Here is a 121,896-nt window from a genome sequence, read left to right on the forward strand (position 1 = left end):
TAAATTAAAATTTAATCATTAATGTTTGGTTCAAAAGTGTTGCTTAGCAACTGTGTTAGTCACGCATCAATAAACACCTTACGTTGCTTTCAGATCAGCAAGCTGTTGCTCCGTGCTGGGGCGAATCCGAATGCGTCCTCACAAATCTTCTCGAATGCTCCTCCTCTTGCGGTGGTGGCTCACAATGGTAAGCACTTTGCTTCATTGAACACGTCATTTATCCCTTCACGCATGACTAATTTAGCGTAAAGGCATAGGCTATCTAAAGTTTCAAGCGCCCATTTTTGGGACTCCTGATGATAACACGTAAGTCATTAATATTAGCCCTTGTATATTCTTATATACATTGTAAAAACAATTTCCCACTTCTTGATACTGCGCCTGAAAACAAATGTAACCACACCTCTAATTAAATATTTGGCGTGTTTTGCAGGTTACATGGAACTGACGCAATTACTTCTGACCTATGGTGCGGACGTCAACTTACAAGCTGGTAACGGGATGTCAGCAGTGACGTTTGCAGCTGCAGCAGGGCGCCTGGAGGTGGTGGAGCTTCTCTTGCAATACCAACCAGTGGTAGGCGCTAATGTCAACTTCATAAATTTGATAATAAATGCCAGGTTCTTCTTCATTTGTAAGTCTGTTTTCATTCCCAGTTTTAAAATTTACTCGCTTTTATTTTCTATAAATTAATTTTATTTCTCCCGTTTTTTCATGTTTCAACAGACACTGTATGTAACATTTTATTGCTCAACTCTGACGTCATCCTATTGTTACAGTTGGCACGAGTTGATCAGAATGGTCACACTCCATTGCTTCATGCAATTTCACGTGGTCACTCAAGCGTGGCAAAACTCCTCCTCTCTCCCAATCTGTACACGACTCGTGAACATCACCTGGTGGCGACCCAGCAGGCCTTAGTAGCGGCCGCAACCACAGAGGACAACCAGGTAATTGTTTGTATTGCCATCACATTGTTGTGAAATAAATTGTGGACTCGTTTAATGATCATGCGGCCAAATGGCTAACCGTAATGAAACTTTGTTTCGGGTGATTGTTTGTGACACAATTCAGTCACTTTTATGACGTTAATAACGTCACAATTAATGTTCACAGCTGATCCAGTTCCTTCTTGAAACCGATCATTTCGAATGTGACGTCAACGGGCTGGAACCATCTCACGGGGAATCTCCACTGACTTCAGCTGCCGCGCATGGCAAATCGAGCGTGTGCGAACTCCTGATACGTCACTACAGGGCCAGCCTCACTTGCAGAAACAGGGGCGGGTTTACTCCCCTCCTATGCGCAGTCAAGCATGTAAGCCCAAAGTAGTCAGCTAGGTATTGATGTGTGTGTCTTAAATCAACTGCGTACACTCGAAACGATTTCGATTTGTAAACGTGTCGGGAACTTGAGACTGTCTTTGGGTGAGAAGCCAGGTTGCATGAAAGCGTTGTTGTCTTATGTTCTCTTGGACAAAATGGTCATCATTTTCACGCTAGTTGCTCCTTTTTATGCTGCCAATCTTATTGTGGCGTATTTAAAGTAAATCTTTGTTGACTTCACCAGGGCGAGTGGGACGCGGCGGATCTTCTGCTCAATTGTGGGGCCACGTTGGAAAGTAGCGACCCTGGCGGAAAAACTCCCCTCATCATGGCGGCGTGTCATGGCCACCTGGGAGTGCTTGAGCTTCTCTTATCACGCGGTAAGTTTTGTATCCTTGGCTTTTCATAAATGTGTTTACTAAATTACGTTAAAATATTAAATTAAGTTGAAGTTTAAGAAGATATTTTTTGATAAAATGTCCATCAAACTATTTCTATATCTTCATATTAATTATTTGAATTAACTTCATCGTCTATTGCCTCCGCAGGTGCCAATGTTGTAGCTCAGGACAAGGAAGGATTAACCGCTTTGGGTTGGGCAGCACTGCAAGGTATGTTGGTCGTCCGGAACGTCTTGCGCGTAATTCCATAACCTTATAACGCTAGACCGACCATCAGGCTACATGATCTGTTTTGTGAATTTTAGGTCACGCCCATTGCGTGCGGAGTTTGATTGGTCGAAGCGACATACATCACTGTGACATCAGCGGGCGAACAGCGCTTGACCTTGCGGCTTTCTACGGTGACCCTCAGGTGCGTCGTTGTTGTCAATAACCTTCTGCTTGGCCCGGTATGAAAATTTTGTTCCGTTTTAAGGTTTGTCGTTCGTGTACTTTGCCATTTTTTTTTTTATCAAACTGTCTCCTGACAACAGGTTGTGGATCTTCTCCTGGACGCGGGCGCTGACATCGGTCACGTGGACGCCACTGGTATGTGTGCACTGGACCGAGCAATCGGTAGTCAGAACATCGCTGTGGTGTCGAGATTATTGCATCGCGGAGCAGAGATTCAAACCATGACATGGGCTATGGCAAGTGGCAAACCAGATGTCACCACCGCACTACTCAGTAAGTGGCCATGAAGGTTCTACATTCGATATTATTGTGTAGAAGGGAGCAGTCTTTCTGGCTATCAGCAAAAAGCTAAATACTCGCTAGAACAGTGAGCCATGGCGATAACCATAACGATGTAGCTTCCACGCTAGCCATTTAGACTATCCAATCAACTATATGTTTCTCGGTAGCCGGTTATACCAATTTATAACGAGAAGAGCATCTTGCAGTGTTTGTGATTTTTGCTGATCTCTCTAAAAACTCAGACCGGAAAAGGCAGATGTGACGCATTAGAATGTTGTTACTTGTTTCAAGAAGAAAAAGTGGCTCTTTTGAGATCCAGAGACGCAAGCTCTACAACGTGGATTCCCATCCTTGAGTTCATTGATTATTTTCCTCCCCACAGATCAATCGTTAGAGGATGGAAACAATCTGTATAAGGATTCAGAATTTCAACGAGCAAGTGATTGTTACGCAAGAGCGCTCAAGCATGTCGGAGAGCTCGCCCCGAACCCTCCTAACCACACCGGGAAGTTAACAGATCTTTGCGCCCATCTCCTCCTGGGATATTCAAGGAGTCGGAGAAAGTTACAGGATCTCGAAGGAGGTGAGATGCTACTTTGTGATAGTGAAGCGCTGCACTCCAATTTGAAATCTTCAGTGTCAGAATAGAATGTCACATTGCTGTGGTTGCCAGCCTTCATTGGGAAGATTATTTGATTCTTTAAGTGAATTAATCAGACAGACAATACTTTCTCGTGATTGGTGACTCATAATTAGAGATGTAAATGCAAAAAAAACGAACCGTTTTTTTTAAAAAAAAACGTGTTTTTTTTCAAAAAAAACTTGAGCCAAAAAAAACACTCGTTTTTTGGTTTTTTTTGTTTTTTTTTGTTTTTTTTTCATATTTTTCTGGAAAAGTTGCAATTTTTTTGCAATTTACAGCTTAGTTTCATTATAGTGCTCTTGAAAAACATTAAATTACTAAAAATAGTTTTATTGGTGTGCTGAAATTCCTAAGTGTTTGTGTTTTGCAGCATATGTTCTTGCATAGTCCTATGAGGACCTATGTTGTTTCGCTTTCTTCTTCATTCTCTGGCATGTTTGTGGCAGTAGACCTGACAAACATTGAATTAATGAAATTTGATACATGACATAATGTAGATGAGTTAATTTCTTTTTCCTTTTATGGAAGTTAGCCTATGATGTTAGTGTGGTACTGGTTATCATAGGTGGGCAAAGTTACTTTCAAAAGTAACTGAGTTACAGTTACAGTTACTTGGCCAAAATAGGAACTGAGTTACCGTTACAGTTACCGATTTTAAAAAGTAACTAGTTACCGTTACTAGTTACAGTTACTAGTTACTTTCAGTTACTCACATATCTGAACATAAACTTCTGCACCTGGCCAGCTCTGCATGCAAGTCCAGTTTAACCGCAATGTTTGATATATGGTGTTAGAGCCATCCATGCTAACATAACAGCACAAGTACAAAACCAACAAGGTTTTATTTAAAAAAATACTCAGTGGCTTATATGTTTATTTCCTTTGAGAAATACGAGCATTTCAAAGTGCTCGTCACTCACGCCTGCCCTTTTGGGCTTTAAAATGTCCTTGCCCAATCGTCGTCGTCGTGTGAGCCTCTGGGGCCGAGGGTCTATCCTTTTACCGCCCCAGATTCGCGATGTTCCCGGACTACACTGGAAGGCGACTAGAGAGCAGCCAGTCTTTGGTTTCATCATCCATGACGCGCAGACCTTCCACTCCGTTAGGTGGCTTGAAGATGTTACAGTCATTGCTGATGCACGCCCCGATAGTTCAATTGGTTAGCGCGTCACTTCTGGAACGAAGAAGCTTCACGATCAAGCGGCACTGGTTCGACTCTCAGGGCATGCGCTAGAGCAACGCACGTTAAGAACTGCTCTCCATTTAGCGGCATCTAATAGATGGAATAATTTCCCGGCAACAAGACTTCAACAATCGGAAACTTCACTCTGTCAATCTCGGTGACCGGCCTACGTCGGTGATTTAAAGCCTTTAGTCTACAAGTATGCAAAACTGCCAGGATTAAGTTCTGCAAGAAGCTTTCCAAGTCCGAGGATAAAGATTAGTCAATCAATCAATCAATGACGTGGTCTGCGGTCTGTTCCTCGGCACCACATTCACAGGAGGAGGAAGAGGCCATTTCCCATTGGTGCATGGTTGAGCGGAAAATCCCGACGCCCGTACGGAGACGGTTGAGGCGCACCCATGCCTGTCTTGGTCGTGTCAGGTCGATGGAGCGTGTGTCGGCGTCAGGGATGAACGAATAAAGTCTGGTGATAAAGAAGTGCTGCAATGAAAACAATATTTCTACTGCAGCGCTTGACAGAATGGGAGTGTTATGCTTTTAAAACAGTTTTTTCATCTGTCCAATTGTGAATCTGGATCCGCTTAACTTGTCCTCAGGGTCCGCTTCCAAATACTCCTGTAACAGATTCAACGCGCATTGCTTTCTTTTCTTGGTTTTTGCGTAAAGTGGTGCAAAAAGTCCTCCGTGGCTCTACCTACCGCCATCCACTTCAGTGTCGCTGCTACTCCCCTCTTCAGCAGAGCAGTTTGCTTCTTCAATTGCTTGAAGCATGTTCTGTTTTATTTTGGTCTTCAATTCAGCAGTGTCGCTTAATGATCAGGCATTAAACACAGATAAGTCTAAATTGTGGGTGGAATGCAGTCGCAAGCTGAAAGTCGCTGTCCTCGAACCAATGACCAAATCTGGTTTGTATTGCTTCCGCAAGAACGTCCACCAACGGCAAGCAAACAGCAATGCTGTTGCTGGTTTTAATGTCAGACAATCTTTTTAGAGGCATTGCAAGCATTACACTAAATGCAATAAATTTCAACTTCTTGAAGGTAACTAACTGACTGACTATAAGCATCAACAAATTGCTTTTAATCGCTGCGTGTTTCTTGATGCTTGTAGTCAGTTAGTTAGTTACTTTCAAGAAGATGAAATTTACTGCATTTTTATAAATATTTTCAGGTTCCTGATGAGGGCTTAAGTTAAACCGAAAACGTTTGACTGTTAAACTCATTTGTAAATATGTAAAATATATTATTATAATGCTCAACCCTGTTGTATTGTTGTGTCTTGCCTGTCTTTGGTACATATTGATTAATCGCCAAAAACAATTAATTTAGCCAAATCAGTTATCAAAAATCGCCAAAAAAGAGCCAAATCATTAATATGAAGCTAAACGTCTTAAAAAATCACCAGATTTCTGGACTTTGGCGATAAATTCGCCAATATGGCAACCCTTCTCCACCAGACCACAAAACAAAAGTAGAACCGCGCATGCGCAGTGCTGCGCCGATATATCTGCGAAAAAAATGCATTATTGCGCAAAACGCAGCAAACACGCACTAAGCAAGACACAAACACGTGCAGAGAAATAAACGGCAATTAAAAACTAAAATTTCAATACAAAAGTAACTTGTAACTGTAACTGTTGAAAAAGTGCTAAAATAGGAACTAGTTACCGCGTTTCGTTACTTTTGGAAAATAGTAACGAAGTTACCGTTACAGTTCCTCAAAAAGTAACTAGTTACAGTAACTAGTTACTTTTGTAACTAGTTACTGCCCACCTCTGCTGGTTATTCTTGTACACACTCAATGGGTTGACGAAATTTTGACAAAACAAGGTGGCAGTATTCAGTACACACATTTACCTTGTTTGTGGACGTGGTAATTTACTAATGCAAGCTATTGCCAATAGCTTGTTTAAACATGTTTTGTAACTGATAGCTTGCCAACGATGTATATGCTTTATAAATGTTGAAACAGAAGTATTCTTTTTGTGTGTTGTAAGATCTTGGATTGGACACTTCGTCATTGATGCTTCTTGCAGATTATTTGGGACATATAATGCAAGAGACCTTATCACTGATATTTTTAGCTGTCAAAAGTTAGTGCATTTGTCAGAAAAGGTTTAGGTTAATGTTCCTTTCAAATGCCCACCACCCATGTTGACTATTGCTAGTAACTACCATTCTACCAACCTTGAATGAAGAAATTTTTCCTTTAAAGTGGAGTTTTTCAGCACTGCTCAGTGCTCAGTGTTCACATAGTGAATAAATGCTTTATAATGCTTTTCCTGACAAGAATAAAGTTTTACCCATATTCCCACAATGCAGGATAAAGATACAAAACAAACATCAAAGATGAAAACTTATTTTATTTGAGAACTAGGCTTACTGTTTTTTGAGATAAAAAGAAATTGACCTCTTGTCGTTACGCACCAATAAAACCATGATGCAAACTTTAATTTTTTTTATTGGGCAGAGGAAAGATTGACGAAAAGTTAGGCAAAAACAAAAAAAGTGCTAAAGTCTCAATGTTCTGCAAACTAGTTCAAATTGGATGGATTAAGTGCAACTAATAACCATACTTCTTTTAAACATGTCTATGACAGCACAATGGTGTGATTAAGGGAAAACAAACATGACTATGACGTCACAAAGGATTATTGAATCTCTTCAGCGAAAATAAAAAAACATCAAAACGTTTCCATCTTTCACTACATTTAAATGTGATTTGGGCTAAAAGTTGGGACTTTAGCACTACACTGCTTTTGCCAAACTTGTCATCAATCTTTCTTCTACCCAATTTTTTTTTTTTTTAATTTACGCACCATGGTTTTATTGGTGCGTAACGACAAGAGGTTATTTTCTTTTTAGCTCAAAAAGTAGTAGCCAAAACTTGTTTTAATATTCATAAACAGATAGTCCACCCCATAAAACATGGGGGTAGAGCTAAAACTTATGTAAATATGTTAAGCGGTTCTTGAGATATGGCCGTTTTTCTATTGCTCCTTATCTATAAAGCCACTTAGTGGCTAAGGTTATTTCACTTATAACTCGAGAACCGCTTGTGTGATTTTCATCACGTTTGCACCAAATGCACATCAACTGGAACAATCTCTTGACGTTGTACTGGTAATGGTGTGGTGTGCTGGTGAAAAGTGCTTTTGTGAAGTAGAGAAACAGGACCCTGACCACCTGGTCCTAACGTAACATGCCCATTAACCAAAATCCCAGGTGGCTTCGAAACTGTACACGAGTGTGGTACTGCATTTAACAACTGGTTGAACCAAATTACAGACAATACTTGAGATGTGCCAACCATAGGACATTGTGTTACTATTTGAGACGATGAGAAACCTTTATGGCTCGTGTGTTGAGACTTGAGAGACATATTGTCTCATTTGAAAGATGTTATACGAGTTATGAGACTATTTTTTTGTTGAAAGAGACGCTATTGCAATGAGTTTACCCTTATTGCTGCATATTGTGACATTTAATAAAAAAATAGGTAAAAAAAAACAAAAAAAACAAAAAAAAACGAATAAAAAACAAAAAAACGATAAAAAACAAAAAAAACGAGCTCGTTTTTTTTAAAAACAAAAAAAACCGTTTTTTTACATCTCTACTCATAATACATCTGATAGAAGAAAGTTTGTGTATTGTCGCTGTCGTGATAATTATTATCAATTTTCCATGGATGTAAAGTAAATGCGTTATGTTGATTGTTTCCGTTTGAAAACTCACTCCCAGCTTTCTCGACTGTTCAATTCATCTGTTGTGTCAAATGACGATGATGATATTTTGTCGTTTTAGCTGAATCATCTGCATCCCGCTCCCTCCTGTTGAAGCCTCATTGGTTCGAAGCCTTATACGCCCGCGCTCGTGTTCTGAGAGAAGGAGGCCGTCTTCATCACGCCCTGCGTGACGTCATGGACGCTGAGAGAAGCGCTCCCGAACATAATTTAAAAGAAATCACAAGATTGATCGAACGGATAAAAGAAGAAATCCGGAAAAGCGGAACGAGGTAAGTTTTTATGTGTTTTTGTGCCATAGCCTATTGTACTGGAATCTTCAAAGGGTCTTTGCAATTTTATAGAATCATTAGATCACTTTATTAATCAATTAATACTTTGCTACAATTTCAATGAGGGTATATGTTCTAGGCACTCCCGCCCTCCATCTATCTCATCTGAGATCAACATTCCCCAACAACGTCCTCGCGTCAACTCTGCCTCCAGTTACCAAGGCAACCGTGGAACCTCACCTTCTCCGTCGATGACGTCAGAACTATCGCGGTCGTATCAACCTCGTTACCATAACAACCAATTGAACCATTTGTCTAAGGGCCAGCCCCACTTAGGGCGGGGGAACTCTCAAGAAAGTTTAGCCGAGTCAATGGTAAGCCTGGCCCCCTACCCCAGCGATGGGGCTCTCAGAAATGGAAGTGTTCGTCGCCCACCCAAAGCCAACCCAAATTGGAGACCTCAAGTGACAGATTTTCATCGATCCGTGTCAGAGGACAATCGGCGCTTTCTCGACGGCGAAGCGCGATCACTGCATGGAGGTTACGCTTCAGCAAGCAGTCACTTAGCAACCACCCGTGACGCGATGCGTCCGTCATTTGTTACTGATCTGTGATTTCTTCAGACCGCGCTTCGGTGCTTCAACTTATTTATACAAACAACCCTTGATGGTGACCTTCACTGTACGAATGAGGCTCTTGGCAGGATATCCTTTGTTTTTCGCAAGGTAGCAGCACATTTGCTCACAACCGCACTGCCATGGATGCCCTCCTTGCGACACCATTGTATTGACAATTGGTCTTTGGGATATCACGTTTGCGTAGCGTTTGAGAAACCTTCTAAAGGGGCTGCTTAGTTGTGTCATGTTGTTGAAAATTAGTTGCTTTTATGTTATTATTACGTTACATCGTGTCTAAAAAACGTAACAATACCAACACGGTGTTGTGGCAATCGTTCGTTGTTTTCAATCATTTTGCGCCTAAGTTATTTGGCAAAATTGTATTAAAATATTTAAGTCTTTGACTTGGTGTTACTTTCTTCTGAAGGTTTTATCAGAACCATCATTGTACCTTCTTTAAAAGCTTGTTTTCTGAAGAGCAACCTTAAAAAGTGCCAGATGGATTACACTTACATGGAGGAACCGCAGGGGATTGATCGTTAGAGAAGGTGTTTCCAGGTTTGAGAAGAGAAGATTGCAGAAGTTAGTGAAAAAAAGCAAAAAAATGATACCTAACTACATCAGGTAGACATAGCTTTGGCAGGGGCACTTCGAAATCATTCCACGAGGAACAAAACCATTAAAGCGTTTATTTAGAAGAGTCATTGAAAGTATTTTGTTTGGGAGGTTATTGGTTGTTCCCAAGGCTCATTTGTTTAATTGTTTCTGCGCACGCGTCACTTAATTCGTTAGCCCTTTGTAGTGAAACCATCTACAATTCCTCTATTAAGAAGTTTATTACGCTAAAATGCAACTAGGTTGTTCTGACGACATAAACTGCAAACTGAATTGAGACTGAAAATAAACACCAGTAAAAACGACAAAGGAACTTAAGGCAACGTAACAAAGCAATCAGTAACAACTTAAATTACAATGCAACTTAAAGCAATAACATGTCATTCACCCCTTCCATAGATTATCAATAGGGATCAACAAAAATTAAAGGCGCTAATACATTAAATACATTTAATTAATTTACAAATCTGTTTGGCGGTCGCCTTGAACGTGATGAGCGCCGGGGCATGGGGCGCTCGCTAGAATCAGTCGGTATATGAGTTTCCGATGACGGGGCAGGTGCATCTTCATTGACAGGCTCATTATTAGTTGTTATTTGTTCGGGAAATTCCACAAATGGATTGTTTATCCCTTCGTTTGGACTCCCGGGATCCGGCAAACTAAGAGTCGACTCGTCAAGGTCACCACGAGCAGTTGGAGCCATGTCACGAATTGACACTGTGGTTTCGCGTCCGTTCGCGAAACGAACGTGCGCGTAGTTCGGAGTTGCATGAATCATTTCCACTTCTTCGACAAGCGGTTCATACTTGCTAGCACGAACGTGTCGTCTCAACAAAACCTTTTGAGGACATTTAACCCAAGTAGGTATGGAAAGACCTAGACTTGAACGACGCTGAAAATTAAAAAATTGCTCGTGTGGCGTCACATTTGTTGCAGTACATAATAAAGAGCGCATAGAATGTAAAACATCAGGTAGAACGCACTCCCATTTAGAAATAGGAAGATCTCGAGTTTTCAAAGCAAGTTTTACAGAAGTCCAAATTACGTCGTTGTATCTTTCGCATTGGCCATTAGCCCGTGGATTGTATATAGAGGTTCTGCTGGTAGGAATACGCAAACTGTACATGTAAGACACAAAATCCTTAGACATAAACGATGCACCTCTATCCGAATGCACATAACCACATTTACCAAACATTGCAAAAAGACTATAGACATGCACGAGATTACAGTTTCAGTGTCTACTTTACTACAAGGAAAGGCGAAAGGAAATCGAGAGTACTCATCTACTACAGTCAGAATGTATTTGTTATTCGTAGCAGAAGGTAAAGGTCCTTTGAAATCGATGCTTAAGCGCTCCATAGGTTGCATAGCTTTTATCAATGGAATTTCAATTGGCTTGTAGAACTTAGGTTTCAACTCAGCACAAATTTTACAAGCGGATGTCATTTTACGGATGTCATCAACAGAATAAGGCAAATTCTTTGTTTTAACATAATGATGCATGCGAGTTACTCCAGGGTGGCATAAGGCCGCATGAATTTCATACAACGAATTGTCCATCATAGTTGCACAATACACTCTAGATCAGGCGCGGATTTATGGGGGGGGCCCAGGGGGCCCGGGCCCCCCCCGAAATGTTGCGAGGAATTATTGTTGAAATTCTATGTATCCGCATCAAATCGTTTGATATGCGTCTACACAACTGATATTAGTCCCACGGCAGACTTTACTTATCTGGGAGGGGGGGGGGGGGGTAATTTTTTGTTATTATTATGGTTAAAATCATCCATCGATCAGACTCCTTTATTCCGTTATACAACTGTAAATGCATTTTAATAGCAACATTTGTTGGAGCTGACTCAGCTGAAACCAATGCTGAACCAAATGACGTCAGTTGAAACAATCTGAAACCTTGAATGGCTGTTTTATAGTTTTTAGCCTTCATTATAATTTCAATCAATTGCCGTCTATGCTTGCAAACATACAAACATCCAATTGGTCATGGACACTGCATACAGGGTTTTAAACCAGATTTCAAGTTTACTTTGCATGCTTAGCAATTTTTATTCAAGCAAAATGTATTTTTCAAACATTCACAATTGATGAAATGGCTGTTTCTTTTAATGTATATTTTATTTTATGGCATATCGTATATGTCGTAGTATAGTGGCGTAGCCAAGGGGAGGGGGGGGGTTACAACCCCCTCCCCCTTTGGCACGCGTGTGACATCACGATATTGAGAATAATGCTTTCAGTCTCTGTTTCTCTAAAATAAAGTTTTCCTAATTTTAAACGAAACTGCATTAAAAGAGCGAGTTTTGCCAATACCAAACATTTAAATATCTCAGCCAGGAATTAGCAACAAGAAAACATAGAGACTTAGGTTTATTACCGAAAAATCCGAAGAAAACATGATCTTATCACCATTTTACAGGAATATTTATACCCACATTTTTGTTGAAAATGCTCCCAGAATGCACCAAATTCAAAGCAATTTTTCAAAATTTTCTGGGGGCTGCCCCCCAGACCCCCGCCGCTGGGTGTCGCATTTGGCGAAGACGCCGACGGGCTTCGCCCGCCGGCCGTAAAAACCCCCCCTTTCAAAATTCCTGGCTACGCCACTGTCGTAGTATCATTGTTAATATCTGTTTTATCTTTTTCTTTCTGTTTAATTGATTTTCAAATTTTCTGGCCCCCCCCGAAAAAAACTCCTAGATCCGCGCCTGCTCTAGATAAAGTGTCGGGAGCAGTATTAGGCCTATACTTCCCTGCTCGATAAACGATTTCATAATCGTACTGTGATAGTTCCAGTCGCCATCTCAAAATTTTTGCGTTTTTTACCTTGCCATGGTTGTTGCTGTTGTACATGAATGCCACCGATTTTTGATCTGTGACAAGTTCGGCGTCCCGCTAGAAAATGACTCCATTTTCGAATGGCTTCGATAATTGCCATCGCTTCTTTCTTTATGCTTGAGTGAACTTTTTCACTTTTGTTGAGTGTCCTGGAAAAAAAAGCAACGGGTCGCCCGTTCTGATTTAAAGTGGCTGAAATGGCAATGTCAGATGCGTCAGTTTCTACTGTAAATGAAATTTCTTCATCTATCACCCCAAGCGTAACTTGAGCCAATTCAGCTTTCAACGTCGCGAAAGAGTTTAGGGCTGCATCATTCAGAGGAAAGGTAGTGTTTCGAATTAGAGGCTGAATCTTGTCAGAATAACGCGAAATCCATTGCGCATAATACGCAAATAAACCGACAATCCTCTGCTGTTGTTTACTACTTTCTGGAGGCGGGATTTTTAGTAAAGATTTCACTGTTTTGGGGTTAGGACTTAAAGTATCTTTAGAGATTCTATATCCAAGCAAGTCGATTGTATCTGCCGAATAAGTACTTTTTGCTTCATTGAAAGTTAGATTGCATTCTCGAGCTACTGCAAGAAATTTTGATAAATTTTGATCGTGCTCTTCTTGGGTTTTCCCGCAAATGGTAATATTGTCAAGATAAGCGTACGTACCTTTGCACTCGTAGTCTTTGATAATGTTGTCCATTATCCGTTGAAAACCAGGTACTGCATTCGTTAGACCAAACGGCGTTCTCTTCCATTGCCACAAGCTTCCATCGGCTTCAAAAGCAGTGTAATTTCGATCTTGCAGAGGAACTTCTACCTGGTGGTACGCACTTTTTAAATCTAGCGTTGTATAGATGCTGTTCCTAGCAACATTGTTCACTACGTCTGACATAAGAGGTAAAGGATACGCGTCCAAACAAGTGAATTTGTTTATGGTTTGGCTAAAATCGATGACCATACGCTTTTTGTGATTTTCTTGAGTGACCACAAGAGGTTGTGCTCGCCATGGCGAACGACTCGGCTCAATTAAACCTTCCTTATAAAGTCGCTGCACCTCTGAAGAGATAAAACTTCTATCGGCTTGAGAATACTTTCTAGGCTTTGTAGCAATCGGATGGCACTCCTTCCTTAAGTGTTTGAAAAGCTGTATTGAAGTTGACGTTTTAATAGCTTCTAATGCTCCGATCTGTAACGTTGGCATAGGCCCTCCAAATTGAATATTCACGCTTTTGTGCTGTTTCATAAAAGTTTGTCCGATAATTAGGTCGGTGAGCAAATTTTTCAAAACAGTGACTCCTACATTATCATAGTCTTGTCCAAAAAGCGCGACTTTTACGTTACAGATTCCTAAACTTTGCGATGAACATCCTTTCACGGCTAAACCAATGCGGCATTCACTTTCTTCAAGATTTAGTTTTAGACGCTTTCACGGTCGCTCATGTGACAAAGGGTAGAGCCAGTGTCGATGAGAGCATTGGCTTGAACTCCGTTAGGCTAACTGTAACAGGGACGTTGACCTTTGCGTGGGTGTCGAAAGATTCGGTTGCCATATTCATAATGACATCTCGTGGAGAAGAAGCAGATGAATAAATTGGTTTTTGATTTACCCTGGAAAGACGACAAACTTTTGAGAAATGACCTTTTTTAGAACATTTGAAACAAATAACTTCACGAGCAGGGCAATATCTTCTACTATGTCGCCTATTTCCGCAATAGTTACACTTTTCAACCAACGCGGCGCTAACATCTGAGCTTTCTTCCTTATCTGAAGAATCTTCAATTTTAAAGGTAGGACGTGTTTCAAAAGCTGTTGCGCCACAATCAAGTGAAGACGGAGTCTGGCTCGCAGTCATTTCGACACGATTGCAAAACGTTTGGGCATCATCTAAGGATCGAGCTTTATCAAAAGTTTGTTGTAGCGAAGCATTTTTGTCCTCTAGCAAGCGTTGTTTAATGTGATTTGACGAAATCTCAGCGATAAACGAGTCACGTATAGCTTCCTCTTTATGCGCAACTGCCGATACGGCCCGAAAGTCACAGGAGAGGCTCAATCGCTTTAAGATCTGCATGTAGGTTACTCGTCTAGTGATTCATCTGGCTTCTGCTTCCTAGTTTTTAAAACAAATCGAGAAAACATGGGGTTAGAAACCTTTTCAAAAAGGCGCTTCAGTTGTTCGATAGCTTCATCATAATTTGTTGTCTCACACACCAGTTCATATATTGAAGTGTCTATATGATTTATAAGCAAATTCAACTTGTCTTCAGCTGAAACTTCTCCGAGCTTTTCTACATAAATTGTAAAAGACTTGTACCAATGCACCCATTGTCGTTTAGCGTCTTTGCTTTGCGGGTCCGCAGCTAAGAGTCTAGGGCGCAAGTTTTTTAGATCCATACTTTATTAGCGTAATAATATGTAGTAAAACCATCTACAATTCCTCTATTAAGAAGTTTATTACGCTAAAATGCAACTAGGTTGTTCTGACGACATAAACTGCAAACTGAATTGAGACTGAAAATAAACACCAGTAAAAACGACAAAAGAACTTAAGGCAACGTAACAAAGCAATCAGCAACAAAGCAATCAGTAACAACGTAAATTAAAATGCAACTTAAAGCAATAACATGTCACCCTTTACCTGCGGGAAGGCGCCTTCTCAAAGGTAGAGCCAGTATTGTTTCACTGTTTACTTTCAATCACTTCAGTATTTTGTTAATGCCGTCTGAATGGCTGAGATCTTTTTGCAAAGAACTATTTTTAATCCTTTAAAAAGAAAAAACATATAAGTTACGGTAAGATTCAAAAAGTTGCGCGTTCCATGCAGTTTAGAAAAAGATAGAAAGACTTACAATACAAGCTTCCTAAATTTGAAAGTCCCCTTGAGGGACGATCCATTGGTACTGCGTACCAGACCATAGGCGTAGCCAGGGGAGGGCGAAAGGGGCCATGGCCCCCCCAAATTTTCAAAGTTTGGATTCCGAAGTTGAACCCTTTGTTGAAAATATAATAAAATTTGTAGAAATTTATAACGTTTTCCAAGACATCTGGCTATTAACACCCCAAGGACTTGTTTTAGACACACAGAAAGACACCAATAAATTTTGCAAATCGTAAATCGCGCAAAATTTACTCGGTTTACGTTTCTTTTAACTAATTTGTGAAAGCAATTTCAGAATGGCTTACTCTGTTGGGTTTTTGTGTAGCTGAGTTTTTGGTGTTGTCTAATTTTTGCCGCAGATTTTGCCCGTTCGTGTGTAAGAGCTACCTTTAATAAGTTAATAGATGTTCATCTGCTAATAAATTTCATACAAATATCACCCTAAAAGTGTTTCCAGAAAGCGCTGTAATCCATTGTTTAAGTGTAATTTTGCAAAGTTTTTTCGGGGAAGCATGCCCCCGGACCCCCCTAGAATACGCGTGCCTTCGGCACGTTCCAACCCCAACCAGTTTCATTGCTTCCCCTTGCTCAAGCCACCAGGATACGTCACTGCACATCAGGTGGCGATGTCTTAAATCAAACACTTTGTCGTTCTCTTCAATTCATCAAATATTTGGCCCCCCCAAATTTTTTTCCTGGCTACGCCGCTGTACCGGACCCAAACTATTGTCTCAATAGCCCTGCTATCTCCACAGCTTTTACTTTCGCAAAACTCCACCGTTAGCGTTTATGCGAAGACTGTCATCCTCAAACACTAGGGATGGCCGTCACGTAGCTTAGCAAAAATACGTCATATAGAGGAGCGTAGTCGCCGTACAGTGGAGAGCTCCGTCTTCAATGACTCGTTGTCGGGCTTATTTAAGTGCAAAAATACTTATTTGCTCTTTTCTCTGATTTTTTTGCTGGATAGGCTACGCCCCCTGGTCCCTGATTGCAGTAGTCAATTTGGTTTTGATTACTCAATGTTTTTGATTGATATCTTGCGGAAGTTTTCATCCTCGAAGTGAGAATACTTTTTTGAGATTTCAATCCTGGCAGTTTCGCATCGGCTACTAATTAGCATGTTTGCCCCGATAGCTCAATTGCGGTTAGCGCGATTGACTTCGTGAACGAAGAAGCTTCAAGATCACGCGGTGCTGGCAGACTTGTTCGAATCTCGAGGTGTGGGCTTGAGCAACGCATTCTAAGGACTGCTCGCTATTCAGCGGCACCTAATGGATGGAATAATTCCCCGGCAACAACACTTCAACAATCGGAAACTTCACTCTGCCAATCTCGGTAACCGGCCCTGCGTTAAAAGCGTCTACAACTCTACAAGAATGCCAAGCTACCAAGAATAACCTATCAAGGTTTTATCAGTCCGAGAGTAAAGATTCAAAACCAAACCAGATGAATTTAGTCTTGCATTGCTTCTCATGCATTTTTCGTTACTTGACTGCACGGCTGACGGATCAGAGGACGAATCAAGTTACTAATTTTTTATTGAATTCAACTTTATATTAGAGTTCATTTTTAGAAAACGTTTTAGAAAATTAAACCAAAAAAGCATTTAAGTTGAAAATAAAAACTTAAACTTTTTGTGAAGGTTAGACCTTTCCTCTGCCCTTTCAAGTTCAGAATACAAATCGATCACTTCGTTCGATACGCTTGAGTTATCACAGCTGGGACACGCATACACTATGGACAAGACACATTTTCGACCACCAGGTGTCGTACTTTACCCCGAGGCAGTAAAAAATTAATTTAAAAATTTGTTGAGTTCTGGTCATCTGTGGTTAAATATTTTAAGACAATACAACAAGTATCGAAAAAAGTCTCTCAATGTACTGTCAGCAACTGGGAGTAAGTCCAGTGTGAGCCTACATTGAACAAGAGTCAAGATGATTCTGCATGACAGTTATACAAACAATGGTGCGGCCAGCCCATTTTCAAAATGTACAGAAAGGGTGCAACAGCCAAAAGGCTAGTAATAGAATATGCACACACTTAAACTTAACGGCTAGAAGGGTCACTAACTTACTTTCCATAATAAAGGGTGTACTATTTAATCAGTTTTTATAACCCATTGCTGAATCATTAGACTCATCATTTTACTGGACTATTTTGAATACCACCATAGCCACCTTTTTGTCTAATATTATGTATTTATGTTATTTGACTTATTTAAGCTTGAATTGAAAGCTAAAAACAGTAGGGTAACTAGATTTCAGCAAGCACTAAACTGCTGTATAATGGTGTTAACCATCAAGTTTGTATTACTAAAAGTAAGAAATATAGTCAGACAAAAGGCGAATTACAAAACATATATTTTAAAGTGACAAAGAAGTTGTAAGGTTGATTTAAATCTTTCATTGCAATTGTTGTATTGAAGGTTGAATTTAGGATAAATTTCAACATGGCTTTTTCGATTAGAGATAAACAAACCTATGCTATAAAATCAATGTTTTCTCTTGGTCAAGCTTCAATGCGAAAGTTTTCATCTGAACCAGAATGGAAGATACTAATCTATGACCAACATGGACAGGATATAATATCACCATTGTTGTCTGTTGCCGAGCTTCGGGACTTAGGAGTTACACTTTATTTGTCATTGAATACAAATAGAGATTCTATTCCTGATGTTCCTGCTATCTACTTTGTTATTCCAAGTGATGAATCTATTGCACAAATTTGTCAAGATATGAGAGATCAACTTTACGACAGTTACTATTTTAACTTCATATCGGGTATTTCTCGAAATAAGCTTGAAGATCTTGCAAGCGCAGCTTTGCAGTCCAATGCTGATGCTCAGGTGATGAAAGTGTTCGACCAGTATGTCAATTTCATCAGCTTAGAGAAGCACATGTTTGTTCTGAAAAATCAAGTTGAGGATACTTCCTATTTTAATTTAAACAAATCTGATTTAAAAGATTTTGAAATGATGACAATTGTGGATGGTATTGTTGATAGTTTATATTCAGTATTTGTTACTTTGGGGACCATTCCAATAATTCGCTGTCCTACTGGAAATGCAGCAGAAATTGTTGCCGAAAAACTTGACAAACGTTTACGTGAAAACTTGCGTGATGCTCGTAACAGTTTTTTCAGTTCAATGTCAAACATGGGGGAGGGAGGAAAAATGATGACAAGCTTCCAACGTCCATTGCTGTTGATCATGGACAGAAGTCTTGATTTAGCAACACCATTGCATCACACATGGACTTACCAGGCCATGATTCATGATGTGCTGGACCTACGCTTGAACACTGTGAATGTGACAGAGACCCACAAAGAAGGAGAAATAACTCGTGTTAAGAAAACTCACAAGTACAACCTCAACCAATCTGATAAATTCTGGCAGACCCACATGGGAAACCCTTTCCCAGAAGTGGCACAAGCTGTTCAGGAGGAAATAGAGGAGTATAAGACACACGAAGAAGAAGTTCAGCGTTTAAAAGCAGCAATGGGTCTTGCTGGAGGAGATGGACCAGTTGATATATCCGATAACACAGCAAGGTTGACATCTGCAATGACTTCTCTTCCTGAACTACTGGAAAAAAAGAGGCTAATAGATATGCACACTACGATTGCTACATCTGTATTGAGCAGCATTAAAGAGAGGAAATTAGATGAGTATTTTGAAATGGAAGAGAAGTTGATGAGCAAAACCACTACAGATAAATCTGTGATGGAATTCATCAATGACCCTGAAGGTGGGAGTCCAGATGACAAGATGCGATTGTTCTTGATTTACTTTATCAGTCAACCAAGCAACGATGAAATGAAGTTGGAACAATTTGAAGAAGCTTTACAGCAAGCAGGTTGCAACATGACTCCCATTCAGTACATCAAGCGATGGAAGCAATACACAATGCCATCGACTAACATCCAGCAGCAGCTTCGAGGAGGAGGTACTAAAACTATTGGGATGTTTTCTCACTTGATGAGTACTGGCTCTCAGTTTGTTATGGAAGGAGTAAAGAATCTTGTTGTGAAGAAACACAATCTTCCCATAACAAAGATTCTTGACTCCCTTATGGAGCTGAAGTCATCCACAGAAGTTGAAAATTATCGTTATTTTGATCCAAAGTTAACAAGAGCAATAGATCCTGGTGTTGGTCGGTCAAAAATGCCATACAATGATGCGATTGTGTTTGTGGTTGGTGGAGGAAATTACATTGAGTATCATAACTTAATGGACTATGTGAAAAATAAATCAGGCAAGCGAGTATCTTATGGCTGCAGTGAACTACTGAACGCTTCACAATTTATCCACCAGCTTTCTCTGCTCGGAAAAGAATTAACATAAACTCAATCAAGTTGACAACCATGTATTATTACTGCACTTTGTATGGTTTCTTGGAAATGTGGTTTTGAATTTCCAGTAAATATTCGCCTGCATTGGTTGGTTGGAGATGATCAATTGATCATGATGCACCTCGAGCAGTTCTGCCAAATGGCTCAAATTTAACATCTTTTCAACTGTTGGAACTTGTTCGATTTTTCAATCAGCCAGTTTGTGTGGATCTAAGAGATACGGATCGGACTTGATCTCTGTCATGGATGTTTGAAACGCAATTTCTTGTGCTTTCATGGAAATAGTTTATTCCTTGCCATGATGTTATTTGAACAATCAAAACTTTGCTGCATATTTTGTGTTGAGGAAAATAATTTGAATGCGCTATTTTTGTTTGTGTTTCTGAACATTCTAGTTAACGTGAAAAGTTTGAAGTTTACAATGGCATGATTTATGTTGTGGCAGGGGCTCTATCTACTTTTAAAACTCAGGGGGGGGGGGGTTAATTTTTGGACAGTGGGCTAAAATTGTCATAGTCATTTCAACAATAACTTTCAACTTGTCTTAGTCATTCCAACCACTCCAATGAGTGGAGGTTGATCACCTCCTCACCCCCCTTGGATAGAGCCCATGTCTCGTGGCTTCATGATATCCATGCTGTGGTGCCATCATTAATCTTGTAGTTTCATGATTGGTGCTGTGAAACACTTGTGAAGACCTGGAATCATTTTTGGTAGAGAGATAATTTTGTTGAACCATAAGCAAATAAAACCAAACTACGGACAGCATTTAACGTAATATATAATAAGTACAGATATAAACTAAAATTGTTATCCCCTGTCAAGCACTCACAAGTCTCACATGCATGAAATGAAAGAGAATGAACTAATAATGGCAAAGGAAATAGGCACATCACATGACGGTTTAATTACACCAAGTAAAACTTATCACATGACGATTTAATCCAATAATTAGAGCCGACACGAGGCACCTCCAGCAAGCATCTGCCTATTGAGCCCAGCCTCATCAAATCCTGCAATCCTCGGCTCTTGTTGTATGTTGTTAATAAGCCGATAGCATTTGCAACTTTATCTGTTTTGTAACCGTGTTGTAGCTTGGTTTATCTGCTTAGAAACAATATTTGTTTTGGTCTCTTAAGAAACATTTTTCCAATCGGACAAGGTACATATTCAATCGCTGCTACTTCTGTTTGGTTACTATTGTTCTCAGAGACTAAGATGTGATTCACACGTGGCTTAAAGTAATTTTTGTTTGAAGTTTCCAACAATGTTATTTTGGGCAGTGGTTAGACTTAGCAACAAAACATCGTTTCAACTCCATTTTTGTTGCTTCAAATCATTGAAACTTCACTATGTTTGTTACTTTTTGAAACAAATTTCGTGGATTGGTGGCAAATCATTTCCATTGAATTCATCTTTAGATGTAGACAGAGTGGTAACATTATTATTACGTGGGGTGATGTTATAAAGAAACGGAATTGTAGAATATCTTTCCCATGTTTCATTTATTGAAAATTAGTAGTGATGTTGGTTGCATAGCATAGCACTCAAATGGACGCCGATTCGACACCGCTCAAGAGCATGCAGTTGCATCTGTGGCAAGAGATGCCTGGAGGTGGACACAAAGATTGGCTTCGTTACCTTCCTGACCACTTAGTCTAAATCTTCAATTACCGGGCGTAAGCCTGGATACGACAAAAAAAGTAATACATACAATATGAAGTTCTCTTTCAATCGTCCGCATAATCGCAGAAGATAGTTGAACCCGCCAATGTGCGAGTTCAACTATGGCAGAAGGGACTGGCAGCCGGACCGACATTGGCCAATATGGAGCTCACACCCATGGAAACCCTTCCTCCCGGAAAGTGTGAACCGTGGAAGTATTGGCGATGCCTCAACCGCTTAAGAACTGGTATTGGCAGATGTAAACCTTGATGAGACACTGGGGGTATTCCATGGGGAGCACAAGTTGCAAATGCGGACAGCAGCAAACGATGCAACAATGTTGCATGCAACATCTACTCGAATGCCCTGACCTAAAAGCAAAGTGCTCTGCACAGGATTGGCCGAGTTCAACGATAGAGCAAGAGCCTGCGTGATGCTCTGGGCTACGGCCGTGTGACACACGATGAAGAAGAAGAAGATCGCAGAAGAGGTTTATTTGGGGTATAGCTTACTTGTTTACTTCAATGTACAGAAGAGTCAACAAACTTTGGATTACATCGATACCTTTAACCAGTGCTGCCATTTAAAGTTTTCCAATTAATGTCGGGGTGTATATGTACCATATCCCTGATATGTACCAGGTCAAATGTAACTGATGTCTTTCACTTTCTCACCCCATCCTCTATGCTGCCCTGTTGTAAGGTTATGCCCCACACACAACTTCAACGGCACGGTGGTATTGTGGAACATTCATTCAAAGATAGAGAAAAATATTTTCATAATGCTGAATCAATACCAGTTTTGCTGTGGTTTTTATCGCATTGCTCTATCTGTTGATGACGCTTGCATTTCAACATAAGCCACTGCCTTGGTCGTTATGTTGAACTGCCACAAGGTGGCGGAAGAAATAACCGGCTTTATTTCCGACGTTAGATTTGACAGGGGAATGACATTCTCATATTTCTTTGAAAACATCGCTCGTGGATGCTAACGAGCAACCGAAACTTCTTGTGTTGTGCAAACGTGAACGTTGTCAGCGACTTTGTGATTCCAATTGTTTCGATCCGTGCGAACGTAACGGGTCTGCTACTATTCGGTGAGTCCGATTCGGTGAGTTCCTAACCTCTAACCCTAAAACGGCAATGATAATATAGGCTACGGTACCCAATAATTAAAAAAAAATTGAAAAAATTCCCCATTAAGGGATCGGACTCACCGAAACAGGCCATTCCGAACGTAACTGAGTGTTGTACGATGATATTGGAATATTAAAACTTTAACGTTGTGTTCATTTTGTAGCGTAAGTGTTTTGTTGTGACGTCCTTACCAAGTTTTAAAATGAAGGAAATAATCTTTGTCTTCCTTGCAATCTTTTCCTGCACGAACGGAGCCAAAAACAAGGATTTATACTGCGGAGGTAACATGTTTCTTCTTAGTTTTTTTTCATTTGCAAAATCAAATTGCAGCGGCCTTCAACATAAGGTGGTAAAGACTGGAGAATGAACACTCGGTGCTAGGATAGCATGTGATCTACACGCTCTGTGATGTCACAATGTACACAGTCATGATCACAACTGAAATGTAGATTACAAATCACAACACCAAAAAGCTTTGCTAGGCCACACACTTTTTTGTTGCACCAAATATCCTTTTAATTATCCTTGCGGTTTTTGCGTGGACTGTTCTTAGCTTTTTCGACATCACACGTTTCGTCATCATCATTGAGTGTAATCTTTATCCCCTTGATGTTATCGCAGCTTGTAAGGCGATTGTGGACGAGGTGGACCACAGCATAAAGAAGATTGATCCCAAGAAGATGATCGATGTTGGAAGTTACCGGGTGGATCCAAATGGAAAGACACGTACTGTGCAGGTGTGTAGAAATTTTGGAAAGTGTGTGTCGTCGCATGAAAATTTCAACAATTTTATGTGTTGCTTTTTTGGAAATTGCAAAGAACTTCAAATCTACTTAAACTTTCACTATCAATTCATCTCTTATAGGCCACAGTTTGAGCGCGATGCCAAATTAATAGCTTCTGTGTTATTGCTTTTTGGTTATTTCCACGTAGACTCGATTATGACGTGACGGTATGCGTAATAACGATGGTGATAAATTTCATGCTATAGAAATCGTACGCACGATCAGAGTCACATCTCACCGAATTATTGGAATCGGTTTGTAAAGAAGTTTCCGACAATTACGTGGAAGCTAAAGACCCAAAGACGGGGAAGAAAACGTGAGCTTGTCTTCTGTTGATTGTTACGTTCTTAGTTACTTGCTTTGTCCCATGTGACGGAATAAGGGTTGATATGCATCTGATGGCGCAACATCGTACAAGAGGCAAAATATCAAGATAGTCTCCATGTCGTTCCGATTCCTCGGGTTACTGGCACTGAGAGCGACATGCATTAATCTGTTTTCGAAACGATATGTATATGAGGATGTGCATTGATACCGTGCGTGAAATGTTAAACTTTCAATGCATCCCGTGCAGGTTGCGTCGGATGGTGACCCATGATGGGAAGATGTCCTCGGATGTTGACTTCCAGCAGCTGATGCAGGACACTCAATCACAAGGAGACACTCCACCAGATGCAAAGTCAAATAAAGTCAAATTTGCGGTGAGACCGTAGACCACTGCTCGCTTTTCATTGTGTAGTTCAGGGGTCACCAAACTACAGCCCGCGGGCCAGAACCGGCCGGCGAACTGATTCCATCCGGCCCGCCACGTGCTGCGGAAATTACAGCTGCACTACAATTCTGTACAATACATGTGCTTCCCTTGGCATTTGCAACCGACTTTGGCTTTGCCTTTTTGCGTAATAGAGACTTTGTTAAAATTGTTCGTTCTTATAGTTCGTTGTTGCATGTTGAATTTGTACATTTTTCCACTTGGTGTTCTGTTTTTATCATTAGGCCACCACAAATGGGGACAGCCTTGGCCAAATTCGAAAAGATGTAATATTTTTTTAAGAGCACGATGCCCTGTAGTGTATCACAGCAGGAGATAACTTTTCCAGCAACCTTTCGATTTTCAGTCTACTTAGTAATTGCTGCAGTCTACTTGGGGCGGCATTTTCAACGAAAGCCAGGGGCGGCAGCATATGCTCCTACGCCACTGAATGGAGATTCTAAATAGTTGTAAGTTATATCTTTTCGCAATTTGCATCCGGCCCGCAGCTGTTAATCTCGCAGCAATCCGGCCCTCAGAGTAAGAAGTTTGGTGACCCCTGGTGTAGTTTGTTCATCCACTACGGTACGGTTCAAAGATATTTCACAAGTGTACGCTGTACGGTACATAAAACGGCATGTTTCAGCCTGATGCGGGTTTTCTGTGGTGGTTACAACGGTTTTCCACAAGCTTTGACAACACAGTTCCCTAGTCATTACACATGACGAGTCGCATGATACTACTACATCTACTCCATTGTGTTCATCTGCTTCTGTTCTACGCAGCTCTGCAATAAATACAATTGGCATCTTAGTCTTCCGCTTCCCAGACAGAAAACCAGTCGTTTTTTACATTACATTGATTTTTGTTAACAGCAGACGTTGTTCACAAAAAAAAAAAAACGGCTGATTTATTGTCTGGGGCACTGGGCTGTTGTTTGTCCAGTGATCAGTGGATGGTATATTCTCATTTTTCTTGCGATGTCACTGGAACTAAACACCTGCGATGTTTTGGCTGTCGTTGCAATCCACGTCACCGGTGGAGCGATGACGTGATACGCCACGTCATCACTTTCATTGATGTTGTTGATTTCAGTGCGAAACGATCATTGAGGATTACGAGGATGAACTTCTCCACCACTTCAAGAACAGCCATACTGATGCGCGGAACAAGATATGCGCAGACACAGCAGGTAAGATGATTTATCGTCGATCGTATGGATTTGTTCATCCCTCAAAGTTTTCTCAAAATGTAGCGGTGGTCGGACGCTTTAAAACCTCAACTTTGAATATTTATAATTTAGTGAATTAATATTCTATTTGAATGAATGATTGACGAAGCCACGTGTAAGAAGTGGAAGTTTACCGCCACAAAGATGCAGCTTGTTATATTAGTTTGCTCAATTAAGTGAAAAATATTTTAATTTCTCCAAATTTTGCAATATTTTTTGTTTTCCAGAATATTGCGAAACCGAAGACCCTAAAGACGAACTGTAACCATTCCGCCTCTACAAGCCTATCTTTGCTCACTTCGGACTATGTAATGATGCAACAAATACGTCACAACCACCCATGGCTTGGTTCTTGGTGACGTCATGATGCTGTTTTGCGGATAATCAGAGCCATATCTGGATAAATACTTTTATAGTTTTCCCTGTTTTGCGGAATGTTACCTCTTCTGACGTCTCATAGATTGGTTGGTTTGTGGAACGTTTTAATCTAAGATTTATTTTTAAACTAAAGTAGCAAGCACAGCCACACTTCTTTCATTACACGTTTGTTCCGCATTTCCAATAGGTTCGTGTTGATTGAAGTCATCCTCTTTGGGCTTTATTTCCACTTCAAGTGGGGCCGCCAGTGCAGATTGCAGTCCTCCACATCACTCTGTCAGCAGCATCTTCCTCCTTCACTCCCACATCTTGAGTAAATATCTGAGTAAAATTTTTCGACCTTTGGTCGCGGTTTTGAAATTCAGAGCTTCCAAGTTTTTTTAAGAAGTTCTCAAATTATATTGGAAGTCTCCAGCAGATAGGCGTTTGTTGAACATTTCGTGTTGGTCATCTTGAGCAAAACTGAACTTATTCGGAGCTATTTAGGCCTACTTCATGTTACTTGCCATGATGTCACGCTTAGCTCACTGTTATGACGTACTATCGTTAGTTTTAAGGAAAAATGTTCAAGACAGAAGCAATTTTTCAATATTAGAAGAATACGTTGCGTGGCCTGTGTTTTCTTAAGTTTTAAATCTGTGCTTCCCGTAGAGGCGCACAGTGCCCAAGAGTTTCAGATCTACCCTCATTGCAATCTCCACTGTACCCAGAGGTAGAATACACTTCATAGTATCTCAGTCGTTAAGCAGCGAAGGTCTGATGACGTTCACTCCCGATCCACCACATTTACCCATCCACACAAGTTGCGTGGTCCAATGTTCAAGTGCTTCACTTCGTGCCTTTTCATCAACGTTAGGTAAAGCATTGCTGCAGAGATTATCAAAATATATTTGGTTGAAACATTTGCCTGGCTGTTAAGCAACTGACCTTTTGAAGTCGTAACCAGCCTGTCCGAGGATTTATGTGATGAAAGTAAATAGCAAAATCTATTGTCTTTACAATGATTCCACCTCTCCAATGGATTCAATGTGAAAGGCCAATATCCTAGTTGGCGTTACCTGACAGCTGCTGCAGACCCTGTCGGTGAGGTTGGCGCAATGGTTCAAATACTGAAGCGGTTGTGCTAGTTAAGCGAGTTAGAATATATTTGGTTTTGAATCATAGCACTGAAAATTTGCGGCAATACGAACAAAGTTACAGAAATCAGAATGAACTTCGAAAAACAATGAACTCGGTCCCGCCGATTCTTAGTTAGCCAAACGGTGGCGTAAAAGAACGATCAAGTGGCAACATAATCACATTAGCGCAAAACCCACGACCATGAATTGACCGAACCATGTGCGCAAAAACAAATATAAAGTCTGTTGAAAAGTAAAATCATTTCACATAAGCTAACGCCTACAACTTCGTGATACAGTACAAACAAGGTTTATAAAATGTTAAGTTAATGCTAATGGGTGTTAGTTAATAGTTATAAATTTTGTTTATTTGCTCAAAATAACTCAGGCTCATTCATATGAAGGAAATCAAATTAAAAACAAACGAACTTGTTTCATCACAAACGCCATCGATTGCTTCAAATGAGTCACAACGTCGCACTTTAGGCAGTTTTCGTGGCCACACAATCGCGCGGGATGGAATGCAATTGTTAACGGTTTGTGAAGATGCACAACAATGCAGAAAAATAAGCCTTCCAATAAAATAAAGCCACCAAAACATAAAATGGGGTCAGTTTGGTCAAAATGATAAGCCAGTGGCCTCCTTCAACAATGCGGCCCATCACGATGATTAACTGTACACCCCTGCTCTTCTAACGTGGCAACATCCTAGAACAGGATGCTGTAAAGCAGAGGATTATGTGACTACATGTACTTATTTGGGAAGGAGACGTTTGGATTAAGTTGACAAAGGCTGGTTTCAATAACAACCACAAAGGATCCATATTGCGTCACAATCCATGATGTGACCAAACAAAATGCTGGGAGTGAAGAAGAGGAAACAACGTGGGAAGACGAACCAGCAAACGGCCTCATGTGCAGTGATATGGCGCAATATGCAGATTGAGGATTGCAATTGTAAGTCAATTGATTATTGCGATTGTAAAGGGGCGAATTTGTGCAAACCAGCGATTGATAACATTTTGTGTAAGAACGCAGATCCACGTTGGGATTACAAAACTGGCCGCATTGATGGAAGTTTTACGTCTGATATTTAAAACAATGAAAGTTAATTTTTCAATAAATAGACAATTTTGACTTAAATATAACCAAAGTACAAATGCTTGGGGGGATGAGGTTCATCCGAAGAGGTGCACACAATCTCATGATACATCGAGTGCTTATGTTGATTGGCAATCACACGGGAAATAGCTTAAAAATAGGTAAAACGTTATTTTATTTGAAAAGAAATGATTATATATAATTTTATTTCCATAACGCTTGAGGCGATGACGTCACACCCGGTCACGCTTCACCGCCGTTGCTTAAGTAATGGTAGATCGAGGAAAAATCTTTTTCGCTGTAGCCTTTCTCGCACAAGAGTCTGTAGATCTGAAGTGCGGATGCTCCCAAGTGAGTGACTGCCTTCATGTCACCAGCAGCTTGCTGGGCCAACCCCAGGTCCTGGAAGGAGGGAGCATGAAAGGTTACGTAATGTCAAAGAAACGAGTGCGATAAAGTATCATTTGTCCAAAAAACGTGTTTTATGATTCAAACAAAAAATGAAACAATAAACTCTCAACGTTCAGACGTTTGTGGCTTGCAAACAAAATCAGCATGACTAAGAGTGAATATAACTATACCTTGGTCATGAGGGCTGTCCCGAAGCCCCCTTTGTATTGATTGCTGCTGGGAACCCCCTCCATTACCCCTGGGACAGGGTTGTAAGTATCTGACGACCAGCATCTTCCACTGGATGTGTTCATTATCCCAGCCAGGACTTTAGGATCCAGCCCGAGTCTAGAAGGAAATCACGTGAAATTTATTGACCTAATACCCGAGCTAATAGGCCCAGTAAGCGTAAAGATTAAAGGACAGTTCGTATCTCATCGTGTTCATTCATATGACAACATTCTTGAAACAAGCCGATAGTACAAGATGTTGACATCACTCATCAACATCAAGAAATAGAGAATGAAAAATTACGTTGATAAAATATGGTATAAATATTACTCATAATTCATAACCATTCTGAAATAAATACAAGATTAACACAACACAACAGTGTCATCGTAACTCAAAATTGAACTGCACCTACTTAATCCCGAGATTCATAGCTTCACTGACGCCAATCATGGACACAGCCAGGAGCATGTTGTTGCAGATCTTTGCGGCCTGGCCAGTACCAACTCCCCCACAATGCACCACGTTCTTGCCGATGTGTTGGAGGATGGACTTGGCTTTGGTGAACTCATCATCTGGTCCTCCCACCATGAAGGTCAATGTTGCGCCTTGAGCAGCACCAACTCCACCTGAGCAACCACCAACCGATGATTTGTTGGAGTCATTTGTCAGTAACTCATTGATGATACACCACAGTGGCTGGTTCACAAAGCAAATTGACTAGGTAATTGCCATTAGACACTGACAGGTTGTGAGAATGTTTCAGCATTGTTCAGCCTAATATTGAAGTGATTCACAAAGTTTTCTTTGCATCGTATGACTATATAGGCTGCAACTATCTATGACAGGGGTGTCCAAACTTTTTCCCAGGCGGGCCAGATTTGATGGGTGCCCAGAAGTGCGCGCGGGCCAACAGCGTTTACGTAATTAGTTTGCGTAAAGAAAGATGCATATATGCAAATATTGTGTAATTTAATGTCATTTTCATGCAACGAAGCGATTTGCAGGTTTAAATATTTTATGATAAGTTATCTACTTTTCTATCAAAAATTAACACTTCCAGAAACTTTGTCTATCATAGCTATGTTAGTGTGAAGGATGAAACTGACGTCTTGATTTCTATACATTACCCAGGTTAGTTGTAGGCCAGACAAGCGTAAAATATCACTTAGATGGGAGTTGCTCTGCTTTCATCTCAAGTGGTTCTTGTTCAAGTTAATAACCGAGAGCGTTTGCTCCGACAAATAAGTTGAACTGAACAAGCTCAACATTTTCTTTGCAAAATTTTGCATTTCTGGAAGGTGTTGTTATTCAGCTGCTTGTAAAAAGGCACGAGAAAGATGTTGTGGTCGACTCAGCAGAGAAGCTCAATTAACTGCAGGTGAGCTGAAACCTCATTAGGGTTCAAGTAGAATGAAGTGAATAGCAATAATCTTTTACATTTGCTGCAAAATATCGAAAGCAGTCGTTGAATTTGCTGGCAAGCAAGCAAATGAATACTCGACTGTATCACTCATTGTCATTAATGTACAATTGTACATTCCAGACAATAATAGTTAATTTCGTAATTATGACACAACAATGATTCTAACTTTTCTCGCCGGGTTTTGTCTGCGAGGAAATGCTGTCTTCATTAATTAAAAAAAATGCAAGTTGAATTTGAATGATTTCTGTGTCTGCGGGCTAAAAATAACACATTATGCAACAAGAGGCGCGGACCATACAAAAACATATTGCTGGCCGGACGTTGGACACCCCTGATCTATGACTTAAGCTTTTCTGTTTTACAAAATATTTCGCATGTCACAACTTATAAGAGCGTTAGAAAAGCAGTAGGTGCATTGTAAACGTGTAGGTTGCAGTGCTGTCTTGTGCATTATCACTCGCAGCTCCATTTGAAAGCAACCTGACCTGATACTGGAGCATCCAGGTAGGAGGCAGACTTTGTGGCTGCTTCTGTCGCAACTTGCTTTGAGACCGCTGGATCGATAGTAGAACTGTCAATCATGATGGTGCCTGACTGCACCTGTGATAAGATGCCATCGGTGCCACAGTACACATCAAGGACATGGGAGCTGTTAGGGAGCATTGTCACAATTGCTTTGGTGCTGGCTGCAACTTCTCCTGGCGTTTTCGCAATCTGTCAACATGAAAAACTTTAAAACTACATTAAATATTTTTAGATTGTTTACATTCACTTACAGGTTGTCGCTGGTTGGGACAAATTGTACTATAAAAGTTACCTCCAAGCAGGTTAAGTTATTTTGTTTCAATAGTGCCATATACAAACAAGCAGAGTAGATAAAAATTTTCAAAACAATGCATTGTAAGTCAGAGCTGCTGATTAGATTCTGGCGCAATCAGAATGGTGGAGAAATATCACCATTTAGTCAGCTACAACTTTATAACAATAAATCTAACTACACATTCAGAATACACACAGGTGTGCAGACTGCAGAAATAGGGTGTAACACTCCGACCAACTTACTTGTTGGCTAGTTATTGTGGTTTGCGAAATGACCTAACTTGATCAATGGAAAAAAAATTTTGGAAAAAAAGTATTGTTTAAGCAGGCCACGCTCCCCGTTTTTGTCGCAAAATTCCCATTACCCCCCAATTAGCTATATCTCGTATCCTGGTGGAGATAGAGAGCTGCTTTTGCCACCAAAAGATGCAGAATACCAAAGTTTCTATCCGATTTATGAACATGCTATAGCCCTAAAACCTTTACTTCTTTCTATAATTGAGAAAAACTGTTTTAAGAGTAAAATCTGTCATTTTTGAAACAAAATGCTTGTATTTCAGATCTTGGCTTGCACGATTGTCATTCAGTCATTAAACATAAACTTTAAATCAAACTTGTAAGCTGTATAATATAAGAACAGTGATGTTTTATTCAATAATGAGGCATGAAACAATCAACACAAAACTATACAACACATGCTAGACAAAGTACATTGTCCTGTTAATTTCTCATTGCGAATAGGATGCATTGTTAATGTAACTCTTTGTCTTTATGTCAACATCATTTGTGTCACGGATCTTTTTGCTATTAATTGTTTCCTTCACGTGGCCTATCAATCGCTCACAAGAAGTATTGTTGTTTCGAAACACTTCCCAATCATCCTTACTCCCTGCTGTCAGACATGGTGAAAATGCAGAAGTTGCATCCATAAATGCCACCAGCGGACGGTTTGACCACAACAGAGCTTTGGTGTCTGCTTTTTTTGCTGTTGAAATCCTAGATACATCAATGTTGGCATGCAGTGCTCCCAGCGCAGCTGTCTTTGGGTTCAGCCATTTCTCACTGTGGTCAATGGAGCATTTCTTTGCTGGCTCAGAAGCATTACATGCTTTCATGAAGCTTCTCTTTTTTTGTTGAAGTTGATGATGTTGAAGCAATTTCCTCTTCACTGCCACTCATACATTCAATTCACTAGATGATGACTTGGGCATTTCCTCTTCAGAAGATGTCTCTAATTCATTATTATATTGTTACTAGTAAGATCAAACTCATCACTAGCGTGTTTATGGCAAGTTCTGTCTTGCATTTGCTTCAAATTTTTGCGACTGACAGCCACATCAACACCACCAATCACCATGTTACGTTCTGAGTGCTGATCTAAAAGAAATTTTAGCTCTTTTGAATGAACTCTTGAAGACATTGGACAAGAGCAAATAACCTTTGTTCTCCAATGGTCTGTGCAGTGTGCAGGGGATATCTTTTTCATTGATGGTACTGTCAAATGCAAACTTGCCTTTACACGAGCAAATGTCAAATAGCTCATTACATTATATTTCAAAACTGGCAATTTTTTGCAAGTAGCTTGGAGATGCGAGTCTCTTCCTTGGTTGTGCCTTCAAACTAGAAATAAGATTTAAACTGCTTTTGATCTTTTCTTTAATTCTTTGAGATGTTAACAAGACACTTCCTAAGTTTGGGAAAACCCAAGTTTGGCAAATGTCTTCTACAAGACTTGCAACATCAGAGACAGTAGGCTTAAAATTGGGACCTTTTCCAAGTTTCAACTCATGCTGCCTCCGAAAATATCCTAATTACATGATGTAGTGTTGGCAAACAGCATAATTTTGTAACTTTTGCATTACAGATACATTGCTCAGAATACTCTGACGTGGCATTTATTGTGTAATAGCTTTTTATTATAACCTCTAACCTGTAAATAAAGGATATAGCCTACATTTAAGTAATGTCGAAAGAGCTTTTATCACAGACATATTGCTGAGTATATTTTGATGTGATATTTAAAACCAGCAGTTTTAAAACCTGATGTAATTACTTAGCCAGCTTAAAAGCATTATTTTGGTGACCTGGGGAAAATTCATTATTCGACTTCTTACATCTATGTAATCAATTTTGAGATAAACATCATAAAATTTTGTATACCAGTGCACAGTGCTGTATAATTGGTGAAGGAAACTTGTAAAATTATACTGATTCAATTCTGTGAAAAAGTTTGAGAACAACAAACTGTCTTCTGTTCAATGACTGTACTAGTTACACAGATGTAAGTTTGAATAAAGACTATCTGTAATGGCTTAATGACATTCGTCTGAGCCATGATCTGAAAAACAAGCATTTGGTTACGAAAGATGCAATTTTACTGTCAAAAACAGTTATTCTCAATTATAGAAAAAACTAAAGGGTTTAGGGCTATGGTACATTCATAAGTTGGATATAAACTTTCATATTCTGCATCTTTTGGTGGCAAAATTAGCTCTCTACCTTCATCGCGGGATGAGATATAGCAAATAGTGGGGTTATTGGGGTTTTGCCACAAAAATGGGGAGCGTGGCCTGCTTAAACGATTTTTTTTTTCAAAAATTTTTTCCCCCTTGATCAAGTTAGGTCATTTTGCAAACCACAATAACTAGCCAGCAACAATTTGTAAAAAAAGTGTGTAAAGTGTTACACCCTACTGCAGACACACTACTTCAATGACTCAAAAGGGTGTGGGTCAAAGCAAATTGTCTCTTAAGGATTCATACCTGGGCCCCAGCGGCAGACAATGATTTTTTTGCAGATTCCATAACATCGAATGCAACAACTTTGTGGTTGGACTTGATAAGGTTCATTGCCATAGGTCCTCCCATGTTGCCCAAGCCAATAAATCCAATCTCCCCATAAGTACACTGATAAAAAATGAACGCATGAATTGAACCATTCAACTTAAATTATATATATCCATGTTTTTATCGTCGTCGTTGTATCCAGCCTTACACCTGGTGGTTGAAGATTTTAGATTAAGTGGACGGGAAGGCAAGGAAGTCAACCTTCGTGTCTACCTTCAGGCATGCCTTCAAGTGTCCTGCCAAAGACACAGCTGCATGCTCATGAGTGGTATCGAACCGGCGCCCTTTCGATTGCTGTTTCAGCGCTCTCACCACTTGGCTATGCAGCCGACACATGTATGACACATTCGGTTCGTCTATGCAGCCGACACATTTATGATGCAATAAAAAAACACATATTATACCGTACAACATACAAATGAAGTTCAAAGAACATCACTTGTTGAGTTAAATGCAATTACCAGTTACTATGATAACGTTAATGTGGTACATTCAGGATGAGGCATACGATGCTGTGCTGATAATCTTTCAGCAAAAACCTCACAGAACCTACATACAGCATGTACAGTCACATCTTGTTACTTTCATTGAATGAGTTGCTTCAAATTTAAATCCAAATTGTCAAAAAAGCACTTTCGGTCTATGGAATCTCACATGCAAATACTTTATAGAGATGTAAGTTGACACAGAAAGCATTAAATTACAAACATAATAAAACCAGGTTTTATAGCTCAATTGTTGAAGAATCAGCAGAAGAAAATCCTAACTTCATACCGTACTGTAGGCTAGTGACTCGAGCACCGAAGTATCTGGCTACAATATACGATAACCATAGCCACAGCGCTGTACCCGCTGTAACTAAAGAACCTATTTATTTTATCAGTGCGGTTAAGAACTGATCAGGTGCGAACTAACAAATTACAAGTTTTGACAAATATTTCATTGAAGCATAAACGACAGTGGTGTATAATAGACTACCGGTACAATATAAAACTGCCACCAGAGGCATATATATACTATTGAACAACACTTGAGGGTTTTCTCATATCAACAAATTAAAAAAACGTTTTATTACAGTTAAATGCATGGTATTATATATATGATATAAGTTACATGACTTACACTGTTTCTGACTTTTTGATTCCACACTTTATCCATACATGATTTGTTGGTTCGAAAACAAATCCTTGCCAACATTGTGAAGCTAGTAGGTATGTAAAGAATTTAGTTTCTGAAAGAATTTACTTTAGTGGTGATTAATCCTGAGCTACAGTGCAGTACCGGTATTAATTCATGTTTAAAATCACTCGCTGTGAAGGTTTAAATCAGGGGTATTCAACCTTTTTTCTGCAGCGACTCCCTCTGAGCAATCAACGTAGCCTTGTGGCCCCATAAAAATATTCAACAAAAGCTTATTTAATGCAAAATTTAATTCATGCTGACATCCAGTTAAGTTTAGTTTTGCTGTTTCAATGTAAACTTCTGAAACCACAAACGCTTTTGTTTTTTACGATATGTATATACCTTTCCTCCGATTGCTTATTATTTCCATTTTCTATCAAGCTTGGTTAGCTTATAGGAGAAAATATAATTCAAATCAGTGAGGTGGTTGGTGATGCATATTTCTAACTGCAGTAGAATTCGCCTATAGTGACACCTGAAGAGACCGCGGAAAAAGTGTCACTATAGATAAATGATGACGTTGTTGATAACTTCACTTGTGCAGTATCTGCACATGCGCTTGCGCATCCCATGTTGGTTTAATTCAAACCCAGTCAGCAAATCAATCCTTTATGGTTCAACCTCTGCATAAGTTAAATCAAAGTAAAAAGATGGATTTGCTGGCTGAGAACTGGCAAATGCTGATAAGGACAAAATATGATTCCAACTTAAACTGGAAATACACCGTAAAGTGTTCTTATACGGAAATTTTTGAGCCCAAGGGACAGAAATGTGGTGTCACTGTAAGCAAAGTGTTCTTATACACGAAGTCACTATAGGCGAAGTCATTTCTATGCAAAACATATGGTTTGCAAACGGGACTTTGCAACAGGTATCACTATATAGCCTAGGCGAAGTGTCACTAAAGCCAAAGTCATTATAGGCGAATTCTACTGTATTAAGTTTGTCAATGCGTGGACCACTTGCTAAAAGAACTTTCAAACAAAATAGCCGACACTAATTTTTTTCAATGCCATTGGTTCATCTCTACTCCTTACGGTATCCTAGATGTAACAATATGGAAATGTGTAAAAGCAGACGGCATGGAATAGCGATACCGTGCCTGCAACAACACAACGATCCTTAGCATGACCAACTCAAAAGAAGATGGAGAAGATTTTAAGTTGCCACAGGTAGGTTACAGAGGTGTAGGGAGTCAGGTGTTCCTAACATCTGCATGATCTGCTCCACTCTGAAGTCTGTGACTATCACTTCTGTTTCAAAGGCATAGGCTACTAAATGAAATTTTCAAACGGGAATTAAGCATTAAAATGCGTAAACTGAACATTCAAGAATACATTTCAAAAAAAAGTTACCGACAAAAATTTGTTTTCAATGGCACTGGCAAGGCCCAAAGTCCAATGTTTCATTTATTTTTCATTTTTTTTAAATGACCAAAAAGTGGAAATACTGCTCGAGAATATGTCACTATCGAGTATCGACAGCAAAAACAAAAGCCACGTTACCACATCAGATGTTTTAACATGAGATCTGATGTTTTGATGTTGAAATCTGATGTTTTCATGTACATACATACACAGTAACAAGTACAACCATTGCTCGATCAGCTGATTGCTAGTCCATAGTGACGTAGTAGACTGCAGTCGCACGCTTCGCTGCTCACGTCCTTTCCCGTTTTGAAAGCTCTGACGAAAGCACTCGCGAAATGCTGATCAGACCGCAATGGGGCAAAATTTTATTGAAAATCGTTTGATGGTAGCATGCTAAACACAAAGAACGTGTACAATCGCCAAGTCAGATTTTTCCTTTAGTGCTCCAAACTCCATTCCAACTCTGAGTGCAAACAATAAACCACAGTCCAGGTTTTGTATACGAAACCGGAAACTTACACCATTCTTATGCAGTCATGAAATGGAAAGAATACTTTGAAATGAAAAAATTACTGCTTGGAAAATAAAAGCATAAAAGAAAAAAAAAACTGTTAGGCTATGTGCCATATGACAAGGAGCTAGCAAAAAGATCAGTTGGTCATCGAGACAGCTGAAACCTCATGATAAATGATGAAAAAAAAAAACGAAAAACAATATAGCCTAGCCTATACCAAACGTAGCAGAGTTTTACAAAAAAGATAAAAGCGACAAAACAAACACAGACGTTATATATTCACATATTATATTATTTATAAATATAACGTGCATGATACCCAAGCAGGGCATTCAGTTTGAAATATGGCACGGTTGCAACACCTTATTATTATTTTTTAAATCTAGAAAAAAACGAAGAGAAAAAAGGCAAGTGAAATATTTTTTCAATGTATATGAGTAAAAAATAAATAAATAAAAAAAGGGAAGAACACTCTTGTTGCGTTACCTCATCATGAAAAGCAAGGTAGGCAAAGAAAACCCCTGAAAGAAATCCTACCACGGGCAAAGCCATTTCAGAATGCAACGCACTAAGTCTTGCAAGAATAATAGTCTGAGCATAAAACGTATAGACCTGGAATAAATTGCGACCTTAACAAATTAGGTATCGTTGGAAAGCTTAACTTCTCTAGATTAAGATTTTCACTCTCCTCCAATCAGAGACCCTTGGCAAAAAAAGTTATAGCCGTTTTTGAAGCAGCACCTTGCGCCGCTAGTGGCGAAACTGTATTTTTCCTTTTGCACATGTTTTTAGGCTCATTTTTAACTTTTTTCCCTATGTGTATAAGAAAGAGACAACTCACATTTGATAAAATATTATTTATATTTAAATGACGGCACTCTGACGTCATCAAATTAAAATTGCTTACCTATTACTCTCAGCCCATTGATAATTGCAGATCCAATACATTTGTTCTAAAAGATCGTTTTTAGACATAACGGAGCTTCATATAATGATTCAAGGGGGCATTTTGACCCCAGGTCCGGTTTAATGACGAAACTAAGCGCTACAAGTGGCGAGAGTATATTATGGGCATTATACAAAAAATGCAAAATTTTTTAAAACTTTACTTCAATAATTAAAACTTTAATTCAAATTTACTTCAATAATTAAAACTTTACTTCAATAATGCTATTACTATAGCGAAATCGATTCTTAACTTAATAAATTACACTAAGAGGTTAGATTGTTGTGCAAATGCCAGCATTTGATGAATGCAAATTAGCAGTACCATAATTATGCCGTGGCGTGTTTTATTATCATTATCCTGCATGGCGGGAAAGCGGACTTGAGCGCTATGCATCGGTGTACGCCTTCCGACGTACACCTGACCCACGCTGCAAGGTCTGTTTCCGGTTGTCTACTCTACTTATGACTTAAATTTGGTACTACCCATTACTCGAAATCGATCACTGGGTAGAGGCAATTATCGTAAAGTTTCTTGCCCAGTGAAACAACAGCAAGTGCGGGTGGCTGGAGTCGAACATGCAGGCTCTCGACTGCGAGCCCAACGCGCTAACCACTCGGCCACTGCTGCCAGTGCCCAAGGCGTGTAACTATTGTTCTTGTCGACGGTGAAAATTCGACTCACACTGCTAGTGGATATGCCATGTCTGAGGAGTAGGCTACAGCTCAACTATCCAGTGGAATCTTTCGGGTAGCTCAAATTTGGGCAATAGGCTACACAAATAATAATATTTATTTGCATCAGACAAAGCTGTCAATATACAAAACAAAGAAATAATACACAAACTGCAAATGCACAAATAACGAGCAACAACAACGAAATAATACACAAACTGCAAATGCACAAAATCTCACTAAATAGGCTATCTAATGTTACAAGTTTACAGACAATGGTACGGTAGTGTTGCAAGTTAGAAGAACTGAAAGTATTCAGAACGATAAAAACAATCAGATGACATGGTAGCCATCAAAACTAGATATCAGCATACATAGAATTATTATAATGAAGACGATAATTTGATATACGATGGCAATCGGACCTCATCAGGGAGGCAACAATAGAGTTAGACGATATTTCGCATCTTCCAACAAAAGAAAAAACATATTTCCGAAGTAATGCATCAAATGTTATAATGCTGCACAAGACTTTATGTTCACGTACGCTATAATGTTTAGGCAAACTGTGTATAATTCTAAATGCATTTATTGAAGGCAACACGAAGGCGATTAATGTTACGTTGATGATAATTTTCCCACAGATGACATGCATACATTGGAGTACAATATGAACGGAATAGAACATTTTTAATATCACTGGAGCACTTGTAAAATTTTGATTTTAATTTGTTGGCAGAACAGATCATTTATTGAAACATGATCAAAATGTCGCAATCCTCAGGGCAGTCTTCTTGTACACAACTGAGATTGCAACAAGTTTCCCCACGACACTCTCCACATGCTGTTACGCACTTTAAGCCATGTTTTCTGCAGCTGCAAGACATTGTACTACATTGATTTTTTGTTCCTTCTTTGCATTTGCATCGTACAACGTTCAATAGCCATTCTGGTGCCGGATCTAAATTGGCCTTTATTGGCATAACTGCACCTGCTGCGTCATCTTTCCATCCCCATTGTGCGAGATCCAAGATTTCAGTGTCAAGATGCTTCCACTGACATACCTGAAGCAACAGTTTTATATCAACTTAGATAAATCAAGTCTTGCTGCCATAAAATTTTTGATTTGTAGTACACCACATGTTTATGCTAGTCATATTATAACGCAAGTTGTTTTGCTATAACTTGCATCTTTTCCTTACAGCAGTTTAATAGCGCAATTTGCTGTAATATTTTGAAGTTACCGACAGTAAACAATTCTTGAAAAATATCTTCAAGTGGTATAATCTATAGAGCAAAGACGCTTTTATACCAAATAATTACCGGTATTGTGTTACAATTCCATTAGGCTACGCACTATTATTTCACCAGCAAATGTACTCTGAAGGAATGAAAACGAATTGCAGCTTCGGTGGGTGGCAATCTTTCAAGATGAACAGTGGAAGCTGTTGCAACCATCTGCATGTACTTGACGTACTGTAGTTGGCCAAGTGAATCGGCAGGTTTTGCACTAAAGCTTGATGGATCAACAAAATATAGCATTACTATCGGTGAATCTCATTCAGACTGGTAGGCTACTCAGCAACATTTTCATTTCTTCTTATTTAATTAACTGTGCACCAATACAGTCCCAGTAACTAACCTTTTCAATAACAAATCTCTTCCAGCATCAGCTATTTGCTCACGTGTAGAATCTAATCTCCCAAATACATCAGCAGATTGTTGAAATTCTTCCTTCTTCAGGTAATTGAACATCTTTAGCTTTCCTAAGCAACAAGACAGGTGACATAATTAATCATTGTCACCAAATAATGTGTGCATACACTCCATACATTGGCATTCCAAATAAAAGTATTACAATATTAGAATGATATTGAGTGGATTTGGTAATGACTGCCATCTGAATTCTTGCATATCTTTTAAAAGCTGATCAGAAAATGGTAAAAATGTACTTTCAGACAAGCATGGTAAGCAGTTTGGGAATATATAGGCTAAAACACTGTAACAAACACTATATATAAAACACTGAAAGCAAGATTAAAATGTACTGCTACCAAAGCTGATTGATTATATTGGTACCTTGTTGATATATTGCAGAAGTTGTATCACATCCACTCCAAGCATGAGCAAACAACAAGTAAGTTTTGACACACCTCATGCACATTACAACTACTTTCGCTCTTTTCTTTTTCTTTTAGATATTGATAAACATGACTGTCACCAATGTTATGTGCATAGCTGATTAATGTCTTCAGTCCACCTCGTTTCACTTCTTGTAGCTTCGATAAATTGTGAGATTGGGATTTCATGCATAAACTTTCATTATAAAAAGCTTGATTCTGATTTTCCATTATTCAATTATCTCCATAACATCTGAAAACTAGTCCATCAATTCTAACTGTTTAATAAACTAAGCTATATATACAACTTAGAAATCATTACCGGTATTTCATAAAAATCTTTAAAGCTGTAAAGAGAGAAAACTAACATCAGACCTGGGAAAAAAATGGCCACACAGAACATTTGCTCTTTCAAACTTAATCTATATCTGAATATGTTATAGCCTTTACAGGTGGTCTCAGAAGTAACAAGAACCATAGCTCCTACTGGTAGGCTGGCCTCCTTATTTAACTGATAGTGTGTGCAATTACCAGAAAACGTATTGTTGCATGGATATCACAAGAAGCTACCAGGTCTCAATAAACACCCTTCCTTTGTTAGTTTGTGCACCAGTGCACTGGTAACAGTGGCCTACTACTACTACCATACTGCATTCATTGGTACAAATACTTCACACCTCCATGCAATGCCATTTAAAATCCAAGATGTTATATGAAAGAGAACTCAACTAAAAGGACAACAGAAAACTCAAAAATTTAACATAAGCTAGAGATGATACGACATGCTGCATGTAAAGAACATTTAGACCTGTTTCCTTCAACATTCATCATAGCCCAGCATATCGTACTGTACACTGTTATAGGCCTAGTGCGCCTGTGTATCGCCTGCTGCCCGGTACCGTATCTAACGTTTTGACTTCTGTTGCAAACCAAATTAAACGAATAACCTGACATAACTTACGGTACCGATAATGATGTTCTTGCAAACAGTTCCCAAAACAAATTAAACTACGGTAGGCTTGCCTGGTACGGTACTCAGTTCTGTGATATTTAGGCTAGTACCGTACTGCCAGAGGTGGGCAAAGTTACTTTCAAAAGTAACTGAGTTACAGTTACAGTTACTTGGCCAAAATAGTAACTGAGTTACCGTTACAGTTACCGATTTCAAAAATGTAACTAGTTACAGTTACTAGTTACAGTTACTAGTTACTTTCAGTTACTCATAAATCTCAACATAAACACTGTAATCCAAATTTAAACAAACAATTATTTGCGGGAGGCGCATCCATTCTCCTCAACATTTATTAGATGTATCACGCACCCTGTGGTGCAAATTCTTTTCTAGTTACGCAGTTGCCTTTTCCTAATGTAGTTTGTTTTCCGTTTGTCTGTTTTCCACACTATTGCTTATAATCGTTGCGTGTTTCTTGATACTTATAGTCAGTTAGTTATAGTTACTTTCAAAAATTTTAAATTTATTACAATTTATACATATTTTCAGATTCCTGATGAGGGCTTAAGTTAAGCCGAAAACGTTTGACTGTTAAACTACTTGTAAATATGTAAACTATATTGTTGTAATGCTCAACCCTGTGGTATTGTTGTGTTTTGCCTGTCTTTGGTACAAAAAAGAAAACTCTCTTCCGAAACTATATTCTCTTTAAATTCTCGAAACAAAGGAAATAATTTGTTTTCCCTGCTATGACTCGAAGTTACTTAGACATCGACTTCCAATTTTGAATCGAGAAAACAATGATGTAATAAGGTTGCGAACAGTGAACGTAACACCGAGACTCCGGGTCCTAAATACTCCAAAAATACGACTCTTGTACACCTCTGGCAGCTATACGACAAGCCAAGGATGCCAGCGACAAATTTCCAATAAACTTAGATTGTGTGCTAAAAAAAACCCAGATGAGGCAAAAAAAACCCAGGTCCAGAAAATATGTAGTAAAGCGGTTAAAAAAACCTGCGTGCGCTTTCAGCACCATTTTTAAATCATTACACAGAAGCCTCAGAAAGCTACAAATAGTAACACGTAGCCTATATATATATAATTATACAATAAAAAAAACAATGAAAACTATCAATACTACAAAAAAGTGCTCAATGCTAAGCAAAAAAGCAAAGCAGAGCAAATTAAATCAAATATAGTAATTAATAACTATATTTGATTTAATTATACAATATACATGCTCATGTTGGTATGGTAGTTAATATATATGTAATATAACTATATACAAAAACAAGAGCTTGGTAGGCCTATATGGGCTCACAGCAAAGATTTTGGTTCAAAATTACCTTTATGGTAAAGCGTCTAGCTAGCAAGGTTCAGTGCGTGTTTAACCAAAATTTCTAAAACTGACTAGACAAAACCAATAAGGTTAGTTTTGACTTTTGAACTAAACTTTTTGCTGTGTGAGTTGTAGACTGCGGCTGAGGAGAATCATCATGCCTGCTTACTGCTTGGTGTACAACTACGATAACTTGGTAGCCTACTTAGCAATAAACCCTGCTTAGCCTTTTTCATTTGAACATAATGTTGAAAAGAATAACTCAAATTCACAATAAGTAAATGTTCAGTAACACAAATAGTTGTACTACTCCAATTTTTAGTCATCCACATTTTCATAAAGTTGGATCATTTCTTTAGCATCCTGTAGGCTACCTCACTGACTGCAGTAGCTGATGCAAAAAAACATTACCAGTAGGCTACCTTATCATTTTTGTGTTGCAGTGTGGACCATTTATCGAAGATCCCAGTGCCTTAATACCGTGCAAGCTCTGTACAAAGTTAAAAACCAAAAAAACCTAGATTTACCTAAATTTGAAATAAAAAAACTTAAAACCCAGATGTGGTCAAAAAAACCCAGATCTAGGTGGAAAAACCAAGGTCTGGCATCCTTGCGACAAGCATGAACTGAGCTATCAAGTGTTGCCAAACACTTTTGCTAAACATTGCATAGAAAGTCACATATTGATCAATCACCAAAAGCAATTAATTTAACCAAATCAGTTCTCAAAAAGCGCTAAAAAAGAGCCAAATCGCCAAACCATAAATATGAAGCCAAACGTCTTAAAAAATCGAGCAGATTTCTGGATTTTGGCGATGAATTTGCCAATATGGCAATTCTGCTCCATAAGATCACAAAACAAGAGCGCCGCGCATGGCAGTGCTGCTCCGATACAGCTGCGAGAAGAATGCATTATTGATCAACGCGTAGCAAACACGCACAAAGCATGACACAAACATGTGCAGAGTAATGGACGGCAATTAGAAACATAAATTTCAATACAACAGTAACTTGTAACTGTAACTGTTGAAAAAGTGCTAAAATAGGAACTAGTTACCGCGTTTCGTTACTTTTGGAAAATAGTAACGAAGTTACCGTTACAGTTACTCAAAAAGTAACTAGTTACAGTAACTAGTTACTTTTGTAACTAGTTACTGCCCACCTCTGTACTGCAGAGTGGTAGATCAAGAATCTTTGTTGTCCCAAACCTACTCAGTACTGCCTAGTTACTTACAAATCTCATGGCTATTTTTTTTTTCTTTTTGCGCAACGCTCAGAGTTCAAGATGGATACCACTAGTCCACTACATGGCTTATAAGCTGGTCAGTGGTCACCGAAGCAACTTCGACTGCCAGAATTTTACAAGGCTTGCTGTTTCTGCTGAAAACATAGCTAGATTAGCTGCGCCACTAGCGGCGCAAGGTGCTGCTTAAAAAACGGCCATAACTTTTTTGCCAAGGGTCCCCGGTTGGAGGAGAGTGATAATCCTAAACTAGAGGAATTAAGCTTTCCAACGATACCAAATTTGTTAAGGTCGCAGTTTATTCCAGGCGGCCCTATATTTTCGCATTTTAAGCTCAGACTATAACAAGAACGGTACAATGGAATCCATCTGTGTCCGCCTCAGCAGATGGATACGAGAACGTTTAGCCGTCGTCAGCGTAGCCCAGCGGTCCAGAGTTAGGGAGGCAGCAACCTCCACGACGTGGGCTCGATTCATCCACTCCACCACTTTTTCTCTTCTTTGATTACAAAGTTCAAAGCAAGAATCAACTTTCTTGCCGAGCACCAGAAGGGTCACAAGACTGTGGTCAACTGGTCTAGAAAAACGCGCAATGTTCAAAGCGTCTATGGTCAAAATACTCCATCCGCTGTAGCGACTTATACCGACCACAAACACGTCAACAGGAGCCATCAAAATTTTTAATTACATTGGAACTACATTGTTCTGAAATTTTTAAATTACGATTATTGCTTCCAAATGTAATTAACTTCACTTTTCAATTACAAAGTTAGGTCGTATTAATTTTTCGAGGGGTGGTGCTGTGGAGCAGAGTGATTCAGTTTTTCGAGTTCTGTGAAGATTCGTCAGTGACGAAACTAATCAAGGCATGTGACAACACACAAAAGCTGAGAATTGTCTTTGTTGTTACTTCAACAAAAGTGATTGTGTTGTTGTAGATAGAAGTACAACATAATCTCTGATTTGAATTTCAATCAAAATCTATGAATACTTATGGCACCTAAGCAAATTATCAATGTTTTAGAAAATACAGTAAGGTAATTCATCTATTTTTTTGAAAGTGTGTGAACTTACGTAGCCTACCATACCATGATACCAAGTATGGTAGAATAGAAGGTGGCCTTGGTCTGATCTTGCAGGGATTAGACATAGTGTAGGCTTCAAGTTGTTCATAATAGAACATTGAAATTCAAAGTATATCATCATGCCATTTTTTGTTTAGACTAAAAATAAAAGTAAGCTAGCCTATGGTATGGTACCTAGCTACAATGTCTACGGTAAATGATGTTCGACAGTTCTGTTGTGTAAGTTTTATGATAAAACATATTTTTTGAATGGTATTGTTTTATTTTTTTGTACAAAAGTACGGTACAGTAGGCTACCGGTAGCCTATTTCAGAGTTATGCTATCTGCAAAGTGGGTTACCGTATGATTTGGATTGTAAAAAAATCGTCTTAAAGAAGTAGGAGCTAATATTTCTCAACCTTTGTGTTGGTTTCTCGATGTTATTAATTTAAGCTCAGTGGTTATTGAGGATGAAAAGTTATATAAGGATTCTCTATTTAGGATACAACTGAACAATTACATGCATAATAATAAGTAAGCTCAGTGGTTATGTGCCATTGACACATTGTCCATCCTGTTAGCTCAGTGGTTTAGCGGCAACATCACGCAGCCCCGGTTCGGCTTCTTTCGAGATGTGCGCTTGATCAATGCATTTCAGGACTGCTTTTCCAGCAACAATACTTCATCACCTAGAGGAAAACTTTACTTCGTCAATCTCGGTAACCGACCTTGCATTAGTGATTCAAAGCCTCTGCAAGAATGCAAAACTTCCAGGAATAACGTTGGCTTTATCAGTCCGAAGATAAAGATTCAAAGCCAACCAATCTCACTCAGTCAGGTATGAAAACTTCTGATTTATTGATAAAGCTTTCGCCCCAAATTATACAAGTTTTAAAACCTGACTGATTTTGTTTACTGATTAGTCTTATCCAGTTTGCATTTTCATCTAGGCAGAGTCTGTTGTTACCATTTATATATAGTAACCAATAACCATAGCCTGTAAGGTTATTTATAATATGTTATATAATGTTTAATGTTATTAAACATGTTTAAAAATAATTACAAAGTTACAAAGGATTACAAAGTCTGACCATCTAAAGAATTAGCTTTAATGACCCATGGCCACCTAAAGATACGGCCTGATTTGTCACATTTTGCAGAAATTTCCTGGTTTTTCTAACTTTGGGCGAACGTTAAAACAGATTTTTCTAAAAATTAGACTTTTACTCATTCTTTATTCTTTTCCCCAGATGACACAATAGGTTTTAACATTCTCACATGTTGAAAAACAAAGAAAATTTGATTTCGAAGATTTTAGTCAGACTGTTAATTTTCAATAACAGTCTGATTTTGCGTTTTTTAACTTATTTTTTCTCAATTTGCTACTGCTTTCCCAAAGCAACAAAAAAGTTTTATGTCATTAGAAAACTGCAAAAAGTAAAAACATCCTAAAAAATGTCAGTCAAGCACTAGCAGTAGCTGTAATCAAAATCTGCAAAATGTGACAAATCAGGCCGCATCTCCAGATGGCCATGAATGACCTAATATTACCAGATTCTGGTCATGTCAAACTGTTTGAAAATAACCATAGTTTTAACCAAGACATTGAGTTGTATTATTATGAAAGTTGTGCAGGGGTTTAAAGGTTTTATTGTATTATAAATGTTTATAATCCCTGATGACAGCAGAACCGCTGCTGGCGTAACAAAGCTTCGATGGCAACAGACGTAACGCAAATGAGTCTCAAGTACTTTTATTTGTGAGTTCGAATTGAATTTACATTTTGAAAAGTTATCTTATGAGTCTGAGTCTACTTTCAGTAATATTAAGTCTCTGTTAACTTTCAGTAATATTATGAGTCTCTGTAATATTATGAGTCTCTGTCTGAGTCTGAGTTAAAATTTTTTGCTTTGTGCAGAGGTATATACATATATAAACCACTTTCAGAAAAAGGGAAAAGCAAACAGTTACGTAATTTAAAAATTGGCAAATTTCAACAATGTTTAAGAACTGGAGTGAACTCCTGGTGAGATTCCGTCGCAGGGGTGAACTGCGGATACAACGCTTTGTTAAAGCAGAGACGATTGAAAGCGATGACTTGCCATTAAACAGAATCACTTGAGGAAAGCTGCCGGTAAAAGGTTATTTAGGTAAAAAAAGATCCATCAATATTATCTCGGTGCACAACAACTGAGTTTTCTTAAGAAACGCAACTAGCCTAGATTTATTCTCACTTTTGGGTTCAGTGAGTTTTTAAGAAACGTAAATGTTATGTGAGAATTACATTTTGTAGTGAGCTAAAAACAATGGAAATTCATTCGGGTCCCTACAATAGGGTGTTACATTTTTGTACAACCCAGAGCAAAATCGTTCAATATATCATTTATTTGATGGGTTTTTGCACAAAAACTAGTCAGCACAAAAAATAAATTAAAAATATTTATATTTTGAGGTTCCACGCTCTATGGGTAATATTGGATAAAATCTAAAAAATTCAAAAAAATGCAGGATTTTTATGCCTGCTATTTCTTGGATTTATTCATGTGTATTAACTTTTTTTTCAGCAAATGGGCTCTAAAAACAATAGTTTATAAAATCAAGTTGTTGTGTACTTATCTGGCAACCTAGAATATGAAATGATATCTTCACGCGTCACTAGAAATCGGACTAAAATCTTGGATTGCATTGGTTATCCAACTGAGTTACCGCAGCTTCAACTTCCTACTAATGGTGATGTAGCAAGAGCTTTCTTTTGGTTAAGAAATAAAATAATGCTTGATCAAAATACTGAAAAAATTCCTACATTTGTTGAAGTAAAGACATTGTTAGTACAAAATATCATTCAGTTGTGGGGAAAAGCTGGTCTGCCACATGTTAACATTGATCGTGTAACTCAAATGACGAAAGACCTTTTTGATCAGGTGAAAAAACTTCAAGCTAAGCCATTATCTCATCTAAACTCCCCAGCATATTTAATGAAAGTAGCTGCATTTCAGAGTAAACTTGAGAACTTATTTGATGTGAGTTCCTGTAAGTGCAAAATAACAGTTGAGCAGCAATGGCACAAGAAAACAGTATGCAAATGTGATTTTGAAAGGCGCATTCCAGTGCTAGAACCAGGGTTTTTAACTGACCTGAGAAATAGGAGAATACAAGTGATTGGTGGTTTAGATATTCAGGAAACTGAAGCAAATATGAGAAGAATTAGCAAATACAGCTGTAGAAACCATACACCAGAACCATGTAGAGTTCTTTATGGACAATCAATACAGGGAAGCAGTTCAGCAATTGATGAAACCGAGTCTAATGGGTAGTGATGATAATTATGAAATGGAAAGTGCACAAATCCAAGTTGAAGAAGATGAGGCTGGGCCATCTAATCGTACAAAAAGGTTAAGTGTTGTTAGCACAGATAACTGTATTATGGCGGATAAAAAACTGGCTTCAAATCGTTTATCATCATCACTATTGAACTCAGCTGCTGAAATATCTGGACATCCAGAAGCAAAACGATCCCATGTTACAGTTTATCGGCATAAGTTGGCACTGAGGAACACGTTGCTTGGTGAAGTAGAAGAAAAAATGATTAATGCTGTATAGTGTATACTATCAGCTATGCTTTGATGGAAAGCGAATATTCAACAGAGAAAGACTTGTATGTTTGGCCAATTTCACTGATGAAGAAATCTTCATAGCTCTTAAAACTTTTAGAAGAAATGAGAGCGTTACCGGGGAAGCTTGCTTTTTGGCAATAAAGGAGTTGATCCAACCCAGCTTTTTCAAGAAGATTCTATGTGTTATGACAGATACAACATCTCTTAACACAGGACACAGGCGTGGAATTTGTGCAAGAATTTCACAGCATGTTAATAAAGAGTATGAGCATGATGTGCTGTTATAGGAATGCTTATTTCACATAGTCGAATTGTATTTGGGAGATGTTATTAAAGCTCTTGATGGCGATACAACATCACCGGAGTTATTGCAGCATGGATCGGTTTTTAACTTTATTTCGAAGATTTCAAAACATTATCTTCTGGCTAATAATTTGACCACCCCTAATTTAAAACCAACTACAAAAAGTCAACAGATTTTATCTGACTTTTTGGAAGCTGAGTCCACTAAACCTGCTTGCAAGAAATCAATTCGAGATGATCAAGCAGTTTTACTAGCATTGGCTTGCAATACATTCAGACAAGTTCCAAGTTCTTTCCAAAAATATTTATTTTACAAGCAGGAGACAGTGGGACATGCAAGATGGCTAACAACTGCAAATGGGTATTTGCGCATTTTATCATTTTGTCCATTTCAGTTGAATTCCTCACAACATGTTGTTCTGAACCAAATTTCCCAATTTATTGTTGATGTCTACACTCTAATGTTTTGTTCCATTTTTAAAAGACCCAGTGCGGTTGAAGGACCAGCCTTAATGCTTCTGGCAAGAGAATGGTCAGCTAGACCCCTCAAAGCTTTCTTTGATATCACCAGTAAATGTTCTCCTTGTATTTCATTGGGTGACGGAGGAATATGGCAAAGTTTCAAAAATAACCAAATGCCAAATGAAAGACTGATTGGGAATGTTAAGAAATCCTTAGAGGAAAAGAAAATCAAGGATAGCAATGATGACATGAGTGACGAAAAACTGAAAAAGATTGATACAGCGATCAGAGGATATGTTACTTGCATGACCACCAGTCTCGAATATCTGTAGGACACTTGATTTTTTTGTAATATTTCGTATATTTAAAATATACAGATACACTAGTGAATTGTAGAAGATGAGAGTTTGATATTATTTAGTAATACAGTGCATGTATTCAAGGGCGTTGATAGGACGTGGGCAAGGGGGGGTCTTGGCCCCCCCTAGAATAATCAATATGATTGTGAAACGTACTATTTCAATAAGAAATGCCCCAAATTTTCCACTTAGCCATGACCAGAGGTGTAAAGTAATGAAAGTAATTCTACTTATGTAGATTACATAAGTGGCGCCCCCCTAAAAAATGTCAAAATTACAAAAAACGCCCCCCCCCCCCCTTAAAAAAAATTCTGCCGACGTCTTTGCATGTATTAGCCCATGTCTATGTTTCTTACCAGGACAGATTCGATAACATTACTCATATATACTGTTACTGTGTTGTTCATATGATAAAATCGCCAATATCGGGTGAATCGTTAACGCAAGTGTGGAACCTCAAAATATTATTTTAAGTGAAAAATATTTTGACATAGTTTGTTTGAGTGCATTTCCCACCAAACAAACACTATATTGTAGTAGGTTTGAAAAAATGTAACACCCTACCCTACAATCGTATTACGAAAGTGTTGTCGTCCTGTTTTGTTTTTTTTCGCTGAGACTTTTCGGTCATTTGTCTGAAATAACTTGAAAAAATGCGGTCAATTTTTTTTATTATGGTCATTTTTAGTCATATATAGTCAATTGACTATGTATATTTTTTTTAGACATTTTGCTAAAAAATCGGTCAATGATTGACTAATGACCGAAGAAAAAACCCAGGTTGTCGTAGTTAGCAGCCTTGGTAGTGGAGTTGTGGAAGAGGTTTCCAGCTTAGGAGCAAAATGGTTGGAACGCTTGGCTAATCTAATCACACAATAAAGAGGCTAGAATGTAGATATTAAACTCATGTTCAGCAAACATTTCAGCTAACTTTCCCTCAGACTAAAATAAAAAGTGCTCAAACTATTGTCAGTACTTCAAGGAGTTCAGTCAACAGTCTCAAAAGCAGAACAATTCAATTTTTTAATTAACTGTTTGTCGTTTAATATTCTATTGAACTATGTCCTCAGTCTTTCCAACGTCTATACATTTTAGAGATGAAGAGAACATGACAGTCACTTTGCAAGATTACTTAACTATGCTGTTTAGTGTTTATACTATGTTAATGCAGTGCAATGATAATTGAGATAAATATTTAAGTTCTCGTTAATTTGTGCAGTAGTTTCGCCTTTAAAATATTCACATGTAATTATATATTACAAAACTTTAAAATGGCTAAGTCATGCGCAACCTAAGGTGTCATCCTCGGTGCAATCATGAGACGCAACACTTACATATTCAAATAAAAATGCATAATTATATAGGCCTCTACCCTACTACAGTTTAAAATTACAATTAAAAAAACTGTCAAATCCAACTGTATAATTAACGTATCACACAAAAAAGCCTAGGGCTTGGTTACACGAAGTATCTTAGGTGTGCACTGGGGTCCCACGAATTACCCATAAGCCCCATAAGTACCCATAAGCACCATAAGTTGCGTCAAATTACCCATAAGTCGCGTCGAATTACCCATAAGCCCCATTAGTCGCGTCGAATTACCCATAAGCCCCATAAGTCGCGTCGAATTACCCATAAGCCCCATAAGTCGCGTCGAATTACCCATAAGCCCCATAAGTCGCGTCAAATTACCCATAAGTCCCGTAAGTCGCGTTGAATTACCCATAAGCCCCATAAGTCGCGTCGAATTACCCATAAGCCCCATAAGTCGCGTTGAATTACCTAGAAGTAACGTCGAATTACCCATAAACCTGTATAGTGTAGAGTGTAGTCTATAGCCGTCTAGAAGCCCCATAAGTCGCGTCGAATTACCCATAAGCCCCATAAGTCGCGTCGAATTACCCATAAGTCCCGTAAGTCGAGTCGAATTACCCATAAGTCGCGTCGAATTACCCATACACCCCATAAGTCACGTCGAATCACCCATAAGCCTCATAAGTCGCGTCGAGTTACTCAAAGCTCCATAAGTCGCGTCGAATTACCCAAATGCCCCATAAGTCGCGTCAAATTACCCATAAGCAACGTGGAATTACTTACGCCTCATGTCAGCGTATATGTAATCTGCAGGTTGCTGTTGCGACTTGCGACCGTGTCATGTTAAACTGATTGTCCTGCTTTGGTATCATGCACGTTATAACGTCCGCGTTTTGTCGCTTCTACCTTTTATAGATCTGTGCTAAGTTTGTCGTATATTGTTTTTTCGTTGTGATGGTCAGAAATAAAAACAAACTAAACTGATAATATTGTGAGCGTTCTCGAAACATTACCCATATAAACCAAGTTAAGCGAAGATTTCACGAGCGCTTGCGTGGCGGAATGGTTTAGCCAAAGGGCTATTGAATTTGGTGATATGGGTTTGATTCCCACCCTTGCCATTATTCTTTTTTTTCTTTAATTATCAAGTTCAAAGCAAGAATTAAGTCTCTAGCTGAGTGCGAGAACGATTGCTATGCTGCAGTCACCTGGTTCATAGGGAAAATTGTCCAATGTTAAAGTGTTTTATCGGACAAAACACTCCATCTGCTGCAGCAAACTGCAGATTACACATAAGCGGACGGGAAGCCAAACGACTTATGGGGCTTATGGGTAATTCGACGCGACTTACGGGGCTTATGGGTAATTCGACGCGACTTATTGGGCTTATGGGTAATTCGACGCGACTGATAGGGCTTATGGGTAATTCGACGCGACTTATGGGGCTTATGGGTAATTCGACGCGACTTATGGGGCTTATGGGTAATTCGACGCGACTTATGGGGTACTTATGGGTAATTCGACGCGACTTATGGGTAATTCGACGCAACTTATGGGTAATTCGACGCGACTTATGGGGCTTATGGGTACTTATGGTGCTTATGGGTACTTATGGGTAATTCGTGGGACCGGTGCACTGTGCATGACCATGATATACACGGGTCTGTGACTATTCGGTGAGTCCGATTTGGTGAGTCCGATTCGGTGAGTTCGATTCGGTGAGAGCCTTTTTTGGTGAGAGCCTTTTTCGATGAGAGCCCTATTCGGTGATTTTTTTGAATTTTTTTTGAAAATGATTGGGTACCGTAGCCTAATTAAAACCCCTAACCTAAAACCCCAAAAACCCAAACCCCCAAAAAACCCCAACCCCCCAAAAAAAACCAAACCCCCAAAAAACCCCAAACCCCATCCCCCAACCCCCAAAAAACCCCAACCCCCAAAAAAACCCATCCCCCAACCCCCAAAAAAACCCAACCCCCAACCCCTATCCCTTAACCCTATAACGGCAATGATAATTGGGCTACGGTACCCAATAATTAAAAAAAAAATCACCGAATATGGCTCTCACCGAAAAAGGCTCTCACCGAATAGGGAACTCACCGAATCGGACTCACCGAATCGGGCCATTCCGGATATACACATGTATCATTAGGCTTAGCTTGGTAAATTAAGAGCTAAAAAAACAATACAGAAGAATATAGATTCAATTATTTCACAATCTCAATAAACGGACAAGAAAGTGATCTATCAAAACTAATAACTTAATTTGCTTGTCAGAAGCCACAGAGGTAAAGACTATGATCTTCATTGTTTACATCAAATCAGGCACAATCAGTGATCATCATAGCACAGCAGGTGTGCATACCACTTAGCAATAAATAGCGACAAAAAATTGTACTGTGTAATATTACCATTCAATTAATCATCAGTTTATCTGATATATAAATGACACAAACATGAAAAGACTAAAAAATATGCCATAAACTGTCTGTGCCATATATGATGAGGAAACAGCAAAATTACCAGGTGGTCACCAGCTATCGAGTCGGCAGGCACCTCAAGATAAAGTGATGAAAATAACATACACAACAAATATGCTAATACACAACACAAAAGATCAATCCGCTTTAATTGGTATTCGAAAGAGGCTTTTTAAGTTTTAACAAAGGTGCCGTTAGACTAGACATGTGTTTTATTGTTTGTTGAGCCTTCAGCAACTCAGACTTAAAATAACCTGGTTCTCCAGGCTACATTGTGGAATTTTTTAACTTGTTTAGAAATTGTAACAGACCATGTTTATGCAGGAAACAGTTTTATAAATTTTGAGTTGAATAGTGACAGTAAGGATGGGCTTGTTTAGCACTTCTACACCATTCGATGAGCAATTAGGTGGGTTGTGACTGTTTGATTTTTCAATATTTTGTTGATTAATTGATAGATAGATAAACTTTTGTTGTTGTGATGTAACATTTTGACTTCTACAAACATTAAAAAAATTATGTCTCAGTTTTTAAAAGTATCATTAAGAAAATGTGGCATTTTACTCATTTGTAATTTTTATTGATTAGAAGTATACTCTATGCATCTTTGACTGACAGTTTTATTCTGCAGACAAAATTACCAATGAAATGAACACAGAAGCCGATTGGGGAGCTATTCTGTCCTTGTGTGATAAAATTAAAGTGACTCCAAAAGGGTACGACTACGATGTTTGTTTTGTCTTAAGTATATAACTTCTTTTTAATATAAAAATGATGATCGCTTTTGCCAAGTACAGTGATGATTTAGCAAACACGATTGGATAATGGATATGTGACATTTTATGAACATTGAACACTCATCATTACTATTCTTCGTCGTATGAGCTGTTCTTCTGGACTATATGTTTGGGCATGATGTCATCAGCCACTCGACAGTCTCGTCATCCAGGGCTTTCAGTCCAAGCGCTCCATGTGGTGGTTGATGGATTGGGCAGTCATGGACGACATGATCTACTGTCTGGTCTGTGGCGCCACACTCGCATCCCGGTGAGGGAGCCAGGCCCCATTTGCACATGTCTGAACGAAAGCGACCGACGCCGGTTCGTAGGCGGTTAAGCCGGACCCACGCAAGTCTTGCGAGGGACATTCCCGGAGGGTGGGGATCGACGTCGGGTAGGAAATCACGGAGTCGGGAGGTGTTGTTTTGCCACTCCATGTTCCATGTGTAGTTCGTCCAGTGTGCCGCACTTATTCCAAGATCTTCAACGTTGTTCAGAAGCTGTCGTGCGGCGGGCACAAATGGGCGCCTTGATTTCAGTCGCTGCTGTCCTCCAGGTAGGCGCTGGAATGTACTGTGGAGGAGGTGGTCGGGGTCCAGTGCGCGACGAGCAAGGGAAATCATGGCTCCTTTACGGCGAAGCTCAGCAGGTTGGATGCCTGCAAGGATGGGAAGGCAGTCCGTTGGAGTGGGACGCAGGCATCCAGTCACAGTGCGTAGTGCGTCATTGATGGCGGTGTCAATGTGGCGGGTGTGAGAGCTGCGACACCACACTGGTGCGCAGTACTCAGCGGTAGAATGGACGAGGGCCAAGATAGTTGTGCGAAGAGTTTTCGCATCAGCTCCCCAGCCGGAACCCGCCAGCCGCCTCAAAAGTGCAACGCGCGCAGATAGTGTTTTGCGCAGTGACTCCAGGTGTCGTCGGTACGTGAGTGACCTGTCCAGGGTTACGCCGAGGTAGGTGGGTTCGGCGCAGTAGGGGAGGTGTTCGTCATCGGTGGTAATGTTGATCTCACGTTTTGCTTCCTTGTTGTTTAGGTGGAAGGCCGCCGACACTGTCTTTGCCTTGCTGAGCTGTAGCTTCCATTTCTGGAGATATGTTGATATAGTTGACATGTCCTGGCTTAGGTTCCTCTCCATTGACTGCCAATCTCCGGCTGGATGCAGGAGAGCCAGATCGTCTGCGTAAGCATACTTCCTGGAGATGGTGTCAGGCAGGTCATAGATGTAAGTGTTAAAGAGGAGGGGAGCCAGGACAGAGCCCTGTGGGACGCCGTTCCTGAGTCGACGTAGTCTACTTCGTCGGCCGCTACCGGTGGAGAGGGTAAAGCTGCGATTTTGCACAAGTTCCATAATCATATGGACCATGTGCCTGTCAGGAAGGAGACGGAGTAGTTTGCAGGTAAGGCCGCTGTGCCATACAGTGTCGTAGGCAGCCGTGAGATCGACAAACACGGCGCCAGCCTTCTTTTTTGCCGAGAAGCTGTCCTCGATGTCTTGGGTCATCAGAGTGACCTGGTCTACAGTTGATCTTCCGTGACGAAAGCCGGCTTGTTCCCGAGGGAGCTGAGGGTCTATTATCGGTTCGACACGGGCGTAGATAAGTCTTTCGAGTATCTTGAAGGGGATACAGAGCAGAGAGATGGGGCGGTAGCTCTTCGGATCCCCTGGGGGCTTCTTCGGCTTTGGGACTGCAACCACTAGGGCTCTTCTCCAGATTCTTGGGATGCGCAGGTGACGCAAGCAGCAGGAAAGGAATTCTTTTAACCAGGACCTCATAGAGGGGGCAGCTTGGAGTATTAGTTCCGGGCATAGGTGGTCAAGGCCCGGGGATTTGCCTGGCTTTAGGTGCTGGAGGGCGGAGGCAAATTCTTCTGGGGTAAACTCACCAGAGATGTTGCCCTCGACAGGTGTTGGGACCTTCCAGAGGTCCGTCATTTCCTTGAGGACGGACTTGTCTGATTCACGGTCTCTCGTTCTGTGCACTCCATTTTTCACAAGTTGTGAGGCGATGGCATTTGCTGAAATGGGGCATTGGCGACGAGAGGCACGTGATCTGCCAGTGAGGTTGTTGAGTGTACTCCATGCTGTGCGGCTGGAGTGCGTGAAGTCGATTGAGTCTATGGCTTCTGTCCAGCGCTTCTTCCTCTTTGAATCCAATCTTGCCAGCAGGGCTGTTGCTGAGTTGGTGGTGGCGGTACCCTGGGGGGAACGGAGGAAGTCGCGGTAAAGCCTGTCGCACTCCACATCTCAGCAAGGTATGTAGTTTTTCCGTCGACCTCGCGGGATGGAGTCTTTTGCCGCAGATATGATTGCATCACAGAATTACTATTTTACAGAATTACAACACAGAATTACACATTACTATTTAAAGGAGGATACGAAGTTTTGTTTAATTGTTTCTTATACTTTCTGTCCATTTAATCTAAATCTTTAACCATTATGAAAACAAATAAATTGTTTGTTTCATACGTTCTTTTTTTCAGCCCATCAGATTTTGCCTCTATAATCATACCCCGAATCAACAACAAGGTGCCGCACGTGAGCATGCAAGCTATCACTCTTTTGGATGCTTGTGTTAATAATTGTGGAAAGGATTTTCAAAAAGTTGTTTCATCTTCGGTAGGTCATCGATATGTCATGGTCTGAAGGATTCTACATTAAAATTTGATATAGAAAAGATGTATATGTTTCTTAAACAAGAAACGAGAAATGGTTAACACCTTGTCATTAAGGCTAAAGTCTAAATGTTTTTAAGGTAACAATCTACTGAATATAAAATTAGCTGGTTAGCGTGTGATTTTAGAGTGTTGCTGCTGTAATGTTTTATTTGTTATGTGAAAACAGTCTTTTATAGTTTTTATGTGATTTCTTGGTTAACAAGTTTAAATTGCCGTTATAAGAATCTCTTAATAAGAGTTTAATGTAAAATACTTCATGGTAAATATCATACATTAGTTTTAAAAAATCGCAGTTTTAATTGTAAAAATACAATTTTTTCATTCTGGTTCAATTAGTCTGATTGCATCTGTTTCAGCAATTTACATATGGACTACGAGAAATGCTTTTGAACTACAAGAATCCAACTGTAACAAGGCGATTAAAATACTTCATCAGAAAGTGGGCAGAAGATTTTAAAAACGACTCTGAGCTTTCGTAAGTTTGAGTTGAAGTAGGTAACAAGCTATTGCTTGTTATTGAGGTAACAAGCTATTGCTGCATTTTGAAACAACCAATCAATTAATGAAGATAATTCAACAGCTTAACTTAAACGTTTTCCTATAGCCAATGTATGTTTCAAATAGTTTGAATTGTGTTTTTGGCAATTTCCACGTGGCAATGTCAGCGCAGCCACTTATCTTTTGCTGTAAACAGAGCGTCATTATTATTAAGCACCGTCATACAAATGAGCGTTGGCATTGTAATGGTGATGTCTTTGCAGTCACTTTGTGTCTTTCTACTACGAGCTACGAGGTGAGGGGGTCGACTTCCCAGAGAAGGAGAGCGATTCTCCTCTTGCTAAAAAGAAAGAGATAACCAAGAATCCAGACGCAGTGTCCAGTCAACAGGAAGCAGACGACATCGCTAAAGGTCAGCACTTGTTGCTAGGCAACTTTTGAGCAGCATGGTTTCTAACAAAACACTCTCAGTGCGATTACACGTTCTACCAACTCTCTGCATGAAATGCGATATATTGTGTGTTACTTGTTTCTGAGTGGGTTGCTCCCAGCACAAAGTATGAGTACTGGAAAAAGGTACCAATCTTGCTTTTCAGTGGTTTATTTTTTGTTTGGATGTCATTGCTATGGACTGGACTGGAGTGATATTTTTTATATCCAGATGTCTTGAAATTGATGTTCAAATCCAGAAACACTTTCTGAGGTGATGCTACCTGTACCCAAGTGACTAAATCACTCAAAGGGTTAAGTGGCATTAAGATTTACCGAAATGTTGTAACATGAAAACTGGTTTAGCTTGACAGCTAGTTTTTGGCTTAAACTGGTCAGAAGGTTTATGTTTGTATTTGCTATAAAACAACGATTACTTCTAATCATACATAAACGGAAAAACCACATTTTCACTGAAAGAGTCGCATCATTCAAACCCTTGAACAATCTCTTTGTGAAGATTACTTTGAAACTGAACATCATTTTAGCGTGCAGCGTTCGTTCTTTAAACCTGTTACTTTGCATGATACTTCCATGAGATCTAAGTTAAGACTGTTATTTTGTAAACCTAAAAATGTTTTCATGCTCTCGCTAATACAAGGGTAAATGGGCCACATCAACGAAATAACTGAAGTATATTTTTATTCGACATAGGATGTTCACTAAGATAATTAAAAAACAATCACTATTAAGTGATTGTTTGCGTTTTTGAATTTGTGACTGTACAGATTTTGCGATAGAGCTGACAGCCGTGTTGCTACATGGTCGGGAGTTGGATGTGATGTGTTAGTTATAACAATGTTTGAAATGTTTATTGCAGCGATTGAGGCATCCCTGAAGGAAGACAAACAAAAACGCACCACGTTCACATCATCCGTTGCATCCAGTCTCTACCCTTCCATGGCTGGAGGAGCCTCTGCATCCACTGGATCCTCCTCCGCACCATCTAGAAGGAAGGTGAAAGCTCTCTACGACTTCGAAGCTGCGGAAGACAACGAACTGACCTTTAAGACTGGTGACATCATCACCATAACAGACGACAGGTCGGATTTGTTGTAATGTTTATTGACAAAACTTGGCCTGCTCTGGTTGGAATTGTGTGATGAACTGTCAGAGGTTTATGTTTATTCTTTTTGTAAAATTTTCTTAAGAAGAAGACATAGGATTATTGGAAAAGCAATAGATTCGCCATGTTAATTAATATCAAGTTGGAGGATAATTTGTTTCGTCAAAGAACAAATTGATAGACATTAATTTTATTTCCATCTCGAATTAATCCTCTTCGGGAAACTCGTCTTCGTCGTTTCTGATGGCCACTTCCAAAGCACCACGTTGCTTTAACGAATCCACCCTTAAGAGACAGTAGAGGTTCAAATGATGACGTAATGATGTGATGACGTAATGTATCATGCAGTGACGCAAACTGGTGGAAGGGTGAAGGGTCAAATGGAACTGGCCTCTTCCCGTCCAACTTCGTCACATCCGACATCACTAAAGAAGTTGAGGAGGAGGTTGAAGACCATCGGGAGTCGGTTGTCAAGTTCAATGAGACGTTAGAGGTTAAGGAGGTAAACCAGGATCAGCCAGTTCTCTCCATCAATGAGGTGAGAACTTTAAATTTAACTCAGGAAAATATTGCATCCACCACTCGGCATGTGTTGTCGGTTGTTTAGCTTCTGTGATTGTGACGTCACAACAAACTAGACGCCAATTTCTCAATCTTATCCCAGACAGCATATCAATCGTTTTTTACATCGATTTATCGTCTGCATCTACGTTGAATCAATGTAAAAAAAACGGTTGATTTATTGTCTGGCTACTGGTTTTATTGTAAGACCATTGCGCGTTTGTGTTTAAAATTGTGGCAATGCACTGCGATAGACAAAACTGCATGTGTCATTTTGTAAACTCATGAAGTCTAGGTATTGTATGCTGGTGTTTCGAACGAAAATTCTCACAATCGCTGTTTCCATTGAAAGCTGCTGAGCAATCCACCCCCTCTCATCCATAAGCATTAAGCAGCTGTCCCAAACCACACCATCATCGTTTCATTGTGTTCGTGCAACGATGGGCGTCGTTGTAGCAACGTTATGTCCTGATGTGGCTCGAAAGTAGGTTTGTTTAGGGAACTGATGTGATGATGACGTCAAAGAGCGATAACGAGAAAAACGTATTGATGACGTCGTTGTCGCCATTCGTTTCTGCACACCAGCTTACGTCATTATTACGTTGTCACCTTATTTGTTGTTGCAGAACACCATCGACAACACGCTAGCTGCGCTACAGAGCACCGACCCAGAGACGACGACCTCCGATCCCGAGGGGTTGCTTAGAAACGAAGGTTGGTACAGCATTGCATAACTTGGAGGCGCTGAGCTCGCATCACGATACATGAACACTTGCGGCTTGATGCGAGGGTGCTTAGAGGCTCATTGCAGTGATGCTTTTTATCGGTAGCTTTTAGCTCCGATAGAAGCCTTGCAAGGTGGATTCCTCGCGCGCTTTGACCGTTGGAGTGGTCTTTAGTTGGTGAAATAATGGCCATGAACCACCAGTCTGTGGGTTCGATACCAACCCACTACGCAAGGTGTTCCCTATTTATTTTAAGGCAACATTTGGATCGGCTCACTATATAATTTACGTTGGACATTTCGATCGTGATGAGTGGTGGCCAATGAACATGATGTCAATTACGCCATTTGTTGTTTCGCTTATTATGATGAGTGGTTTGTACGAACTTCAATGGCTGCCACTTTACAATGTCATCATATATGCGTCGTTGGCTTCCTCCATTTATTATTCATGAATGTACAAAGCAATAGTTGGTCTAGTGTTGCCAGATGTCGATAAGTAAACTTTTCCAACAGCATTTTAAAACTCTTGCAATCCTATACGCATCCCTAGTCTTTATCTCAGTGATTATCTTTAGAAAAGTCTTTTAATAAAGTCCTACCAGACGTTTCCTTTTCGGTTAGGATCAAATCTCTACACTAAAAAAACACTGAGCTTCCCACCATTGCATTTTTGTTGTTATTTACTCAGGTTTGCTATTCGTGCTTGTTTGACTAAAAATTTTACCAAATTGGGGACATGCTTCCCCACCTGGCAACACTGGATTGCTTACGTTTGTACACGACTCTGCATTGACGTTCCGCACCAGTGCGTTGGCGTAAACGTCACCTTCCTCGTTTTGATTGACGTTGTCGGCAACTTTAATCAATCAGGAAACCAAACTTTTCTGTTTAAAAATTAAATCAAAGATTCCTCCAATGTTAAGCGTCCGATGTGTTCTGTGTCTTCAGATTCTTGCATCCAGATGGGGAAACTGATAGACAACAAGCTGGAAGACATTGATCGGAAGCATCTTGAGCTTAGTGTTCTCAACGAGAAAATACTCGAGTCCCTCCAGATGTATGACAAGTAAGTAGGTCTGGACAGTAGATGGCGATGAAGCGCAGTCAGTGAGTTACGACAGAAACGTTTTTTAATTAAAAAAACCTCAAGAAAAACTTCAACACAACCAGATTAACAATGTGTTTGGTCTTCCGACTGATTGTGCAAATATTCATCATCAAATTGGGAAAGCCACCGTTCGAAGCTCCTGGTAGTTGCGCATACTTAGAGGCTTCGAACCAGTGACGCATGCCCGGTCACTGAGATTGTCGGATTGAAGTTTCCGATTGTTGTTTAAAGTATTAAAACAAACAATCATTTATTGTTGAAGTGTCGTTGTCTGTGTATTATTCTTTTCACTCATTGCCGCTGAATGGAGAGCAGTCCTGAAAGTGCGTTGCTCAAGCGCGCAGCAAGATATCTTTTCAACAATGAAATGTTTGTTTGGTTCATTTCCGCGTCAAACAAATCAAATGTTTTGTTTTTAGATTGATGAACCAGCCAACTTACGCCCCCCAACGATACTCTGCTCCCCAAAGTCAAGTCCCCCCACAGATGGTTGGCGGATATCCTCCTAACATGACTTACAACACATCGCCGTATATGCCCAATCAGGTGAGCTTCAACCCATTAGCTAGTTATCACTTATATCGGTCCACCACCGTGCAGCCTCCGTGCCCGACCAAACAGGACCAGGACTAACCGGTGCACTTTATTTTCTTGTGCAGGGTCAACCCGGCCCATCCGCGGCCGTCCCTGGGCCGATAGTTCCATCTGGTGTCCAGCCATTCAACCCGATGTATCAGGCTCCACCGCCAGGAAACTACCCGGTTACCAATGGCAACATGACGTCAGTGGAACAACAGCACACTCCCGCTGTGCAACAACGTACGTATGTCGCCACCGATGCAAAGCGCTTCATTGTTGCGCCGGTGCTGAATTATTTTATGACTTATTTTGACCGACAGTGATTATTAAACAATGGTTTATGGTTGGTGTTTTCCTCATTCTTTGATGACGTCATCTATGCAATGTCGTCACCCGTGATCAAGCTGACTGACAATTACTTTTGCTGATGGTTCATAATTATTCGGATATTAATACAATTTGAATGTTTGTTTTGATTGTCACGCGACAATTCGCAATCTGCACGTTTGTGTGACGGTTTGATGACGTCACAACGCTGATTATCTGATTATTTCATAACAGATGCTGGATACCAGGCTCCCGGCCCGCAGCACTCGGATATCAGGTTTTACGAACGATATTTGCATTTGTGATTGATTCTGTGATTTGTTTAAAGTGATCAAGCGACTTTCCGCGTTCAGCTCGTGGGCGGCTTCTGTTCTAAGATGCATCCGCATTGTGTGATCATAGGCTACTGTTCGAATAATTGTGCGCATGTTGTTGCAATGGAGCACATCAGTTGTTTTGTTATGTAATAATTATCAACTCTGTGTTTGTAGAAATAACTATCCCCAACCTACCGCCGGTTACCATGGAAACCCACCAGTGATGTCACAGTATCAGGTACGTCACAGTCATTCATTGTGTCAACATAGGCGTAACCATATTTAGCTCTAATATACCCATCACGTAGCTTGGTAGTGAAGCACATTTAGAGGGATGGGCTTCTCCTCTCCCTGTGGTAAGATGAACAATCGAACCCCCACTCTTGTACATTCGAAGTGTGGTGATGGACATCACATTCATGGCCGCTGGAGGCTGCTGTTCGTCATATCCATCGTTTCCAGGGTTTTCTATGTTTGTATCTTTGATTAGAATCAAACTCCTGGAGTGAGTGCCACCCCCACCACGTCCAATTATTCAAGCAATCAAGTTGCCACACAGCCTCTCATGTGACCTGCGACGATCAATCGTACGAAGTAATTGTATATTCACTTATCAATTGCCTGCTCTCAAGCATGGATGACGTCGCCAGTGACGTCACAAACGTGCAATTTCATACTTTCATTCAAGTGGAGTTGGCGTCGAAACTTTTATTTCGCGTGTATTCTGACTACGCCACCACAGTGTGTATTGGTATGACGTCATTAAAAAAGCACCGCTTACTTTATGATGTTGTTATTATCTTTGCATTGTGTCATCATACTTGAACCGCGACACCAGAAGACGTGCTTGTAACCTAGATACCGTTCGTAGCCACTCCGCCTTGCAGCCATGGTCGTCGCTTTTATAGTCTTGTTCTGCGCAGCGAGTTGTCTCGGTAAATTACGTAAGTTTGCAACGTTTCTTCAGCCAGTACAACTGACCACTACAATGAAGCTGAAGTTGGTTGTAATTTCTGTTTTATCTTGGACAATGAATCGATTTCTTCGTATCTGAATTCTCATTATGTTGTTGCTGTTATCTTTGTATCTTCAACAACCCCATACGCTGGAAGTGTCTGGAATGCAAGAGGAAAAGCGTCCTCCAGCCACCGACTAAGCTGATGCAAGAGTGTGGGGGGGCGCCACCTCCACCGAGTGTCATTATAATTTAAAGAGCGGTGACGATCTCACCTCGGTTGGCACGTTCAATTTTTTTGCAGTGTTTCCGTTTTATTTTTATGTTTGTGTACCGTTTCATGACGTCAGGTCCTTGCTCACAACTAATCTCTACGTCATGGTTTCTGAACGAGTGACGTCACAATGCGTTGTCGCTGACGCGGCTTTACACTAATTCCATGTATCTAGTTATACGATTGTCCGCGTAATGGCGTTCCCGCCTGGTGGTTTATTGTGTTTGTCAAATATATACTTATCGAATGAATTGTGACTTGTTTGGTTCATTGGTCTGTTCCTTAGGTCAGTAGTTAAGCGCCCGACTCAAGATCAACTGGCGCTGGTTCCACTCTGGGGGTGTGCGCTTGAGCAACGCATTCAGCGACACCTAATCTTAATGGATGGAATAGCTCTGTCAATCTCGGTGACCGGCTTTGCCTCAATCTTCTACTTGGATGCGAAACTACCAGGAATAACATATCAGAGGCTTTGTCAGCCCGAGGATAAAGATCCCAAACCATCTCGCTATACTTTTAAAATCTAGCCGCAAAACGTCGCTGGTGAGTCTCCTTCCCAAACGTTGACCACCTCTAACAGATTGTTAAAGGGGGGTCCCATACTTGATTCAAGTGTCGGGTATGAGAAGATAAGGTTCTCATTGTACTAAGCCTTCGGTACTAAGGGGTGGCCAGTTCCTTTCTCTCAGCCGCCTTTACTTCAGCAACTACGCCCACCTAATTTATTACACCCTGGGTAGAGGTGAGCGGTGTTTTCGACAACCAGCTGAAGCCGGGAGTCGAACCAGGTTTGCATAATTGGAAAGCCAACGCCTTATCCGTTGCGCCTTCCCACCGACAAATTGTTACTTGCTGCAATATTGTTTATTGACATGATAACGTGTAATTTTCGTGTCCTCAGCAATGTGAACGTTTTCTACATTGATTCAATTTCTACAGATGTTGGTCAATGTAAAAGCGGTTGATTTACTGTTGGGGGGTCGTTGATTAGTTCTTCACTGTCATCATCAGCATCTCCGACAAATCTCAAGTCCGTACCAGAGTTGCCATTAACTCAGTTTCTTCCACGGGAGGGCGTAATATTCAGGTGAATTGCAGTTGACGTAAAAAGGATTCCAGGGTGCGAAATTACTGATGTGAATTCGAGCTCTGCATTCTCGATCCATCTGCAATGATGATTAGACTTTGAACTAATTAACAGAGCGGTAACCATAGATGTAGCACGTTGTCACAATATTAACCAACGCTCATGTATAGGTCACCACCAGTGGAGTAGTGTGACCATTTTTTTGGGCGTTTACCTTATTTAGCAAACTTTAAGCACGCCCACTTGTGTTTTAAAAACAGTGGAAGTGACTGGGTTGGCCGAGAACTTTTTCAAGTGCGAGTGGACTATGTACTTGAAGTTTGCTGAAAAAAGAGAACACCCCAAAAAAATGGTCACGCTACACTACTGGCTACCGCCTAGTCAGCAATCCAGTTATTTTTACATCGATACAACGGCAGCAGACGTTTATTCCATGCAAAAGGGACTGGTTTTGGAGTTGGGCAGCCACAATAGCTCGATACAACTTGAAACAGCTCATGGGAACGCAAAGGTGGAAGCTATCTGGAGATCGGCCTCAAACGAACTGAATATTATCTTTTGCTTTATCTCCGGGTCAGGGTAGGCAAACACAAAATTCTTGTGGGGCGATAGCCTATTGGTTTGTTTTGTCATAGTATAGCCAGTAGCATACTCGAAATATTAATCCACATCGACATTTATTTTGCTACTAAAAATTCGGCAAACTTATCAAGCTATCCATCTTTTTGTTCAGTTATTTTTTCCTTTAATAATGAAATTTTTCTCTACCGGTACATAATTAATTGTGAGCTTTGCATTAATTAAAGAATCGCTGAAGGAACAATGACAGCTTTGATACTGCGTTCGACAATGATGACGTCACATACCACAACAGGGCCGGTGCAGTTGGCGTGATGGCAACTGATTGTCTCCCTCGCGTTGAACATGAGATACAGAAGCTCCCCTCCGATTTGCTGAAAGTGAAACTCACTCGTATCAGACTTTTGTGTTGCCAAACACAACAAAGTGCCAAACATTAGCATGGACTTTGATTGATTGATTGAATCTTTTTCTTCGGACTATAAAAGCTTCTTGAAGAGCATAATCTTGGCAGTTTCGCATACTTGTAGATAGAGGCTTTGAATCTGACACAAGGCCGGTTACCGAGATGGCAGCTAGTGAAGTTTCCGATTGTTGAAGTCTTGTTGCCGAAGAATTATTCCTTTCATTAGGTGACGCTGAATGGAGAGCAGTCCTTAACGTGCGTTGCTCAAGCGCACACACCGAGAGTCGAACCAGCGGCGCTTGATCTTGAAGCTTTTTCGTTCTAGAAGTGACGCACTAACCAATTGCCAGTGATGTACGCGCATACAAAAAGTATTGACGTCGTCAGCGTAAACGCAAACGTTCGAAAAACCATACGCCGTATGCGTCAACGTAACTTGTAAAAAAGTTGGCGGCGTCAGCGTCAGCGCATACACTAGCGTAAACTCATTTTGTTTGCTAGGTGCCAAACATTCACACGGTATAAGCCACTCGAAACAAACAAGTTTTATTTTGAATTTCCACGAAGATGCACAAGCATCTGAAAGTGTTCATCTGACATTTTGCTGTGTTTTGGTTCCAATATGTCTTTGCCCATTGAAAACATTCTTTCAACTGCAGCGCTGGAAGGTATTGGCGTGTTGTAGCGAAAAAAAGACATTAAAAAGTATGCATTGACGCTATGCGCTAAAAAACCGCAAAAACTTTGCGGCGTAGCCTCGAGCGCAAACTATTCAAAAAAATGTGGCCGCAAGCGTTAGCGTAAACAAAAAGTCTACGCCGCAAGTATGCTGCATAGAATTTGCGGCGTATGCCTACATCTCTGCCAATTGCTATCGGGGCAGACATTCGACGATATATTTTCTTATCTATATGTCGGACAGTATGATGATAAGGATTTCTACAAAGGCCAATTTGACCTCCAGCCGCTATGGCATGAGTCTGTGTGTCTTGGTTAGGCACGTACGACAGGTAGGCTACAAAGATGACTGATTGGCTTATGCTCAACTATTACCTTCTGCACTTTTTTCGACACTTTAACAAACAGATATATTTTTCCTGTAGGCAAATTGTTTTCAACGCACAATTCATTTTAAAAAGTATAGGCTATTTTTCATTTTTGGACTTCATTAACGAGTCATTCGGAACTATGATTTCTGGGCCCTGGAACAAAATGAATTCACAATTCACAAAATGAAACATTACAGCAAGATTGCGGTGCAGGTCACAAACTTTCTTGTCCATCGATTCAAATCGTCGTATTATATTTTCAAGCGCGATACGATAACGCGGGACACATAGGCTACATTTACATGTTAGAACCCTACCTATTTGCCTCCTTACCTGTTTGCAACCCCCTAAGTATTGGGTGATCTCCAGAGTCGATGAGTTTCTGGTTTCTGAGAAGCGTTCCACAGCGAGAGCACCGGCCAGTTGGACCTAAACACAATGAATACCTGATGATTCCGGTCATTATTCAAATACCACAAAAGGGAGCCTGCAGGCAATATAACCTACCAAACACTGGTAGATAGCCTATAGACATCCTGTCTTGTTATAAAGTGGTTAATTAAATTTTTAGTTTGTCATTTCAATTTATAACTAGCTTAACGCAAATATGTAGAGATCAAAATATTTCAAAAAAAAAAAGTTTATTTGTTTCAATTATTTTAGTGACTTCATTCCATTTAATAAAAATAAAAGGTCATTCAAAAAATTCAAACTTTATTTAACTTGTTCTTGTTTATTACAATGCACATAACCTGTAGAATCGTTACCCTTTTCGGCAGGAAAAACGGTCTTTTCTACAGGTTAGGATTTGAAATTCTTTTGAATTGAAGCTGACAACTTGTAAACATTTCGTGATATGAATAACGTTCAAAAACATGTCACATCAAGCCGAAATGATATCGGACCCTTTCAATCTTGACCCACTTTGTCACTTCGGAGGTCATCGACGTTCAGAACTTCTCTCTGGTTTAAAAGTGTATGACGCGTCTTTACGTCATCTTTGTCCAATGACGCCATCCAGGTATGAGGTAACAGGCAAGGTGGTGACGTAAGAGATTGATTGGTGACCAACTGAAATAAACAAAAATAATCTTCATCCCACCGTGTTGGGACGAAGATGAAAGGAGAATGCCACTTCCATATTCCTAACTGAAGTTTTATCGTTCGATCAACCGCAATAAAAAAGAAGGCTATGCCATATATATTGACCATGCATGGTGTAAACGTTTTATCTCCCAAGTGTTTAGGACACCCAGGCCCGGATTTAGGGGGCAGAGGGTGCAGGTGCCACGGACCCCCTTTTTAAAGGGCCCCTCGACAGAACAAAAATGTGTTTTTGTGCTATTTTTTTTTTTTCTTTCAGCCTTTGAATTTTCTGCAAAATGCTGTGCAGTGCAGTGCTGGATTAATGCTCCTGTAGACGTATAGGTGGTTTTTTGCGCCGACGGGGAGAAAAATTTTTTTGCACGGAGGCCCCCCGATCTAAAAGTGCCCCGGGCCTCCCATTAGCTAAATCTGGCCCTGAGGACACCTGTATCATAGCATGAGACGTTGTGGTGAAGCCACATGCATGAGCAACACTTCAAGGAGCAACTATCGAGTTGGTTGGTAGCAAGCTGCAGCAGGCTCACGTCAAGCTCATTTGACGTCATCAATTTTAAGTGGAATCAGTCGCCCATGAGTCAAGCATTTTTCAGACAAGTTTCTTAAAGGAAAGTTTAAAGTCTTCCAGCTGACGACGTTCTGTTTACAGAAGATATCTGCTGGGGTGAAGAAAGTGTTATTGGGTTAGTTAAGTCAAGTCACTATCAGTGCAGACCACTTCACACAACGTCTCGTCCATTTGACAGTGCATGCATTTGACAGTCGCGTCCATGTGAAAGTGTTATAGAGTTAGTTAAGTCAACTTGCTAACCTGGAGCGGTTCTTCCCCACTGGCAACTTCTGCAACAATTGTTTCTGGAAAATATCAACAGTCTAAATATTCCATTCATTTTATTGAAATGTTTTACCACAAGCACATAACTAAGCAATGACGTCATCCGTTGTTTTTGTTCTGTATCAATGCTTTGGCTGCTTATAGTTTGACATTTTTGAGATAAACACTCTAAAAACTTTATCCACCTTGGCAGTGTCCAGTTGATGTTAGTGCCAAGTTCAAATTAAACGACAAAAAATCCGAAAAACCCAGTCTTTTATTTTACGAAAGCTGTTTGAATTCAATATGGCATCGCATGTTTCCCCAAGACGCAACTGTATTTTTACGTAAACGTCGACCAGACAACTTGCATTATCAGTAGTATTTCTAATACTTTCACTATCACTGCAACCATGCAAAAATCGTATTATTTAGTAAATCTTTTCTTTTTCGAGCACGCTTAGCCTGACGAGCCTAAACGTTCACGTTTTGTTGCTTCTATCTTTTTCCAGACTACTGCTATGTTATTGTGAATGAAATTGTTTATTGCCTTGATAATGGGAAATAAAACACAAGACTGAAACAGTAATCTTCCCTACAAAGTTTAACCTCCTCTAAAAAAAAACAGCGGCGAGCAGGGTGCGCTGCCATCATACTCTTCTTACCATCCTTCTTGACACCATTCTGGATTCCATAATCTTCTAATGAAGCTGGCAAGAAATAATCTTCATACTGAGAGGAGCAACTGGTTATGAAAAGAGATGCGAGCAGACAATATATATTTCTAAACCCCATTTTGTGATCCCTAAAAGTTACAATGTTCAGAACAGGAAATCTTACAAGATCAATTGTTTGTACTTTAGTCCTAGGTAGCGCAACCTCTTGTGCTTCGGCTATAGCCTAAGTGAACCATTTCATACTGAGTTGCCTATTCTACTTTTCTCTTTTAAGATACAGAGTAGCCGACAACTAATTCTCCGGGATGTTGAAGCAACGGAGACGGGGTTGATATGAAAACCATTAGTCGATAGTGAAAACTCGAACTGCTTGTAAAACCATAGAATTCATTTGTTCGCAGCAAGCCTGCAACTGTGAGAAAATTACAAATCTAAAGTGTGGGACTTATGAAACATCTAATATTTTAATCTCAGAAATAAAAACAAATTAGCGTAGTTACCGTAAGGAAATTACAGATACGGTATATCGGTAGGCTACTAAAATCCTATTTGCTGTCTATTGATATGTATAATTTCTGCTCCTGACTTGGTTCCTGCTCGATTCTTTTCTTGTGATGACTTAGAATAAACTACAGTCCGCTACTTGATGCTTCTTATCATTTATATAATTCTGAAGAAGGGTTCACAAAACATCGCCATCTTCATTTTTCTTATCCTGACTACTTGTCACGTGAATACTAAAAGCTACTAAGTGGTTGATAAACCTGTGTCTGTCAAATGGACGCGCCGCTGTGTGGATGGTCTGCGCTGATAGTCGCGCGATTAGCGCATCTGCAGGGGTGGCACAGATAAGACACCGTATATAGTCCTAGATATCTGTTCGATAACGAAAAACTCAAAGGCTTTTGACAGGAATGGAAAAGACATGACGTTTTGTGTTTGTGTGCTTGCGCGGAATGGCAAAATGTTATGTAGGCTGCTTGGTACTTACAGTAAATATTCATGGAAAATTTGTTGCTGCTTCCACAACATATCCGAGTTAGGCCTGGCTACAACGAAATTTTAGCAAGAAAAAAAGTGCTGCATCCACACCAATTTCTTTGTTTGTTATTGATAAGAGAGTGCAGAAAAAGTGCGGCACCAATCGGACAAAATTTTGCAAGTTCCATTTTTTTCAAAAATTGTTCGTTTAAATTTAAATTGAACACTTTTCATTGTTTCTTACACTTACAAGCTTACGCTACCCAAAACGACAGAGCTACTGTAATTTACAGAAAAATTATTTTCATTAAAAAACATCGTCATATAGTGTCCTAATTGGTTCCCATGAGTGGAGACCATCCTGACAAGACCATTTTGTTTGTATAAAAATATTGGATACGGGCCACAGTGACGTACACAGCGGACATTTAACTAAAGTTGTTTTGTTCAATAGAAACTTTAGTGGTTTTTAAACGTTGTTCAAACGTCGTGGGGCATGAGTCGTGAGTAGTAGATTTAAAATTAAAATGAATTCCAGAAACTTAGAAAAAAGATTGGTCAGAAATAATAAAACAAAACTTCATAAGCTTCGCCGTAGCCGGTCTGTTGCGACAATTGGCGATATGTAGCAGAATGTTTACGTTTAGGCGACGACATCTTCAGTTTTAATGGATTTCACATCAGAGTTGTCAAGAAATCAGAGCCGTGTCGATTTTTTCTAACTTTTTTTGTGAAATTTAAGGAACTTCACTCATGTTCTTCGTCGGGGTCATCAAAATCTTTTTTATCCAATTTTTTATCCGTTTTTCTAAACTGGATACTGGATAGCTTCGGGAAACCCATAGTAAGTGGATACACACATAGGCGTAGCCAGGGGGGGGGGGGGCGAACGGGGCCATGGCCCCCCCCAAATTTCCAAAGTTTGGATTCCGAAGTTGAACCCTTTGTTGAAAATATAATATAATTTGTATAAATTTATATTGTTTTCCAAGACATCTGGCTATTAACACCCCCCAGGACTTGTTTTAGACACACAAAAAGACACCTTGATAAATTTTGCAAATCGTAAATCGCGCAAAGTTTACGCGATTTACGCTTCTTTTAACTAATCTGTGGAAGCAATTTCAGAATCACTTACTCTGTAGGGTTTTTGTGTAGCTGAGTTTTTTGTGTTCTCTAATTTTAGCCGCAGTTTTTGCCCGTTTGTGCGTAGATAAGAGCTACCTTTAATAAGTTAATAGCTGTTTATCTGCTAATAAATTTCATACAAATATTACCCTGAAAGTGTTTCCAGAAAGCGTTATAATCCATTATTTAAGTGTAATTTTGCAAAAATTTTCCGGGGGAGCATGCCCCCGGACCTCCCTAGAATACGCGTGCCTTCGGCACGCTCTAACCCCCACCACTTTTATTTCTTTCCTTGCTTAACCCACCAGGATGCGCCACTGCACATCAGGTGGCGATGTCTTAAATCAAACATTTTGTCGTTCTCTTCAATTCATCAAATATTTGGCCCCCCCCCAAATTTTTTTCTGGCTACGCCACTGGATACACATCACTATCAGGCAAATCAGGAAAGAAAGAAGAGACATGATAGTGGAATGAGAAGGGGCAGAAGGCCATTAAGAAAGAAAAGAATACCAGAAAGAAAACGACCTGGACAAATGTGATCTAACTATCTCGGCGTACAAGACTGCAAACAAAGAAGCAAAGCGGAGGTGGTAAAAGTAATGAGTGTGGTATACAAAGACCTGTAGAAAAAGGTTATAGGCGAATTCTTCGTAAACAATTCTTCGTAAAGCAATTGTTCGTAAGCAATTCTTCGTAAAGCAATTGTTCGTAAGCAATTCTTCGTAAAACAATTGTTCGTAAACAGTTGTTGGTGGAATGAAATCCGTAAAAGAATTTTTCGTAAAGCATTTCTTCGTATACATCAAATCTCCATTGCATGCACGAATAAATGCTTTGGGAAGAATTGTTTTACAAAGAATTAACTTTACAAAGAATTGTTTTACGAAAAATTGCTTACGAAAAATTGCTTTACGAAGAATTGTTTACGAAGAATTGTTTACGAAGAATTGTTTACGAAGAAAACGTCGGACACCGTAGAAAAATCTGAAAAATGAAGATGGACGATTGAAGGTAACTCCAATGGCCAAACAAAAGAATGAAGATTTCCCAATGGCATGTCAAGACGGCTGCATAGCCGAGTGGTAAGAGCCCTTGGACCGCACTCGAAAAGGGCGCCGGTTCGACACCGCTCAAGAGCATGCGGCTGTGTCTTTGGCAGGACCCTAAAGACATGCCTGAAGGTGGACACGAAGATTGGCTTCCTTGACTTCCCGTCCACTTAATCTAAATCTTCAACCACCGGGGGTGTAAGTATGAATACAACAACAGTATTTAAAGACCTGTACAAAAATCTGGAAAATGAAGATGGACGCTTGAAGGTAACTCCAATGGCCAAACAAAGATAAGACTCCAAAGATGTCTATTAAGTAAAGATGGAAAGGACAGATACTGATGAGTGATGCAGAAATTCTAAAAAGATGGAGAGAGTAGGAGCAAATGATGAATTTCGAGAAACGAAGGAAACATGTGACAATAGACCCAGCAGCGGATAAAGATGTGAGTGAAGTTAAGTGGGAGGAGATACCTCGCAGAAAACGAAACGAGGAAAAGCAGTCGAACCTGATGTTCGAATAGAAGTTTGGAAAGTTCTAGTAGGAGCGATTGGAACGAAATGGCCAACTGCTACTTTCCAGACGATGATGAAGACAGAGAACATGTCAGAAGAGTGGGAAGTAGCATTTTGATTTTGGGATATGCTGTTGTATGATATGCAACTGCAAACGGCGTTGTATTGCGTGTGAAGACGAGAGAGGGAGCAGAACAGAGGCTAGAGACTTGGAGAGCAGCGATAGAAGATGGAACATGCAAATAAACAAGCAAAAGATTAAATTTCTCAAGCTCCAGAGGTCAACAGGAAATGATGACGAAGAAAATGAGACAAAAATAAAACTAACCCACAAGGAAAACACTGAAACAAGTAGACTATCAAGATTTAAATATCTTGGTTCGACAGTTTATGGGAACGGAACGAGTGACAGAGAGATGACAAAAAGATACCAGGCAAGATGCGGAGCGTGGAAGAACATAATAGCAGTCATGCGTGACAGAAAGGTGTCAGAAAAGCTGAAGGGGAAATTTATAAAACGGTAGTAAGACAAGCAATGTTGTGTGGAATGCAGGCGGTAGCCCTTGACGAAAACACGGGAAGGGAAAATGAAAGTGGCAGAAATGAAAACGTTGCGATGGTCTCCGGAGTTGACAAAGCAGGACAGAGTAGGAAATAAAATCATCAGAAAAAAATGCAAGTCGGAGAGCTGGAAGACAAGCTGAGAGACACACGCCTTAAAAAGTTAAATGGTTGAGTGACATCGTAAGGGGACACGAAGATTATGGCGGAAGTAGAATGTAGCGCCTGTGGGCACTGCACACGTCTTTTCATATTTGGTTCTGCACACGTCTTGAAATAATTGGTTCTGGAATCCGGGTGGCCTTAAACTTACAGGCTCACTGTTTTTCCCTGCTTTGCGTACCAGTGGCGTAGCCAAGGGGGGGGGGTTTGGGGGTTACAACCCCCCCTTTGGCACGCATGTGACGTCATGATATTGAGAATGATGCTTTCAGTCTCTATGTCTCTAAAACAAAGTTTACCTAATTTTAAACGAAACTGTATTAAAAGAGCGAGTTTTGCCAATAGGCCTACTAAACATTCAAATAACTCGGCCAAGAATTAGCATCAAGTAAACATAGAAACTTAGCTTTTTTTCCGAAAAATGTCGAAAAAAACATGATCTTATCCTTTTGCCATGCCACCGGACAGCACCATTTTACAGGAATATTTATACCCACATTTTTGTTGAAAATGCTCTCAGAATGCACCAAATTCAAAGTAATTTTTAAAATTTTCTGGGGGAGGCCCCCCAGACCCCCGCCGCTGGGTGTCGCCTTTGGCGAAAATGCCGCCCCCTTTCACAATTCCTGGCTACGCTACTGTTGCGTACAAGTTCTCAGGCTGGGATTTCACAGAGCGCGTGCTTGCTCTCTCGCATTACGCTGAGTGTGATTTTGTGTCTACCTGCGTTGTTAGTCTGTTGTGCGCTGTGTGTAATCCACAAGTCGGGGCCATGTTTGTAATCTAAAAGCTGCAACGTCTAGCGTCTTACTTCTAGAGGATAAAAACTAATTAGGAGTCTTAACTCTTGGTATGTAGGCTAAGGTTCGATAAGTTATGGAATGAGTTGGTTTTCAATAAGTAAGTTTGTTGAATGTTTCAAAAAGTTTCAACGTGCAGACGAATGGTAAAAACAGCCATGATGGCCGAAAAGAAGATAAAGAGGTGGTGTTACAGAAGATGTGGAAATAGTGGGAGTGAAGAAGGCAGATGCTGCTGACTGAGTGCTATGGAGGACTGCAATGTGGACTGCAATCGTCCCATTTAAACTGGGAATAAAGCCAAAAGAAGAAACAAGCTCTGCGTTTTTGAGAGGAACGAAAGACCTCAGATGAACTGTTGTTGAGGTGGTGCTGACTGCTGACTAGATGACTGCTTAGCCTATAGTCTTTCGCTACCATCCTGATTGCGCCATAATCTAACCTACAGTTGTACAATACATTGTTTTGACAATTACATTTAGCCTACTCTGCTTGTTCGTTAATGTATGGCACTGTTGAAACAAAATAAATTGACTTGACTTAAACTTGTTGTTCACAACTTTTCAAAATGTTTTTCCCGTCCCCGGTTTTTCCCTATAATATTTGCTTTCTAAAACTCATGCGTTGTAAACAGAAGTGACCTGGTTGATAAATTGCTTTTTACTCAGTAGCCCAATGTAACTTTCTCAGGAGATTTTGTTAGTAATGGTTGCTGGGCTCCGTTGTAGCAAAACCTTATGTCATGTGGTGAATTTACTTACCGCAACTGGTAAAAATACGTCAGTTTCAAGCTAATGTTATATAACTATTTGGTTACATGAGTAGGTGCTCACTGCCTACCTACAATCCCTCCTCGGTCTGCCTGAATCATACTTGCAATTGTTTCTTGTTGTTTTTTGATTTATTGAGCGCGAGTTGGGATAAAAACCTGATTTTGTATAAACTTACAATGGCTTTAACACGACAACTTAAATCCGTGGTACACATTCATTTCTCTAGCTTGCTTTTTTTGATAATGAAATGAAACTCAACACACAATGGCAAATACTCTCCAGAAACCACGGCTCCCGGCACGCGGCAAATGCGACAATCAGAAATTAAACGTCTTGGTCAGAAGGCGCGCCACGTAACGTATAACAGTGAAAGAACGCAAATTCAACGTTGCTTAATTCAACCAACCAAGTTACAAATTTCATCACAATTTCAATTCTAATCAAGAGGGCAATCGACCCGCCGGAACATTGCGGCCCCTAATTATGGCACATAATTAAATAAAGGTTGAAGTAGAAGGGTCGATTCTCGACATGCAATACACAGAAAGTATGTACATTAAAACTACACAAAAACGGTGATTATCTTTTGATAGCAGTGCAAGGCACTTGGACACCCTGGCCACAATGGCCTGGCGAATACTTACACGATTAACGATTAATATCTACGTTAGCTTCTTGAGACACACATAGTAGCAAACAACTCAGACGCACTACACAGTACCTAACTAGCTACTTATAATGACGCAAATTACTGAGATCGCTTGCGAATACTTACACGGTTAGCATTTACATCATTTGCATGAAACACACAATAGCAAACAAATCAAATGCATTACACAGTAGGCCTAACTAACTAGCTACTTATAACGAGGCCGATGACTGAGATTGCTGTAGAGCATACGTTACTAAGACATGTTGTTGAGTTACGCATATTGGAGTCCTGCGGATGACACATAGAAATACGCAGGTTAATAACAGATTTGCGCGGTACATATCTACAATACACTACAAATTTAAATGAAAGGCAAGGGTGGTACAGATGCCTCGACGACACCAGCTAACAACAGACCAGGGCGTGGCCGGGTCCTGAACGCAGTCAAGCATTCCCCACAGGAGCAACGCACGATATATCCCTTAGGACCAGGTCCACTTTGACCTCACCCGATGCCTCATCCACCACTGAGACTGCCACCCTGACGCGCCTGACAATCGGTTTTCCTTTTCTAATTTGGGGGATGATCTCATGGACTCTCCCCAGACGGTACCTTCCTCTCTTAGTTATATCTTCTGGAGAACCAACCACCACTAATTGGCCAGGCTGTAGGTTTTCCACCAAACTGGCCCACTTTTTTCTACCCTGCAGGGAAGGTAAATAGAAAGAGATCCATTTCTCCCAGAAACTGTGAGATAGAGCCAGGTTGTACCTATAGTCTCTCCGTAACTCATCTCGGTCATGAGGATTTCCTACTGATGAAAATGGGCTCAAGAATGGGTTAAGGAGGGCGGCTGGGGTGATAACAGTAGAATCCTTAGGGTCATCACAGACAGGGACTAAAGGTCTTTCGTTGACTATTCTTGTGGCACTACCAGTAAATGTAAGAAGTTCAACAAAGTTGGGTTTCCGTGATGAGTTCCCAATAACGTGGGAAAAGGCAATTTTGAATTGCTTGACCATTGCTTCCCAGGCCCCTCCCTGGGCCGGGGCATACGGAGGAATGAACTCCCAGTTAATTCCCTTTTTTCGCAAAGAAGTTTGAATTTCAGAAGACTCCAAAATTTCTGGTAGTCTTTTAGCTGCCGCTTGAAATGTGGTCCCGTTATCTGAGTACATGTTACGTATAGATCCACGCAAGTCTACAAATCTGGTAAATGCTAAGACAAATTCACTGTAAGATAGTGACGTCACAAGTTCCACATGGATTGCTCTACTCGCAAGACAGGTAAATAACAATCCCCATGCTTTCTTTTGGCTTCTTCCTTCCACAAACGTCATTGGACCAAAATAATCTACGCCACTGTTGAAGAAGGGTTTGTTATAGGCCGTGGTTCGTGGTAATGGTAGATCCGACATAAGCTGCCTGATAGGCTTTGCTTTCTCTAAGGCACATGGAGCGCAGTCATGCAAATAGTGTTTCACCGAGGAATTACCGTTTGCAATCCAAAAACGTTGACGAGTAGATAACAGTGTCTGTTGCACACCACAGTGATAGCTATCACAATGAGCGTCAAGGACAACTAGCCGTGTCAATGCGTGCCTCGAAGGCAAAATAAGAGGATGCTTCGCATCGACAGTTATTTCGGGAGACTTACTCAATCGACCTTCAATACGAAGTCTCCCCCGTGTGTCCACACAAGGACGATACTTTTTTAGAGAGCGCAACTCCTTCAGGCACTGTTTATCAGCGCCAGCTTCGCTCGAAGCAAGACGTTTTGTTACCACATCGATCGACTCCGGCAGGCCGTCACAACTTAACAAATCTCTATACACTACTTTTTGTACGTAAGAAACAACCCTATTTAAAGCGTCCTCAAGATAGGATGCATTTAACTTTGGTTTTACATACCCATGTTTCTTGCATTTGGATACAATGAACTCCGTGAAAGCTACAAGATAGGCGGCTCTTTTTTTCAACACGTACAAAGTAGGTGCGGTTTCGATCATCTTGCTAATGGAGCCAGCAGTTGCATTTTCATTTACCGTTATCGCCGGCGACAGTTCCATTTTACGAATAGCAGCATCTGCTCCATTCACCGTTGGGACCTCGCCCTCCTGCATGAGAAAAGATGGACCGCTCAACCACATCTCTCTGGAACCTGTTTTTGTGATGGCATTCGGTCTGGTTCCAACGTCTGCCGAGTTGAGATGTGTCGGACAAAAATGCCATTCTCTCACCTCTGACAAGAGTAAAATACGATTTAACCTACGAGTAACAAACTTGCATAATCGTAAATCAGGATTTCTGATCCACTGAAGGACAGTATTCGAGTCACACCAGAAATGTTTTCTAAGATCAGGCAGGTGTAGTGCATTAGCTGCCTGGTTTAACAGTTCCGTAGTATTAAGCGCGGCTACAAGCTCCTTTCTGGCAATCGGCCATGCACTTTGATGCTTGAGGACAACCCTACTTTTGCCAAAAACGAAGGATACGCAAGGGACTCCGTTACACAGCCTACGTATATACACAACGGAGGCAAAGGAGTGATTGGAGGCATCACTGAATCCATGTAACTGATATACGATATCATCGTCTGCACAACACGGCTCTGTGTTTACAAAATACCATCTAGGTATGGAAAATTCTTTTAGTAAATCTAATGAATGAATCCACGACTTCCACTCTTTTATGTAGCTTTGTGGCACTTCGGTGTCCCAATCGAGGCCTTCAATAGCCAAACGCTGCAGAATTAACTTAGCTTTAAGGAAGAATGGAGCGCCGAACCCTAGTGGATCGAAATTTTGGCCAAGTTGGCTTAACATTGAGCGACGTGTGTACTTCTCTAAAGGTTGGAGAGAGCACTTAATGAAGAATGAATCTGACTCGGTTTGCCACACACAACCTAGAGTTTTTGCTACTGGTAAGTCTGTGTCGTCTTTTTCGAGGTCGACATCGCGAAAGGAGGAAGCCAGCATCTCTTTTTTAAAGTCCGACAAAACATCCAACGCCCCTTTGTTGGCACTCCATTTCACCAAACTAAAGCCTCGGCTATCGAACAAGTCAATGGCTTGTTTAGCAATCTCACTGACCTCATCAAGGCTATTTCCAGAGAATATCAGATCGTCCATATACATATTTTTTCGAATGGCACGCAGGGTCAGGTCACTGGCTCCAGTGGGGTTTTGTTCAATCATCTTTTGAATGGCTAAGCAGGCGACGTATGGACTGCTTTTAATTCCCCAAGGGTGTACACAAAATCTAAACGGAATTACTTTGCCCTTTTCGATATCATTATTCTCAAACCACAGCAAACGGAACAAGTCGCGTTGTTCCATTGGTAATTGAATCTGGAAGAAGCACTTGGTTAGGTCTGCCATTAGGCCAAACTTTCCCAATCTAAAGCGAGCCAGAACTTGTGTTAAAGGGTTTAATATTTCTGGGCCCGACAAAATCACATCATTAACACACCTACCCTTAAACTCAGATTTGCCGTCATATACCACTCGCTTTTTTGCTTGGGATGTCACAAAATATGGTAAGTACCACACACATGCTGATGAGTCATCGTCTTTTACCGGCTCAATGTACTCACTGGACTGCATTTCAGTCATCGTTTCTACTAAGAATATTCGAACATCAAATTGCTTTAAAGCCTTTCGTCGTAAGCTCAGAACACGGTCAAAAGCCAAAGAGTGGTTATCCGGTAATTCAAAGTCGGTTTTTAAAGGTACGGGCATTTCAAATCTCCCATCTTCAACTTTCATTTGCGTCTCAACAAATTTTTGTGCTATGACATCATTGCGGGACAGTTCTATCGTTTCATCTGTTAGGGTTAAATCCTTTATTACATGTTTTAAACGACTGATTTCAATCTCCTGCGCATCAAAACTGTCAAGACTAAGTGACTCCTCAGCGACGTTACCATTAATGGCAACACGACGTACTTTAGAATCACCAGAGATCATAGAACCTCGACCTCCACTAGCCAGCCAGCCCAGTGGGGTTAAAATAGCATGGGGCTCTTCCCGAGTCATGCCAACACGTTCTTCTAATACTCGCATCAAGTAAGCATGGTCATTCCCGATTAGAATATCGACCGACATTTTGTTAGGTAACGAAATCAATTCAACATTATCGAAATGTGAAAACCTATTTAAGTCTTGATGCTGCGGCAATGTTTCGACATGGTCACTCCAAGGTGCATTTACCACTGCTTCCACATCACCATACAGTTCGTCAGTAACTAAGGATTGGATATTAAATTTAACCAGATCAGAGTTTATTTCTTGTTTGCCTGCTAGAGTGTCCATGCGGAAGGATACATTATCCGTGGCTTTTAGATACAATTCTTTAGCCAATCGGCTTGAAACAAATGTGAGCTGAGAGCCTGGGTCGTGTTGACAGTAAACCAGAGTGGTCTCTCCATTAGATGGGTTTATGACCCGCGCAGCCGTGACACGATTAAACACTGCCCTCTTATGAGCGATGCTTACGCTACGATTAGTGACGGCAGGTGCCGTTCTAAGACCATTGCCATTGCCCGATGTTCCTTGAGGACTCACATAAGCGTCGTGCAGTAGATAATAGTGCTTAAATCGGAAATCTTCGCCGCAGCGCCTACAATTACATGATTGGGTGCAGTTTTTTGCTTGGTGTCCTAGACGTAGGCAGTTTAGACAACGACCAGTCGTGGCGATAACATCCCGGCGTCGCGACGGCGTCAAGTTTAGGAACTCGGGACAATTGGGTAGTCTGTGACGCTCTTGCTTATTCCTACTCTCACAATAGATACAAAGTATGTCCTTCCTCGTACCCTCAAAAGAGCGGCTACCAAACGTGTCTTCTCGGCTCCCAGAACTAAAGCCAGACCCGCGACTGCTACCTTGGGTGACATTTCTGACAGGCTGTGCTGAGGTTTGACGAATACGCATAATGTGATTATCACTTGCCGACCGTTTTGTATCTTTTCTAGCAACGACTTCCTCCATTAAGCGTATGGCGAAGTCCGTAGAGCGACACGTCTCTTCGCAATTTACGAAATCCATTAGGCTTTGGAAGCTTGGTTCCTCGGTGCTACCATATTGCTCTTTCAGATAGTACAAAAGTCTTTCTTCGCATATCCAGGTAATCGACCTGCTAAGTCTAGTACAAAACGTCCTTCTAGCTGATGACGCTGGTTATACGCTCTAGCGAAGAGGGTACACTGAGCCAGCTCGTCTTTGAATTCCTTTATTGAGGATGATGACATCCCAGATAATTTATTGCCATGCCGTATCCGCCGAATCTCCGGCTCCGCGAGAAATCCGCCTCTAACACCAAAGCGCTGGGACAAGCGATCCAGCGACATATCGATCCTTTCCTTTTCGCTCCAACCAGAAGTATCCGATGCTAAGTTTGAGATGGTTTGCGCGGCGCTACGTACGCAGGCTGCCTGTAGCAAAGTCAGCCGATTTCCCTCAAATGGGCAACTCTCCATTAGTGATTCAATACGGTTTTTAAAAAATATAAATGGCATGTTGTTGCCGTCATAGTTGATCAATGCGGCCCTGTCATAGAAAGTGCGACAATTATGATATTTATAGAACCAGTTTTGTTGATCCTCAGCACCTCTGTTTGCATTAAGCCCTGGCGGGGATGTCATAACATGTCTAGTTTCACGGCCATCATCTTTAACTAGTGGTGAATTACATCTCTCACCTTTAAGATCTTTCCTTACAGTTAAGGGGCATGTTTGTGACGGTTTCACAACCTTCTCTCTATAAAAATCACGTTGATAATCATAATGAGGTTCTCTTTCAGCGGCCCCATGGGTCCCCCCGGGCGGTTTTGCCAAAAAATTATCTTTAGTCCACGTTCTATACTTGTTTGTGAGGGCGTTCCCTGGAAAGAGCTTTCTTAGGGGAGTTTCTCTATGTGGCGGTTCCATTAAATTCTCCTGTTTAGCCTTGCTCTGTTTAGGTTGGGCATCTATGCTAGCGGCCCCATGAATGTCATGGGATCTCCCAGGCGGATTGACAATGTCAGCGTCCCACCTCTGGACCTTTTCTATCGCTGTAGGGATGTAGTCGGTGACTCCGAGACTACTGGCCGTAGGCCGTCGTTGCCCGCGCTCCGACCCTTGGTCCGATCCACATTGTGAAAACAATTCAAGCTTACTTTGCCTTGCTCTCAGTTCAGCTGCCTTGATCTGCATTTCAATTTCGGCTCTGGCTTCCTCTGCTTCGGCTTTGGCTCTGTTCACCCGCATCTGTTTTTCCCACCGCAACTTCTCCATTTCGAGCCGGATTTCAATCTCTTCTTCTTTTTTTGAACGGCGCGAGCGACTACTCGAGGCACTGGTGGTTGATTTTCCTTTTATTGTACCTAATTTTGTATCTACCTTGGAGATTTGCTTCTGTTTTATGGTACGTTTCAATTCCTCAATCTCTAACCTGACCTGTTCTGTAGCTTCAGATATCATAGTGCTATCCTTTAGTTTATTCGCAAGTTCTAACAGTTCTCCAAAGTTGCCCTCTAACTCCGCCATATCAACCGAGGCCCGCTCTAGCAACGCTTCATCATGTACCATGGAGAGACCTCTCCTTAATTCTCCAACCCCCTGCAGCACCTCTCTTTTTTTGTGTCTGACGTCCCTGAGCACAGCTTCTGCAGTGGAATCAGCATGGGTGAGGCTGCCATGAACCCCCTGAGGATACACCTGCCCAACGCCCGGGTGTTCCGCCGCACCACCCCCAGACGCAGCGCCCCCTGTCCCACTGCCAACGGGAAGCGTACGAGACACCGGATGGCCACCGTCACCTTCCATTTATCAATTTAAGAAATTACACTACTGTATACTACAGCCTACACACAGTAATATCGACACACGTAACGTAATGGACAGCGTAACCAACATTAATTAGTAACTTACCGCTCTCTGAGTTACGGTGGAGCAAGCCTTTTGACAAACAATACAGTATTTTACACAAGTTATTATACACAATTAGGCTACAGTAGAGTTCCAGTTTACAGCACAATCAAAGTTTATTAAAGTCCTTTCGTTGCAGGGAAGTGCTGACCACCCCTTCTGAAGTCTTCCTTGATTGAAGTTTAAATTTGTTAGTCTTTAAGTTAGTTCTTGTTCTTTTAATTCTGTCAATTTTCGTTATTTAGATACTTTATAACTTCTTTACTTCAGTTGTCGAAAGGTAATCAGGTTTTTATTTTTGGTTACATGAGTAGGTGCTCACTGCCTACCTACAATCCCTCCTCGGTCTGCCTGAATCATACTTGCAATTGTTTCTTGTTGTTTTTTGATTTATTGAGCGCGAGTTGGGATAAAAACCTGATTTTGTATAAACTTACAATGGCTTTAACACGACAACTTAAATCCGTGGTACACATTCATTTCTCTAGCTTGCTTTTTTTGATAATGAAATGAAACTCAACACACAATGGCAAATACTCTCCAGAAACCACGGCTCCCGGCACGCGGCAAATGCGACAATCAGAAATTAAACGTCTTGGTCAGAAGGCGCGCCACGTAACGTATAACAGTGAAAGAACGCAAATTCAACGTTGCTTAATTCAACCAACCAAGTTACAAATTTCATCACAATTTCAATTCTAATCAAGAGGGCAATCGACCCGCCGGAACACTATTATCCAACAGGGCATCAAAAGCACCCTATGACGAAATGTCAGAATGAGAATGAATGCATTCAAAAGTCTGTAATTCTTAAATGCTGCAATTCAAACTCACTTGAAGCAGTAGCCAGAATGCGATTAGGCATTCCTATAAACATTCAGTCCTTACAACCTCCTAAATTCAATTCCCTAGATTTCTAGGCGAGACGCGGTATTGCGCTAAAAGTCCGCGGTGTTTCTACAAATCGACTGAATTCCAGCGCGCGTGACGTCAAATGCGCGTGACGTCAGAGAAAGTTTTCGGCGTCACATAGGCTAAGCAAACTTTTCATTCTAAACTTTCCTATTAAACATCATCACCTCCAGACAATTTTTTTTCTGTTAGGCTACCCAATTAGCATTTATATTTCGCAAACGTGACCTTTCTCAAACTTTTCAAAACCTATGTCCGCAAGGTCCCTTGCTCTTTTTGAATTATTTTTAATAATTTCACGATTTAAAATGCCACTGATTCAAATGTCATTACCCTCAGCAAAAGTTTGGCATATGATACTGAAACACTAAAGATCTTGTACCGTAGGCTATTCTTTTCTTAACTATCTACAAACCGGAACTTCAAAAAACTACAGTTGTATTTTTTTACTTTGTGGTACCGGTACAACATTTTTCATTACTTACCGTCTCGTCATAAAGGAACGTGATCTGGTAAAGCATGAAATGTGGATTAGCCAAAATGACAGAAATGTTGGCGCAGAAGAAAACACGAAAAGATACGCAAACATAGGCCTAATAAAAGTTTTTTTGTTTATCTATGAAAAATATCAAGATAATCAAATGAATTTCCACTGCACTTATGAGTGAGATGTTGTGAAAAAAGGCGACCATTGAATCAGTTAGGTTGTATGCGTATTTCAAGGGTAGGCTTAACCTGTCGTCTAAATTTTGAAATAAATATTCATATCAGTGAATGAAGTGTTTGGCATTCGTGAATTTCTTGGTTTGGATATTTTTAGACTGCCTCAGTTTTGATGTCTGATGTTTTCGAGAATTCTTTCGAAACAGCTCACTTCTGATATTAAAATCAAAATGCATTTTTATGTGAAAGATGCTAAATTTGTTTAAAAATACCAATATTTCATCAGCTAAGGCAACAGGGATCAGTTGTCAGCAGATGTTAAGCAGAAAATATTTTTCGCACAAAAAGGTCTGAACTGATCATCACGTTATCAGAACTGATGATGCACTAGCAAGTGGGAAATATATTTTCTGCATAACATCTACTGACAACTGATCCCTGTTGCCTTGGCAATTGAGGTTTTAGCTGTCTAGATATGAACCAGGGATCGTTTCAGAACAAGACTAGGTCAGAAAGCGAGGCAAACTCCTACTCAGCTCAGCAGCAGCTTAGAGCAGTTAACTAATGTTTTATCAGTTATTAAAAGCTGAAATCAAACTTGGAGTGCTTGACATTAATTTTATTTTTGTAATTTAATCTTAGATATTCTTGTCTGATGCAAATAGTAATATATAATATGCTGGAAATATTAGGCTACACTGTTTTTTAGACCCTTTCAAAAATGATATCATATTTACAGCCTTTATTATTTAACCTACACGTCGATGCGGCGAGCGCGTCACACGAAATCCAGCCATGCATGAGTTCTGCACCAGTTGAAACTCTGCAATTGTGTTTGGTTTGCCAAAAACAAAGTTTTTTTTTTCGAATAAATTATTTTTTGTAGCAGGAAAGTTATAAGTTCTTAATCGTAAAGGAATTCTGGGTTTGATGACTGAAATGGTTGAAACAGTTCAGCAGTCAACAATGCTTCTGCGGCTTGTATTTTCATTAAAATTTTGCTTTTGAAATCACAATCGCAAATTATGTCTTTCTGAAACATTTATGAATAGGTTTACAATGTTTTCGCAAATCTGCCATAGCCGACTTCAGCATAAAATGATACAAACACAGCTGAATAAATTCAAGTATCCAAAGTTTAGTTCAGACAATTGATGCACTGTAGGTGCTTAATACTGAGATGATTTAGTATTGACCTGAAACCCCAAATTGGTAGGCTACTACTGTAATTACAGATGAATTAATGACAAGAGTAGACCTTACAAATGTTTATTTTAGGAACTGTTGATTTTTATGATAGGGCTATAAATGAAAAAAACTGCTTTAGTGTATATGTTGAATGTTGATAGATTTTGATACAAGAAAACTATTCTCAGGTAACTACCGTAGTGTAGTAGTCTATATGAGGGTACCGTACTGTAGTTTGTTCTATGATTTACTAGGTTTAACTATTGGCACATAGGCCTATGGCAGTTAATCAAACAAAATTTTCAGCCTACATAGAATAGGTAAGCTCGGCTGCATTGGTTATTGTAAAAGATTTCTATTGTAGCAACATTGAGGTTTTCTCAGCCTGGATGGAATAGACAGGCCGGGCTGCAGTTATGATTGTAAAAGGCTATTGGGGCAGATAAAATTTTTTGTAGATTAAAGGTAATAAGGCTAAGATTATGCTTTATTAAAGATTTTAGCTTTAAAAGAAGGCAGTGGCTATTTGACCGGCTCCGGTCTTTGAATCTGAAACACTATTTGACCGGTCATGACGTCATTACATAAGTACTTTTTTCTTTTTCTCTTTCAAAGCAAAAGACGTGAAGCGCCGATATAAAGTTCTAAATTCAACACGTTTTCTTCAACTCAGTCCGTGGCGCATACGTTGCGTCTCGGGTTGCCATTCTAGAGGGGATGAGTTCGATGCTATCCGGAAGCATTGACTTTTTTTTCATTTTTTTTTATCTAAACTTTGAACCGAAGCGCATTTTTGTGGTCAATTTTTAATTTGAGTAGCCTACAGCCCATTTTTTTATGTCTTTTCAAATGTGAGTAATAAAGTTAGAGTTTTTTTAATTTGCTGGAATTTGAGAATTTCTCTGGGTAATTTTCCGATCGTCATAAGTGACCGTGTTTGCTGAACGACCCTACATTTTTGCTCTCAAGTTAGTTATATTTTTTAAAGAAGTATTGTATAGGCTATAACTAATTTGAGAGCAAAAATGTAATTTTCTTTTAAAAAAATGGACGATTGGAAAATTGGACCACTTATCACGATTGGAAAATTACCAAGAGAAATTCTCAAATTCCAGCAAATTAAAAAAACTCTAACTTTATTTCTCACATTTGAAAAGACATAAAAAAATGGGCTGTAGGCTACTCAAATTAAAAATTGATCACAAAAATGCGCTTCGGTTCAAAGTTTAAATAAAAAAAAATGAAAAAAAAGTCAATGCTTCCGGATAGTATCGAACTCATCCCCTCTAGAATGGCAACCCGAGACGCAACGTATGCGCCACGGACTTAGTTGAAGAGAGCGTGTTGAATTTAGAACTTTATATCGGCGCTTCACGTCTTTTGCTTTGAAAGAGAAAAAGAAAAAAGTACTTATGTAATGACGTCATGACCGGTCAAATAGTGTTTCAGATTCAAAGACCGGAGCCGGTCAAATAGCCACTGCCTTAAAAGAACCTCATAGCAATCAATTCAACTTGTAGTGACCTCTATATATTGTAGTTCACATCTTTTCATAGTATAAGCCTTGTACACTTGTACAATGTACAGTTGCATTGATGGCTATGAGATTTTCTCAGCCTGCTTAGAATAGATAGGCCGGGCTGCAGTTATGATTGTAAAAGGCTATTGGAGCAGATAGAATTTTTTATAGGCCTAAATTAAAAGTACCGTAATAAAGCTAAGGTTATGCTTGAGACCTTAGACCTAAGCCTTAAAGAAACTTCATGGCTATTAATTCAACTGTACAAGGTTTGCGACATTTAAAAACTCCTAACAGAAAAGTCGTGTTTCTGGTCATGGTGGCTTAAATTTTATAATTATAATAAATTAGTTTTGATGCAAAATTATCTGGGTTATCATTTGTAGTGATTTAAACGGAGTCCATAGTGGAGAATTAAGAAACTTTGTGCATATATATATTCAATAAACTAACTTTGTATTTCAGAAAATTATTACACATGAAAAAGATATTGCACTAGATGGCAGTAGCAACACAGAAAGGCTTTGAGGGAATTCGAAGCCCGGGTGCCATCACATCACTTCTAGTTGTTATCATTTTAGCCCTATGTTGTCTCATTTCTTTTGCGGCTCGTTTGTTTGCTGTGATTAGGTTTGAAAGCATCATTCATGAGTTTGACCCTTGGTGAGTATTTATGTTGTCACACTGTCCTCTTATGTCACAATATCAAATAAGTCTAGCAAATACAATTAACAGTGTGTGGGATAAAATTAGATGATTCTTCAATTATTTAACAATGTTAACTTGATAATAAATATGTTGTATCTTACAGAATTGATTTGATAAGTTTCTTAGTTAAGTTGTCAGCTGTTCTTTGACAATAGTAACGAAGGTGACGTGATCAACAGCAAAAACTTTTGTCATGGTTCCTTCATGTAAAGGACAATAGGACATGCTTGGTAATGTCTGCTTGTGATTCTGACACCAATAACATTGCACTTTTTCATCAGGTTTAACTATCGTGCCACACATCGACTGGCAACTTATGGATATTATGATTTTTTGAATTGGTTTGACGAGCGAGCATGGTATCCTCTCGGCAGAATTGTAGGGGGAACGGTTAGTTTTTTGGACATCATTGATATTTTTTCATGTACCGGTACTAATTCTTACCATTTTCTTTAAAAATTTATTAGCCTATAAAATGTATATATACATGAAGTTGATTAATTCATTTTGTTTTATGAAGTTTCATTTGATTGCAGATCTATCCCGGGTTAATGGTCACTGCTGGTTTTATTCACTGGCTGTTGAACACGCTACATATTTCTGTGCACATACGGGACGTCTGTGTTTTCCTTGCCCCTCTATTTAGTGGCTTGACCTCAATTGCCACATTTCTCCTGACAAGGGAAATATGGAATTCTGGAGCCGCATTGTTTGCAGCCTGTTTCATCTCCATAGGTTTGTAGTTGAAAAGCAGTTGGTTGATAAATTACCTTCGATCACCAGCAGATTAACTCTCTTGCGCTAATCAAACTCTAGACAGAAGTGGTTGTAGCTGAGGCCAACTGCACTATTTGTTATTCAGATGATGGTTCATGCATGGGTATTTATTTTTTTTATCTGCTGTTATATATCATACACTTTAAATTGCCTAAAATTGTGGCATCATTGAAATTTGTTTTGTATTTTAAATATATATGATACGGTATATAATTGGTCTGATTTACTTCAGTTCCTGGCTACATATCCCGTTCAGTGGCTGGTAGTTATGACAATGAAGGTGTGGCTATATTTGCACTCCAGTTCACCTATTTCTTGTGGATACGTGCTCTTAAGACCGGCTCAGTGTTTTGGGCGGTTTGTACTGCACTTTCCTATTTTTACATGGTAAGTTTGCATCATTGCTATTTGTGTTGTAAAACAATCAATTTTTGTTTGTGATTGCCGTAACACACCTCTTGGTAATACCGTAGTTTTGTGAACTCTAAAATGCAAATTTTTGATGTTTTTTTTGGTATACAGTAGATATTTTTGTTTTCAGCACAGATTGTTTCAATGAAATATGTTTCAATTTTGTTATTGTGATTTTTTCCCATTAGGTGTCGGCATGGGGAGGTTACGTCTTCATAATCAACTTGATTCCTTTGCATGTATTCGTTCTCCTCTTAATGCAAAGGTTTTCCACAAGAGTTTATGTTGGTAAGGACAGTGTTTGTAGTTGTCAGGTTTGCTATGCAATCTCCAACTCAATGCTTTGCAAGTAGAGGTTTGTTCCTTTATGGGGCATACGTTTTTTGAGCGGTTGTCATTCTTGTTGCCAGTTTTGCAAAGTATGCACAAATTGGTTGATCAGGAAAAGAATTAGCATCCTCAAAAGGAGTTATTTCCACCACCTATCCACCTGCAGAGGTGGCGATTATCTATCTGCACAGTTGGCTGACTTATGATATCCAGCAGCTTCTCATTTATTGGAGTCCATTGAATGGGATGGTTGCAATCAGCAACACCAACTATGTAACTGAGTCAATTAGCTCTTGTGTCTCGATTCTTTCACGCAATGTTTTGTGGGACTGTCAAACAGTCAAATTTAATTTTTATATCAGCAGAACATTTGGGGATTGCCATTGCCAAAATCTATCTTTCAAAATTTTTATGTCATATCAGTTTACATAATTTTAACATTGACATTCATTTGAAGAATGTGTAGCCTCGAATCATCATCTTTCTACACATATAAAGAACATGTTTCGGATTATTTCGCATTGCAATATATAATTCAGCTTTAACTTTGGTACCAATTTCAAATTTTTCCGACCACTAGAGAATAATGTTGGGATTCTGTTGTAATGACGTCATGTGTTGCAGCGTACACAACTTTCTTTGTGCTTGGGTTGCTGTTGTCCATGCAAATCCCATTTGTCGGCTTCCAGCCAATCAGGACAAGCGAACATATGGCGTCGGCAGGTGGGTTAGAAATACTTTCTTTGGATGTGATGCTGTCACAAAGGACACATGTGTGATCTAATGAATGGGTAGTTTGCATAGTAGTTCACATGGCCATTGGCCAAGCACTCGCTTGTACGAAGTTTCTATCGGTTACACTTAACGGTTGCTCAGTTTTGTGCTGCCAGTCAAGGACTCAACTGCTGTCATGTGAAATCTTGGCTTTGCTTTACATATGCACCAGGCTGCCAGATTGGTTATGGTTATTTTCTGGTTTATTATACCGTTATCGCCGTGTTTACAACTCATTGAAACAATGCGCGCCAGAAAAGTTGTGCAACTGACTGACTAACTTACAATCTTGTAATCTTGACTCAAAGACCATACTTCGGTCCCTTTGCAGCTTTCAGTTGTTACTCGGTTTTACTTTGTCATGCCATACCGGTAATAATCGTGCAATTACACGATTTTTGGTATATATAATTTTTTACTGCGTCACCTGTTTGACGCATTTTTCTTTTTAAAACAGAATAAACTAACCCAGTAGGCTAATCTCTTGCTCAGGCGTGTTCGGGTTGTTGCAAGTCTACTGCTTTCTGGACTACATCAGATCCAGGATGACGAAGCAGCAGTTCCGATCCCTCTTCTTCTTCACTGTGATGCTAGTGTGTGTTATCCTCATCGTTGGAGTTGTGATGCTCACATACGCAGGTAGAATGTGGTTGGTGTTTGGTTCTGTTTATGAATAGCGCTTTAAAAGTGGCAGTGCAGCGAGTGCATCATTCCCTGAATCCATTTCCTTGCCGGATGTCGTGCAGGAATAAGATTTAATGCTGCACCACTTTTACAAAGTCTTTGTTGTGACCTGACAAGGTTTTGAACCCATGATTTAGAACAAAAATCTGCCTACTGAGCCGGTATAGTTCGGTTTCTTTTATCAGTACCATTACAAGTCGCGAAATCTACCGGTTGGATTTGGCTTGTTAGTTATTTTAACCTTTGTCTCTGTCTGCATGTCACGTTTCTGTGAAATATAATGAACTTCCAATGTAAGAAGCAGCAAGCTTGGGAGCTGGTATTCGGTAGTAGGCAATAGGCAATTCCTAGTAGGCATGCTTTGATAATGATTAAAGTCAGGAAGCTGGTATGCTCATATGCCTGTTGGAGAACTGTGATTAGAAATTAAGGTTAATTCAAATTGACCTTGGAGTTGAGTCATAGAGATGCTGCCTAAAGGTGGCAGCTGACTTTGGTCACCGTTTGGTCTTGTGCTGTCATCCTTGTTGTGCGAACTATTTGCCTTTTGTGTTTGTGCAGTTTCTCTCGCCAACAAAAATATATAAATTGAACTTCGCTTATTTTAAACTGAGTCTTCCACGATGTAGGTTACATCGCGCCATGGAGTGGCCGCTTCTACTCCTTGTGGGACACCGGGTATGCAAAGATTCACATCCCCATCATTGCCTCTGTGTCCGAGCATCAACCCACCACCTGGTCATCCTTCTTCTTCGACCTCCATGTCCTCTCCTGCGCCTTTCCTGCTGGATTGTGGTTCTGCGTCCAGAACATCAACGATGAGCGGGTCTTCGGTGAGCACCATCTATTATGACGTCATACCAGACCCTTTTGACAATATTTGTTTTGTGGTTGATATTAGTTTTTTTCTAATTGTTCGTGCACTACAAATTCTGGTGAAGTTCTTTCATCTTTTGCTTTATGGGTATACAAGCAGATAAACCAAGCAACACCACGCCAATCAGCCCGCCATTCGACATGATAAAAAGAAAAGACAAATTATGAACGTTTTCGGCTATACATCTAGCCCTTGTCAAATTGCGTGCATTACATAAGCTATATTATGTTTGGAAACCCAGGAGGTGTGTTCTTAGGCATTTTGTGGTTGTTGGTTTTGGGAGCCAGTTAATCCAAAAGTGTTTTTGTTCTTTGTGGGTATGCCAAGCAAGAATCTACTATTGCTGGGGTTCATGTCATGAGGATATGGTAGGCCAGTGGCCAAATTCATGACTAAGATGGAGCATTTTGACAGCGGTGGAAAATCTATCAACAGAGAAGGCCCTGGTTAATGGCCCTTACTTTGTAGAATCTTTGTGTTTTTTTTCTTGAGATATATAATAATTAGCAGGTCGTATACCAAACAAACTCTCACAGTGTCATAGCTACTGAAAATGAACCTGACTTCTGCGGCATGTTTTGTTCTACGCTGCTTCGAAGCAACGAAAGCTTCACCGTGCGAAACAGGAAACTGATACATGCGTTGAGTTGCTTGAGCTTCGAAGTTCCAGCACATCCTGTCTCACTGCCATGCTTTTCAGTGATCTTGTACGCTGTGTTTGCCGCCTACTTTGCTGGTGTAATGGTTCGGCTCATGCTGACACTCACTCCTGTCGTGTGCGTGCTAGCTGGTATCGCCTTCTCCAACACTATGAGCAAGTTCATTAAGGTGAACCGCAACTCGGTTGTATGCTTTTATTTGTTACTTTGTTGAGATACTACAGAGGTATCCTTGGCCTACGCCCGGTGGTTGAAGATTTAGATTAACGGTACAGGATAGCAAGGAAGCCAATCTTTGTGTCCACCTTCAGAAATGCCTTTAAGCGTCTTGCCAAAGACACAGCCACATGCCCTTGAGCGGTGTCGAACCCGCGCCCTTTCGAGTGCCATTCCAGGACTCTCACCATTTGGCTATATGGTTTTTCTACCGAGTCATTCGATCTTACTGCTAGTTCAGACACCGAACTGTCCCAGACAGCAAATCAATCTAAAAAGCGGTTGAATGGCTGTCTGGGATAGGCTTTAGGTCAGTCTAACCCTACTTAGACATGACTGACAATAACTTAAGATTGAAGCATTATTCAAAACAAAACAAAGTTTAGATGCCTAAACAAACAAACTTTATAGTTATTTGCTTATTTCTTGTTTAGATTAGATGTATTAGGTATCTCCTGAAGAGGGCAGACAGTTCTTACCGAAAACGTTTGAGTTTATTATGTTGTTATTTTATTAGCGTATTGTATTTGTTTTGACTAATGCTTCAATCCCATTAAGTTACTGTCAGTCATCTGTTGTTGGTATTGTAAAATTACTTCTCCCATTGCTATACTTAGATATTGGTAACAAAAATAATTGACATCTTGAGTGGGCTTCCCTCGTTTTTGCTTTTCGATTGTTGATCATCGTCACTCTGGTTTAGCTCCTTGCTTATTTTTCAGGATGATGAAGTTTTGGACAAGAAGAAGAAGGTAACATTGGTGAACGACTTTGCGTTAGAATTGCCACTACCTCTTTGTTCCTGGGCACTATCAAGCTCTCTGTTAACATTCTTTGAATGTTGTTGAACATCCGACACATACCCATGCAGCAAATCAGTCGTTTTTTACATTGATTCAATATCGGTAGACCATCGTCGTTAAATCAATGTAAAAAACGACTAATTTGCTGTCAGGGTATGTTCTGCTGTTATAGCGTCGAGCGTTGGCAATTACCTCACAAACCGAAGGTTTTATGCTTCCGCGACTTGATCTGTTTCTTGTTACGACACAGAAGAAAGATAGCGGAGACAACGAAGCAACCAGAAGCGACTCGGATGACGACGAAGCTTCTCCCTCGTCTGAACCAGCCAAGAAGTTATACGACAAGGCCGGGAAGAACCAACCAAAGCGTGAGTTCAGACAACAATGATCTCGTTTTGAGTTTCCTAAATTTGCCATTCTGTTTCTTTATGACGACGTGGGAAGTTGGAAGACGTTAACATTCACAATAGGCTGTAGCTGCGATAAAGCCGGTTGCCTGCGCTATTGATAAAATCATGGTTGGTGTTTTCATTCAGGCTCCACCTTCAAGAAAAACAAGACGAACGAACCAGGAGGCTTAGGAGCAAATATTAAGGTGTGGGCTTCTGAGCGGTTGGTGGCTTGTGTATAAAGGCAGCTATGGTTGGTTGTGTTTAAATGCTACATAAAAAAAGATACCGTTTGCCCCTACAAGGGTAAAAACGCTCTCAAACAATGCTTACTTTTGTTGTATTTATTGGTGACGCAATATATGACGTAACGACGCCATCACCTATTGCTACAAACGTGTCGTGTGATGACGATGATGCATATAATTGTCCTTCACACAGGGCTTTGTCATCATGGCGTTCATGCTCCTCCTTCTATTGTTCGTTGTCCACTGCACGTGGGTGACCAGCAACGCTTACTCCAGTCCCAGCGTCGTCCTCGCCTCCTACAACAACGATGGGTGAGTGGGGGTCCAGGTTCGGTTATAGGCAGAAGCGCTATCCCTGCTGAACTGTATGCATGCGGTGACACGGCTTTGGGATTAATAGTTCACTGCAACGCCACCAAACGCTCGAAGACGATTTATCAAATGAAGTTAGATGCAAGGGAGCAATGTTGTTGCATCTACAAGGGGACAGTGTCGTGTGGTCGGTGCCAGTCTGCTGGTGACCACGGTAGAATTGTGCTTAAAGATGAGAGACGAGAGCCGAGTATCGTCCTGCTGAACAATTTAATTTACGTTACTTTTCCACTATTTTTTCAAATTTATTTCCACCAATCACAGGTCGCGCGTTATATTGGACGACTTCAGGGAGGCTTACCATTGGTTGAGAGAGAACACGCATGACCGAGCGCGCGTGATGTCATGGTGGGACTACGGGTACCAGATCGCTGGGATGGCGAACCGAACCACTCTTGTTGACAACAACACGTGGAATAACAGTCACATTGCACTGGTATGTGGAGGTCCACTTACTCGTGTAGTTGAGGGCAGGAATGTGGAGCTCGAGGGATTTTGGTGTGTCCGGAACCGGAGTCGCCCAGTTGTAAACTGGGAGTCGGAGTCGCCGCCCGACTCGACAGCCCTGTTTAGGGTGTGACAGCAGTGATTGCAACCAGCACTTTCAATACACAATGCGTTCTACAATCTATCCATAGTTTCTAATATTTGCTTGATGACGTATCGTTCATTTGCATCCGATTCGTCGCCACAATATTGATTCACGTATCGAGAGCGTCATAACTAGATCAAAGCGATGGTGGATATGAAAGCGTAAGTTTGATCCTAACCCGGGTATGCTTTTGTACAGGTTGGAAAGGCCATGGCGTCGACTGAGGATAAGTCTATAGAGATCATGAGAATGTTGGATGTTGACTATGTCCTCATCATCTTTGGAGGCATGATCGGGTATTCCGGAGATGACATCAACAAGTTCCTGTGGATGGTGAGAACTCGGAGGTTTATCCTGATCATGTGTGCTCTTCCATCTTCTATTCATCTTCATAGATCCTTACTCCTCTGACTCCCAAGCTAATCTATGTTCCAACTGAATCTCTAAGACACCATAGAGGATAATTTGTCTCTGATGGATGAGTTTCAAAAGTGCAAAGATGATTGCATTCTTGTGTAGAAACGCTTGTTGCAATATCCTGGCCAGAGATTTTCTAACACCGTCTTGGTCTAAATATATTCCCTTTATGTTACTCCAACCTGTTGCATGGTAGTGGCGTGCGTGATGACATCACCATTGATGACGTATGATTGTATAGGTACGGATAGCTGAAGGGGAACACCCTCAGGACATTAAAGAAACGAAATACTTCACCCAGAATGGAGAGTTTCGGGTTGACAAGGACGGCTCCCCCACCCTGCTGAACTGCCTCATGTACAAGATGAGTTACTACAGGTGAGCTCCATACTGCGCAGTTGCTTTGCGCATGGTGTTGTAACTGCCCTGTTCCAGCATTACGCCATTTTGGTCACGATCCAGTATGTCGCACATCTGTGGATCAACTTAACTTTGCTTACAAGCACGGGCAAGCATGTCTCAGTAAAGAGTAGGCTACACCGTTGTTTCGTGTGACGCTATTTTATCACAAATCCAAGCAGTTTTTCTTAGCCTATCCATGAGCACGTTGTTGTAGAGGTTTGTTACACCCAGACTGCAAATTAGTCGTTTTTTACATCGATCTAACGTCTGCAGATGTTGAATCAATGTAAAAAATGACTGGTTTGCTGTTTGGGCATCCTGTTGTCCGTGCGACCTCCATGATGATAGCAGTGATCAACTGAACATATGTCTTACTCTCATGTCACTCCTTTAATGATCTCATACTGCTACAAGCGATGGGAAGTTGTCGTTGCTTGGCTGGTGCCCCTGGGCTCTTTGTGACCAGATTATCAATAAATCAGCCCCTGCTTTCTCCTGCAGGTTTGGGAGCATCCAGATGGACTTCCGTAATCCTCCTGGATTCGACAGAACGAGGAACGTGGAGATCGGAAATAAGAACATCAAGTTTGAACACCTGGAGGAGGCGTTCACATCCGAGCACTGGTTGGTCAGAATATACAAGTGAGTGGGCGGGGCTTGTCACGCTCTGATGATCATAGCTCGGTTGTGATTTATTGTTATGTTTCAGAGTATTGAAGCCAGCCAATCGTCGTCCATTAGGTCATCCTCTGGTGGCCAAGCGCTACAAAGCCAAGCATGTGTCTCGCAAGGTAGGTTGGATAGTAATTGCTGATGGATGAACTTATTTGAAATTGACGTTAATTCTGATGTTGTCTTAACAATCAAATCGCCACAATAGCTCAGTTTTGCGAAAGACGGCATCTAGATCAAGCAACCGTGGTTCAACTCACCCCGATAGCTTAGTTGGTCAAGCTCTCCATTTTGTAATCAAAGAAACGGCCTTGAATTAAGCGGCGCTGGTTCGACTCCCGCGGTGTGCGCCTGAGCAACGCAGAATAATTCAAACAACAACACCTCGATTGAACAGGAAACTTTACCCTGCCAATTTTCTATGAACGGCTTTGCGTCGGTGGTTTAAAGCCTTCACTAGCACCACAAGTATACGAAACTACCACGATTCAGCCTCAAAGAAACTTTTTCAGTTTGAAGATTAAGATTCCTGCGATCAATCTCGTTGTCTTGGTTACCGGAAGTAGTCGTTTAACGGCGTCCAGTGAAAAAATTGCCGTTTTTAATGTTTTCGTTCCTTGTAAACACCGTGGTACTTTTTGCATGTATTGCCATTGCAATCCACACATAGCCTGCATAGCAGAGCGATCCAGATGGCAGACCCGCCCTTGGTTGGAATTTTCCAGCTTTCATGTCATGTGTGGATTGCCATGGTGACGTTTGTCCGCTTTGCGAAACAGCGACCCAGTTGTGTTTGCGTTGCAGACCAAGAAGCGACGAAGAGGAATCGTCAAGAATAAACTGGATGTGAAGAAGGGAAGCCGCAGCCGACCCGCTCGCAGAGTGGCACCGAAGCGCGCCAAAGCCAAGAAGGCACTGTGACGTCATCGCTAGACCGCTTCCAGATTGCACGTCATATCCGGCGAGGTTTTGTTGCTTTCGGGCTCGTGCAACGTACACATGTAAAAGTTTTGGAATCAGAGCTCTCATGACGTCATCTATTGATGAGGTCACGACTTTTGATCACCAAGTAATTTATTGACGCAGTGGCGATTTGAAACATTTATGACACGTGATTCCATCGTAGCTCTTCGCTCCCGTCTCGCTGCTTTTGTGTTGTTGGTTGTTTCGTCACAGAAATTAAGCAAGATAATTGGTCAATCTTGTGTGTTGCGTCATAGGCGAGGTTCAGCCTTGAGCAGGAAATTGTTCAATCACCGAGGAGGGAGGACTTTAATAATAATAATCATGCTTTCATTTGCGCCCATTGCGATAACATACAGTACACTGCAATCACAGATGCGATACAACAGACGACAGGAAGCAGCGAAGTGACATATAGTCTTCGAGTCAGCTGCTTTCCTTATTTTTGGCTTGCCTTTAAGTGTCTTTCACCGAGACACAGCCGCGTGCTCTGGAGCGGTGTCGAACCCACGTCCTTACGAACGTCGCGCAGACGTTCTCACCACTCGGCTACGCAGCCGACTTAACTCGTCGGCAATGCAGGCTATTCAGATTGATTGGTGTGTACGATACGTACTTCGTCGCGTATTTGTACTCCAAACAAACAAAACAAAGTAACCTTAGCGGGTTTAACATAATCTATTACACACAATATAACATAATAACTCGAACGTTTTCGACACGTACGTGTGTCCTCATCAGGAATTACTTAAATCTGCGATATAATTGCAAGATAAATTTGACTTTGCACTGTAACCGCCCAAGACAAAGAGGCCCCGGAATGACTCTTCGTACCCCTAGTGAAAATTTCTCTCAGAGGCCATGCCTCTAAATGGAGAGCACAGAGCAGTCCTTAGAATGCGTTGCTCAAAGCGCACACCCCCAGAGTCAATCCAGCGCCGCGTGATCGTAAGCCATGAGCTAACGGGGCAGACGATGTGTAACTTATTAACTGAGCTAAAGGAGATAGGAAGACGTAGAACTTATAGCGACGAGCTTTGGGCATGCCGAAAGCAGTGGATGTGACCCACTTATTTACATTCAGCAACAGTCTAGGTTTGTGTGCAGCAACACGACTTGCTGATTCTTCTCAGACTAGTGTTCAGTCAAGCATTGATTTGTTGGAACATCGCAAGAGTAATATGAAACTTAGTAACACTTGATTGAAACTGAGGCAATCCTAATAAACATAATTATTTTAATAGACCATTGAACGGTTAGAAATCACAAATGGAACTTTCATAAGTGTTTTTCACATGAGGGCTAAACGCATGGCTTAAATAAAACAAAACAAATGACGTACCAACGGCAGATGGTGCAACGATCACATACAAAACAGCACTTTTTTGTGAAGTTTTTTTTTTCAAAATCTTAGAATTTTGTGATGACAAGATGTGAAGGTTGGCTTGGAATTGCTTTACGTCATAGTGGATACCTTCCTACCAATGGTAGACTGTTGCTGTTGAACAAGAAGCTGCAGAACTTGTGGCAAGATGAGCAAACAAAGCCGTTTACGTGGAAGATTCGGTACTTGGCTTGGTGCATATTCAATCAGCACCCGAATTTTGTGTGGATTGATTGTGAGAATTTCCTAGGACGAAAAAAAAACACTTTTGGAGCTTAATCTTGAACTAATCGGCTATTGCTGGGAGCTTTGGCTGCATGAGAGAGTGGTGAGTGCCCTGGTTGGACGTTCGATTAGGCACAGGTCAACACCGCTCAAGAGCATGCGGCGGTGTCTTGATCAAGACTCTTATAGCATGCCGTCAGGGCTCGATTTACCACGAGGCACAGGCCTCACGCGCCCTGGTTACAAACGTTTTCGGCTTAACTTAAGCTTTCATCAGGAATCTGAAAATATTTGTAAAATGCAATAAATTTCAACTTCTTGAAGGTAGCCTAACTAGCTAACTGACTATAAGCATCAACTAATACTCAGCGATTAAAAGCAATAGTGTAGAAAACAGACAGACAGACGAAAAACAAAATACATTAGTAAAAGGTAACTACGTAATTACAAAAGAATTTGCACCACAGGGTTGGCTGCGTGGGTTTCTTGCAGGAGCAACGCTGTCACGTTATGATTTTGTGTGAGATGTTCCAACATATCGCATTTGGCTTTGGTAAGGCCTTCAACGTTTAGCTGCAAGATTGTTACTCCGACAGGAGGATGAATTTCTCTCATTGGACACCGGGACCTAGGGTTTATCCTTTAACCACTCCGGGTGCCGTGTGAGTTGCGGTCTCTGGTTTTTGCCATTCGCTTCATAAATTTAAATTACCACGAGGAGGTTGGCAACATGAGTCTCGTAGGCTACGTGATACATCTGGTAAGAATGTTGAGGAGAATGGAGGCGCCTCCCGCAAATAATTGTTTGCTTAAATTTGGGTTGTAGCGTTTGATTAACAGCGCTTCCTCAATTTTTGTGTCAAATTTCAAGAAGTTGAAATTTATTGCATTTTATAAATAGTTTCAGATTCCTGATGAGGGCAAGCCGAAAACGTTCGACTGCTAAAACTATATGTAAATATGTAAAATATATTGTTTTAGGCTAATGCTCAACCCTGTTGTATTGTTGTGTCTTGCTTGTCTTTGGTACAAGAAAGCAAACTCTCTCCCGAAACTATAAATACAATGTCGATTCTGAATCAGGGCGAATTTCGCTTTAGCGCGTTCGTTTCGCTTGAAGTCTTGAACGCGATCAAGCGAAAGATTGTAGCACCAAACAACAAGACAGGAGGAAACAACAAGACATACACTGAGATGCCCATCGAGGCATAATATTATATTATTTGCTGCTTGGAAAGTTACTTGCTATGCTAGGCTTCAGTTGAGCACTGCTGCTCTGCATCAAAAGCGATTGCCAATTGGAGCCTCTAAACTTAGCTGTGCTTCGGGCCCCCCATGAGCCTCAGGCCCTGCATGCCGTCGATTACGGAGTGGCGCCGTTTGACTATATAGCGCTTGACCTTGTATAGGGTTATGGCAATTGAACTAATCTTGACAGCTTCGCATACTTGTTGAGTCTTGGAAACAAGATATTGTAGCTTGACAGAAAGAAAATAGTGAAGAGTATAATAGGTCCAGGAGTCCACTATAATCCAATACAACTTGCCCAGTTATTAGGCCTAATATTACCCGTTGCTTATTATTGTTGTTTAGGTCTCGTCGTAGCTTAATTCAAGTTTACATTAGCAAACTCTGATTCAGAAGCATTATTGAACTGTAGACCTACCAATCTTTGGTATTTTTTCTGCGCTATACGTAGCTGCTGACGCATTCTATTGCGTAGGTTTCATTGTTGCGCGTCATTACAAGAACAAACTGAGGTTTTACCGTACCAACCGCTAACAAGAAAATCACAATGTTAATTTTTTAAACTTTTGTGAATTGATTTTATTGCAGTATTGTAATTAAAATCTGTTCACTGAACTTCAAGTGTATGGGAAGAATCGTTACAACAAAATGGAGTCAAAACGAAATAGGCAAATCGTTCTTTTGGGCAGAGTAAATATATTCTTAGAAAAGACATTGTCAAATTTGACAACGCTAGTGAGAAAGTTTTGAATGCTCTTTAGTTCCATCCACATTCATTCTGCATAGAAGCGGTATGAATGCGCTCGGAAGACAAACTAAGATAAACTGAACAGATGTTTCAAATCGAAACTCAAAAGGAGCAAATAAAGTTACTAGCCGTTTATCATTAGTCACGAAAATCATTCTGGCAAAATAGCAAACGATATTGGAAGAGTTGCAAATCACTGATCAGTTACGAGCTACGCCTCGTGTGAGTTGTTTTTCATCAAGTTGTTTGCTTATTGTTTTTGTGTCAGTTGTTGAGTTTCTACTGTTAAGTCCATAACTACTGTTTGCAATTAATGCATATACCCAGACAGCAAAATCTGTTATTTTTACATCAGTTGAATCCAGTGACGTTCGGTGGCTTAAACCGTTGGGAAAGCAACTTGTAAATATGCTGCAGCAAGGTAGTAGGCCTAGGCACGAAGGGCGTAACCGTCGGGCGAAGCCCGAAGGCGTGTTGCCGAAGGCAACACTTCCAGCGGGGGGTCTGGGGGGCCTCCCCCAGAAATTTTTGAAAAACGCTTCCAATTTGGTGCGCTCTGAGAGCATTTTCAAAACAAATCAAACATAAAAATCTGTCAAATTGTGCTTCGCCTATGTCGTGATCATACATCCATTTAATGTTTAGAAGTCATGAACAATCTTAATTTTAACGTTGCAGGACCAAAATCCAGTGTTAAACATGGAATAATAGTTGTCTAAATATTTAATTCGTCATGAATGTTCATTCATTCTCAGATATTCAGTTAGGCCTACACTACAAAAACTAACACTTAGGTCTAAACATTACAACCGCAAGCAATTTGTACAAAAAGCTGGATAAGTTTGCCTCCTGAGTATAGAAGCTTAACAAACTAAATATTGCAGCCGCACCTGAACGTTCATTGGCGAAGTAACGTTATATCAACGCTGTAAAAAGGGCAAAGGCATGACTATGGAAGTTAGTAGGCTAAAGTACAGTACATGGCGAGGAGACATCAAAAAACAGCAACAATTATTTCGGCATTATGATGCTTGTGCTGTGTACCGTGACGAGCAGCATTCTGACGAGTTAGTCTAGCCGCTCTAGCGAATGTATGCATTGACGTCACTGGGAAAGCAAGACTCACCTGGTCTCACCATAACACATCTGATTGGCTAAGCAGCTGGTGACGTTTTGCAAAACGAGTGATGATTGGATAAAACGAAGGCGTTTTTTGACATTTTTGAATCTGGGTAAGCAACTTTGATAGTTGCTTACCTAGAGCCTCAGTGATTGTTTCTGACAGAAGCGTTTGCGTTAATTGGCATTTATAGGCAAGACATGCGGTTTGGTGAGGATTTAGACTACTCACAAACGTTACGAGTAATTCTAGTCACGAATACAGTAATTTTCAAGTTAAAATAGACATGATAAAAATAATAAGAAGTTAAACCTAGAATTCAGTCATTATAACCTACTTTGCATAGTTTTCGCTCAGGTAAGCACTGCTTTCCTTGCTTTCCCTCACCGATCGTCACTGGTTGAATCAGTGTATTAAATAGTTTTTCTGTCTGGGATAGTCAAAACATGAATTTGTAATTGTTTTTGCAGATCTAATTATTATTAGCTTATTTTCGATGAGAACACAACAATGTGTTGAAAACGCCCAGAAAAACCTTTAACTCGTTTATTCATGCAGCCTACTGTATGTTTTTTCAATTTTTCGGTTGAATAAAACATTTCAAAACTTTTGACGCTATAAAGTTTTGTATGTCTGGTCACAACGGTAAACCATAATCTCTTCGTGGGAAATTTATGTTACAAATTTCCCGGATCCGTTCGTCTGTATGCAATGACCGAAAGAAACACTCTTCTGAAAACGTCTATTCAAGAATTGTATTTCTGTGAATGCCCAAAAATAGCCCCAATGCTGTCGAAGAATGGGGGCAACACCGTACGCCACTAAAACTTGTCACTACAATACAAATTACTGAGATAAAGACGGAAATTTTGTCTAGCTGGCAAGCACAAGCAAAACCGTTTTAATATGCGATCAACTTTTCAAGCAACAATTTTAAGAATGAGAGAATAGATTACGATATTTCAAATGCACGTAACCATCTTCTGTAACGTAATAATGATAAGCATTATGAAGCTGTTCGAGCACCTTTTAAATTTGGCTTACACCATATCTCGTAATTCAAGATTTAACGATTATATAATGTTTCAACAGGTGTGACAAAGGTGATGCAATCTTTGCTTATTTCTAGCAAGTCCATGACGTAAGACGTCAGGTTCAGTAGACAACGGTTTTATGTGACGTTTGATTTGTACAGAGATTGTCCGTAACAATGTCTTTGGTACAAAAATTCATCTCTTTACCAAAATTATCTCATACCTGAAAAACAAAAAAATATTAGAACTACTCTAGGGATCACTAGATAAATGTAGCGACAGGTAGTTTACAATAAGTTGAGAAAAAGGTAAATATAATGGATAAGCATTACTGTAGGCTGATGAGACAGTGTAGAGATTGTAGGTTTCAGAATATGGAGCAAGTAACTACGGTAACTAAGGCATGGTCATTTCAAAGGTTGCTTGATAGCGAAAATGGAGGTAGATTCTTTGAATCATTCTTTGAAATTTGATTCAGAGGAGTTTTATGACATTTGATGAATGTTTCCCTCCAAATGTCGGTTAATTTTTCTACAAATATGCATATCACGTTTTGATGTATTACATATCACGGATATTAGAATAATTCAAAGAGTTTCAATCGCCTTCCCCAAGCAAGTCTTTGGATATATACCTAGCTTGCAAATGATTTTTTTTTTCTTTCATAACTTAAGCGGCTGCAGATGTGCAAGATAAATTACAGATTGTTTCATTTGCAAAAGTTTGCTGTTTGAATCTAGGAGTGGACTTCTCAAGGGTGACGATTACCAATTTTTATTTAACAAGAATTATATCTTTGTTTTGCACTTTCAGATATCTGTAGTGTTAGCTTAAATGATGAAATTTATAACAGTTATTGTGTTGTGCATAGTGGAGATTTGTATGGGCCAGCAGCCCACCGATACTTATCCCCATCATGCTGTACTCGATGCTTGGGGGCAGATGAAAATGTACTGGAAGTTCAACTCAACGTATATTACATTTGAAGTAAGACCAAACTTTGTGGATTTGTAGTAACTTGGGTAGATTATTCTTACACTCAATTAGTTGTGTTAGCTTTATTATTATACAATTTTGGTAAAGAGGTTGATTTTCTTGAACGACAGAAGAAACCAAACAGCTACACGGCGTTTTGTTTAACTTCATTATTATTCTTCATTTAAATTTAAATATTTTTAATCTTTGTAGTCTACTTCCAGGCATGGTACCTGCCGGCGTCATGCAAAATATTACACTTTCGCAGACGTTAGTTGTAGTTCAGTTCAAAACATTTTTTTTCCTGACCATCACAAAGAACATATAGTGATACATGCTAAACACGGTACTGCTATTTAGCATCTTTTATGCTATTGTGCTAAATTTTAAAACGTGCCATGATCATAACACCTTAGATTTAGAACAACTTTAAACTATAGGAACCAAAACGAAAAAACAGTAACCAAAATTTTCAAAATTAATATGAGCAATAAAAAATGATTTGTAATAATAATCGTGTTCTTATTGCGCGCATTGCGATAACAAACAGTACACTGTGATACAACAGACAACAGCAAGCAGCGAAGTGACTACAGTCTTCGAGTCAGCTGCTCCCTTTATTTTGGCTTGCCATTAAGTGTCTTTGCCGAGACACTGCCGCGTGCTCTGGAGCGGTGTCGAACCCACGTCCTTTCGAGCGTCGCGCAGACGTTTTCACCACTCGGCTACGCAGCCGACAATGACAATGAAAACAATGAAAAAATACAATTTCTATATTGATCGATCTTGGCGTGTCATCAAGGTGCTGATGGTTGTGAGGAGAACACTGTTGATGCGTAACAATTTAGAAGACTTCAGGACAAGCTTAATCTAAACTGTAAAGCTCAGTTCCTTTCAGTTTGTTTTTATTTCTGACTATCGCAACGAAAAACAATATATGCCAAACATAGCAGAGGTTTAGAAAAAGGTAGAAGCGACAAAACGCGGACGTACTCCTCATACGTGTACGTTGAGCTCATGCATGTACGTTGATGACGTCATTATTAGTTGGGTCTTAATTAAAAAAAACTTGATAGTGACGTATGTAATCGTTAGCAACTTATAAACCACGTAATATGACGCTAAATGAAAGCAAAGTGTCTGCGTTGTTGAGGAATCAGTGTATTTATATTTTGTACGTGTTGTTAACACGTTCGAGTTTGTTTGTTTGTTACGTTCATATTTTCGACTTTTACGTTTGTCAGAATGTGTCGTTCACGTTTAGAAATTTTCAAGGTTTTCTAACATAGACAAACCAGGATTTTGTAAATTTAATAACAACAAAGGGCTAGTACATCAATCGTTGTGGAGAGTCATGATAGCCGATACCTTACTCAGGCAGGACCGATGATGACAATTAATCGTGCGATCAATGCCTTGAAATTTACACGTTTCTTTAATCTGATTGAAAGTCCTTCAACTAAACATACTCGGTGAGGACAAAGAAGAGATTTTAATGGTCCCTTGCATCACGTTTGCAATTAATTCATGTCTTGTTGTTTTATTTTAAACGGTTTCCGTTCTCATACGTCATCCGGCTTCAATCAATCGAAATTTGCTTGACTTGTGCTCTTTACATGACTCTTTTTCTAGCCCATATATTGCATAGGCTAATCAAGCGATTAAGACAGGACAGCTGATTAAATATTGTACAGCACAACACATTGATTCCATTTTTTGTCCTTAAGGGGTTGTTTAGTTCGGTGCTTCCCAACCTTTTTCAGTTCGCGACCCACTTTTAATGCAAGTTTCATTGTGCGACCCACAATGAGATATGACATCTTTATTATGGCATCTTTACTACTGGCGTAGTCCTGAAATAGTTAATGCGACACAACACATCTAATTGTTACATATTTGTTACATTGTTGCATAATTCTTACGTAATCATAATGCAATGATTTCCCGATCTAATAGAAAACAGGGTGCACAATTCATGAAAATGTAGTCAACAAATGAAGCGAAGATAAGAGTAGCGATGGCGAAGGCGCAGTACTGTTCAAGACCAAACTGCGGCTTGTGAGATCCATAGTAATGTCGGAATTTTTTAGAAATTTTTAAAATTCAATAATATTCAGAAATGCTTTGCGACCCACCTGAAATAGCTTCGCGACCCACCAATGGGTCGCGACCCACCGGTTGGGAAGCACTGCAGTAGTTGAAGTTTTAGCAAAACCGGTGGTTCAACTAATCCAACCATCGTTGTTTCATCTGGAATCAATAATTCATTAGTGGATGTATTAACCGAATTCTAGTGTAGGTATTTAATGCCTGTAGATCACTCTGGTAATTGCTTGCGGAAAAATAGTTGCTGCACACATGGCAGTGCTTGTTAACAGATAGGTTTTGAGCTTTATACCCGAGATCCATTTACACAGCTTGCCTTTACTATTTAAAGATAAACGATGTATGTGTATCTTTTTGAAGCTTCCCGGGTATAACAAACGAGACCATAAAAATACCATCAAAATGATGTAAAAACTCTCCAAGTATAAAGTTATTCTCTTTGTACCGTACTTGTTTATCATCATTATTATTTTTAGCCTGTGGAAGCCCGCTGTTGAGCGAAGGCCTTCTTCTTTTCTTACCAATCCAGTCGATCGCATGTTTTTTATTGTTTATATTATGTTTGTATTCGTAATGTCGCACCTCAATTTTGCATTGCCAACGAATTACGTCAAAGAAATTTTTGACCATTCAGAATCGTTCAAATGAAAATCATTTTTTTAGGTTTTTTGAGTTTTGTCAATACAAAAATATTTCATATTGAAAAACACTCTGCATTTCATAGCGACCTACGCATATAAAAGGCGCTATATTGTGGTTGAAGCACACACCTTTAACGCTTGAATAACTGCAATATTGTTTTATTGTCTTTCCAGCTTCATGGGAATACCACAGGATGGATCGGGATGGGTATTTCACCCACTGGGGGCATGATAGGGGCGGATCTCTATGTCGGATGGGTCAAAAGTGGGATAGCCCATATCAGTGTGAGAATGATGTCACTCTAACATGTATTGTAAAATAGCATTAAAAAAATTTGGAAACTGCTTCTTTAAATTGCTTGAACTTTTGTTTTCTCTATTAAAAGTGTTTTGGAGAAAATTACCATTTTCTTGAAAGTAACGTGAAATTAAGGATTTGTGAAAAAATTTAAATCAAAATTTATTGTTTTAGATAAAATAAACTTTTTGGGATTTCTTCAAGACACTAAACTTTAACCTCTTCAGGATCGACATGGAGGCACCAGAAACGCTTTTCCTCCTTTAGACATGGAGGAGAACGTGAAGCTCTTGGGAGGTAGCGAGTGCAACGGATGGACCATTATCACCTTCCAACGGCAAATCGCGGCATGCGACGGAACTGATGACATCACAATAACAGTAAATCAACTGACGATCAGATGACTTTGAATTCTTTGGTAGTCTAACGAATTTTAAATTTTTAAGTTACCGATTTTTAAATGTTTCTGGTTTTTGGAGTCTGTGATTTTATTGAATCCTTGCTTGCCATAATTTTATGTCTCGATGAACTCAATCAGCGAATCTTCAGCTGCTTATTCTGTTGACATTCTACAAACGTGTCTTCTGGCATTGGTTAAACTTTGTCCTTGTAGTTGTTTCTCAACTGAGAGTCCATAATCTTCTGCAGACAAACACGCAGAAGATAATATGGGCAATGGGGCAAAGTGATCCAACTGGGTCAGATATCGTACCATCTGATTACCATGGCAACCAGGCACGAGATAGAGGTAAGCTGCAGCTTCTCGTTGTATTATTGGCGCGTATTGCAGAACGGATGAAAACATCCGATGAGGGTAAGGCCACACTCTGAGTGTGACGTCACGTTTAAAAGATACATGATTTCAATGAAAGTGTTCAAGCTTTGGTTTGTTTTGCGATCTGAACTTAAATACGATTTGCATGATGTCTGTGGTTAGGCTTAGTCTTGTAGGCTACATTTGGGTTCAATAATTCAATACTTCAATTTACCAAACTAAAATATCAACCTAAATTATAAAACAATGAGATCGTAGGTGATCTGGTGAGATCACATTTAACTCAGCACTGAAATGTTTTGTTCACAATATCCTCAACCCTTGCGCAAAAAGCCAAACGTGGTAGTCTTTCCAATGTTCAATGTTTTGTAGAGAAAATATATCTCTTTTATTTTCCTTACATGTTGTTTTTGTTCAGGAACAAAGAGCTTGCTTCTTCTTGAGAGAGGAAGGGCTTCTCTTCCTCCAGATGAACCTGTTCAATTTTTTGACCTCCTCAATGACGAATTCAATATTCCTGCAGTGGAAACTCACTACAGTTGCAGATTGTTGAAACTTCCTGTTCTTGAAACCAAGCATCATATTGTGAAAGTAAAACTAAGAGTAGAAGTTTGACTATAAGGTTGCATTTATATGTGTTTAAAGTGGAAAAATAATTTTTTATTAACTTACTTGTTTAGGTTTGAAAGTGTAGCATTTTCAAGTAAACGACAAGATAAAAATTATCAAAACTTATCGAAATCGGTACGCACTTCATTGTTAATATCATCAAAAATTCATGCGTTTCCAGGCTCATCTGATAAAAAAAAAGGGGTTTTTAAAAAGTTGTGCAACCGTTTACTACTCTAAAACACTTAATTCAAAACAAAATAACGAAAGCAAATATTAACGTCAAAAGAAGCAAAATATTTCACAATTTTGAAATAGCCCAATGTTGCCAATAAGTTTTTTTTTTTCTGAACAGGCCTACTTGGCTTTCATACAACCCATCCTTGGTCCGCATTACTTCTCATGTAAACTACTGTATGTTTATATTGTTTAACTTTTTAGTGCTAACAACTTTCCAGCCCTTCTAGCCTTTTTGTGAACATCTCCTCAAAATTTTTCTTATATTGTTATTGTATAGTTTCGCAATGATGCAATAATCACCTGCGTCATATTCTAGATTGAACCACTCATTCAACCAGGCAACGAAGTATATGTTCACCATGTTATCATCAACCAGTGTGATTATGACGCGTTAGAGGTATTTATGACGTCATAACGACATCATTTTTTAGTGCGACTGTTAATTACTTTTTATGCTGTCTGTTTTGATGAGGATAACTTAGTTTTTATTAGTTTTCAGTACCACATTATGTTCACTATTGTTTTGAGAGATTGCTAACGGTGTAATATATTTTTTAGAAAAAAATATTATTTTGCTAGCCTAATAGTGTACTGTGCAGTATATATAAAGTTTCAACCCAGGCATATGTACACTACACACGATTGTAAAACGTTTATTATAATTTCTAAAAGTTCAATTATTTATTGGGTAAATAAAAACACCCAAACTTTTCAGTATTCAGTTTAAATAAATGTTGTTATTGAATTTTACAATTTTTTAATACAACCTAGTCAAAGAAGCAGATGTACATCTTTTTTAAATAGGAAATTACAGTATTACATTTTAGTATTGCGATGTGTAGGCTATTGTAACATTGGTAAGATACGCTTAGTTTAAACCCTTTTTTAATCACATCTTCCATGCCAATATACGTTTAAAAATTGGTTGAATATTGATGTATATTGTTGTGAGCTTCAAAGTAAACACCTTTATGAGATATTCATGATCTTCCTAATAATTTGGTCTTCCACTTGAAATTAAATTGTTTTTCTTTTTCTTTTACAGAACTCCAGCTTATTAAACACTGAACTGCTATGCTATGGGCCCAACATACCCCTGGATTTCCGACGCTGCTCCAAAATGTTACACGCATGGGCAGTTGGAGGAGAGGTTAGATTGTTCACGAACGCAAACATTTTTTGAACCAAATAAGAATCTATCATGTCTTACCAAATTCGCAATAATTTTCACTTGAAAAACCGATGACTGGTCGACCTACAGATGACCTTCCTATGACGACAAAGGTCGTCAGACAGCTGAGTATCAATCGTCTCCTTGTGTTGTTATTATTGCATATCAATAAAACTTTAAACTATTTGCAGGCTTTTTATTACCCCAACCACGTGGGACTCCCAATCGGCACTGAGGATGGGCCTAAATACGTTGTCATGGAAACCCACTATGATAATCCGGCCCTTAGATCTGGTGAAGCTTTGGACTTTTAAATAGTCTGGATTTCTCTCAAAGTTTTGAAATATCATAAATATTTCCATTAGTCATTGGACCTAATTCTGGAAATGACTCTTCAAAGGCTTAGCTATACCAATTGTGTTTACTTCTAGAGGCTTTGAACAGTCGGCGCAGGACAGGTAAAAGAGATAAACAACATATTCAAGAAATTTTTCCATATAGGTTTGAGAAACTGCAATGAAACAGCCAAACAGCTCATTACCTTTTCTCTCATTCTCTTTCTTCACATCTTATCTTTCTATTTCTGCTCATTCAGTTTTTCCTCTTTCTTCACTATCTTCCTCCTCGTTTTAATTTTTTTTCTGATTGATCTCCTGCGTTTGAAGAAGAGCTTAGTTTTCTAGCCATTTCCAATTGTGCGCAACCTAAAATAGGTTTTACAGTATATTAGTTGCACTTACAATTTTCTGAAACAGTGTAATGTGATAAAGACAAAATTTACATTAAAAGCTTTCATCACAATTTGCGAATTAAACTTTAGGTATTGTCGATAACTCCGGTTTCCGTGTGACGTATACGTCTCGACCGCGACAATATGATGCTGGGGTCTTGGAAATGGGACACCGCATTGTTTCATTTCTTCAACTGATTCCCCCAAACGCGGACAGTTTCAATCTACGAGCGACATGCAACGGCGCCTGTCTGGCTGCGGTGAGTCTAGCGAACTGAAGTAATGGTGGCAATTTATTCATGTTCACTTGGCGATGAGTTATTCATGTCTGCAAATTTTAAACAAAACGAAATCTGTCAGAAAAAGATAATTATTTTATTTTTAGCTACCTGTCCAAGACATACAAAATAGCTCTGCAGACAATAAATGATATAACAGAACTTCAATGAACGAAAAAAGGAGAAATTTATGAATTGTAGGATACCGTATATATAATGATTCCTACATCATGGTTATAGTGGTTTTGGAAATGTAACAATTTATGTCTTGTAGCTAGCTCGATCACAAAACTAAAACGGATATGTCTTCAAAATTCTTTAACAAACAATAACTAAATGGGGTTCCAGGGGTTTTACAAAACAATAACTAAATAGAAAAAAGAAACACTGCACATTTGGTATTCATCATTATCAAGGTGAATAAGTATAGCTTACCTTGACGATCAACGTGCTGTGTTGTGTCCAAGATGTCCTGTATGTATTCAAAGCTTTAGTTTTCACAGATCTATGAGTTAATCAGTAAACTGATCGCGAGAACAGAAGCTTTTTAAGTCCAAAGATAAGGATTTCCACAAATAACAAGAACAAGCATGTAATCGATGAAAGTTTTAAATATGGACGGAACCCGTCCACCCGTCAGTCCAAATAGGATTTAGAAACACCAGCAAGCTATTGTTTAAAAATTTTCATCATGACTCGATTGGACTCAAGCTTGTCTGACTTGATGAGACCGACTGGTGCACGCTTTACATTTGTGTTACTTCAACCTCAACAGATATGGAAAGTTTAACTTTAGATGGTCAAGTGGGTTCATGATTTTCAACTTGTGAAACTCACCAGGCTCTTACGTTATTTCACACTAATTTTTACAGGGAATGGAGGTGAATGGTCAAAAGAATATCAAAGTTTTTGGGACATTGCTTCATACACATCTACTGGGAAAAGCAATCACGCTGAGACACATTCGAAGGTACAGTCGTTCATCGAAGAATATTATTTTTAGCTTCTTGCATTCTGAGAATAAGATTGTTAAATCTATAACTGCGGCATCGCTGGCTACTGGTTGACATCCATTCTAGAGGGTTCTCATATTTTCATGTTTCTTTGCTCATTTTTTCTTACTTTCCAACATTTGCTATATGTTTTCATGCCATGGTTATTATCATTGCAGTGGACCACAAGTTGGTAGTTGACCTGTTTATTGAGACACACTGGAAGACAAGCATCAAACCGTTCATTTTCATGCATTCCATATGTAGCATGTTTTTGTATGCCCATATGTCGACTTCATATGTAGTAGTTACCTATAACTGGCTCTTTAAAACAACTTTTGTTCGCATGACAAATTTTCTCTGTCCGTGTTCATTAGACAAAATTCTGTCTGGGAAACAAAAATCTAAAAGTAGAGTTTTACATGTTGATATGTTTCTAATAGGCATAATAAACAAGTCATCCATCTCTGATCATCATCACAAGCTGCATTCTCTCTGTGACAAATCAACCTTTTTTGTCAACTTTTCCTAATAACAAGAAACTCTCAGCTCATTCCTCAGTGTGGCTAACTACCATAGTTATGGGTTTTATTACAGTACTTTGATATACTTTATATTGTTGCTTTCCTTACCTATTAATCAGTTGGTTATTAATCAGTTAAGTGCCTAACGTTGTGCTTGAAGAAACTGGTAGATCAATGAGCTCTAGCACAGTTCTTGGATGGTGGGATAATTCAGACAAAAAGTGCTTTGTTTATCTTTGTAACCGATTTGTCTTAGCTGCTGAAAGCTTCCACAGGAATGTCAAACTACCGAGAATCTTTCAAAAGAAGCTTCGTAGGCTAGTCCGAAGATGAAATATTCCATAATCATTCTCTGATATTAAAATAATTATCTTTGCTTTTCAGTGATGGGAAAGAGCTTCCTCCTATCGCTCAAGATCTATCGTACGATTTCAATTACCAAGAAGTTAAAACATTTCGACAAGAAACTGTCTTCAACTCCGGCGACTCCATGCAGATCATATGCAACTACAATTCTAAAGAAAAAACAGAGTTCACATATGTGAGTTGTTTTCAAAATGTCATTGCTAGAAAGAGTGATCTCTAAGAGAGATGTTTGTGACTTGAATACACTTCTGTGGTTAGGTAAAAAAAAATTGCCTACCTTGGTTGATGAAGCCACAAGATGACTGTACCGACGCCATCATGCGGTGGTGAAACGATAGACCCTCAATGGTCATATACCGACCGGTTTCTCTTCTTGTATGTGTTTAGGTGTTTAGAACCTTCTCAAGATCCATTGCAGAGTAAAACGAAACGTGCTGTAAACATTATTTTGACAGCAATGATTGTATGCTCATAAATGATGCAACGACAAGAACATATCCACATTCCGATGACACTGTCTTCGTCTGTGACAATAATGATAAAACTTAGTTTTAATTCCGTGTGTGAAGTTGCAGTATCATGCTTTTCACTTAATGATTTTCTATTGAGCTTTTTTTCGTTCAGGGTGGACTTGGCACGTCAGAAGAAATGTGCTTTGCTTTTGTCTTCTATTATCCGAGTATTCCCATCCTGAAGTGCGAATCGTATCCTCTCGCCACTCAGCTTTTTGGATACTTCGGAATATCCAATTACATGTTCGTGCTTGTTACTATTTATTGATTTGTGGATACAGAGTTGTGTACCTACACGTAGTACATGTATTGTATAATATTTTATTGTATTTCACAAGGGTATTAGCATGATCTTTGTAACTAATGAAGGATTTGAATTTTGTCAAATTAAAATTGAAACTACTTGTCGCATTGAACCATGAACGCAGAAGAGATAAAATAAGAATTGCACAAGAAAACGATTGAACTTTGCTGACGATCATTTTGATAAACTAAAATAGAATATAATACTTTAAATTGTGTAATACTCCTTACTGGGTAATGGTGAGTCCATTACTTGAATCCAAGCATCGGGGGATGAGAAGATAAGGTTCTCACTATACTAAGCCTTCGGCACTAACGAGAGTAGGGTGGCCAGTCCTTTGTCTTGGCCGCCTTTCCTTCAGCAACTACGCCCACCCCATATATTACATTCTGGGTAGAGGTAATCGGTGTTTGTCAACAACCAGCTTAAGCCGGGAGTCGAACCAGGATTGCGTGATTGGAAAGCGAGCGCCTTACCCGATGTGCCATCCCACCGCCAATACTCCTTACTGTCGTTTTCAAATAGATGATGAAATAACACGTGACAAATTTTCATCAACTACCAGTACTTTGATGACTATTTCCTTATGATGTAGAATCTCAAGAGTTCATTGGCCTCTTGTGTACGCGAGCGACGTCTTTACCACAATCCCTGGCCAACCCCCCAATCAGACCCTTCCCAGCATCTTCAACTCGGTAATTTTAAGAGATAACTGAATGGCAAATTGAGATTTAAGATTTTGCGAACACTTCACGAAACAAAAGTAAATGGCGACATATTTTAAAACAACAATTTTGCTATAACACATGCTGCTGGTGTTTGCATAGAAATGAAAGATTGAACAAACCTTGAAAGAACTTTAACTTGTTTTATCTCAAAAGTCGTATTTTGGACTAGATTAGTTTTTCAAATGGGCTTCGATTGTATTAGATTCATTCCTTGGTTACAGCAAAATATTTTTGTCTTCCCATTGTATACCTTGTAGCCTTCTAATGTTAATGATGTGTGGAGTTCACGATTTCGTTCAATTTTACTCGTGTGACGAGCATCAGATTCTTCTGGTGCCAACCTCCACAAGCTGTAATGAAATTGCCTGTGTGACGTCATGATTTTACAGGTCAAAATTATTTTATTCTACAACTCATGTTGTCAAGATCATTGTTTTCATGTTGCAGTTGCCATGGGATCAAGAACTAGCCACGAATTTCAGTGACACCGTCCTCCTCATATGGGATGGTTATAGGTGCAAGAATACCACAGTAATGAACCTGAAGGTAATAATGATCATAATCATAACAATGCTACTTGTCAGCAAAAATATGATATTTTTATGTCATCCGAACCTGGCTTGACAGCTGCGGCAGCCGCTACAGACTTAACAGACTGCATCAACAGGAATAAGAGAGATAGATGGGAGGAATCCGTCGCTGGAATAGACTTTACCCACTCAAGTCGTAAAGCCTGGTCGACGCTCAACCGCCTCACAGGCAGGACCACGAAACCAAAGCCATGCCCTATAACGGCCAACTCCATAGCGAAACAACTTCTCGCAAATGGCCAATATCAAGGAGCTGATAAAGCGCATGCCAGACCCAGCTAGAAAGCTACGTATATTACACGTTGATTTTTGGTTGATTTTAGGTAGTATGGTATCTTAGGTAGAATTCAGGTGTTATTAAGGAGTTTGTGTACACCAACACAAATTCACTTGTTTAAAAAACATTTTTTTAGAGACATATTTTAGCTATCATTTAGTATGACTAGTGTGTAAATATGATTCTAGAAGTTTTATCAGGGATTATTTTTTGAATATAACTCTTGCAAAAATAACACGTGTTTTCCACGTATATTACACGTGTTCAAAATCCTATGATATTTGACTAATTTTTAAGGTATATAAGGTAAAATCACACCCAGAAGAGGGCATACAAAAGAGAAAAAATGTTTACCCGAGCAGAAGGATGTTTTACCGGAATTTTTTGTATTTCATTATATGTTGTTTCCACGTGTATTGCACGTTTCCATCTGTTGAAAAGTAACACGTGTTTTCCACGTATATTAAACGTGTTGAAGTTCTTTCGTTCATTTGGGCAATTTTTAATCTGTGTTAGGTAAAACTACCTCCCAAGGACGGTATAAACAGAAAGAATTCTCCACTCAAGTGGATTGGTGTCAACCACGCTCCTCCGCATTTTTTTAGGATTTAAGTTAGATTATGTGTTTTTGTAGGTGTCTTTACACGTTTTTATTACGTTATGTAAAAAGGAAACTTCATGACATTTTTTAGTCGCAAATTAATGTGATCTTTTAACGATAGTTCTTAGTGTAAATTTAAGTGGTCTCGCTTACTGATATTAAACAATTACTTACTAAGGTTTGGTACGGTAGCCACTTTAACAAGTCGAAATTCTGCCACTAAAAATGACTAGAATATAAACCGCCAACCAATCATAAGCTCCGGTTTAAGTGACGTAAAAATGGCGAAAAGAAGATGATAGAAAGCAAATTAAGTGATGGATTTTTTTGTCAGCTGGTTGGTTTAGGGGTTTTGTCAGCTGGTTGGCTTTCATTGACGCGGGTTCGATTCCCACCACTGCTATTGCTCTTTTTCTTCTCTAATTCCAAATAAAGTTCAAAACAAGCGTTAACTCTCCGAATGAGTGCTAGAAGGGTAACAATTGGACAGTAGCCTCTTATAACAATATGTGTTATACAAATGTGTTAAATCCACCACCAAATATACGTGTAATACACGTGAAATAGTGTCGACACTTATACGTGTATTATACGTGAAAATTAACGTATAATACACGACCCAAGGTACATAGAATCTACGTGTCAGATACGAGGAAATTAGGTGTAATGCGGGCGTAAAACACGTAAAATCCACCACCAAGTATACGTGTAATGCACGTGAAATAGTGTCTACACATATGCGTGTATTATACGTGAAAATTAACGTATAATACACGACCCAAGGTACGTAGAATCTACGTGTCAGATACGAGGAAATTAGGTGTAATGCGGGTGTAAAACACGTAAAATCCACCACCAAATATACGTGGAAAACACGTGTATTAGTGTTGTCAGATACGAGGAAATTAGGTGTAATGCGGGCGTAAAACACGTAAAATCCACCACCAAATATACGTGTAATGCACGTGAAATAGTGTCTACACATATGCGTGTATTATACGTGAAAATTAACGTATAATACACGACCCAAGGTACGTAGAATCTACGTGTAATACACGTGAAATTTCTAGCTGGGGAGCAGTGAAAAATGAAATCAACCAACTATGGAAGGTACCCAGTTCAAGCTGTTTCCTATCTACCTCTTTTAACATCTCTGAGTTGGACGCAGCCATCAAACACCTAAAAACTGGCAAATCACAAGGCCCAGACAAGATCCCACCAGAGCTAATTAAACATATTGGACCACTCGCAAGAGAGTGGCTGCGACAGTTCATGTCATTTTGCCTAAAGAAGTTGCTCCTCCCAAAGATCTGGAGGAAAGCTAACATCATAGCCATTAGAAAGCCCAACAAGCCAGCTGATAACCCTAAAAGTTACAGGCCCATTTCCTTGCTCTGTGTAACGTACAAGTTACTTGAGCGTCTCTTATTGAGCAGACTCGAACCAATCGTTGATCCAAAACTGCCAAAAGAACAAGCTGGATTCCGACGCGGCCGATGTACAACTGACCAGGTTGTCAAGCTTACTGATGACATCTAAAGTGGTTTTGAAGCCCGTGAGAAGGTGGGTGTTGTCCTATAGTGGATCTTACAGCAGCCTATGACACTGTGTGGCACCGCGGTCTTACTATGAAACTATTACAACTCATTCCTGACCGACACATGGTTAAGTTTCTGGTAGAGACCATCTCGAACCGTATCTTCATACTGCATACCAAATAGGGAAAACCCAGCAGACCACGCCGCCTGAAAAATGGCGTCCCCCAAGGGTCAACACTATCGCCACTCCTATTTAATATCTATATAAGTGACCTCCCATGCACTACATCGCAACAGTATGGCTATGCGGATGATCTAGCTCTTCTATACGCTCACAGGAACTGGCACGAGGTGGAAAGAAAACTTGAAATTGACCTGAAACTGGTGGCTGACTATCTGGACAAGTGGAGGCTCAAACTGAATGCGTCGAAAACAACAATCTCCGCTTTCCATCTAAATAATCGGGAATCCCAGCGTCAACTGTCTGTCTCGCTAAAAGAAAATCCTTTACCATATACTCCAAACCCAACTTACCTTGGAGTAAAACTTGACCGACAATTGACCTACAGACCCCACATCGAGTCACTTCGTGCCAAAGTTACCTCGAGAAATAACCTCTTGAGAAGCCTTGCAGGAACAGGATGGGGAGCCCGAGCATCAACCTTGCGTACAAGTGCACTAGCCTTGGTCTACAGCTCAGCCGAATATGCCACAGCTGTGTGGAACCGTAGCAGACACACAAAAAAGATGGATGTATGCATTAACGACACCTTGCGCATCATCACTGGCTGTCTCCGCCCCACACCTACTGCTTATCTGCCAACTTTGGCTGGCATTGCTCCTGCTCATGTCCGTAGGGAAGAAGCCTCTCACAAACTGGCTTTGCATGCAAGACTCGATCCTCAACACCTTATCCACAGTCACTCCCAAAGATATGGACCAGTCAGACCCCAACGCCTGTCATCAAGGCGCCCATTCCATCGATATGCTACACAGCTTGTGGATAAGAACTTCAGCTGCATGGAGACATGGGCCCAGGAATGGAACGAGCTGCCACATATCCCTCCCCAGTTTTCAGTTATACCAGCACTCTCTATCCCTCCTGGAGCAGACCTCTCAAGAAAGGCATGGGTCACATTGAACAGGATCAGATGTGACGTTGGCTGCACTGGAGCTAATCTATTTAGGTGGGGGTTGCATAATACGCCGATATGTGTCTGCGGAGCGGTAGAACAAACAATGCAACACATACTCCACGAATGTTCCATCTTACGGCCCCCAAGTAGAATCATTGGTATTCGAAAACTGGACCCAACTACTGTATCATGGCTGCACGATGAGGCATTGCCAATCTAAGCTACTACAAGTCAAACGAGAGAAGAAGAAGAAGAAGAAGAAGAAGATCATAATAATATTAGTTTATTTTTTGACTTTTGACTTTCTACAATTCATACAAAAACAGTGGAAAACTCGAAGCAATGGAAGACATCAAAACTATTGAGATCATTATGAAGCTGCTTTTTCTTTTATAAGCCTTTAACTACTTTGACCCCAGACCCCAGCCGAGCACGCTCGATGGAAAACGGGCCATTAACCCGTCTATGTCTTTCGGTCACGCGGTCAGCCTAATTGTGAAAACATGTTCAGTGTTTCTACATTTGTGATTAATTTAATAAAATATTGGAAAACGTTTCGATATGTTTCAAGGCTGTGCATAGTCTTAGGCATAAGTACAAGTCTTTGTGCTCAGTGACGTACGCATGGGGGTCATCGATCCGTGGATTCCCTATTTGCTTAGTTTTTACACAATGTTGTTATTTTCTTTAAACAGTGCTATTCAAATCATATTGAATATCATTATCTATTTACTTAAACTACTCAATCTTTCTTTAAAAACTGCAATCAAAGCCCAGTGCTCCCTGCCACTGCTTGTACTTGTACGCGCATAAACCACAGATGCCGTTCGTTTTCACAAGGTTGGTTGGTTGGTTTTGAATCTTTATCCTCGGACTGACAAAGCCTTGGTTGGTGATTCTTGGTAGTTTTGCATACTTGTAGAGACTATTGATTCAGGGCCGGTTACCGAGATTAGCAGAGTGAAATTTTCCGATTGTTGAAGTGTTGTTATCGTGGAATTATTCCATTCACTAGCTGCCGCTGAATGGAGAGCAGTCCTGAAATGCGTTGCTCAAGCGTACACCCCGAGAGTCGAGGTTACCGATGCTTCAGGGATTCGCTATGTGGACGGAAACGTCATTAAAAACTCCATTATTGTTGATGTTGGAGTCTTTTTCAGAAATCTATTTTTGTTAATTTTGTTTCCTCATTGTAAGATCATGACCATCACGAGTGGTTTCCTTACCCCACAGGTACCAGCATATGGACCACCCCTGAATATCACTCAAGTCTATGACCCACCAACGCCCACTTGTGTTCAACCCAACACCGGCATGCCGACCTCACTCGCCTCCAACGTCTGCCCCATCGGTGCCACTTCAACGCCTACAACGACCACTGATTCTGCAGCGCCGCAAGTGATAATGCAGAGCCTTTTGCTCATGGCAACAGCACTGGTTACCATGGCAATCATTAATTAACCACCTTTTGTTTCTATTAGCAACTGACAATTGGCACCATTGTTGATCGACTTTACAGTACTTCCAGCTGTGAAATCGACGTATCATACTTTTATATTGTGTTTATTATAATTTGCCAACCTGAGACTAAAGACAAGTTTTTAACAGGGATTCATAGCAAGCTATTTGTATGAATCTTTGGTTTTTATATAAGACAAAGCACAAGACAAGATTGTCGTATGTCGTATCCTCATCTGTAACTACTAAGTTTCAAAAAGATGTTGAGCGATTGGAACTGGCGAAGTTTGATAAAGAGAAGAACCAAGAAGTGTTTGTACATTCAGTTTAGATCTGACAATGTCTTAGCATGTGACTTGTTGATCTTCTTGTGCACAGCGGAGTACTGGCGACTTCAAATTATCATTTGAATAACCTTTTTTTTTTGGCTAGTTGTCGTTGTAATTAGTCGTATTTCACCACAACAATGTTTTAACAATAAAACTTAGCTTGTACAACGTTTGCAGTCATGTAGGGACAGCAGACCAAGAGTAGTTATTTCTGACAGCATGTGCTCAATGTGTCGTTATAATTGGACACCATCGGTCTATTCTACACAGTCACTTGCTGTACTTTTCTATAATTGGTTGACACGAAATTAAAATATATCTCAGAATCAACTTCTGAATGTCAGTGAGTGTGAGGCTGAGGAATGTATACTCAAGACTGTGGTAGAAGATTTAGGGTTAATGCCAGTAACTGTTAGCAATGATTTTGATATCTTGATATTAATATCTTTTCTTATATTTTATATCTTGATAATTTGATTTTTTCTTTTTTTACATGTGCTAGCTGAAGATGCTAATTCTTAATAAATTATTCTCACAGATTAGATTGTTAATCAAATGCCAGCATTTGATGAATGCAAAATACCAGTACTTCCAGTATTAAGGCGTATGCTTTGAAGGTATCGAAAAACGGCAGGGTAACATACCACAGACCAGTTAGACTCCATTAATAATTGCTTCAGACTGGGTTCTATACTCTACAGCACCTAACAACAATAACATAACAGTAATTTTTTGATACTGTAAGTTATGCTTTATTATCAATCTATGTTCTAAACCAGCGTGGTCCAACTTCTTTTCATCGCGGGCCAAAAAAAAAAAAATTTATCTTGCGAGCAGATGTTTTTAAATAGCGATTTATAGGCTTATTGCTGGCAAATTATACATAGCCACTAGCCAGAGATGTACGTATACGCCGTAGATTTGCGGCGTAGACTTTTTGTTTACGCTAACGCTTGAGGCCACATTTTTTTTGGATAGTTGTCGCTTGAGGCTACGCCGTAAAGTTTTCGCGGTTTTTTAGCGCATAGCGTCAACGCATACTTTCTAATGTATATTTTTCGCTACAACACGCCAATACCTTTCAGCGCTGCAGTTGAAAGAATATTTTCAATGGGCAAAGACATATTGAAACCAAAACGCAGCAAAATGTCAGATGAACACTTTCAGATGCTTGTGTTTCTTCGTGGAAATTCAAAATAAAACTTGTTTGTTTCGACTGGTTTATACCGTGTGAATGTTTGGCACCTAGCAAACAAAATGAGTTTGCGCTAGTGTATGCGCTAACCCTGACGCCGCCAACTTTTTTTACAAGTTACGTTGACGCATACGGCGTA

General features: G+C 39.9%; 9 protein-coding genes and 1 long non-coding RNA gene across 12 annotated transcripts in view; 6 read left to right on the top strand and 4 right to left on the bottom strand.

The window, feature by feature from the left end:
• Positions 1-9,322, top strand: part of LOC145787516 (protein TANC2-like) — an 18,722-nt gene extending 9,400 nt beyond the window's left edge. The window contains exons 19-29 of the mRNA XM_082599273.1: positions 94-187; positions 434-576; positions 780-950; positions 1,117-1,317; positions 1,570-1,705; positions 1,874-1,936; positions 2,032-2,138; positions 2,260-2,452; positions 2,844-3,044; positions 8,094-8,304; positions 8,444-9,322. Of these exons, the coding sequence (XP_082455399.1) occupies positions 94-187; positions 434-576; positions 780-950; positions 1,117-1,317; positions 1,570-1,705; positions 1,874-1,936; positions 2,032-2,138; positions 2,260-2,452; positions 2,844-3,044; positions 8,094-8,304; positions 8,444-8,918 (1,995 nt within the window). The 3' untranslated portion in view covers positions 8,919-9,322. The remainder of the gene's footprint in view (positions 1-93; positions 188-433; positions 577-779; positions 951-1,116; positions 1,318-1,569; positions 1,706-1,873; positions 1,937-2,031; positions 2,139-2,259; positions 2,453-2,843; positions 3,045-8,093; positions 8,305-8,443) is intronic.
• Positions 9,323-17,711: 8,389 nt separating this feature from the next.
• Positions 17,712-22,582, top strand: LOC145787735 (sec1 family domain-containing protein 1-like). Its single transcript, XM_082599541.1, has one exon. It carries the CDS (start codon positions 17,718-17,720, stop codon positions 19,608-19,610), a length of 1,893 nt encoding a protein of 630 aa, XP_082455667.1. The 5' UTR covers positions 17,712-17,717; the 3' UTR covers positions 19,611-22,582.
• A 4-nt stretch (positions 22,583-22,586) lies between these two features.
• Positions 22,587-26,492, top strand: LOC145787737 (protein canopy homolog 2-like). The gene is made up of 6 exons (XM_082599544.1): positions 22,587-22,700; positions 23,041-23,156; positions 23,411-23,520; positions 23,779-23,905; positions 25,051-25,147; positions 25,414-26,492. The coding sequence occupies exons 1-6, from the start codon at positions 22,622-22,624 to the stop codon at positions 25,449-25,451; spliced, it is 567 nt and encodes a 188-aa protein (XP_082455670.1). The 5' UTR covers positions 22,587-22,621; the 3' UTR covers positions 25,452-26,492.
• Positions 26,493-26,688: 196 nt separating this feature from the next.
• LOC145787736 (3-hydroxyisobutyrate dehydrogenase, mitochondrial-like) lies at positions 26,689-34,846 on the bottom strand. The gene is made up of 6 exons (XM_082599542.1): positions 34,618-34,846; positions 33,412-33,555; positions 30,316-30,544; positions 28,820-29,033; positions 28,365-28,521; positions 26,689-28,185 (listed from the first exon to the last, which is right to left on the bottom strand). The coding sequence occupies exons 1-6, from the start codon at positions 34,690-34,692 to the stop codon at positions 28,027-28,029; spliced, it is 978 nt and encodes a 325-aa protein (XP_082455668.1). The 5' UTR covers positions 34,693-34,846; the 3' UTR covers positions 26,689-28,026.
• Positions 34,847-38,340: 3,494 nt separating this feature from the next.
• Positions 38,341-40,419, bottom strand: LOC145787956 (uncharacterized). Its single transcript, XR_014291461.1, has 3 exons — positions 40,261-40,419; positions 39,824-39,947; positions 38,341-39,245 (listed from the first exon to the last, which is right to left on the bottom strand). It is a non-coding gene; the product is annotated as an uncharacterized LOC145787956 (long non-coding RNA).
• Positions 40,420-53,757: 13,338 nt separating this feature from the next.
• Positions 53,758-64,046, top strand: LOC145787371 (signal transducing adapter molecule 1-like). 2 transcript variants are annotated; one of them, XM_082599101.1, is made up of 14 exons: positions 53,758-53,844; positions 54,067-54,151; positions 56,700-56,835; positions 57,251-57,369; positions 57,656-57,804; positions 58,702-58,924; positions 59,296-59,485; positions 60,135-60,222; positions 61,184-61,301; positions 61,763-61,889; positions 62,003-62,162; positions 62,484-62,526; positions 62,741-62,804; positions 63,057-64,046. In XM_082599101.1, the coding sequence occupies exons 1-14, from the start codon at positions 53,802-53,804 to the stop codon at positions 63,135-63,137; spliced, it is 1,626 nt and encodes a 541-aa protein (XP_082455227.1). In that variant the 5' UTR covers positions 53,758-53,801; the 3' UTR covers positions 63,138-64,046. The 2 variants fall into 2 exon arrangements, with proteins under 2 accessions (XP_082455227.1, XP_082455228.1); XM_082599102.1 differs by lacking the exon at positions 62,484-62,526.
• Positions 64,047-64,653: 607 nt separating this feature from the next.
• Positions 64,654-69,635, bottom strand: LOC145788002 (uncharacterized). Its single transcript, XM_082599841.1, has 6 exons — positions 69,500-69,635; positions 68,832-68,875; positions 67,841-67,987; positions 67,250-67,345; positions 65,749-65,835; positions 64,654-64,961 (listed from the first exon to the last, which is right to left on the bottom strand). Exons 1-6 carry the CDS (start codon positions 69,627-69,629, stop codon positions 64,845-64,847), a joined length of 621 nt encoding a protein of 206 aa, XP_082455967.1. The 5' UTR covers positions 69,630-69,635; the 3' UTR covers positions 64,654-64,844.
• A 6,947-nt stretch (positions 69,636-76,582) lies between these two features.
• LOC145787875 (uncharacterized) lies at positions 76,583-81,187 on the bottom strand. Its single transcript, XM_082599712.1, has 2 exons — positions 79,615-81,187; positions 76,583-79,347 (listed from the first exon to the last, which is right to left on the bottom strand). The coding sequence occupies exons 1-2, from the start codon at positions 81,185-81,187 to the stop codon at positions 76,583-76,585; spliced, it is 4,338 nt and encodes a 1,445-aa protein (XP_082455838.1).
• A 4,713-nt stretch (positions 81,188-85,900) lies between these two features.
• Positions 85,901-97,862, top strand: LOC145788006 (dolichyl-diphosphooligosaccharide--protein glycosyltransferase subunit STT3B-like). 2 transcript variants are annotated; one of them, XM_082599849.1, is made up of 20 exons: positions 85,901-86,000; positions 87,797-87,994; positions 88,321-88,429; positions 88,576-88,774; positions 89,049-89,203; positions 89,416-89,515; positions 90,182-90,280; positions 90,824-90,970; positions 91,645-91,848; positions 92,593-92,720; positions 93,490-93,519; positions 93,821-93,938; positions 94,107-94,165; positions 94,401-94,519; positions 94,844-95,015; positions 95,370-95,504; positions 95,830-95,966; positions 96,492-96,632; positions 96,700-96,781; positions 97,467-97,862. In XM_082599849.1, exons 2-20 carry the CDS (start codon positions 87,831-87,833, stop codon positions 97,581-97,583), a joined length of 2,415 nt encoding a protein of 804 aa, XP_082455975.1. In that variant the 5' UTR covers positions 85,901-86,000; positions 87,797-87,830; the 3' UTR covers positions 97,584-97,862. The 2 variants fall into 2 exon arrangements, with proteins under 2 accessions (XP_082455975.1, XP_082455976.1); XM_082599850.1 differs by having other exon boundaries at positions 93,824-93,938.
• A 6,347-nt stretch (positions 97,863-104,209) lies between these two features.
• On the top strand, positions 104,210-120,899 carry LOC145787545 (DBH-like monooxygenase protein 1 homolog). The gene is made up of 15 exons (XM_082599308.1): positions 104,210-104,371; positions 107,281-107,391; positions 107,632-107,784; positions 108,053-108,152; positions 108,598-108,770; positions 109,345-109,425; positions 110,074-110,178; positions 110,391-110,493; positions 111,020-111,189; positions 112,080-112,177; positions 113,108-113,264; positions 113,714-113,844; positions 114,501-114,600; positions 115,081-115,179; positions 120,009-120,899. The coding sequence occupies exons 1-15, from the start codon at positions 104,219-104,221 to the stop codon at positions 120,234-120,236; spliced, it is 1,962 nt and encodes a 653-aa protein (XP_082455434.1). The 5' UTR covers positions 104,210-104,218; the 3' UTR covers positions 120,237-120,899.
• The last annotated feature ends 997 nt before the right edge of the window (positions 120,900-121,896 follow it).

Source organism: Aplidium turbinatum, chromosome 18 (assembly GCF_918807975.1).
Source record: "Aplidium turbinatum chromosome 18, kaAplTurb1.1, whole genome shotgun sequence".
Taxonomy (NCBI): Eukaryota; Metazoa; Chordata; class Ascidiacea; order Aplousobranchia; family Polyclinidae; genus Aplidium; species Aplidium turbinatum.

Excerpts from the sequence above, each read along its gene's own strand:
- LOC145787735 (XM_082599541.1), top strand. The coding sequence starts at position 17,718 with ATGGCTTTTTCGATTAGAGATAAACAAACCTATGCTATAAAATCAATG.
- LOC145787737 (XM_082599544.1), top strand. The coding sequence starts at position 22,622 with ATGAAGGAAATAATCTTTGTCTTCCTTGCAATCTTTTCCTGCACGAAC. Across the intron at positions 23,157-23,410 it reads GAAAGACACGTACTGTGCAG|AAATCGTACGCACGATCAGA; the intron begins GTGTGTAGAAAT and ends TTCATGCTATAG. Across the intron at positions 25,148-25,413 it reads GATATGCGCAGACACAGCAG|AATATTGCGAAACCGAAGAC; the intron begins GTAAGATGATTT and ends TTTGTTTTCCAG.
- LOC145787736 (XM_082599542.1), bottom strand. The coding sequence starts at position 34,692 with ATGTTGGCAAGGATTTGTTTTCGAACCAACAAATCATGTATGGATAAA. Across the intron at positions 33,556-34,617 it reads ATCAAAAAGTCAGAAACAGT|TGTACTTATGGGGAGATTGG; the intron begins GTAAGTCATGTA and ends ATTTTTTATCAG. Across the intron at positions 28,522-28,819 it reads GCTATGAATCTCGGGATTAA|ACTCGGGCTGGATCCTAAAG; the intron begins GTAGGTGCAGTT and ends ATTTCCTTCTAG.
- LOC145787371 (XM_082599101.1), top strand. The coding sequence starts at position 53,802 with ATGGGCTTGTTTAGCACTTCTACACCATTCGATGAGCAATTAG. Across the intron at positions 54,152-56,699 it reads ATTAAAGTGACTCCAAAAGG|CCCATCAGATTTTGCCTCTA; the intron begins GTACGACTACGA and ends TCTTTTTTTCAG. Across the intron at positions 61,302-61,762 it reads TCCCTCCAGATGTATGACAA|ATTGATGAACCAGCCAACTT; the intron begins GTAAGTAGGTCT and ends TTTTGTTTTTAG.
- LOC145788002 (XM_082599841.1), bottom strand. The coding sequence starts at position 69,629 with ATGGGGTTTAGAAATATATATTGTCTGCTCGCATCTCTTTTCATAACC. Across the intron at positions 68,876-69,499 it reads GAATGGTGTCAAGAAGGATG|AAACAATTGTTGCAGAAGTT; the intron begins GTAAGAAGAGTA and ends GATATTTTCCAG. Across the intron at positions 65,836-67,249 it reads ACTTAGGGGGTTGCAAACAG|CAAATCGGAGGGGAGCTTCT; the intron begins GTAAGGAGGCAA and ends TTTCACTTTCAG.
- LOC145787875 (XM_082599712.1), bottom strand. The coding sequence starts at position 81,187 with ATGGATTTCGTAAATTGCGAAGAGACGTGTCGCTCTACGGACTTCGCC. Across the intron at positions 79,348-79,614 it reads CGGCAAATCTGAGTTTAAGG|CCATTCAAAAGATGATTGAA; the intron begins GTAGGTGTGTTA and ends TCGCCTGCTTAG.
- LOC145788006 (XM_082599849.1), top strand. The coding sequence starts at position 87,831 with ATGGCAGTAGCAACACAGAAAGGCTTTGAGGGAATTCGAAGCCCGGGT. Across the intron at positions 88,775-89,048 it reads AGCCTGTTTCATCTCCATAG|TTCCTGGCTACATATCCCGT; the intron begins GTTTGTAGTTGA and ends GATTTACTTCAG. Across the intron at positions 96,633-96,699 it reads TGGTTGGTCAGAATATACAA|AGTATTGAAGCCAGCCAATC; the intron begins GTGAGTGGGCGG and ends GTTATGTTTCAG.
- LOC145787545 (XM_082599308.1), top strand. The coding sequence starts at position 104,219 with ATGATGAAATTTATAACAGTTATTGTGTTGTGCATAGTGGAGATTTGT. Across the intron at positions 110,494-111,019 it reads TAATCCGGCCCTTAGATCTG|GTATTGTCGATAACTCCGGT; the intron begins GTGAAGCTTTGG and ends ATTAAACTTTAG. Across the intron at positions 113,265-113,713 it reads AAAAAACAGAGTTCACATAT|GGTGGACTTGGCACGTCAGA; the intron begins GTGAGTTGTTTT and ends TTTTTCGTTCAG.